The sequence below is a fragment of the Ammospiza caudacuta genome, chromosome 2 (assembly GCF_027887145.1).
Source record: "Ammospiza caudacuta isolate bAmmCau1 chromosome 2, bAmmCau1.pri, whole genome shotgun sequence".
Classification (NCBI taxonomy): domain Eukaryota; kingdom Metazoa; phylum Chordata; class Aves; order Passeriformes; family Passerellidae; genus Ammospiza; species Ammospiza caudacuta.
In genome coordinates this window covers 16,285,864-16,419,989 of record NC_080594.1, presented here as the reverse complement: position 1 = coordinate 16,419,989, position 134,126 = coordinate 16,285,864, and the positions used below count along the sequence as shown (strand labels likewise).

Sequence of the window (134,126 nt, the reverse complement as noted above, 5' to 3'; positions counted from 1 at the left end):
CTGACAATGGCCTTGGCTTCTGACAAACTCAGCTCAAAGTGTTTTGCTAAACCTCTTGCATTTTGATGATATCTACTATGTGCTTCTCTGGCCAATGTGTGCTTGTCAATAGGACAAGAATTATCAATGGGTAGGGTAACCAATTTATCTGCACGTTCATTCCCTTCTCCTAAACCTTCAGACCATTTATGACTCCTAATATGAATCACAGAATATGCTGCATTTCTTTCTCGTAAAGCCTTCCTTAACTGTATCAGTAACTCATACAATCGTTTATTATTCACTTCCTTAATTGCTGCTTCCTCTATTCGTTTGGCTACTCCTGCAATATACATAGAGTCTGTGACCACATTTAAAGGCTCCTGTAAGTTGGATACTGCCCATACTACTGCTAACAATTCCAAAGTTTGTAAGCTATCTGCAGGGTCTGCTGTGAGGAGTTGATGCTTCCATTGTCCCTTTTCTTGCCAGGTAACAGCAGCACGCCTTGATTTCTTTCCTGCATCTGTAAAAGCTGTAATAGCTTCTTCTATGGGGCGTTCTTCTCTCAAAGGTCGAGTAATCCAGTTCCATTCTGTCATCCATTGCAAAACTCTAGGCACTAATTTACTAGTCTCTACTTTAGCAGGTGACATCAATAATGCTTCTTGTAAATTCTTTGAATTAATCAAGTACCAGTCCAAGGTTTCTTTTTCCATAGGCAATCTAATAGTAGCAGGTTCTCTACCATCCACTTCAAGAATTCTGAGACGCCCCTTTTTGATTAATACAGCCAATTGTTCAATTTTTGAAGATATTGTTTTCTTATGCTGTAGTGGTGGTGATAACCATTCCAACACCTGTATCTCCCCCGTTTTCTTCTGCAACTGAGAGAGGCACCAAGCAAGTGGCAAGGGCTATTCCAGATAGTAAGGTCAATGGGGTGGTCGAGTTGTCGACGAGACACATACCCTTGCTGTACACAGTTACTAATTTGCTGCAAGGCAAGATGATGCTCCTTTGTCAGGTGTACAGGAGTAGTAGGGTCCACGCCTCTCAACAAAGGCCGTAGGGCTTCTAGTAAATGATTTGGTATTCCCACAATAGGCTTCAGCCACTGTAAGTCTCCCAGCAACTTCTGTGCATCATGTAAAGTTTTAATGTCCAATTGTAATTCCAATTTTTGTGGTATTACTATTTGATCCATCAGAGTCCATCCCAAATATTTCCAGGGCTTTGTAGCCTGAATTTTCTCTGCAGCAATAACAAGTGAATATGCAGCAAGAGTATTTTTAATGGTTTCAATCTGTAAAGAGGAGAATGGCTGTTGCTGTGCAAACAAAATATTGTCCATGTAATGATATATTATAGTTGCTGGCCATTTGCGACGTAGTGGCTGTAAAGCAGCATCAACATAAAGCTGACATAAAGTGGGAGAGTTGCGCATGCCCTGCGGAAGAGATGTCCATTCAAATCTTTTATCCGGTTCTCCACGATTTATTGCTGGTAAAGTGAAAGCAAATCTCTTCATGTCATCAGGATGTAGGCCAATAGTGAAAAAACAATCCTTTAGGTCAATAATTAAAAGTGGCCAGTGTTCTGGAATCATAGCTGGATTTGGAAGACCAGGCTGTAAAGCTCCCATTGGTTCCATTTGGTCATTCACAGCCCTCAAATCGTGTATCAAACGATATTTCCCTGATTTCTTTTTGATTACAAAAATAGGTGTATTCCAAGGGCTTGTAGATAGTCGTAGGTGCCCTTTTGTATATTGTTCCTGTACCAATTCATGGGCATGCATAAGACTCTCCCCTTTTAATGGCCATTGCTTAACCACCATCGGTGTATCCGTTTTCCAGGTGAGTGGAATGGGGAAAGTCCAAGCAATGGCAATTACCCCAAAGGGTGCTGATTAGTTAACACCACTCCCAATTGTGTTAAAATGTCCCTTCCAATTAAACAAGAAACTGTAGGAGGCAGTTGAACAATTGAAAACACAGCAGATATTTGTTGATTCTCAATACACACAGACAAAGACGGCGACCTGCTTGCCAGTGTAAATCCTCCCACTCCTGTGAGCATGTTTGATGAGGGAAATAGAGGCCAATGTTGTGGCCATGCTTCTGGAAAAATGATGCTGGTATCTGCTCCTGTATCCAATAATCCATAAAGGGTTATGCTTTGATGCCCATAAGTAATTCCAACCTTTTGCTTTGGTCTATTTTGTAAATCCACAGTTAAAAGTGTAACACCAGTAGAGCCAAAACCTTTTTCATCCCGTGTTTGTCCAGTAAATGATTGTATTCCTGATGTCATTTGTGACAGTGGTACCAATTGTGCAATGCGTTGTCCTTTTGTAATTTTAATCGGAGGATAAAGGGTGTAAGCCATGATTTGTATTTCCCCAGTAAAGTCTGCATCGATAACACCAGGCAAAACAAATAATCCCAACATAGTTGTAGAGGAACGTCCCAGCAATAATGCTCCACATGTTTGTCCATTTAATATAAGAGGGCCCTTTACTCCAGTGGGTATCCTCTCAGGCCGATTCGTCATTAGTGTGACGTCTACTGCTGCTGATAAGTCCAAGCCGAGGCTCCCTGTTGTTGCAGGTTGCAGACAGGAGGTAGCAGCGATGTCACAGCAGCAGCTGGTGTCTCCGATGACACGGCGGCAACTTGTGTCTGTCCCTCATTGCCGCATCGGTAACACTTGATGAATGGTCTCGAGCCTCCTTACGTGACCACCAGTGAGCCGCTTCGGAGAGGAGCAAGAGCAGCTAACACCTGATTTTGAGTAGACTATGCTTTTGCAACCCTAATCCTAATTCCTTTTTAAGGCTTCTACTATAAATGCCTGTGAAGCTGTTGGCATTAATGCCATTCACTCTAATGCTTCCTCAATAGCCCAATTTGCCCCTAAAGTAGCTAGCACTCTTTGGGTTGCTGGATTGCTATTTTGCAAGGCACACTACTTCAATAGCGCCCTGCAACACCAGCCCGATCTATAGCAGTAGCTGCTCTATCGATAAAATTTCCAAATGATTCTTCTCTACCTTGTTTAATGCCCATATAAACCGGTAACCCTCCTGGCTCTTTAACCATGTCAATTGCAGCACTCACTAACCACATAGACTCCCTAAGTTTATCTTCTCCCGATATCATCTGTGCCTCTGTACGTAAAAATGCCTCTAAGCCCATCAGCTCCTTTACTGTTACTCCATGTAATGGGTCATGTGCATTAAACAATAACTGCTGATGCTGAGTGAATATCAACCGAACTATTCCTCTTAAATCATTAGGACATAAAACCTGAGTATTAAAAAGATAATCTAGCATTTGCTTAACAGGTTCACTTTTTACTCCAAACTGACTAACCGTAGAATGTAGCTGAGTTAACAGCTTCCAATCTAAGGGAGTATATTCTGCTATATTATGCGTAAGGTTCCCCTGTGCATCATACTGTGGTGTGTATGTTACCGGACATGCAAGACTAGAGGCTATTTCCACCGCTTCACCATCTCCCATTTGCATTACTTCTTTCGCCAAAGCAGCCCAAGCTTCCCTCCTCTGTTTAGCCATCTCCCCCCATGGATCACGGTGTGCCCCTGGGATGGGATCTGGCTCTTTAAGGGTGCTATGCTGCTGGCGCTTCGGTGCAGACACCGAGTTTTCGCACGGGGAAGGCAGTGAAGCAGAGGCTGGCTCGCGCGGGGGAAGTGACCCCCCCGCTAGAGCTGACAGTGAAACCGGAGCCGGCTCAAGCTGAGCCGGGCTGCGGGGGGCAATCAGCCCCCCCGCTGGAGCCGACAGTGAAACCGGAGCCGGCTCGTTGAGGGGAAGCGGCGGAGGCAAAGCTGGCGGCGGAGGCAAAGCTGGCTTGCTCCCACCCCCACCGTCCGACCCGCCTGAAGCTGGTGGCAGAGGCAAAGCTGGTTTGCTCTTACCCCCACCATCCGACTCGCCCGAAGCCGGTAGCGGAGGCAAAGCTGGTTTGCTCTTACCCCCACCATCCGACTCGCTCTCCCCCTCAGACAGGAAAGGTGCAGACAGTTCCACTGCGCCTATAGGAAAATCTTCCACACTACTTTCCTGGGGACCCTTAGGCATAAGTATCTTAGTTACAGAAGGTGCCAGGGGATCATCCTCACGACCATACCCTATATTCCTCTTATGAGCTTCTGTTGCCCTTTCTGCTGCCTTTCTCTCAGAGACCTGCTGCAGTAACGTGTTATACACCACCCGCCATAACTTCCCGAATTTCTTTGCTGACTTATCATCGTCCAACACTGTATCCCACAATATTTCCCCAAACTTCTTCCACTCTGCTAGCTCATGAACTGTATGAGGGTTAGAAAAAATACCCTTAGCATGGCCATAGGCTAATAACCCTGGTAACTCCTTTTTTAAATCTATCCCTTTTATCCCACGCCGCTCTAAATAGGCGGTAAATAAATCATATGCCGCTTGCCTATCCATACCTATTAATCAGCGCTGTTGCAGCTCTCCAGGCTCCCGCGGCACGTATTGGCTTAAGTCCACCGTTGTGAACCTTAAGGGTGCTTCAAATTCCGGCACCGTCCCTGCTGCCGGGACCCAAACCCAACTTCCCGACCGTGGCGTAATCCCTTTTTCTTTTAATCGAGAAAAAGGGCAGAGATTCGGTTATGCCCGCATTCTCCACCATTTGTCGACGGAAGGAGACCCAGACATCCGTTGATCATCATAGGCCCAATTTTATTGATCAGTACGGCGGGTTAAATACAGTTAATAATAAGCTTCATACATATTGCAAAAGTTGAGCTCAGGATTGGTCAGCTTACATATCAGCATCTACGCCTACTTCTACATTCCTATGGTTCTACTTTTGATACTTTCTACATATTCTCAGGATATATTCAGGAATATCTCTACTCCCTTTCCTCATGTTGCAGCAAGGTCACTGCTGACCTTTCCTTTTAGCTTGCTGACTGCTGGCTTTTCTCTTTCAGCTTAACCAGCGGCATTATTTTAGCATGGCCTTTCTCAGCTAACCAATTATTAATAAATTTCTCCACAAGCTCCTGAGGCTTTGTCAGTCTCTTGGACCTTTTGTGACTGAGGAAAACCCATTCTATGATCAAGAGAGAGTCCCTCTGGTCCTGGTCCTTTTTTGGTGCATCCTTTGCCTTAGGTGTTTGTTTTCTCTCCCACCGGAAAACAATTCCATGGAGGTGTGGCAACTTACCTAGGATATAAATTTGAATGGCAGGTCAGGCCGGCATCAGTTGGCCTGTCTTGTGGACATTGCAATCTGAAGCTTTTCTAGAGCTTTCCGTGCCTCTGGGGTAATAGACCTAGGAGCACCTGGGTCCTCTCCCCCTTTCAATAAATTGAAAAGAGGGGCAAGGTCTTTGTTAGTCAGACCGAGCCATGGTCTTAACCAATTCAAAGACCCACACAACTTGTGGACATCCGCAAGGGTCTTGATCCTTGGATTGATTTCTAGTTTTTGAGGAACAATGGTCCTATTTCCAATTTCTAAGCCCTAATACTTCCAAGGTGGCATCTTTTGAATTTTCTTTTCTTGGAGCTCAAACCCTGCAACAATCAATGCATCGATTGTTAGGTCAAGCGCATGTGTGAGTAAATCATCGTTGGGGGCACACACAAGGATATCATCCATGTAATGATAGATGATGGCCTTCTCTGCGGCTGCACGTACTGGGGAAAGAAGGGAAGAGACATACCACAGGCAGATAGCTGGAGATACCTTCAATCCCTGAGGAAGAATGGTCCAATGGTACCTTTTCATAGGGGATTCCATATTAATGGAAGGGACCGAGAATGCAAAACGCGGTGCATCGTCAGGGTCCAAGGGGATTTGGAAAAAACAATCTTTAATATCAATAACAGCTAATTTCCAATCTTGGGGAAGCATTGTGGGGATGGCATACCAGGTTGGGGAGAACCCATATCTTCAATTACATTATTAATTTGTCGGAGGTCGTGAAGAAGTCGCCTTTTCTTTTTGTCAGCTTTTTGGATGACAAATACTGCAGAGTTCCATGGGGACATGTGTGAGGGTCCGCCCGAAATGAACGGGTGACAAATGTTTTTTGGGTGCAAAAATAACCAACAAAGGCACAGGGGTTTTGCAGTAACAAATCAACAAGATGCAATTTTATTGATTATCACCACTGCTAAATATGTGTTTGGTTAGGGGATCCGGGGAAGAGAAGGGTAGGACAAGGGAAAAAGGGAGGAAAGAAGGTTAGGGAATGGGGTATAGCTACCAAAACGTGATGTCTTTGGGGTCCCGCTGCCGAAACTCACTGGTACACGTCTTGGGGAGATCTCAATGAGGCAGTCGAACCGAACCCCAAGATATACTGTTCTTGGTTGGGGGAAGGGTGGCCGAAATTAGGTTTCCATGGAGGGGAGAAGAATAGGAACAGGAGGAGGGGGTGAGACTGTTCCATTGTTTTCATGGCCGAATGCTCACAGGTACATTTACTCTGGGCAGGTTTTCCCCCCTCCCCAAGTTGGGAGGGGGTGCAGTCCCAGTCTCTGGAAGGAGGTTGCCAGGGGGGTGCCATGGGGGTGCCATGGGGGTGCCAATAGGGTGCCAGAGGGGTTCTTGGTTCCTTGACGAGGAGATTCTCATCTCTGTTGGTCCGTCACGGTGGTTGAAGACAGGCAAGAGGGGTCTCCTCATGGAGGGGGGGGAGCCACCCCAGAGCTCAGTCCAGCTAGGCCTGAAGTTTGGAAGAAAGTCCAGTTCAATTGTTAAGCATGAGACTTTCTTTCCCAACTGGCTCAACAGTTTTTAACCCTTCGGTGGTCTTTTTCTCATGACAATTGTGAGGCAAAAAATGAAGGATTTTCGGATGTACTTCCACAACATGGTCTCCACAATGTGGCCCTTTTTTAGTTGCTCTTCCACTAGTTCCTCAAGCACCTTTATTTTTGTTTACTGAGCGGCCACTGTTTCACGTCAACTGGTTTTTCTGTTTTCCACTTCAGTTTTTGGGGCGCTGTTGTTCAATGACTGCTGCACAAAAATGCTGTGGAGAGTCTGGAATATCAATTCTGACACCCCACTGGGCCATTAAATCTCTCCCTAACAAAGGTTCCGAATAATCTAACACAAATGGACGGATATTTGCCAATTGTCCATTTGGTCCCTCGATTTGAATAATGCTTTTGGATTGTCTTGCCAATTGCAGACCTCCTACACCTCGAAGATGACTGGCAACATTTTGCAAAGGCCAGTGTGCTGGCCAGTCTTGTACTGGAAACACTGTGCAGTCTGCACCTGTGTCTACAAGCATCTCAATGCGTTTTGACTCCCCACCCCCACTGACATTACACCATAATTTGGGTTTGTCTTTCCCAATAACTTGGACCCGGGCAACTGTGGGCCCTTGTTTTTCAGTACTTTCAGGTAAAGATGGCACAGGGATAGCTTGTGCAACAATTTGTCCCTTAGGAAGAAACAGGGGTGGGTGGAAACAGTGCAGCCCGAGAACGAATTGCTCAGGATCTGATGTTGTCATTCCTGGAGCAATTTCGATTTCTTGTGGTGTGTGTTTGGTGTCCCCAATGACAATGTGATTACAACGAATTCAGTTCCAAGTACCCTTCTGTTCAGGATTGACAGAGACAAAATGCCAGTCAGTGTCCTTCAGGTGGAGTGACTCTGTCAGCTGCAACCTGTAAGGCTCATTGACAGAAGACGTGGTTAACACAGGATCACCTAAATCATAACAAAGATTATTTTGTTTCACTTTCAACAGTGGACCAGCAGGCCTGGTCTTTGAAGTACCTGCTTCACTTACACAAATATTAATATTATCGTGCGCTTGATTTGTTTTGCTACCCTTATTCCCTTGGCCTGCTCTTTTTGTGTCTGCACGCCTCGCAGGCGGGCGCTCCCTTTTCAGTTTTTTTGTTGTTGTTGACCCCCAGGGAGGGCTTGCAGTTCTCCTCCCCTGCCATTTCTAAATTCATCAAATTGCCTTTTCAGGGGGCACTGGTTACTCCAGTGCCCTAGGTTATTACAAAGCAGGCATGGCTTTATGGGCTCAACCATTGCTGGTCTCCGCTGCTGCCCAGGGTACTGCTGTGCTGAGGAGAAAGGCGCAGGGCTGGCAACAGCGACACGCTGAGGTGGTCTTGGCAGCAGCCTTGGTCTGGTGTCTTCAGCCACACTCATCAGAGGCACTTTCCTGTTACAAACTAGAAGCATATCTTTTAGTATAGGGGGAGGTTCTAAATGAAGGCTCAGGATTGCCGCTCGACACTGTTCATTTGCATTTGTAAATGCCATTTCCTCTAAAACTGCTTCCCCAGCATTCACTTTTTAAACTTGTATTTCAATGGCTCTAGTTAACCTTTCTATAAATTTCAAAAAAGGCTCTGATGGTAGCTGTTTAATTTTACTATAGGGCTCAAAAGGCCCCTCAGGTTGGAGGGAAAAGAATGCTTTTTCAGCTGCTTCTTTTACTTTCTCGAGTGTTTCTGCAGGAATTGCAGTAGCTTGGATTGAGGGTAAAGACCATTGGCCCTCACCACAGAGGTGCTCAATGGTGATAGGGTTACCACTGTTGTCCTTCGCTGTGTTTGGATCAGCATGCAAGCCTGGGAGAGCTTCTTTTAGCAGTTGTTTCCATGCTAATTCCCGTAATTTGAATTCCGTGGAGGTCATGAGACAGGAAAAGAGCTGTTTTAAATCATGTGGAATTACCACAGTCCTACTCAGTTCAGAATTTAAAAGGCCACAGAAATATGGACTGTGTGGACCATATTCTTTATGAGATTTACAGATCTCTTTAATCAATTGTCATCCAAAAGAACTCCAGTTAGCAGTTGGGGCTGTCCCTCCCTGTGCTGCAGGCTGAAAGGTAACAGGAGACAACATGGGACTATGCATCAGGTCTGCTGTTCCCTGCTCTGTATCCCGTGAATCAGAAGCATGGGGATCACAGATACAGGTTTGGGGACAGGCAGTGGGTGTGTCCCCACCATGGTAACCCTGGGAGAGGGCGGGGACACAATGGGCACAGGGGGCGGGGACAGGGGGCTGGCAAGGGGCGGGGAAATTGTGGGAACAGGGGGCGTGGTCAGGGGGCGAGCAGGGGGCGGGGACACTGTGGGAACAAGGGGCGGGGTCAAGGGGCTGGCAGGGGGCGGGGACACTGTGGGAACAAGGGGCGGGGTCAAGGAGCTGGCAGGGGGCGGGGACACTGTGGGAACAGGGGGCGGGGTCAAGGGGCTGGCAGGGGGCGGGGACACCTGGTGACATCACATCAGCAGACGCCCCCTGGGAGGAGTAGAGAGGCGGAACTGAGGGTATTGCAGGAAGAGGAGGGGGAGGGGGGAAGGTGTTACGAGGAACAGGAGGAGAGGGGGATGGGGATGGAATTTTGGAATGCTTAAGAGGATTTTGGGAAGAAGAAGACCACAGGGGTTTGGGAAGATGCCACATGGCATCTACCATCTTGTGGACCCTCTAGGAACTGGGGGCCATTTTGGGCATCACTGCTCTCTGGAAAGCTGACACGTGCTCTGGGTTTCAGAGGAGGGGACACAGGGGATTGGGAAAGGTTCCACGCAGCCTGGCCAGGGCCTTGTGGACAGGACAACTCAGGCATTTTAACAAACTCTGGTAGTCAACTTCCCAATGAGTGTGCTCTCTTTAAAATACCAAGTTTCGGGGTAAGAGGTTTAGGGGTTTTAGAGCTAGGAGAGGGAGAAACAGGGAGAGTGGAGGTACATGGCTTGACATTTGGCTTTTTCTCCAATTCCTTTTGTTTGAGCAACACTGTTCGAATTTGTAAACTCCAGAACACAAATTTAGCTGAGGGCGTATTGCCAGACTGTCCTAAGGTTATCAATTCATTCCCAACTTTATCCCAGAATAGAATATTGTGGATATCTTCAGGGGGCATTTGTGGGAAGTGCAGAAAAAGCCATCTTATAAACTGTTTCAATTTTCCTTTTGAGAACCTCACATTACCACTGACTAAAATGCTAACAATATGATAATACACTCCTTTTTGTACAATGCTGAGATTCGAACCCATGTTAGATGTAAAAGGCAAAGTACTAAATCCCGCCTGACCGAAAACAAAGCCAAAATCAGCCACCAATTTCTAAAAAAAAACACAGATAGGAAAGCAATATCGAGCAGACAAAAGCCTTACAATGCAGCTGTATATACTGCTTTTAAAATTCCCAGGCAGCAGCAGCAGGGCATGCCCTGCGGAGCCAAGGCAGACACAGCCTCCCCCTCAGAGCTGAGAGAGAGCAGCCTCCCCCCACGCCACGTGGCAAGCCGAAACTGGGGTCGGCCCGCGCCACGTGTAGAGAACACCCCCCACCCCCGCACCGAGAGAGATCCCCCCGGCCACGTGTAGAGAGCCCCCCTCCCCCGCAGAGAGAGAGAGAGAGAGAGTCCCCCACGGCGAGAGGGCTCCCCCCCTGCACAAAGAGCCGAGAAAGCTGTGCTGCTGAGCCAGGGGGAAGGGCAGAGAGCAATCCCGCTCCGGCGCGAATTCCAAAAGAGAGCAACACACGCGGCAGAAAGCTAAAGCCTAGAACGCAATGGATTCCCTCTGTGGGGCTGCGCAGCCAAAATGCAAAGGCAAAAAAGGAACAGAACTCACGGCAGAGTCTGTTTTTTGAGCTTCTGCTCCACCAAGAGCAGAGATACTCACCCAAAATGGAAGCTGTAGCTGGCTAAGGTTCAGGCAGGCAGGTCTCCTCACTGGAACAGGACCCCTCTATGGGCAGGAGAGGCTACCCTGTCCTTCCTCTGGAAAATCTGCTCACCAAAATAGAGCTGGGCTTTCCAGAGGCGCCGAACAGTCCACGAAACTTCTTCTGGGAATATTCCCAAAGTCTCTAACTGAGAGCGTCGCAACCAAGGCTCTTTCAGCTGGGTGCACGGCAGCCAAAGCCTGCCTGAGGTACTGAGAGTCCGTCTGGGGCTACAGAGTTGCTTTGCCCACCCAGGGACGCCAAATATTGGAATATGAATGCCAATATTACCAGGTAGATTGTGCCTGGGCCAGTCTGACCCTTGCTGCTAGGCCAAAGGCGGCAACTGTGGTGTATCACCCCAGAGACACCTTTAGCTTGCTGGTGGTTGCAGCTGGGCAGCTGAACAAGTCCAGGCTTGTTAGGAACTCCATTTACCTCAGGAGAGAAGGCTTCAGGCTAATGGTGAGGAAGAAGGAGACGGATTCTGCCGGAGGGTTATATCCAGAGCTTTATTCCATGGTCACAGAGGTCTGAATTGTGGTAACAGCTTCAACAGAATGCAGGCCGCATGGCTTGATTCACCTTTTAAGCTCCCAGGGGAGGGGGAGGGAAGGGGCAGGTGAGCTACCAACCAGGTGGGAGGGGCAGAGTCTCAGGGGAGGATGACACCTAGATAGGCCAATGACCTCTGGGCATAGGGGCATCTTTTGAACTTGACCAACCACATGACGACCTTCCTGGAATGTTAAGCCTGATTGACAGGACTCACTCAGCAAGGGGGCGAGGGGGAAGGGAGAGAGGTATAGGCACACCTGGGAAGGGACCCGGAAGTTTAAAACAGGCTATTATAACACACTGCAACAGCCAGTTAGCCTCTCTCCACCTCTCCAGCCATCCCCACAGAGCATTGGCTACCATCCATGAATCAGTATAAAGGTAGAGCTTTGGCCACTTCTCTCTCTCAGCAATGTCCAGGGCCAGTTGACCAGCTTTGAGTTCAGCAAGTTAGCTTGATCCACCTTCTCCTTCAGTGGCCTCTGCGACCTGTCGTGTGGGGCTCCATACGGCTGCTTTCCACTTCCGGTTCATTCCCACAATGCGGCAAGAACCATCAGTAAAGACAGCGTATCGTGTTATCTTCTGCTGGCAGTTTGTTGTATGGTGGAGCTTCTTCAGCCCATGTCACTTCTTGTTCCCCTTCATCAGCGAGACCAAAGTTTTCACCTTCCAGCCAGTTTGTACTTGTTTCCAGAATCCCAGGGCAATTCAGTTTTCCAATATGGGCATGCTGTGTCATAACAGCCATCCATTTGCTCCATGTGGCATTGGTGGCATGGTGGGTAGAGGGAACTTTTGCTTTGAACATCCACCCCAATACTGGTAGTCAAGGTGCCAGGAGGAGTTATGCTTCAGTGCCTATTACCCCTGAGACAGCTTGGACTCCTTCATAGGCAGCCAAGATTTCCTTCTCTGTTGGAGTATAGTTGGCTTCAGAGCCTCTGTAGCTATGACTCCAAAATCCTAGTGGTCAGCCTTGAGTCTCCCCAGGCACCTTCTTCCAAAGGCTCCAGGACAAGCCATGGTTCCCGGCTGCAGAGTAGAGCACATTCTTCACCTCTGGTCCTGTCCTGACTGGGCCAAGGGCTACCGCATGAGCAATCTCCTGCTTGATCTGTGCAAAGGCTTGTTGCTGCTCAGGGCCCCAGGGGAAAGTGTTCTTCTTACGGGTGACCAGGTAGAGAGGGCTCACTATCTGACTGTATTTGGGACTATGCATTCTCCAAAAACCTATGGCGCCTAGGAAAGCTTGTGTTTCTTTCTTGCTGGATGGTGGAGATATTGCTGTGATCTTGTTGATGACATTGGTGGGAATCTGATGCCATCTGTCTTGCCACTTCACTCCCAGAAACTGGATCTCTTGAGCAGGTCCCTTGACTTTGCTCTTCTTGATGGCGAAGCCAGCTTTTAGGAGAATCTGGATTATTTTCTCCCCTTTCTCGAACACCTCTGCTGCTGTCTTCCCCCACACAATGATGTCATCAATATATTGCAGGTGTTCTGGAGCCTCACCCTTTTCCAGTGCAGCCTGGATCAGTCCATGGCAGATGGTGGGGCTGTGCTTCCACCCTTGGGGCAGTCGGTTCCAGGTGTACTGCACGCCTCTCCAGGTGAAAGCAAACTGAGGCCTGCATTCTGCTGCCAGAGGAATGGAGAAAAATGCATTGGCAATGTCTATAGTGGCATACCACCTCGCTGCCTTGGACTCAAGCTCGTACTGGAGCTCTAATATGTCTGGCACAGCAGCACTCAGTGGTGAAGTCACTTCATTCAATGCACGGTAGTCCACAGTCAATCTCCATTCTCCTTCAGATTTTCACAAAGGCCAAAAGGGGCTGTTGAAGGGTAAGTGGGTCTTGCTGACCACCCCTTGGCTCTCCAGCTCTCAGATCATCTTATAGATGGGGATCACAGCCTCTCGAGTGGTCCTATACTGCTGTCGATGCACTATGGAAGTGGCAATTGGCACCTGTTGCTCTTCTCCTGTCAGGCATCCTACTGCAGATGGATTATCAGACAACCCAGGCAAGGTGTTCAATTGCTGGATGCCCCCTGCCACTACAGCTGCTATCCCAAATGCCCACTTGAGTCCTTTTGGGTCTTTGAAGTACCCACTTCGAAGGTAGTCTGTGCCCAAAATAAATGGGGCCTCTGGGCCAGTCACGATAGGATGCTTCTTCCACTCATTCCCAGTCAGGCTCACATAAGCTTCCACCAAAGTAAAATCCTGGGATACCCCTGTCCCACCAGCAATAGAAACAGACTTTGTCCCCACATGTCTTGATGGGATTAATGTACATTGCGCACCAGTATCAACCAAAGCTTTGTATTCTTGCGGTTCTGATGTGCCAGGCCAACGAATCCACAAAGACGATTTTCCTTGGCCTCTACCTGGCTAGAGGCAGGGCCCCTCTAAGCCTGGTTATCCTTCTTTTCCTGGGCATATGTCTTGGATGTTCCTTCAAGGGGATCGGACATATCATCATCATACCTGGCAGTTTGGCTACGGGCAACTGGAGCTGCTTTCCTTCTGGTGGCTTCCTTCAATTCACGCACCCGTCATGCCAGAACAGTAGTAGGTTTTCCATGCCACCTCCCCATGTTTCTCCACAATCACGCAGGTAGAACCACAGCTCATTTCATGGGGTGTACCATCTCTCACCATCTGGGAGACGTCTGCCTTGGATACCAGAACCTCTGATCTGTACTGCCGAGATTTGGAGAAGGTCTTCTTTAAGCTCCTCTCTGAGCTTCTTATGGTTCTCTTCTATCTTATCCGCTAAATTCTGCAGACATGTTTCTACTGCTGCAATTCTGGCATGTGTTGGGCTGTGCACAGCATCTGCATATGCTCGGAACTTCCTTGCCATGTCAAGTAGAGTCTCATCCCTCTCATCCCTCTTCATTAAGGCTAAGGCAGAAGCATATTCATGTGCCCCAAGTCACACAAGTTTTCGCCACATCACAGGTGTGCATGGTACTAAGTCTGGGTTCTTAGTTGTCACATTATCTGAGATAATCTCTGCCACTGCCATTTCTCTCAGGCGTTGAATCCCTTGCTCTGTGGTCTTCCACTGAGTTTGTTTCATATAAAGATCATCTGCGCACAGGTGTCTTTGTGCAACACTGTCCAAGACCCGTGCCCAGAGGCTGTGTGAATTAGCCCCCCTCATCATTTCTTGGTCGATGACAGGACCCTGTGACAGGGATCCCAAATGCCTTGCTTCAGTGACGTCCAGAATTGTAGCCTTGCCTGCAGCATCCCAGAGCCAAACTAACCAACTAATTATGGATTCATGAGGTTGTCGGGTGTAATCCTTCCGTAAGCCATGAAGGTCCTTTAGGGAAAAGGACTCAATATTTGCATCTGATCTTGCACCAGCTGCTTTGACTCCTGATTTTATGTCAGGGGGCATTGAGGTTCCTTCTCCTGCATCACCATCATCATCATCATCCACTGGTCGATTAGTTTTTTCCGTGCATTTCCCACTTCTAGTACTGGTAGCAACAGCCATGGGTTTAGATGCTGGCTTAGGCTCACTATCTGGTTTGGCTGCTGGCTTCGAGCCTGGGCTGTTGGCTACAGCTTGAGTGTCTGGGATAGCTGATTTATCTCCCTGCCAGCCTACCTCTGTCTGCTGCCCTACACTATCTAACAAAGGGCGACAAGCATAGGCCAAGGCCCAGATTATTGCAATTAGCCTTTTCATAGAATCATAGAATCACAAAAATTCTAAGCTGGAAGAGACCTGTAAGATCATTGAGTCCAACCCATGTTCTAACACCTCAACTAGATCATGGCACCAAGCGCCACATCCAGTCTTTTCTTAAACTCTTCGAGGGATGGTGACTCCACCACCTCCCTGGGTAGATGATTCCAGTATTTGACCACTCTTTCTGTAAAATACTTCCTCCTTAATTCTAGCTTGCATCTCCCTTGGCGCAGCTTGAGACTGTGTCCTCTTGTTCTGTCTGTTGTTGCCTGGAGAAAGAGACCGACCCCCAGCTCATCACAGCCACCCTTCAGGAAGTTGAAGAGAGTGATAAGGTCACCCCTGAGTCTCCTTTTCTCCATGCTGAACAACCCCAGCTCCCTCAGTCATTCTTCATACGGCTTGTGCTTCAAGCCCCTCACCAGCCTCGTTGCTCTCCTTTGGACACGCTCAAGCAACTCAACGTCCCTCCTCAAGTGAGGGGCCCAGAACTGGACGCAATACTCCAGGTGAGGCCTCACCAGTGCTGAGTACAGGGGAAGAATGACCTCCCTGCTCCGGCTGGCCACACTGTTCCTGATACTGGCCAGGATGCCATTGGCCTTCTTGGCCACCTGGGCACACTGCTGGCTCATGTTCAGCCGACTGTCAACCAGCACCCCCAGGTCCCTTTCCACCTGAACACTGTCCAGCCACACCGTCCCTAGCTTATATCGTTGCAGGGGGTTATTGTGGCCAAAGTGCAGGACTCAGCACTTGGACTTATTGAAATTCATCCCATTAGATTCTGCCCATCCATCCAACCATTCCAAGTCCCTCTGCAAAGCCCTACGTCCCTCTAACAGATCAACACACGTTCCCAGCTCAGTGTCGTCTGCAAATTTGCTGATAAAAGACTCTAAACCCTCATCCATGTCATCAATAAAAATATTAAACAGAACTGGCCCCAGCACAGACCCCTAAGGGACACCACTGGTGACTGGTCGCCAGCTGGATGCAGCACCATTCACCACCACTCTCTGAGCTCGGCCATCCAGCCAGTTCTGAACCCAGCAAAGAGTGCTCCTGTCCAAGCCACGGCCTGCGAGTTTTTCTAGGAGTATGCTGTGGGAGACAGTGTCAAAGGCCTTGCTGAAATCCAAATAAACAACATCTACAGCCTTCCCTGCATCCACTAGGCGGGTTACCTGGTCATAAAAGGTGACCAGGTTGGTCAAACATGATCTACCCCTCCTAAATCCATGCTGGCTGGGTCTGATACCCTGGCCATCCTGTAAAGTTTGCGTGATGGCACATAATATAAACTGTTCCATTATTTTGCCAGGTACTGAGGTTAGGCTTGTCGGTTTCTCGGCTGTTTAGGTGGCCTGGAAAGGCCCAGGGTGGCCTTGGACAGTCCGGCACTTCAAAGGACGAGAAGAGACTTCAGATCTTTTCTCGGTCTCGGTGTTTATTAATTGTTTATCTAAAAGATTTTCTTTTGGCCCAACAGAGGTCTGCACAGCAGCCAGCCATGAGCACACTGCGAGCCCCCGGGGCGGTCACTTATCTTTATACCTGAAGTTACGTATACAATATTTATAATTTTTCCCCAATACCTTCTACCCTTATTAACCGGTGCACTTTTAGTAATAACCAATCCCAAAGTGCCACCATCACCACAGAAGATGGAGGCCAAGAAGAAGAAGAAGAAGAACAGGACACGCCCCAATTCCTCCATCTTACTTCTTTAGACCCCCCTGTACAGAAATCCTAAACCCTGTGTATTACACTCTAATCAACTTATCCCTTCACCATTCACCCAGTGAATTCCTCCTATCCTCATACAGGTGTCGTCTCCTGTGTAGGATCAAAGTCCAGCCACCAGACCCTTCTGGCAACATTCCAGGACTCCTGAGCCCCCCAAGGGTGGTCTCGGCCACTCTGCACCTCCGTCCTGAGGTGCTGAGATGCCACATCTCCCCCTTCTGTTTGCACCAGGAAGATCTCTTTTGCTATCTGATTCATAGCGCGTTTTAAACATGCAAATATGCATGGGACGACAAGTATGAGGACTAGGAGAACTACTAAAACATAGAACCCTACTCTTAAAATTCCTCTCCAAATGGGAGAGATGTCAAAGAACTCTACCAGCTGATCGATCCATGATCCCGTGATCTCGCCAAGCTTATTTATGCTGTCCTTTATATTTTTGATACTTTCATGAATTGACCTTGAATGATCTGAGAGATTCATGCAGCACATCCCTTCAAACTCTTCACACCCATGTCCATGAGCGAGCAATAGATAATCGATCGCCGCTCTGTTCTGAAGAGTCGCCTGTCTTACACCACTGATATCTTTTAACATGTCATCCAATGCAACAGACACAGACCATGCATGTTTGCTCAACCAACAACCCATGCGGTTGACTTGAGTCAAGGCTACCCCTGATGCTGTTTGAGGTGAGAAGATTGCTGTAGCAATACTCGCTTTCTTGTCCCAAGAAAATATTTTATCATTGCAATCTGCCGCATATTGTTCTATTGATCTTTTTTCTCTGCGTTCTCTTTCCCTTAACATGTTCAAATCAGGCGATAGTATTGAAATTTCCCCAATGCTGCATGGACCTCCCGTGGCATTAGCAGGAATGCCGTGCCAAATTCTGTCCCCGCAAATTAAGAACAAACCCCGTGGCAATTGCACTGGGATTTGGACCGATCCTTTGGTAGTTTTCTCTGTATATTTACACCATGCTGACGCATTCTTATAGAATTCAGGAATGGGAGTCAAATCGATAGTTTTTGCCTTTGTGACTTTTGGAGCCTCAAACTGCATGCAGAGTTCCATTGTCATGGACCCAAAAATCTCCAATTCCTGAGGTTTTGTAGAAGCCACAGGAAGTAGATGTGTCCAAGCACACCACTCTTTCACAGGATCTTTAATGACCTGAGAAATGTTAACTGCGGAATGCCCTGGAACTGGCTATTCGTCCACTGGCAATCCAACCATGCATGCTGAAAATGGTTTTCCTGGCTTCGAATGTGTCAGGCAAATACTATCTAATTTCGCTGCTTGAGCTAAAGTCTCCCATACATTTTGCCTTGGCTGAGTAATAGGTAAATTACCCCCATTGCTTACTGCAATGAATGAAAGAACGATGCACATAAGCATCATGAAACCCATGACTCCGCTTCTGCGTGAAATCATTGTTCTGTTTTACATTCAAGACCCTAGAGAAAATTCCCCCAAAGTCTTTAGCCTCTTTTTATTTTTCTTCTGAATCGTTCTGTGCAGTCTGAGTCTCGACTTCCGTCTGAGTACTCGTCTCTTTGTTTCTTGGATCAGCGTTCTCGTGTTCTCGCGTTCGGAATGGCTTCACGTGCCGCGCCGACACCCGCTTCAGACCTCGATCTGTGGAGATACAAGCGAAACCCTTGCCCCAAGTGATTAGTTTGAAAGGACCCTCTATTTGTCCTGTCGCTGGGTTTCTGATCAAAACTAAAGGATTTTCCCTTAGCTTTGCCTGTGTGCTGTTTAGAAAATGTCTCACGATTGGTGGATTAGGTTCTGAGGATGAGCTATTTAGAAAATTCAACACATACAGTGCCTTATTTAATTTCATGTGAGGCGTTGCCTCTGGTTCACCCCTTCTCTGCCTGTCCAGAAGGGATTTCAGGGTGTGATGTGTTCTTTCAATGATTGCCTGACCTGTGGGTGAATGTGGAATACCAAACGTATGTCTGACACCCCATCTTTTCAGGAATCTCTCAAGCACCCTGCCTATATACGTTGGGCCATTATCTGTTTTTATCTCCTGAGGCACACCTAATGCTGCGAATGCTTGCAGAAAATGTCGGCAAGCATGGTCCGCTGTTTCCCCTGCATGTGCTGAAGCAAAGACTGCCCCTGAGAATGTATCTACAGAAACATGAACATTTTTGAGCCTGCCAAAAGATGGATATTTCGTGACATCAGCCTGCCACAACTGAAGACTTTGCAGCCCCCGCAGATTGATGGCTCCGGTAGAAGAAGGTGGCTGCACAAGCTGGCAGTCTGGACAAGCACTAATGATCTCCCTTGCCTGACTCTTTGTGAGGCGAAAGGACTCCATTAGCGCCTGCGCATTCTGGTGCATGACTTAATCTTGCCTGCTCAAAAATGTCCAGCAGTGTTTGCGAAATGGGCATTGTCAACCTGTCCGCCCGAGCATTCCCTTCCGCTAAAAATCCCGGAAGTGTTGTGTGCGCTCTAATGTGTGTGACAAAATACTTTCTTTCCCTGCTCTCTAGCAGTATTTTCAAGCTTGTCAGATATGAGTATAAAACCTCATTACTGACTTCTTTCAAGAGCGAACCTTCCAATCTCTTGACCACACCCGCAACATATGCGGAGTCTGTCACCAGATTGAGAGGTTGTTCGAACAACTGAAATGCTCGGACAACGGCTGCCAACTCCACAATTTGTGGAGAGCCCTGAACCATCCTCACGTCAGATTCCCAATCCCCTGTCGTTGAGTCTCTCCACGTGATCACTGACTTGTGTGTCTTCCCTGAGCCATCCGTGAACACTGTGATCCCGTCCAAAGGCTCTTCACTTATTCTTGGTTTTGCTCTATAGCATATCTGCGATTGCAGTGTTCTATGTCGTGGAAAGTGGACTGAGCAAGTTCCTGGGAACGCTAACAACGCGATTAACAGGTCTTTCGATTGTTGCGTTGCCCAATCGAAATAGTCTCGCTTCAAAGGTAATCTGATGACTGAGAATTCTCTTCCTGCCATTGTCAGCAACCTTGTTCTCGCCTTTATGATGATTTGTGCTGCCATCTCCAAATCTGTGAGAATTGTTTTTGCGGGCCTGTGTGGTAGGAAAATCCACTCTATGATTATCAAAGAATCTTTTTGCGATTCGTCCCATTGGAAGATCAAACCATGGAACTGTGTTTTCTTCTCCAGCACTGCCAACTGAAAAGGCAACGTTGGAACAAATCGATGTGCCTGCCTTTTCTGTATTGCGTCTGCGACTTTCTCCAACTCCTTTTTCGCTTCTGGCGTGAGCGTCCTGGGAGACCGGATGTCTGTGTCTTCTCTCAAAAGATCGAGCAACGCTGGGATGTCGCTGTTCGTGATTCCCAAAACTGGCCTCATCCAGTTGATTTCTCCCAAAAGCTGTTGCAGATCATGCAAATTGCTGACCTTGGTGCTGATCTCAATTTTTTGAGGTTTTATTGTTCTCTCTGAAATTTTCCACCCTAGATATTTCCAAGGTGCAACCTCTTGAATCTTCGAAATGCTGATTTCCAGACCTGCCTTTTGCACCTCTGCAATCACACAGTCACGAGCTTCTTGCAGCTCCTGTCGTGTTGATGCTGCAATGAGCAAATCATCCATGTAATGAATGATCTTCACCTTCGGAAATTTCTTCCGCGCTGGTGCCAAAGCTCGTGCCACGTACCATTGACAGATTGTCAGAGAATTTTTTAGGCCTTGTGGAAGAACGACCCAATGGTACCGCTGCAGAGGCGTTTCCCTGTTGATACTCGGAACTGAAAAGGCAAATCTCGGAGCATCATCTGGATGGAGTGGAATACTGAAAAAACAATCCTTGAGGTCAATGACCACAAGCTGCCAATCTCTGGGAATCATTGAGACAGATGGAAGTCCCAACTGAAGGGGTCCCATGTCTTCTATGACTTCATTGATCTTCCTGAGATCGTGTAACAATCTCCATTTGCCCGATAGTTTTTTCTTGATGACAAACACTGGAGAATTCCAAGGGCTGTCTGTTGGCTTGATGTGTCCCTTCCGCAATTGTTCTTGGACCAGGTCTTTCAAAGCACTCAATTTTCTCCGCTCAAGGGGCCACTGATCCACCCAAACTGGATCATCTGTTTTCCATGTCAGCTTCAGTGTGGCGAGTGCTGCAGTGACCCCTATTAAAAATCCACTTCGATCTTCGCGCCCCATTGTGCCAAAAGGTCCCGACCCCAGACTGTGATCGGCTTTTGGACGACAAAAGGACGAATGATCGCCGTCTTGTCTCCTGGTCCCGTGACAACGACAGAATTCTCACTTTGCAGACACAGAGAAGCTCCCCCTATGCCTGAGAGAGAACCCAATGGCGCGACCAAGCTCCAACTGCGGGGCCAAAAGATATACGATATTACCGTTACATCCGCGCCTGTGTCGAGCATACCTCTGATCGCTATTGTCCTGTCCCCACATGTCAATTGGCATGTGAGCGTGGGTCGGTCTCGACCTATGTGTTTCACCCATGTTGTATGTACTTCAACATGTTCCTTCATAGGGAAACCTTCTTCGTCGGAGATTGACATGACCTCTCCAACTGCGTGTGGCGGCAACGCGAAAGCTCTCGCAACCACAGTGTTTTCTGGTACAGTCAATGGTGGACGAAGCGCTCTTGCCAAAACTGTTAATTCTGTATTTTTGTCCGCTGAGACGACTGTTGGATAGACAATGAGTCCAAGAATACTGCACTTATCTTGTCCGATTATCAAGAAATCTTGCTTCTTATATGAGTCCCCGCGGATACCCGTTGGTATCTCCGCATGACTTTCATCTAAGAAGCATACTAGTTTTGAAGCTGCCAATGCACACTGTGCCCCTGGTGGGAGGAGGTCTGGGTCACTGTGGAATCGGCTGAGGGTTTTGCTGAGGGCATCTGCTTGTCGCTCGCTGATGATTGCCCTGTCTGCTCTTGTGACACCGCCAGTACTTGTGTCTGAGCGCGCTGGCTTACGGGCGCGCTCCGCTTTCCGTTTCCCGGATGTGGTAGCGGGTTTCCGTCCACGTCTGTCCGGGAATAACATTCTTTCACTGAATGTCTTCCTCTTCTGCACCACGCACAAACTGGCCTTTCCGCCTTCTGTGCTGGCGCTGGCGTATGTGTCCGTGGACAATTCCTTTTCATGTGGCCAAACTCCCCACATTTGTAGCACTGTCCTCTCGGGGGATTGTTCTTTTTCTGCATCGTCGCAAGAACTTTGTTGATGTTCTCGTCCTGCTGCTGCAGTATTTTTTCGAGCATCTTCTCCAATGTCTTGTTCTCTGTTTGCCTTTCTAAATGTCCCTTTAACTGTTCTTCCCATTCCTCTCTTAATTCACTCTTCACGATCAATGTGACATGCTGAGTTGTTCACACCTTGCTGCATGCCTCCACCATCTCTGCCAAGGATGGCCATCCTGGCATGGTGCTAATCACCCGTTGACAATCCGGGTTGGCATTGCCGAAAGCTAAACTCTCCAAGAGAGGCCACTGCGCTTCTTCGATCGTCACCTGTCGATCCATGGCTTGTGTGAGTCGATCGATGAATGACATGAATGGCTCTGTGGGACCTTGCCTGATGCAAGAGAACGGGACTTCTGGAGCTCCTGTTGGTGTGATTTGCATGATTGCCAATCGCGCTGCTTCTTTGATGTCGCTTAACACTCTTCGTGGAAGCCGCGCTGCTTGTTCCCCTGGGTTGTCATCTGGAGGATCTCCTGCTAACTGCCCTTCTGTGAGGTTCGCGTTTGGCCCACCTTGATATCTGTTTTAATTCTTTCTTTGGGATCCCTTCTGTGTATGCTTGAGCCACGCCTTGTAAGGCGGACAAAATTTCCCGTTTTTGCTGGGAGAGTGTGCCCCCCATGTTCTTAGTTTTGACCTTCTCACCGAATCTGTCGTCAGAGCTGTCCGAAGGCTCCCGGTGTCTGTCCAGCAGGTCACAGGAGAAGGAATCCGGAGGCGCCTTCCGGTTCCGATCCAGGCTGCTCTGCTACGAACTTTCTTCGGCAGAAGCTGAGAGATGTAATTCTCAGTGACTGCTGTTTTTTGCAGACTCTTCTGGCCGTTTTTTTTTTTTCTTTTTCTTCAGGCTTCTCTCCTCAGGAGCTATCAGTGCTCTCCTGGGAACTAGTCTTAGATCGAGGCTGCCCTCTCGGCTCTTCAGCTCTTCAGCTCTTCAGGGCTGATCCCCCCCTGAAAGGGTTGGTGGGGAGTAGCCCACGCAGCGAACGCCACTTGTCGGTTTCTCGGCTGTTTAGGTGGCCTGGAAAGGCCCAGGGTGGCCTTGGACAGTCCGGCACTTCAAAGGACGAGAAGAGACTTCAGATCTTTTCTCGGTCTCGGTGTTTATTAATTGTTTATCTAAAAGATTTTCTTTTGGCCCAACAGAGGTCTGCACAGCAGCCAGCCATGAGCACACTGCGAGCCCCCGGGGCGGTCACTTATCTTTATACCTGAAGTTACGTATACAATATTTATAATTTTTCCCCAATACCTTCTACCCTTATTAACCGGTGCACTTTTAGTAATAACCAATCCCAAAGTGCCACCATCACCACAGAAGATGGAGGCCAAGAAGAAGAAGAAGAAGAACAGGACACGCCCCAATTCCTCCATCTTACTTCTTTAGACCCCCCTGTACAGAAATCCTAAACCCTGTGTATTACACTCTAATCAACTTATCCCTTCACCATTCACCCAGTGAATTCCTCCTATCCTCATACAGGTGTCGTCTCCTGTGTAGGATCAAAGTCCAGCCACCAGACCCTTCTGGCAACATTCCAGGACTCCCGAGCCCCCCAAGGGTGGTCTCGGCCACTCTGCACCTCCGTCCTGAGGTGCTGAGATCCCACACAGGCTAACTGGTCTATAATTACCAGGATCCTCCTTTGCACCTTTTTTGTAAATGGGTACCACATTGGCCAGCTTCCAGTCATCCGGAACCTTTCTCCTTAAAATCGTCATGGCACTTCTCTTTTAGGTATTTCCCCACTTCAGTTGGGTTCTGAATTTGTTCCCGTGGAAAATCCCAGTCTACAGGATCAAAAATTCCTTCAGGTTTGGCCTATATTTTCCCATTGTCCACACCACTCAGGATTTTTCATGCCTGCGTCTGCTTCTGGGTCAGGGGTCTCACCAGCTCCTCTGGATATCTCAGCCCTCATTCTAGAGAAGCTGCAGACCATATGGAGGAAGCTTACCAGATTAAATACCAGAAAAGCGGTCTCTTTAACATTCAGGGGATACTGAACATTCTCAAAAAGTGACATAACCGATCCAAAGGAGAAGGAAAGGGAAGGCTGGAAAGTCTTATTCTCAGGTCCTCCTCTAACAGAGTGTAATTACTAATAAATTCCCAAAACGTACTACTGGAATTGGGATGCAGGGTAGGATGAAGAAACCATAAAGCATACATATCGTGAACAGACACCAGTATCTTTGTAAACGCTTTATAAATCATTATCACCAAGGCCAGCACAAGTTATTTCAATCCGTACCCCTCTACTGTAAAAATTACTTGTTATGGACAATAATCCTAGTGACCAGAAAGGTATTGAAACCTCAAAAAGTTCTAGAGCCCAGAGCCACATGAAGGCTTCACACCCAGAGACATCAGGGATTCAAGCAGCATGGCTACTAACTGCTTTAACAACGAACACACAATTAATAGAGCTTTTTTCCAGCCCTTCGTTGGGCACCAATTCATGTATTTGTCCAGGTTTAGAGCAAATTTGGGGAAGAATCCCAGCTGGGTTTAGGTTGAATGGACCTTAAAGCTCATCTCCTTCCACCTCCTCCTTCCCTTGGCTGGGACACCTTCCACTAGACCAGGTAGCTCTGAGCTGCATCCAGTCTGGCCTTGAACACTTCCAAGCACAGGGCAGTCACAGCTTCTCTGGGCAACCTGTGCCAGGGCCTTGCCACCCTCACAGAGAAGAATTTCTTCCCAATATCCCATCTAACCCTGCCCTCTTTCAATGGGAAGCCATTGCCCCTTGTCCTGTCACTCCAGGCCTATGTCCAAAGTCCCTATCCAGGTCTCTTGGAGCCTCTTTAGACACTGGCAGGGGCTATAAGGTCTTCCTGGAGCCTTCTTCTCCCCACTTTCTCAACCCATCTCCAAAGCAGAGGGACTTCAGCCCTTGGAGAGCTTCTGTGACCTCCTCTGTCCTTGCTCCAGCAACTCCATGTCATTCTGATCTTGGGGCCCCAGAGCTGGAAGCAGCTCTGCAGGTGGGGTCTCACCTGCAGAGTGGATCAGAGGGGCAAAATCCCCACATTGCAGCACTTTCCACTGTGCTGGGAGGGATCAGCTGAGGACATGGCATTTCACAATACAGTACAGAGGAGAGGGTGGCTCCAGCAGGAAGTGACAAACAAGGAGGGCTGTGCACTGTCACTGAGCAGCCAGCTCTTGGTGTGTGTTATCTGCTTCTTTTGGTCCTTCTGGATTATCTCACAGAATCACAGAATCACAGAATTTTCAAGACTGGAAGAGACCTATAAGATCATCTAGTCCAGCCGATGTTCTAACTGTTCAACTAGATCATGGCAGCAAGTGCCACATCCAGTCTTTTTTTAAATTCTTCAAGGGATGATGCCTCTACCACCTCACTGGGTAAATGATTCCAGTTTCTGACCACTCTTTCTGTGAAGTATTTCCTTCTTACTTCTAACTTACATCTAGCTTGACGCAACTTGAGACTGTGTCCTCTTGTTCTATCCGTTGTCGCCCGGAGAAAGAGGCCGACCCCCAGCTCACTACAGCCACCCTTCAGGAAGTTGTAGAGAGTGATGAGGTCACCCCTTAGTCTCCTTTTCTCCAGGCTGAACAACCCCAGCTCCCTCAGTCGCTCTTCATATGGCTTGTGTTCCAAGCCCCTTATTAGTTTCGTTGCTCTCCTCTGGACACGCTCAAGTAACTCAACGTCCCTCTTAAAGTGAGGGGCCCAGAACTGGATACAGTACTCCAAGTGAGGCCTCACCAGTGCCGAGTACAGGGGAAGAATGACCTCTCTGTTCCTGCTGGCCATACCATTTCTGATACTGGCCAGGATGGCATTGGCCCTCTTGGCTACCTGGGCACACTGCTGGCTCATATTCAATCGACTGTCAACCAGCACCCCCAGGTCCCTTTCCACCTGGGCACTATCCAGCCACTCCATCCCCAGCTTGTATCGGTACAGGGGATTATTATGGCCAAAGTGCAATACTCGGCACTTGGACTTATTGAAGTTCATCCCATTTGATTCTGTCCATATGTCCAGCCGTTCCAAGTCTCTCTGCAGAGCCCTACACCCCTCTAGTTGATCTACACTCATACCCAATTTGGTATCATCAGCGAAACTACTAATAAAAGACTCTAAGCCCTCATCCATATCGTCAATAAAAATATTGAACAAAACTGGTCCCAACACAGAACCCTGAGGGACACCACTGGTGACTGGTCGCCAGCTGGATGTGACACCATTCACCAGCACTCTTTGGGCCCGGCCATCCAGCCAGTTTTGAACCCAGTAAAGGGTATTCCTATCCAGACCACGGCCAGCTAGCTTGTGTAGGAGTATGCTATGGGAAACAGTGTCGAAGGCCTTTCTGAAATCCAGAAAAACAACATCTACAGCCTTCCCTGCATCCACTAGCCGGGTTACCTGATCATAAAAAGTGATCAGGTTAGTTAGACATGATCTACCCCTCCTAAATCCGTGCTGGCTAGGTCTGATACCCTGGCCATCCTGCAAGTCTTGCATGATGGCACGTAATATGAACTGTTCCATTATTTTGCCAGGTATAGATGTCAGACTGACTGGTCTATAATTGCCAGGATCATCCTTTGCACCCTTTTTGTGAATAGGTATCACATTGGCCAGCTTCCAGTCATCTGGAATCTCACCAGTAATCCACGACTGTTGGTAAATGATAGAGAGTGGCTTTGCAATCTCACTCGCCAACTCTCTCATCACCCTGGGGTGGATCCCGTCTGGTCCCATAGATTTGTGAATGTCCAGGCATTTCAATAGTTCTATAACTGCCTCTTCCTGGATAATGTGGGGACCATTCTGTTCCCTAAAACCATCTACCAGTCCAGACGGACGGGAGTCTTGAGGGCAAGTTATCTTCTCATTAAAAACCGAGGTAAAATAGGCATTGAACACTTCTGCCTTCTCCTCGTCTGTAAATACTAAATTACCACCTGTGTCCATTAAGGAACAAAGGCTGGTCTTACCTTTTTTCCTACTATTAATATATTTATAAAAACGTTTTTTGTTATCCTTAACAGCAGTCGCTATCCTGAGTTCAAACTGGGCTTTGGCCTCCCTAATTTTTTTCCTGCATACTCTAGCAGCCCTCTTGAATACATCCTTGGAGACCTGACCCTTTTTCCAACTCTGATATGTCCTCTTTTTATTCCTAAGCTCTTCCAAGATCTCCTTACCCAGCCAGGCTGGACGTTTGGCCCGTTGACTGATCTTTCGGGATACAGGAATGGTTTGTTCCTGCGCCTTCAAGATCTCTGCCTTGAAGTAAGCCCACCCTTCCTGAACTCCTTTATTTTTAAGGGCGGCTTCCCAAGGGACACTCTGAATTAATCTCTTAAACAGGCCAAAGTCCACCCTCCGGAAGTCCAATGTACGAGTTTTACTCGTGCTCCTCCTAATATCGCCAAATATTGAAAACTCTATTATTTCATGATCACTCTGCCCTAAACGACCTCCAACCATCACATCCCCCACCAGCCCATCCCTGTTTGTAAATAACAAATCTAATGTAGTCCCTTCCCTGGTATAGTCCCTTCCCTGGACTGCTTCTCCAACTGCTCCACCCACAAGCACAAAAAGTAGAGGTGAGTACACAGCTGAGACGTAGGCGGTTTTTCATACAATCACGGAGTCATTTAGGTTGGAAAAGCCCTCTGAGACTGAGTGCACTACCAAGACCACCACTAATCCACGTCCACATGTCTGTTAAATCCCTCCGGGGACAGGGACTCTACCACTGCCATGGGCAGACTGTGCCACGACTGGACAACCCTTGCAGGGAAGGAATTTTTTCCTAACAGCCAACCTAAGCCTTCCAGGCACAACTTGAAACTATTTCCTCTTGTCATGCCACTTGTTAACTGGCAGAACAAGTTACCTGGGAGATCCTCATCTGGCTGCATCCTCTTTTCAGGGAGCTGTTTCACCCTTTCAGGGCAGAGACAGTCCCCCCCTAGCCTTCTTTTCTCCAGGTTTAGCCCCCCCTCCCAACTCCCTTAGCTGTTGCTCATCAGACTGCTGCTCCAGATCATTCCCCAGCATTGCTGCCCTTCTCTGGAAACACTCCAGCACCTGAATGTGACAGTCCCTTTCACACCTAGAAATGTGTCCCACACCCCTAGTCCCTGTGCTGAGCAGGACATGGATTCAGGGGTGTGCAGAAGGCTGAACACATCCCTTTTCCAGGAGGGTTCTCCCATCCACATCCCTCCTGCTGGGAGTGGAATTCCTACCTGACTTGTCAGTCCCTGCTTCTCTTCCAGGAGTGTCCTGGTTTAGGGCAAATTTGGTAGAGAAATTCCAAAGGAGGGCCCCTCCAGAAAGCAAACCCACACAGCCCCTCCCCCCAGCCAGTTCAGGAAGAATTCCTCAGAGAGAAGTGGAAAGAACCTGTTTATTTAACAGGCACAGCACCCCCTAGCACACAAAATGAACAATACCGGATGGCACCACTCTAAAAAAAGATTACAAATTCAGAAAGTCTCTCTTGGGGGTGGTTGCTCTGTTATCAGTCCCTCCGACGTGTTGTAATCTTCACTGCAGTGTTGTTCCTGCCTCTCTGCTGGGGCTCTTCTCCATTCTCTGCAGCACAGTCCTTCATGTGTCTTCTCAGGGGCTCCTCCTGGGCTCTTGACCCACCCCTTTTATCCCAGCTATCTTTACGAGCCACAGCTGCTGCCCAACTAAGGACTTCGCAGCTGTGACTCATTTAGAATAGCTAGGACCCACCAAATATAATATAGATATTCACAAGAACTCCTACTATACTTCAGTTGTTGTATTTCAAGCTGCCACAGCTCACAGCTCTCGGCTGTCTTCGATACATACATAGAACATATACATATCCCTATACAGTCCCAGCTCTCAGGCTGCCACAGCTCAGCTGTCTTTAAACACACACACAAATCCCTAGATGTTCCAAGGCTCTTTTCCTTAAAGGCCATATTCTTACAGCTTTCTGCTGTTACAGCTCCTTAATTCAAAGGCCATATGATAGTCTAAAGTCCCAGCTCTCTGGCTGCCACAGCTCTTGGCTGTCCTATCTTCTACCACTTGTTGTTGTTACATTTCTAGTGTCCTAGCTCTCTGGCTGCCACAGCTCTCGGCTGTCCGGGGGATTCCATACCTTCTTTCGATGTTTGGCTGCGTGTTCTTCATCACGTCGGGGTCACCAGTTGTAATCTTCACTGCAGTGTTGTTCCTGCCTCTCTGCTGGGGCTCTTCTCCATTCTCTGCAGCACAGTCCTTCATGTGTCTTCTCAGGGGCTCCTCCTGGGCTCTCAACCCACCCCTACTTATTCCAGTTACCTTCACGAGCTACAGCTAGCTGCTGCCTAACTAAGGACTTCGCAGCTGTAGCTCATTTGGAGCAACTCAGACCCACACAGATCTTACAATACATAGATCTTAACAGGGACTCTCTCCATAACAATACATATATTCAGGCCTCCACACTGACACTGGAGCAGCTGCTGCAGGCCACAAGGTATAAACTCTCAGTGTTCCCAGGTCCCAGTGAAGCAGGTTCGAGATGGTCGATAAAAAGGAGAGGAGAAATAGTACAGGAAGAAATTTGGACTGTTTAGCTAAACTAGCTAATGAGCAGAAGCAAAAGCAAGCAGAAGCGAAGCAGAAGCAAGAGCCAGAGAGAGAGAGAGAAAGAGCAAAGCAAAAAGCAAAAGCAAAAAAGTGAGAGCAGCCCTATGTACTACCCGTCTCTATGTCCCTGATAAGAAAATCCCAAACAAAACTTTCACTCTTCAGAGCCAGTCCTAAAGGCACAGAACATATGAATGGGGATACAAGCATCATAATGTCACCCTAGGACATTCCACCCCTTATCGCCATATCATCAACATCACATCAACTCCCACATATCATGCATTAATTCATACAAAATTTCCATCTGTTCCCCCAAAATTTACAAGCAATACCCATCATGCCCTCATCACATCCCCACACTGGATTACTGAATCCAAGCCCTATACTACAAAGTTGCAGGATTCCCCCCTTTCACTTTACTCACTTATAGCTACATGTCATGGTTTGACACTGGCACAATGCCAGTGCCCCCATGAGAATACCCTCTCTCTGGTGTCGGCAGTGAGATGTGACCAGGAATAAGCAAAGCAGGCTCCTACTTAGAAATAAAGAAAACTTTATTAACTAAACTACAAGAAAATAATTAAACTACAAGGAAAGAAAAAAAAACACACAAGGAAAATTAAAACCTTACAAAAGCATTTTTCTCCTCCCCCCATCAAATTCCAATACAATACATCTCTCAAATCACCAACTCCCAGTCCATCACCACCTTTTAGAATACTCAATCCTCAGTTCATCAAGAGGAGAAGGAGTCCTTCTTTGTACCATGGGCTTCCTGTCACAAGTGGCACCGCCCGGAGATCATTTGCCATCGTGACATCTTCCTTCCATGCCCAGTGCTCTCATCACTGTGCATGGACCAGGGCTGCTTCCAGGGTTTCCTCTTTTAAGGATGCTTTGTCCCACTCCAAAAAAGACACAGTCTCAACTTTGGGACATCTGTCCCCCCCATATTTTTGAACCCCCTGGGGCCGAGGGGTACCCACACTGAACCTTCCTGGCTCTGGGGCATTACCTGCCCTGGACGCAGTCTCTGTATCACAAGGAAACATGGCTCTGTCCATGACTATACAAAAAAGAGTCCAGCAAAAATGCCACTCCATGTTCTCCATTCCTCCAACATCTCTCTCTCTCTGGCTCAGACCTTCATCACTTGCCCATTTCCTTCTTTATCCTCTACTCTTATCTCTCTTATAGGAAGGGTAATGTTCTGTAAAGTTTTCATTATCCACAAAGGGGTTAAAAGCTCCCACAAGCGGGTGGACACATCACTGCCTCCTTCCCCCTCCTTTCCTCCTTCTCAGCTGTGCTGCCTGCTGCCATACATGTTTATCAAGTTTCAGGGAACTCCCAGGCACGGCTCTGTCTCTGTCTCCCAGAAGGGGGAATACCTCTCAGTAGTTCTTCGATGTTTTCACCCTCGGGCCCCTCAGGGTCAGGCCCACCTCTCCCAGGCCGCGTGGCTTTCCCCTCCCCCCACCCAGCCAGGAGCTGAGCTGGGGGAGAGATCGAACTCTCTCCCACCAGAAATCCAAAAAGAGCCTCCCAGAGGAGCAGCTCTGCTTCTAACCCCTGTGTGTTCTCAGAAGCGTATCCAAATATCAGTGGTCAATCCAAGTGCCAATACCAAAATCTGAGCACCCATTGGTTTGACTACAACCTCCCAGAAAACCCGTTTCCTGTCAATGTCAAACCACCACACTCCATCTATCACTTGCTCAGACTTTCGACACTTGTGCATTTCCTTCTCCATCTTCCACTTGCCCAGACCTTCAACACTTACACATTTCCTTCTGTCTCATGTCTGTATGGTTTAATGTACAGACAATGGCAGTAACATCCAACTAACAGTGATATTGCATACCATTCTCACCACACAATCAGAGGTACACATCCTGTTGTTCCATCTCTTTGCATGATCCACCATGTGCAACCTGGTCCCTGAGCAAAGACAACCCCACAAATGGGTTTGTCTGTACTCGAGGCAGAATTGATCCACACAGTCTTCCTTAACAAACCTCTGACATGTACCACTGGGATTTTATCTCCATCTATTATATTCAGGGACTCAGACTGGGCAGGACCTGCTCAGTTGGTGGAACCTCGGGTGTTAACTAACCAGGTGGCCTTTGCTAAATGCTGCTCCCAATTTTTGAAAGATTCCCCCACCCAAAGCTTTCAACTGGGTTTTTAGCAATCCATTGTACCTCTCTACTTTTCCTGGAGCTGGTGCATGGTAGGGGATATGGTACGCCCACACAATGCCATGTTCCCTAGCCCAGGTGTTGATAAGGCTGTTCTTGAAATGAGTCCCATTGTCTGACTCAATCCTCTCATGGGTACCATGTCTCCAAAGGACCTGCTTTTCAAGGCCCAGGATGGTGTTCCAGGCAGTAGCATGAGACACAGGGTAGGTTTCCAACCATCCAGTGGTGGCTTCCACCATGGTCAGCACATAGCACTTTCCCTGGCGTGTCTGGGGCAGTGTGATGTAGTCAATCTGCCAGGCCTCCCCATACTTGTACTTGGACCACTGCCCATCATACCAGAGGGGCTTCACTTGCTTGGCCTGCTTGATGGCAGCACGCGTCTCACAGTCATGGTTTGTTGTTATTCATATTATTGTATATCATATTTCTAGGGTCCATACCTTCTATAGGTGGTTTTCTCACAGCAGCTCTTCACAGCAGTGTTGTTGTCTTCTCAGTCAGGGCTCCTCTCCGGCTCTCCCTGAATGCCCTACCCCCTTTTATCCCGGCTACCTCCATGGGCTACAGCTGCTGCCCAATTAAGGACATCACAGCTACAGCCCATTTACAATAACTAGAATCGGGGCAGGGTCACTTATACAATACAGAGATCTTTTACTGCAATACATATATTTACTCAGGCCCCTATATTTCCCCCTTTTCTTTTAACACATTTTTCAATTACACAGTTAAAATACACATATCTGTCCCAGCTCTCAGGCTGCCACAGCTCTCGGCTGTCTTATCATCAATCACATCGGGGGGTCCCATAGCTTCTCTCAGTGTTTTCTTATGGCTGCAGATCTTCTATAATGCCAGGGTCACCAGATGTTGTTATTTCTAGAGGCTCATACCTTCTGGGTGGTTTTCTCACAGCAGCTCTTCACAGCAGTGTTGTTGTTGCTTCTCAGCCAGGGCTCCACTCCAAGGCTCTCCCTGAATGCCCTACCTCCTTTTATCCTGGCTACCTCCACGGGCTACAGCTGCTGCCCAATCAAGGACATCACAGCTACAGCCCATTTACAATAACTAGAATCGGGGCAGGGTCACTTATACAATACAGAGATCTTTTACTGCAATACATATATTTACTCAGGCCCCTATATTTCCCCCTTTTCTTTTAACACATTTTTCAATTACAATAGTTACAATACACACATCTGTCCCAGCTCTCAGGCTGCCACAGCTCTCGGCTGTCTTGAATACATTGAATACATACATATCCCTAGATGTTCTCAGGCTCCTTTCCTCAAAGGCCATGCTACTCACAGCTCTCTGCTGTCACAGCTCCTTGATTCAAAGCTCCTGCTTCTTTCTTCTACATATCTGTCCCAGCTCTCAGGCTGCCACAGCTCTCAGCTGTCCTATCTTCTATCATGTCGGGGGGTCCCATACCTTCTCTCGGTGTTTTCTTGACAGAGCGAAGGGAGACAAGCACATCCGATGATGATCAACAAGTCTCGAATTTATTGATCCAGCTTACATGCTTTTATAATAGCGTTAATCAAGCTCATACATATTGCAAAAGCTAAGCTCATCATTGGCTACAGATTAAATGTCAGCTCTTCCTTTGTGGCTACATTCTCAGGATGCTTGTGGTTTTCTGTTGAGACTAGTTCTTGTTTTTGCATCCTGTTGTTGTTGTCTTACATTTACTCGCTCAAGGGCACAGTGTCCTTGCCTTGTAATCAGAAGGCTGAGAATTTACTGCTTACAGCTGCATTTTTACTGCTTAACCAGCCGTATATGATCATGGCCTTTCCCCTCAAGCCACGTCTGCACAAAGCTCTCCACACTTCCCCCGTTTTCTTTTTGTGCAAGAAGGTTAGTCTGCCAGGTTTTTTCTATCATTCGGCTGACCATATTTTGAATACAATTAAAAATACAAGGCAAAATAAGCAAAATCATCAAAATCACACTCAGTATCCCTATAGTATATATCACAAGGTTCCTCAGCCACGGTCCAAGTCCCAAACTTTTAAGCCATTCATCAATTCCCAGTCCTTCCTCTTCTTTGAGATTGTGAAGTCCCTGCTGCAATTCTTTTATCTTAGCATGAATAGATACAGAGTGATCGGACAAATTCATGCAGCACATTCCCTCAAACTCTTCACACCCATGCCCTTGTGCTAAAAGCAAAAAATATATAGCGGCTCGATTTTGCAAAACAGCATGATTAACACTTTGCACATCTGCCATTAGCATATCTAAAATTTGTGATGTCTTGTTTAACTCATCCTTGGCCCAGCATCCCAATTGCTTTGCTAAGTTCATAGCTTTATTTGCAGCTCCTTCTTGCAAGATAGTTGAAACTATCACTTGTTTTAACTCACTCCAAAACTCTGGGTTTCCTATCTGGCAGCAGTCTAAGTCATGCAGGCTGCATCTCTCCCTGCTTGAATTTTGACTAAATTGCATTAATAAAGACACATTGGGGTGAAACAATGACAATTTTCCCAAATAGCAGGGTCCTTCCTGTGGCCTGGCTGGTATACCATTCCAAGCTCTGTCACAAATTAAAAATATCCCTGTGGGTAATTTCATCGGTGCCGTGATGTTAGTGCCGTTACATTGGCTGTAAGCTGCTGAGACACTGTACCCGAATTCAGGGATGAATCTAGGGTAGCCCATGTTCCTCTATGCTTATTTAAATTCCCGTGGTCCAAGGGTTCAAAACTGATCCAACCACCATTTGAGGTGTTATTCATACTGGCATTTGCGCCTCCAAAAAGGTCCAACTCTTCAGGAGGAGAGTGTAAGGTAGTATTAAGTGACAAAATTATTTGTCATTGACAGTAGCCGTCAGATTGACTTGCAGTGTGTCCTAGCGTGGTTGGTATAATGTTTGTCATATTGTGCATGCATAGAGTTTGATTATCAATCAGACTGCAAAATTCCCAAGGAGACCACACTGGGAGCCCCACTAAGCATGTTCGAAATGGGTTAGTAACCCCTCCAAGGCTAAGACAAAGCGATGATTGGTTAGTTTGATTAGCAAGCATTATCCATATATTATCTCTTGGTTGATTAAAGCGCGTTACTCCTACTACTCCAGCCGTCACAGCACTAAGCAGTATAACAAAAATAAGCCTCATTTTTCTGTTTTCTTTCTCACTTTCTTTTTCTTATCAACCTTTAACTTTACCCCTCCTGACCCTTGTAGTCTCCACTCCTGTAGTTCCTTAATGCGTTGGTCTAATGCTTTATCAGGATCTCCTTTAACGGGTCCTACAACAGAATGCTGTGTTAAGGGCACCAATTTTCTACACCTTACGGAGGCTATGTACGACCTACTTTGAGCATTAACCCTTTTTAGACTATACTGCACCTCCCACCGATAGTAAGCCAAAATCTTCTGTTCAGGAGACTCGTAAAGATCTAAAGCCGAAGCTGCATCTCGCCCTGTCTGTCTCCTTAGTTCCCTTTGCCAGGCATTGCCCCATGTGTGTTCACGAACGCAGGTGTTGCACCACAAGCGCCAAAGCAACAACTGTTCTACCCAAAAGGTCCTACCACAACCCCCACAATATAGTGCTACCCAAGCGGCACAACCCAGGCTGCGGCACTCAAGGCAGTTCTCCCTTGCCCGTCCCCTTATGTAGAAAGATGATAATGATTCAATGGTGTTAATCAGTTCCTTGGCCGTCTGGCTGCGGCGTTTCATGGCCCTGTCGACCGCTTTCGAGTATCCCTTCAGTTGTAGCAGTAGTGGTTGTAGGATCAGGGGCAGTTTCTCCTTCAGGCGTTCCTTGTCCCCTTCTGTGAGGTTGTCCACCAATCGCTGCATTTAGAACAGGTTTAGTCCACTTGGCAGGTACCCACAGCACTCCTGTAGGGATGGAAACACAGAGATATCCCATTCCCCAGAAAAGGACCTTAGCAGGATACTTCCACAACCCTGTCTTGGGGTCCCTGTATCTTACCCACATTTCCTTTTTCTGCTCAGTAACCTCTTTTGGCTTATAATGCAGTTCTGCCGGGGGTTGCGCTGCATCCCCAAATACACACAAGTGATTGATCACAAACAAACTTTTTAACAACCTTGCCTGGGGGTCAGTTACTCCCTCGTGTTTGGCTAAATACCTTTTCAAGGTACCATTTGCCCTTTCAATGATGGCTTGCCCTGTCAGGGAGTTTGGAATGCCTGTAACATGTTCAATTCCCCAATTCCTTAAAAATTTCCCTATCCTCTGACTGATAGAGGCAGAACCATTATCCGTTTTAATTCTTTTTGGTGTAGCCATTACTGCAAAGCAACTATACAAATGCCTTTCCGCATGTATTGCTTTTTCTCCTGTCTGAGCTGTTGCCCAAATATATTTGCTATAGGTATCAATAGATACATGTACATATTTTAGCCTGCTAAAACTAGGCACATGTGTGACATCCATTTGCCATAACTCATTTGATTGCAGGCCTCGTGGGTTTACTCCTAAGCCTAAACAGCTACCCCCATTATGGTGACTACAAGTTGGACAGGCCCTCATGATGGCTTTTGCTTCCGCGAGTGTTACCTTAAATCCTCTACTTAAGCCTTTTGCATTTTGGTGAAACATTGAGTGGGCTTCTCGTGCCAATTGGTGATTTGACAGGGGTGTGTTCTGGGTTATAGTAACCAGTTTATCCGCCCTATCATTCCCTTCTCCTAAACTAACATTCCATTTGTGGTTCCTGACATGAATTACAGCATAAGCGTGTTCCCTTGATCTTGTAGCCTTCTTCAGCTGCACTAACAGTTCATACAGTCTCTGATTCTGTACCTCCTTTATGGAGGCATCTTCAATTCTTGCTACAACTCCTGCAACATACAAAGAGTCTGTAACAATGTTCAATGGTCTGTTAAGCTGTGACATTGCCCATACCACTGCTAACAGTGCCATGGTTTGTAAGCTGTCCACTGCCTCTGCTTGCAAAATCTGATGTTTCCATAATCCCTTTTCTGGCAAAGTTATTGCAGCAGTTCTTGACTTCCTGCCAGCATCTGTGAATGCAGTAATAGCATCTGTTATGGGGGAGTTTCCTCACTTCGGGCAAGTTATCCAGTCCCAGTCCCCTATCCACTGAACCGGAGCTGGTCGAAGCCTGTCCGTTTCAATAGGACAACATGCACCTAGAAGAGCTTCCTGTAGTTCTTCTGAATTATTCAGGTACCAATCCAAAGTGTCCTTTTTCATTGGCATCCTGATGATAGCTGGTTCCGCCCCTGCCACCTGTAACATCCTCTCTCTGCCTTTCTTTATTAGATCTGCTAACATTTCAATTTTTTGAAAAAGAGTTTTAGTTTGTTGTAACGGAGGGGAAAGCCATTCTAGTGTCCATGTCTCCCCTGTTTTCTTTTTGAATTGCCTTAGCGCTCCAAGAAGATATTTTGGACCATTCCAAATGGTCAAGTCTATGGGTAATTCTGGATCCCTTCAGTAAACCTGCCCATGTGTAACACAGTCCACAATTTGCTGAACGACCTGCTGTTGTTCGTCAGTCATTCGCACCGGGCAGGTTGGGTCAGTTCCTTTTAGTAGGGGACGCAACTCATCCAGTAATTCATTAGGTATTCCCACTATTGGCTTTAGCCACTGCAAATCACCCAAAAGTTTTTGAGCATCATTTAAAGTTGCCATCTTTGTTTTTAACTCCAATTTCTGAGGTTTTACTGTTTGCTCCGACATGGACCATCCCAAATATATTCCAGGGGGCTGTTGTTTGAATTTTCTCAGGGGCTATCACCAAAGAATACTGTCCCAGCGTGGTCCTTATTTTCTGGATTTGTTGCTCTGTAAAAGGCGCGGGCTGAGCAAACAAGATATCATCTATGTAGTGATAGATCACAGTGCTTGGCCATTGTTTTCTTAATGGTTGCAATGCTGCATTAACATAAAGTTGACACAAGGTGGGGCTGTTGCGCATGCCTTGTGGGAGCACAGTCCACTTGAACCTTTGATCAGGCCCTTCCCTGTTAATGGCGGGCAATGTAAAGGCAAAGCGTTTCATATCCTGTGGATGAAGGGCAATAGTGAAGAAACAATCCTTCAGGTCAATGATTAGTAATGGCCAATCCTTTGGAATCATTGCAGGGTTAGGTAATCCTGGTTGTAATGCGCTGTCCTGGTTTAGGACAAATTAGGGGAAATCTCCAAAAGGGAGCCCCCCCAAAAAAAACAAACCTCCAACCACCCCTCCCCCAATACCGGGTTCGGGAAGGAATTTCTCGGAGGAGCAAAGTGGAAAACAAAACCTATTTATTGACAAGTAACAAAAGAACACTCCCCAACACAAGAAAAGAAACCAGGCAGTGTTGTGGAGGGCGCTGAGCTTCTCTCGCAGACTCTGAGGGGTCCTGGACGTTTCAGGTCAGGTCCAGAGCCAGTCCAGTATCTTCAGGGGAGGGTAAGAAAGAGGGAACGAAAGAAAAGAAAAAAAACAGCGCAGAAAGCAGAAAGCAGCAAAAAAAAAAAGCTATCAGCTAGGGGCCGAGGCAGGAGCAAGCAAGCGAGCAAGTGAGCAAGCAAGCAAGCAGCAGCAAGCCCAACCAAGCAGCCCAAAAGCCCAAAAGCAAAAGAGCAAAAGTGCCCCGTCACACTCACTCCTCCCTCCCCGCCCCGCCGCGGCAAGACAGCCGGGGGGGAAGAGAGAGAAAAGGCACAGCTGCCAGACACAGCACACGATATTGGGATAAAGGCTGTTACCCCACAACACTCCACCCCTTATCCCATATTGTGAACATACAATAAAAAACTTTCATTTCACTTACACCTTTGACACTTACGCATTCCTCTCATCTTACTTGCTCAGACCTTTGACACTTACAGTTTCCTTCTGTCTCACATTCAACAAACAATGACATTCATATATGAGTCTCATCCCACAATCAGGTCTCCCTGAGGTACACACCATGTTGTTCCATCTTTCTGCATTATCCACCATGTATAACCTGGTCCTTGAGCAAAGACAATCCCACAGATGGCTTTGTCTGTACTCGAGGCAGGGTTGATCCATACTGTCTTTCCCAACTAACCTCTGACATGGGCCACTGGGGCTTTATCCCCATCTACTATATTAAGGAGCTCAGACTGAGCAGGACCCGCTTGGTTGGTGGAACCTCGAGTGTTAACTGACCAGGTAGCCTTTGCCAAATGCTGCTCCCAGTTTTTTAAAGACCCCCCACCCAATGCTTTTAAGGTAGTTTTTACAATCCATTGTACCTCTCCACTTTCCCTGCAGCTGGTGCAAGATAGGGGATATGGTATACTCACTCGATGCCATGTTTCCTAGCACAAGTATTAATAAGATTGTTTTTAAAATGAGTTCATTATCCGACTCAATTCTCTCGGGAGTACCGTGCCTCCAAAGGACCTGCTTTTCAAGGCCCAAGATAGTGTTACGAGCTGTAGCATGAGACACAGAGTAGGTTTCCAACCATCCCGTGGTGGCTTCTACCATGGTTAGTACATAGCGCTTGCCTTGGCGGGTTTGAGGCAGTGTGATGTAATCGATCTGCCAGGCTTCCCCGTATTTGTACTTAGACCACCGCCCCCCATACCAGAGGGGCTTCACCCGCTTAGCCTGCTTGATGGCAGCGCATGTCTCACAGTCACGAATAACCTGAGAGATACTGTCCATGGTTAGATCCACCCCTCGGTCTCGTGCCCACTTATAGGTGGCATGGTGGGTAGAGGGAACCTTTCCTCTGAACATCCATCCCAGCACCGGTAGTCGGGGTGCCAGAAGGAGTTGTGCCTCTGTACCAATCACCTCCGAGGCAGCTTGGACTCCTTCATAGGCGGCCAAGATTTCCTTTTCTGTTGGAGTATAGTTATCTTCAGACCCCCTGTAGCTCCGACTCCAAAATCCCAATTGTCGGCCTCGAGTCTCTCCAGGCAGCTTTTGCCAAAGGCTCCAGGACAGACCATGGCTCCCGGCTGCAGAGTAGAGCACGTTCTTCACATCTGGTCCCGTCCTGACTGGACCAAGGGCTACAGCATGAGCGATCTCCTGCTTGATCTGGACGAAAGCTTGCTGCTGCTCAGAGCCCCAATGGAAGTCGTTCTTCTTGCGGGTAACCAGATAAAGGGGTCTCACAATCTGACTATACTCAGGGATGTGCATCCTCCAGAAATCTATAGCACCTAAGAAAGCTTGTGTTTCCTTCTTATCAGTTGGTGGGGACATAGCAGTGATTTTGTTAATAACATCCGCAGGAATCTGACGCCGTCCGTCTTGCCACTTCACCCCCAAGAACTGAATTTCTCGGGCAGGTCCCTTGACTTTGCTCTTCTTAATGGCAAATCCGGCTTTCAGGAGAATATGAATGATCTTCTCTCCTTTCTTGAACACTTCTATTGCCGTGTTCCCCCAAACAATGATATCATCAATATATTGTAAATGTTCTGGAGCCTCACCCTCTTCTAGTGCAGCCTGGATCAGTCCATGACAGATGGTAGGACTGTGTTTCCACCCCTGGGGCAGTCGGTTCCAGGTATACTGCACTCCCCTCCATGTAAAAGCAAACTGAGGCCTGCATTCTGCTGCCAGAGGGATGGAGAAAAACGCGTTAGCAATATCGATGGTCGCGTACCACTTTTCTGCCTTGGACTCCAGCTCTGCAGTTCCAGTATGTCCGGTACAGCCGCACTCAGTGGTGGAGTCACTTCATTCAAGGCACGATAGTCCACAGTCAATCTCCATTCTCCGTCAGATTTTCGCATGGGCCAAATAGGGCTGTTAAAGGGTGAGTGGGTTTTACTGACCACCCCTTGGCTCTCCAGCTCTCGGATCATCTTGTGGATGGGGATCACGGCATCTCAATTCGTCCAGTACTGCCTGCGGTGCACTGTTGAGGTGGCAATTGGCACTCATTGCTCCTCTACCTTCAAGAGTCCTACTGCAGATGGGTTCTCTGATAGTCCAGACAAGGTATTCAATTGTTTAATACCCTCTATCTCCACTGCAGCTATTCTAAAAGCCCACCTGAATCCCTTGGGATCTTTGTAATAGCCATTCTGGAGGAAGTCTATGCCCAAAATACACGGAGCCTCTGGACCAGTCACAATCAGATGTTCCTGCCACTCCCTCCCAGTCAAGCTCACCTCAGCTTCCAACAAAGTCAACTGTTGTGATCCCCCCGTCACTCCAGCAATGGAAACAGGTTCTGTCCCCACGTGTTCCAATGGCATCAAGGTACACTGTGATCCAGTGTCAACCAATGCGTCATAGTCTTGTGGCTCTGATGTGCCAGGCCATCTGATCCACACCTTCCAAAAAACCCAGTTTTCCCATGCCTCTTCCTGGCTAGAGGCAGGGCCCCTCTAAGCCAGATTGTCCTTCTTTCCTTGGGCATATGCCTTAGAAGTTCCTTCAAGGGGATCGGACATGTCATCGTCATCATGGTTAACATCTTAACATCTCGGCTACAAGCAACCGGAGCTGCTCTCTTTTTGGTGATACTTCCTCTTTCCTTCAAATCACGCACCCATTGTGCCAAAGCAGCAGTGGGTTTTCCATCCCATCTCCTCATGTCTTCTCCAGACTCACGCAGAAAAGACCCATAACTCAGCCCGTGGGGTGTACCTTCTCTCCCCATCAAAGGAGCGCCAGCGTTGGATACCAGGGCCTCTAATTTGTACAGCCGAGATTTGAATAAGGTCCTCCTTAATCTCTTCCCGGAGTTCTTATGATTCTCCTTTATTTTGTCCTCTAGTTTCTGCAGTTGGGTTTCCACTGCTGCAATTCTGGCATGAGTTGGGCCATGCACAGCATCTGCATACGCTCGAAGCTTCTTCGCCATATCGAGCACAGTCTCATATGTATCATCCCGCTTCATTATTGCTAGGGCAGAAGCGTATTCAGGTGGCCCAAGTTGCACAAGTTTCCTCCACATTACAGGTGTGCATGGTACCAGGTCCAGATTCCTAGTTGTTATATCATCTGAGAAAATGAGCTCTGCCACCGCCATCTCTCTCAGGCATTGGATCCCCTGTTCTATGGTCTTCCACCGTGTCTGCTGTACATAGAGATCATCTGCACATAAGTATCTTTGTGCTACATTATCCAGGACCCGTTCCCAGAGGCTGTGAGGGTTAGTCCCTCTCATCATACCTTGTTTGATGACAGGATCATGTGACAGGGATCCCAAATGCCTCGCTTCAGTACCATCCAAAATCGTAACCGCCCCTGCAGCATCCCAAAGGCGGACTAACCAACTAATTATAGATTCATCAGGTTGTCGTCTGTAATCCTTTCTTAGGCCTCTGAGGTCCTTCAGAGAAAAGGAGTCAATATTAGCTCCAGAATCTGTGCCCCTTGATGTGGCCTCTGATTTTGGTGAGGGTCCTTCTCCTGCATCATCATCCTCATCATCCTCCACCTTTCGATCGGTCTTGCCTTTACACTTTCCACCTCTTGTATTAGCTGCAACAGCCATGGGTTGAGGCCTATTGTCTGATTCAGCTGCTAGCCTGGAGCCTGGGATGTTAGCTGCAGCCTGGGTCACTGGGATAATAACTAACTTATCTCCCTGTTCCCTTTCTGCTATCTGCTGCTCCACAGTATCTAGCAGAGTACGGTAAACAAACGCCAAGGCCCAGCTCACTGCAGTAATCCTTTCCTCCTTAGTATTACCATGGCAGTTCTCCCTCAAATACTTTGCCACCTCGACCGGGTTCTGAATTTGATCAGATGGAAAGTCCCAGTCTATAGGATCAGAAAATTCCTTTAAAGTCTGGCCCATATCCTCCCATTTCCCACTCCAGTCAAGATTTTTCCTGCTTTGTTTTATTCCTGAATCAGGAGTCTCTCTAACCCCTCTAGAAATCTCAGCTTTCATTTTATATATACTCCAGACAGTATAGAAAAGGCTTAATAAATTAAATGCCAGAAAAATGGTTTCTTTTAAACTCAGGGGAAATTCAATATTTTCTAATAGAGATGTCAACAATTTGGAGGAGAAGAAGGAAGACAAAAGCTGAAAAGCCCCTTCCCCTTCTTCTCCCCAAACAAACTGAGTACACAGCCATAACAACAATCCATACATTCCTGAAACAAAGTCCAGCATTTTTATAAACCTCCGACAAATCATCACACATAAGACCAGCCCAATGACTATTCTGGTTAGTGCCCCCCGCTTACAAGAGCTACTTATTAGGGACAACACCAGAGCTATTTCTGGGTAAGGAAATAACCCTAGGGACCACAAAGGTATTAAAACTTCAAAAAACCCTAGGGACAAGAAATACCGGCAAGCTTCCACCCCAAATGACATTATGAATTACCAGTATGCCCACAAAACAACCAAAACCAAAATATTATTGTTATAGGTTTTTTTCCACTGTCTTTGGCCTCCGTTTCCCGGCCAATGCACCAAAAAATATACTGAATATACTCTCCTGGTTTAGGACAAATTAGGGGAAATCTCCAAAAGGGAGCCCCCCCAAAAAAAACAAACCTCCAACCACCCCTCCCCCAATACCGGGTTCGGGAAGGAATTTCTCGGAGGAGCAAAGTGGAAAACAAAACCTATTTATTGACAAGTAACAAAAGAACACTCCCCAACACAAGAAAAGAAACCAGGCAGTGTTGTGGAGGGCGCTGAGCTTCTCTCGCAGACTCTGAGGGGTCCTGGACGTTTCAGGTCAGGTCCAGAGCCAGTCCAGTATCTTCAGGGGAGGGTAAGAAAGAGGGAACGAAAGAAAAGAAAAAAAAAACAGCGCAGAAAGCAGAAAGCAGCAAAAAAAAAAGCTATCAGCTAGGGGCCGAGGCAGGAGCAAGCAAGCAAGCGAGCAAGCGAGCAAGCAGCGGCAAGCCCAACCAAGCAGCCCAAAAGCCCAAAAGCAAATTGCCCCGTCACACTCACTCCTCCCTCCCCGCCCCGCCGCGGCAAGACAGCCGGGGGGGAAGAGAGAGAAAAGGCACAGCTGCCAGACACAGCACACGATATTGGGATAAAGGCTGTCACCCCACGACATGCGCCCATAGGCTCCATTTGATCATTAACAGCACGTAAATTGTGGAGCAACCTGTACTTCCAAGATTTTTTCTTTATCACAAAAACTGGAGTATTCCAGGGACTGGCAGATAACCGCAGGTGTCCCTGTTCAAATTGTTCTGATACCAGTTGATGTGCATGTTGAAGACTTTCCTCTTTTAAGGGCCATTGCTTAACCCATACCGGGGTGTTAACAGTCCAGGTGATGGGAATTGGGAAAGTCCAAGCAATGGCTTTTACCCCAAAGGGTGTTCATTGGTTAAAACCACCCCCAACTGAGCCATAATGTCCCGCCCTATAAGGCATTGCACGGTAGGTGGTTGTTGCAGACATTTTTTCATAGCAATCCTTTCTTTGGGATTTGTTCATCTTCTGGGAAGCTGAGGCCCAGAAGAAGAATGTAAACAATTGTTATTGGCTGGTGTGGAATGTAACAGGTGCAGCGGTGATTTGGCTTTTGTGAGTGTTTGGATTTGCTGACCACTGATAGGAGAGTTTGTCCTTGCTTTCTGCTGGACACAGAACTTTGTTATTCACTCTTTTCTATTCTATTCTTAGCTTAGCAGCCTCTGCAACTTCTCTCCTTATTCCTTTTAGTATAGTTATAATGTATTATATATCATATATCAATAAATCCAGCCTTCTGATCATGAAACAAGATTCTCGTCCATCTCTCACCCAGGAGACCTCATCAGGTCGCTGTAATAGGTGGTAATTTAAGAAGTCCATGAGCTCTTTCAATAATTGCTTGGCCTGTGGGGACATGTGGAATACCTGTTGAATGCTCAATGCCCCAAGCACGAAAGAATGCTTGCATTTTCTGCTAAGCATATGCTGGGCTATTATCTGTTTTTACGTGACACGGAACACCTAGAATAGAAAAGGCATGATAAAAGTGATGAATAGCATCTCGAGTTTTTTCTCCTGTGAAGGCTGAAGCAACCATTGCATGAGAAAAAGTATCAACTGTAACATGAACATACTTTAAGCAACCAAATTCTGGCATTTTTGTAGCATCAGTTTGCCATTCTTCTAACGCAGAAATACCTCTAGGGTTGGTACCATAATACTGAGTGACATGAGTCATATGACAGTCAGGACAAGAGGAAAGAATACATTTTGCTTTGGCAGTAGACAAGCTGAATTGCTGCTGTAAAGCTTGAGCACTCTGATGAAAAAATTGATGGGATAAAACTGCCTGCTGCAACACATTGGGTACAGTTTTGATTGCAGCAGCAGCTACTAAAGAATCTACATAGGCATTGCCTTCAGCAAAAAATCTTGCTAATGATGTATGGCTGCGAATGTGCATGATGAAGTAAGGATGTTTTCGAGCACCAATAACTGTCCATAACTTAACTAACATGGTAAACAATGGTTTCTCTTGAATATTATACAACACTGCTTTATCTAAATGCTTAACCAAATTGGCAACATAAACTGAATCAGTAACTATATTTACAGAACCAGGAAACAAAGTAAAAGCCAAAAGAACAGCAGAAAGTTCAACCAGTTGAGGAGATCCCTGCTGAATCACTGTCTGATATTCCCAGTGATTATCCTTTCTCCAAGCCACAGCTGCTTTTCCAGTTTTCCCGGACCCATCTGTAAAAACCGTTATACCTTCCACTGGAACAGGAGAATAAATTTGCTTGCCTTCAAAAGGAATCTCTTTAGTCTGTGTTAGAACAGGATGAGAAGGCAAATGATATGAGATTTGGCCTGTAAAACAAGATAAGGCAGATTGCAAAGTCATGATTATTTTGAAAGCACCATTCAAAATACCACTGTTGTACAGGTATCACAATGGTCACAGGGTCCTGTCCCAAAATCTCATGACAACGCCTATGGCCCTCGATGATAATATCTGCAAAAAGCTCATAAAGTCCTGGAGCTGTTTTCCGAGATCTGAAAGATAAAAATATCCATTCCAGAATATGCAGCTGATCTTCCCAATTATCATTTCATTGACACAGTATTCTACATGGTATTTCATGGTCTTTCAAAATAAACAATTGAACACCAACAGAGGTATCTATCCTGTTAACAAATTTGTGTGCTAGGGCTAATTCAACTTCTTCTAGGGTCTTTTTTGCTGCTGAGGTCAATTGCCTTTCATCAGTAGAGGAAGTGATGCCTGCAGACCCGCTTGTTGCCCCTGAGTATTGTTCGCAAATGGGTAGCTTTGCAGGGCTGGGAAGGCCCGCATTTGCTGTTGTGGTGGTTGTTGTTGTTGAGGTATTTGTTTCCCCACACGGCCCCTCGCGCTCCTCTTTGGGTTTCCCGGCATGGCTGACCATTTGCATGATATTTACTCCTGCATTGTTTAGCATAGTGCCCAGATTTAGCACAATGATTGCATACAACATTGCTGCTTGCACTTGGCCTAAATGTTGTTTTCCGGACTGTACACTGTGACTTTACATGCCCCTGTTTTCCACAATTATAACACTTTGCTGAAGGATTTAGCACTGCAGCAAGAGCTGCAATTTTATGCTCAACTGAACCAACTTTTGAGCAAGCAGTAACCATTTCAGATAAGGAGGCTTCCCCAGGTCAATAATCTTTCTGCAGTCTGGGTTTGCATTTTCTTTAGCCAATTGTACGCACAATTTGTCTCACAAAGTTTCATCATCTACCTGTTTCTCATTAGCTGCAGCAAGTTTTTCTGCAAACTGCAAAAATGGTTCTCTCATCCCTTGTTGTATAGTGACATATTTCTGTTTTGGAGCTGCCATTTCCATTGTTTTAGTTAAGGCACTCATGCCAATTTGCTGAGCTTGCGCCAAAATCGAAGGATCCCACGTGCCTGTAAATCTGGATTGGCAAAAGTCCCAGTGCCCAGTAGGGCATCAACACCCACAGCATGATGAGGGTCATGTTGAGGCAACTGCATATTTGTTAAAGCGCCACTCAGCCACTCGCCTCCAAGTTTCTTGAAATATACCATATTGTACTGGCTGGACTAGAATTGTAGCAAGATGCGTGATGTCATAAGGTGCAAGCAAATCTGCATTAATTACACATATTAATTGCATTACCTCTGAGGAATTAATACCATACTGAGCTACTTTTGATTGGAGGTCTTGCACAACCCTCCAGGCAAAGACGTGATGACTGTCATTCTGTCCTGTTCCAGGAGCTGCTTTGAAAACTGGAAAAGCCATAGGGTTATCACAAGCAACATTTGCATTGGCACTGTTCTCCTGAGGTACTCTTGGAGCACCTAATCTTTCTATGATGTCCCAATTCTTTTCTTCAACTGCTTTCCTCCTAACAAATTCCCAAAACTCCTGAGGGTGTCGAGGGAGCACAGTTACTTGACGTGGAGGCAAAGTCCATGGGGGCAGTAAGGCTAGAGGTCTTAGGAGGTAAAGGGACCAGAGCTCCTTACCCCAACTCAGGTGTTACTGCGGGCGACTCATCACTTGATTCACTGTTGCTGTCACTGTCAGGTAACGGAGGATGCGGCCTTGCAGATTGTTCAAGCCGCTCAGAGGGGAGCAGGGGGGCAGATGGCTGGACCAGAGAGGAGGGAAGCGGCGGGGCAGATGGCTGGGTTTCTCTCTCTGCTAAAGAACATTTCAGCTAACTGGCATAGCAGTGTAGTATATACAGGCACCATCGCGAGCTGCTGCGCAGGTGTGAGATAAGGAGGTTTAGGGGTCTGATAAGAAGAGGCTAGGGCAGGTTGTCCAGAAGTTTTGGCAGCTTTCCCAGAAGCTCTGGCAGCGTGCCAGGTAACTTCCATGGCATCTGGACTTTCTTCACCAAGTTCCCCATCAGAGGCCCCCTCTGCCTCAGCCCTCCCGTCAGGTTCTGTTATCAGCCCCAACTCTTTGTCCACATCTTGCTCTGTTTGTTCTCGCTGTTTTCCATTCCTTTAATGCCTCAAAGAGCGAGTCCCAAGTAACTGCTACATCGACAACTGTTTTATCTCCCTCTCGAATGACTTGCCAAAGTCTGTCCCCGACTTTTTTCCATGCCTTAACACTAAATGCTGTGTCAGGATCAGTGCCAAAATTCTGTGATTTAGTCCACAGCAATATATTGTGCAGCGCATAGTCTGACGTATCATTCCCCTTATTTCTTAACAAAACTTTCCATGTAGCCAGAACATTTTCTTCTGCTTTCAATAAATTATGTCCCATTATTACTAGTTGGTGGCTCACCTACTTCCAAGTGTCTTGATTGGAGGGAATGAGGTCCGGACCTCACTGTGGCTTCCACCCGCCACTCTCAGCTGCACCAACGCCGCCTCCCCCACTACGTCCCAGTGGGTCACAGTTGCCAGTTGCTAGGACCCCGTATAGGTCCCCACCAACTATGTTCTTATCATGTCAAGGATCACCAAATGTCGCAGTTGAGGCGGTCACGACACAAAGCAGAGACCACAAGCAGTCTCAGTTGGCAACACTTTATTAGCGAACATGGCTGATCTTTTATACACTTTCCAGTTGTTTACCCTTCTTCTACCTTAACTATTGGCCACAATAAGTCAATACCATACTATTGGTGAAAAGTTATAGTGACTTCACCTAACTTTCTAAAAGTGCTTCATCCAGCTGCAAAGTGCTCTTATCTTTCTTCTCTCGATCTCCTTGGTTACAGCCTTGGAGAAAGCTCCTTATCAGTTTCTTCTTACTTCTCGGCTTCTTCTCGCTCCCTTAGCTAACAGGCCCGCCGTTAGCCCCTTCCACACATTGGAAGATCAAACCTTGGAACTTGTTTTCTTTCCCAACACTGCCAACTGAAAAGGCAATGATTGAACAAATCTATGTGCCTGCCTTTTCTGTATAGCATCTGTAACTCTCTCCAATTTTTTTTTTCGCTTCCTGCCTCAGTGTCCTGGGAGATCAAATCTCTGTGTCTCCTCTCAAGAGATCATGCAACGCTGGAATGTCGCTGTTCGTCATTCCCAAAATTGGTCTCATCCAGTTGATCTCTCCTAGAAGTTGCTGTAAATCATGTAGATTGTTGATTTTTGTGCTGACCTCCATCTTTTGAGGTCTTATTGTTTTCTCTGAGATCTTCCACCCTAGATATTTCCAAGGCGCGACCTCCTGAATTTTTGAAACGCTGATTTCCAAACCTGCCTTCTGCACTTCTACAATCACACAGTCACAAGCTTCTTGCAGCTCCTGTTGTGTTGATGCCGCAATGAGCAAATCATCCATGAATGAATGATCTTCACTTTCGGAAATTTCTTCCACGCTGGTGACAAAGCTTGTCCTGTCTCCACATGTCAATTGACACGTGAGTGTGGGTCGATCTCGACCTATGTGCTTTACCCATGTAGTATGTATCTCAACATGTTCCTTCATAAGAAGCCCTGCTACGTCGAAGATTGACATGACTTCTCCAATGGCGTGTGGCAGCAAGGTGAAAGCTCTCGCAACCACAGTGTTCTCCGGCACAGTCAATGGTGGACGAAGCGCTCTTGATAGAACCGTCAATTCTGTATTCTTGTCTGCGGAAACAACTGTAGGATAAACAATGAGTCTGAGGATGCTGCATTTGTCTTGTCCCACCATCAAAAAATCTTGCTTTTTGTATGAATCTCCGCGGCTACCCGTTGGTATCTGCATGATTTTCATTTAGGAAGCATACTAATTTAGAGGCTGCCAATGCGCACTGTGCCCCTGGTGGGAGGAGGTCTGGGTCACTATGGAATCGGCTGAGGGTTTTGCTGAGGGCGTCTGTTTGTCGCTCATTGATGACTGTCCTGTCTGCTCTTGTGTCACCGCCATCACTTGTGTCTGCGCGCGCTGGCGATTTACGGGCATGCTCCTTCTTCCGTTTCCCATATACAGTAAAGGATTTCCTTCCACGTCTGTCTGAGAATAACATTCTTTCAGAGAGTGTCTTCCTCTTCTGCACCACGCACAAATTGGCTTTTCCGATTTTTGCGCTGGCGCTGGTGTATGTGTCTGTGGACAATTCTTTTTCATGTGTCCAAATGCCCCACATTGGACATCATGTGTCCAAATCCCCCACTGTCCTCCTGGGGGATCTCTTCTTCTGCATTGTTGCAAGAACTTTGTGTTCTCGTTCTGTTGATGAAGTATTTTTTCCAGCATCTTTTCCAATGCTTTGTCTTCTCTGAGTGTCCCTTTATCTGTTCTTCCCATTCCTCTCTCAACTTGTTCCTCACAATCGATGCGACATGCTGAGGTCCCCACCTTGCTGCATGCCTCCACCATCTCTGCCAAGGATGGTCGTCCTGGCATGGCACTAATGACCTGTTGACAATCCGGGTTGGCCAAACTCTCCAAGAGAGGCTTCTTCGCTTCTTCAATCGTCACCTGTCGATCCACGGCTTGCGTGAGTCGATCGATGAACGACATGTATGGTTCTGCGGGACCTTGCCTGATGCAAGAGAACGGAACATCCTGAGTTCCTGCTGGCGTAATCTGCATGATTGCCATTTGCGCTGCCTCTTTGATGTCATTTAACACTCTTTGTGGAAGCCGCACTGCTTGTTCCCCTGGGTTGTCATCTGGAGGATCTCCTGCTGTGTTTCTGTGAGATTTGCATTTGGCCCACCTTGATATCTGTTTTGCAACTCTGAAAGATACTTTCTCCATCTTTTTTCCCAGACAAGATTCTGTGTGTCTGTGAGAATCATTGACACAAGCCTCCGAATATCATATGGTGTAAGGTCGTACATGGTGAATGTCCCCCTTAATAGTTGCTTGAAATATTGTGAACTCAGCCCAAAAGTTTGAGCAGCCTTCGCTAAATCTTTGATTGTTTCATGACCCATCCTTTCCCATCTCGGATTTTGTCCCTGGGTGTTGTACGTCACTGGCATTGTCAAATCTCCTGAACCCAGAAATAAATCCTTGTCCTTTGCTAACGCTTTTCTGATGCGCTTCCAGTCCACCGTCTTCACCGGCTGTTGAAATTCCTCCTCTGGAAACTCCATCTGTATCTGCATGAACAGTGGAGTCGTGGAGGTCATTGGTGATTCTTTGTACCACATTCTTTGCTTTGAGGTTTTCGGCCTCGTTCTCAAATCCAAAAAAGAAACATGAGGATTGATATATCTTTTTGGCTGTGTCAAAAGAATGCAAGAAGCTCTTTGCTGCTTCTGCTGCCGACAGCATCCATGCCGGAACACCTTCCAGTGCTGTGATCTGTATGATGTCCTCTCCTTGTTGCTGTGCTTCATCTAAAATTTCTTCATCTTTACGAAATCCCAAAGTCGAAGGACAATCCATTTGCTGCGTTGTCATTGCTTCATCTTTGCGAAATCCCGAAGTCGAAGGATAATCCATTTGCTGCGTTGTCATTGTTTTCTTAGATGCTCTTTTCTTTTTATATGTAGTTGGAAAAAATCGCTGCATTATTGCAGTCTCGCCACAAGATGGCGCTGTAGCTCCCCAAACAGATCCGAAATGTCAGGCACTTCAGTCATCCCCCCACAAGGTGGTGCTGTCATCGGACTGGACAGCCTTGATGACAGCATGAACTCGACTGCCTCTCGTTAGGCAGACTGCCGTGGCCACCATCTTGTTTGAGACCGAGTCTGCATGACTTTTGACTGAGCTGACAATGGAGCTTGAATACGTGAACGTCTCCCTTGGAGGGAAGAGGCTTGGGCCCCAAGGGTTTGGACTGAAGGCACCGGGACCGGAGAGGGGGTGGAGCCCCAGGATGTGGAACCCCGAGCACGGCCCATCCTTGCCCAAGACGTCACAGGGGACCAGACCCACCTCCGATCGCGCTCTGCTTTCCGCGCATGCGTGCTTTCGGAACCGCCCCCCGTCTCTCCCGAGCTGACGTCACTGTCTCCCTCCCGTTCTGCCTCTGAAGTCTCCTCCCTATGATCTGTCCCTGACTCTCTCTCCTCCTCCTCTGACGCAGTATCCATGCCTCTCACTGATGCGTGCAGCCCGCCCCCTGCCGGCATCTGGGCCCGCTCCGCAATTCGAGCCGATTTCCGCGTCCCGATTTCCGGGTTTGACCACACAACCGTGCGTCTTCTGCGTCTCCCTACGGTAGCCGACTGGGGCTGTGTAGCCGCGCCCAATTCGCTGCCCGTGTCTGACGCTGCCGCATCGGTCTGAGAACCCTCTCCCAGAGTCCCGCGAGCCTTGCCCCTCGCGCGCGTTTTTGGCACTGTACCGGCCGTGGCAGCCACCGCTCCCGGTGCTGCGCTCGCAAAAGCTGCACCAGAACCCGTGTCTCCCATCACCTCCTCACGCGCGCTTCCCCCGCCAGCCTGCACTGTCGCCGCCGCACCACCGTGCTCGCCGCGAGGACGCACTTCCCCCGACCCCTTCTCTCCTCCTCGGACCCCCCCTTCTGACTCCGCCGCTTTTCCCGTCACTTCTCCCTCTGGCTCATGAGGAGAAAACCTCGACTCTTCTGGGAGTAGGATGGTATCTTCTGAGCCTGAGTCAGAGCCTGAAGCCCCTGTACTCTCTGGGGTTTCAGGGCGTTTTAGGGATCTCTTGGGCTTTCTGGGTGGTGGGACTGGAGGCAATGATATTGCTCCCTGCTCCCGTTCCTCGAGAGCCTTTTCCCCCTGGCTAGCTGGTGTCAGAGCCAATCTCTGTCTCGAGCCTTGCTCTCCTCCCACTGTCTCTGAGGGACCCGCAACAAGTTGTTGCCTAGCCAGCCTTTTTGACTGCACTGAGATACCTTCTAACATAATTCTTGCCGGAGACAGCAATTTCAAGGCTGTCTCATCTTTTTTCATGGCTAAAAGATAAAGATGTCTATTAATTTCTTGCCAAAACCCCACTTCAAACAACAGACGCATCTCCGAAAACGGGTAATTGAGTCTCACCCACAACAGAAGGTCTTTAAGCTCCTTCTTTGGGATCCCTACTGTATGTGTGTCTGCCACGCCTTGTAAGGCGGACAAAATTCCCAGCTGTTCTTGGGAGAGTGTGCCCCCCATGTTCTTAATTTTGACCTTCTCACCGAATCTCTGTCGTCAGAGCAGTCCGAAGGCTCCCGATCTTCGTCCAGCAGGTCACAGGAGATGGATCCAGAGGCGCCTTTCTGGTTCTGGTCCGGGCTGTTCTGCTGCGAATCTTCTTCAGCAGAAGCTGAGTGATGGTCCTCTCAGTGGCTGCTGCTTTTTTCAGACTCTCTCGGCTGCTTTCTGGCTTCTCTCCCAAGGAGTTATCAGTGCTCTCCTGGGAATTCGTCCAAGTCGGGAGCTGCCCTCTCGGCTCTTCAGGGCTGTAGGGATACCCCCCTTTGGTGGGAGTCGCCCGGACAAAGACGCCAAGTCTCCGTTCTCGGCCTGTTGTCTCTGCCTGGTTAGGCTTAGGATGGCCTTGAGGCAACCCGCGCTCCAAAGGACGAAATCAGTCTTCAGATTTTTCAGTCTTCAATATTGTTTATTAATTCTTATCTACAAAGTTGTCTCCCGGCCCGACAGAGGTCTGCACAGCAAGACAGCCGTGGGCACACTGACCTCCCTCTGGGCGGTCGTCTATTTTTATACTAAAAACTATGTATAAGATATTTACCTTTACCTTCCAATACCTTTTACTCTTATTGACAAGTGCAGATTTAGTGTGAACCAATCCCAAAGTGCCACCATCACCATCAAAGATGGATGACAAGAAGGAGAAGAAGAAGGACAGGACACGCCCTAATTCCTCCATCTTGTCTCCTAAAACCCCCCTGTACCAAGATTCCAAAACCTGTGTTTTCATCCTCTAATTAATCAATCCCTTCACCACTTATCCCCAAGTGATCCTCTCGTCCTCATACAGGTATCACATCCTGTGCAGGGTCAAAGTCTAACCGCCAAGCACTTCTGGCAACATTGCAGGGTTTCCGAGCCCCCTAAGGGTTATCTCAGCAACTCTGGACATCAGGAGTGATGTGCTGAGTTCCCACAATTTGCAAGCCCAGGTAATTCCAAGGTGGCATTCTCTGAACCTTGTATTCCTGCAGTTGGAATCCAGCAGAGGTTAAAACTTTAACCACTAGGTCAAGTGTGTCTTGGAGTATTATGTCATCGGGGGCACACACAAGCACATCATCCATGTAGTGTAGGATGATTGCCTCCTTTTTCTGGGCACGCACCGGGGACAGCAATGAAGCCACATACCCCTGGCAGATGGATGGACTGCATTTCATCCCCTGAGGTAATACTCTCCAGTGGTAACGCTTCATTGGGGCTTTTCGGTTGGTGGTGGGAACTGAGAAGGCAAACCGTGGTGCATACTCCAGATGTAGTGTTATATGGAAGAAACAGTCCTTGATGTCTAGGACAGTCAATTGCCAGTTTTGGGGGAGCATTGTTGGGGAGGGCATCCCATGGGAGAGTCCCCATGTCCACAATTCTTTTGTTTATTTCTCTTAAATCATGAAGGAGCCGCCACTTATCCTTCCCTGGCTTTTTTAGTACAAAGACCAGGGAATTCCAGCAGCTAGATGTCTCTTCAATGTGTCCTTTAGCCAATTGTTCTGCTACAAGCTCCTCGAGGCGCCGCAATCTTTTCATTACTGAGGGGCCACTGTTTAACCCAGACTGGGTCATCTTTCAGCCATGTTAACTTGTGGGTGGGGCGCTCTACAGTGGCCGCTATTAAAAATCCTGGGGTGTTTTAGGGATGACCAATTTGATCCCCCACTGGGACATGGTGTTTCTACCCCACAAGGGAGCTTTGTAATTAGTAACAAATGGACGGACACTGGCCAATTTTCCATCTGGTCCCTCAATTTGCACAATGCTCTTTGATATCTTTGCCAATGTGTCTCCTCCTACACCTTGGATTTGACCAGCCACGGGTTGCAAATCCCAATGTGATGGCCACAACCTTTCAGGTATGATTGTCACATCTGCCCCTGTGTCAAGCAACCCTTTCACGTGGAGGTGTTCTGTTCCACGCATTAGGTTGCATCCCATAATGGGTTTGTCCTCGCCAACCACTTCTGCCCAGTATACACCTGGTGCCTTGTCATCTACGGAAATTTCTGCTGGAACAGGAATGGCCTGGGCAATGATTTGTCCCTTGGCCAAATAGAAGGGTGGCTGTGGACAGCACGCCAGGAGAATGAGGTTAGGTATGTCCCCTTTGATGGTCATGGGAGCCACCTCAATCTCCATGGGTGTGTGTGCAGTGTCCCCAGTAACAAAGTACTCACTGTCCTATCTTGTGCAATCTTTTGTCAAGTTCTGCAAGTCCTCTGGCAGATCCACTCCAATGACTGTCCACTGGGTAGACCTGAAAGCAAAAGCTTTGGTGGTCACAAGCTTGAAACGCTTGTGAGACCACCAGATTTTATCTTGTAAATGGTTATTTTGTGTTCCCGCACCCTGCTTCCCTTCCTCCCCCTTTTCTGTTTTGAGGGAGGTTTCCCCTTCAGGGAAGCCTGCTGCATTTATGTCGTGGCGCCAGGCGGGTGGGCGCTGGCATTGAGGTTTTTTGGTGAAGGGTGTCTTTAGTTGCTGGTTTTGGGGCCAGTCCTGTGCAAAGTGTCCTGGTATTTTGCATATGAAGCAAATGACATGTTGAAGTTGTTCTGGTGACATCTGTGGCCTCCTCACTCCTGGAGATACAGCTGCCACTGTCTCTGGGTCTGTCAGCCTTGACCACACCTCCCGTGCAGCAAAAAGTTCCAGCTTCCTAGCACAGGCTTCCATCATCTCTGCCAGTGTAGGCATGGGGGTTGAGAGGCAGTCCCAGGAGCACCCTGCTGCAGACTTCATTGGCATTCCTCTGCACCATCTCTTTCACTATCTCCATCTGTGTCTTGGGGTCCCGTACTTGACTCTCAACCTGTGCACGGAGCCAGTCGACAAACTGCAAGAAACTTTCTGAAGGAGACTGTTTATTGTCAAGGAAACTACCACTAGCTTCCAGCAGTTGGTAGCTGGTTAAAAGCCTTATTTGCAGCGTTTGAAATCTTGTCTAGAATGAATTTTGATAACACCTGAGCTTGGTCCTCAGGCTTAGCCCACTCCCCTTCGCCACACAGATGTTCATAAGTAATGTTATTATTTTCTAAATCTTTGGCACCTTGAAGGGTTTGTTTAAGTTCTTCCACAAGATCCCTGAGAGATCTCTTCCAGGAGCTTTCCCATAGATCAAACTCTGACTGGGTAAGCAGGCACCGGAAAAGTTTTGGGATGTCAGTAGGGACAAATTCAAGGGATGTTAATGTAGCTTTCATCATGCTTCTAAAAATTTCACTATTTCTCCCAAATTCCAACTGGCTTTTACATAACTCATGCTTTGAGTGATATGAGAAGGACTGGTAAGTTCTAGGACCAGTTCTACCCCCAGTGTACTGAACAGGAGCCACCATGGGGATGATTTCTTCCTCCCTGATTTGGACCCTAGGCTTTCTCTCTTCAGCCCCACCCCCGTGGGACCTGGCAGGGGGACCACCCCCTCCCTCAGCCCCACTGCCTTGAGAACTGGGAAGGGGACCACCCCCTCCCTCTGCCCCTCCCACCCCGCTGGCTTGGTACCTGGGAGGAGGGATGTGCCCTCCTCCTGCCCCTCCCCCATAACCAGGCCTCGGCCCCACCCCCCCAACCCTCGGCCCCACCCTCGTGGGTCCCAGGCAAGGGGGCGTGAAGAGCAGGCAGGGGGGCAGGGCAACCATGGGAACCAGGGGCAGGGCAACTGTGGGAACCAGGGGTGGGGTCACAGGATGATGCAATGGGGGGCGGGGACACGAAGGGAGGGGGAGGAGCGTCCAAGGGAAGGAAGAGGTTGTGGGACTGGAAGGGGTTGGGGGAGGGGACAGGTGTGCAAAAAGAATTGTGCAAAAAGAAAGCTGAAACACGTGCTGCCGCCATTTTGGGCATGGAGGGGGTTAGAACACGGAAAAGGGGTAACAGGGATTAGGTTAGAGGTGTGCAGGGAAGATGCTCTGTCAGCCAGTGCACAGCTGCCGGGCCAGGATACTGGGAGAGAGCAGAAGGGTCAGGAGAGCATTGGCAGTTCCAGGTACCCTGGGATTGCTGAGAAATCTTGCTCGTCTCTCTCGGTTCAGGGGCAGAGAGTTTGGGAGGAGAGGTTGGGGAAGCTACAGGAGGGGAGAATTCATCTGGCTGTCCTTTCAAATCCCTTTTCAGGACTTCTTTCTGAATTACCAAGAACACAGGGAAAAATTGAGAAACTGTCCTATCTCCCTGCTCAGCTTTAGCTGTTAGTAAGGCCCCTGTTTTATTCCAGGCAGAGACAGAGTTAACATTCTGCTGGGTAAATGAGGGAAGTGAGTAGATTCCTGAAAAGCCTAACAATGCAATTAACAAGTCTTTTGATTTCTGCATCGCCCAATTGAAATAATCTTTTTTTAGTGGTAAATGGATGTTTGAGAATTCCCTTCCTGCCATTGTCAGCAACCTTGTCCCTGCTTTTATGATGATCTGTGCTGCCATCTCCAGATCTGTGAGAATTGTCTTTGAAGGCCTGTATGGTAGAAAAATCCACTCTATGATTAATAGAGAGTCTCTTTGAGAGGAATCCCATTGAAAGATCAAACCATGGAATTGCACTTTTTCTCCCAGCACTGCCAACTCAAAAGGCAATGATTCTACGAATCGGTGTGCCTGTCTTTTCTGAATTGCATCTGTAACTTTCTCGAGTTCTTTCCTTGCTTCTGGTGTGAGTGTTGTGGGAGATTTGATGTCTGTGTCCCCTCTCAGAAGATCGAGTAACGCTGGAATGTCACTGTTTGTGATTCCCAAAATTGGTCTCATCCAGTTGATTTCTCCTAGGAGTTGTTATATGTTGTAATCTTGTTGTTGCATTTCTAAAGTCCCATACTGTTGCAATCCTATTTCTAAAGTCTCGTACCTTCTCGGTGATATTTCTTGGGGGCAGTTCTTCACAGCCTTGTCAGCTCAGCTCGACTGGCCAAGCCCAGCCCCTTTTATCCTAGTTATCTTCACTAGCTACAGCTGCAGCCCAATTAAGGACATCGCAGCTGCAGCCTATCAAAACCAACCAGGGCTTATCAGGGCAAGGCCTATATACAGATATTCAATACACAATACAGATATTTTACTAAGACTCCTACTATAGTTGTAGATCGTGTAAATTGCTGACTTTCGTGCTGACCTCCATCTTCTGAGGCCGGATTGTTTTTTCTGAGATTTTCCACTCTAGATATTTCCATGGTGCAACCTCCTGTGTCTTTGGAACACTGATTTCCAAACCTGCCTTCTGCACTTCTGCAATCACACAGTCACGAGTTTCTTGCAGCTCCTGTTGTGTTGATGCCACAATGAGCAAATCATCCATGCAATGAATGATTTTCACCTTCGGGAATTTCTTCCACGCTGGTGATAACACTCGTGCCACGTACCATTGGCAAATAGTAGGAGAGTTTTTCAATCCCTGTGGCAAAACAACCCAATGGTACTGCTGCAGAGGTGTTTCCTTGTTGATACTTGGAACTGAGAAGGCAAATCTTGGAGCATCATCTGGATGAAGCGGAATACTGAAGAAACAGTCCTTGAGGTCAATGACCACAAGCGGCCAATCTCTGGGAATCCTCGAGACAGATGGAAGCCCCAGAAGAAGTGGTCCCATGTCTTCGAGGACTTCGTTGATCTTCCTGAGGTCATGCAACAGTCTCCATGTGCCTGATAGTTTCTTCTTGATGACGAACACTGGAGAGTTCCAAGGACTGTCTGTTGGCTTGATGTATCCCTTCTGCAATTGTTCTTGGACCAGGTTTTTCAATGCACTCAACTTTTTTCGCTCCAGGGGCCACTGATCCACCCAAACTGGATCATCTGTTTTCCAGGTCAACTTCAGTGTGGCAAGTGCCGCAGTGACCCCCACTAAAAATCCACCTCCAGCTTCGCTCCCCATTGTGCCAAAAGATCTCATCCCCATACTGTGATGGTCTTCTGCACAACAAAAGGATGAATGATCGCCATCTGGTTTCCTGATCCTGTGACAACGATAGAATTCTCACTCTGCAGACACTGAGAAACTTCCTCTATGCCTGAGAGAGATCCCAAGGGCGCAATCAAGCTCCAATCACGAGGCCAAAAAATGTAAGATATTACTGTGACACTTGCCCCTGTGTCGAGCATTCCTCTGACTGCTATTGTTCTGTCTCCACAAATCAACTGACAAGTGAGAGTGGGTCGATCTCGGCCTATATGTTTCACCCATGCAACATGTTCCTTCAAAGGAAACTCTTCTTTGTCAAACACCGGCATGACCTGTTCCTTGGCATGTGGTGGCAAGGCGAAAGCTCTTGCTACCAGAGTATTTTCTGCCACAGTCAATGGTGGTCAAAGAGCTCTGGCTAAAACCGTCAACTCTTCATTCTTGTCTACTGAGATGACTGAAGGATAAACAACAACTCCAAGGATACTGTTTCTGTCTTGACCTATTATTAAGAACACTTGTCTCTTGGGTGAAGCCCTGTTGACACCTGTTGGTATCACTGCGTGACTTCCATCCAAGAAGCACGTTAACTTGGAAGCTGCCAATGTGCACTGCGCTCCTGGTGGGAGGAGTTCTGGATCACTGGGAAGTCTGCTGAGGACTTTGCTGAGGGCGTCTGCTTGACGTTGTCCAATGACTGTCTTGCCTGCTCTTGTGTCATTGCCATCACTTGTGTCAACGCACACTGACAATGCTGCGCACTCTTTTTGGTGTTTCCCGGACACGGCAAAGGATTTCCTTCCACATCCATCTGAGAATAACATTCCTTCACAAGATTTCTTCCTCTCCCGCATCATGGACAGAGTGGCCTTTCCGTCTTTGGCATATGCGTTTGCGCATGCGCTTGTACGTGCACTTGTGGGCAGTTCTTCTTCATGTGTCCAAACGCCCCACACTTGTAGCATTGTCCTCCTAATGAGTTGTTCTTCTTTTGAATGCTTGCAAGAACTTTGTCCATCTTCTCATTCTGTTGTTGAAGCATTTTTTCCAGTACTTTGTCTTCCGACTGTTGAAGCCCCGAAACAGATAGCCTTCAAGAAATAATGAGTTAAAACATAGAATGTGAGGCATTTGAAGAAGGTATAGTATTAGGAAACACATAGAGCAATTAATTAGCTAAAGCATGGAACAAAATGACAGGAAAGAGATAGTGATAGGGGGAACTGATGGGCTAAGCATGTTCAGAGCCAACAATGTCAAACCGACCCTAAGAACTCTGCCAAGCCATAGAGACCAAGCCAAGTACACCGGGGATTGACCAAATTAGGGAGGAGGTTCAAAAGTTTAAAGAGGAAGACTCATCAGGAGACCCCAGCCCATGATGAAGGCAACCGGAACGACCACCAAGATGATCCTCAAAAGAAATGCCCACGCCCACGCTCCGCCTATGCCACACCCCATATGAATATTCATGCAAAAGATACGATTACGTATATGATCTGATGTAATCCTATATTCAAAACTGTATAAAAGAGCTTGCTTTTGTTACGGGAAACTCGGAAATCCACTTTGTGATTTCCCCGACGCGTCGCAATAAAATACCTCCTGCTTATTAGACTTAAGCTGAGTCTCTTAGGCAGTTATTCTCGCCTTTTGGGGCAAAATTCGGCATCACTGTCCTTTTACTTTGTCTTCCCATTCTCCTCGCAATTCTTCCCTTCACAATGGATGTAACATGCTGAGGTGTTCCCACTTTGCTGCATGCCTGCACCAACTCTGCCAAGGATGGCCATCCAGGGGTTGTGCTGATGACCCGCTGACAATCCAGGTTGGCATTGCCAAAGGCTAGACTTTCCAGGAGAGGTGTCTTCACTGCCTCATCGGTCACCTGTTGATCCACAGCTTGTGTGAGCCAATATATGAATGATGAATATGGTTCTGTGGGACCTTGTCTGATGCTTGAGAATGGAACGTCTGGAACTCCTGCTGGAGCAATCTGCAGAATCGCTCTTCATGCTGCTTCCTTGATGTCATTCAACACTCGTCTTGGCAATCTCACTGCTTGCTCTGCTGGATTGTCATCTGGAGGATCCCCTGATAACTGTGACACTGTGAGGTTTGCATTTGGCCTGCCTTGGTATCCATTCCTCAACTCTGTGAGATACCTTCTCCACCTTCTGTCCCATATGAGATTTTGCATGTCGGTGAGAATCATTGACACCAGGCATCAGATGTCATAAGGTGTAAAATCGTATATACTGAAAGTCCCCTTCAAGAGCTGCTTAAAATATGGTGAATTCAGCCCATTTTCTCTGATGGCCTTTGCTAATTCTTTGATCACATCGTGATCCATTCTGTCCCACCTTGGATTCTGACCCTAGGCATCGTATGCCACTGGCATTGTGAGATCTCCTGAACCTTGCAATAGGTTTTTTCTTTTGATAACTCTTTTCTGATGTGTTTCCAATCCATTGTCTTCACTGGCTTCTCTTCCTCTTCTTCTGGAAACTCCGTTGGTATTTGCATGCACAGTGGAGTTGTAGAAGTCATTGTTGTCTCCAAAGTCGACATCCTTTGCCATGATGAAGTCTTTGGTCTTGCACCCAAATCCGGAATCTGAAATTCTTGTGATCGCGCTTTCTTGGCTGTATCAAAAGATCACAGAAAATGCTTTGCTGCTTCCGCTGCTGAACACAGCCATGCTGGAATTATTCCTGATGCAGTGATGTGCACTATGTCTTCTTGTGGTTATGCTTCATCTGAAGTGTCTTGAGCTTCATGAAATTCTGAAGCTGAAGAATACTCCATTTGTTGTGTTGTTGTTGCCTTCTTCGATGTAGCTTTCTTTTTGTATGTTGTTGGGAAAAATCACTGCCCCTGCTGGCTGCCCATCGCTGTGCAACCACGCCTGCCATGAGAGAGCTTTTCCCCCTCCCCCTCTGGTCCCACTTCAACCCCCCCCTTCCCGACTACTGTTTGCCCTCTCCTGTGTCCCTTTGGCTCCTGCAAATCGGGAGGACGCGCCCCGATAATGGCACAGTCCGACTCCTAGATTTCGCTTGGGGAAGTTTCAACCCTGAGCTCTCCCAGGAGTGAGATGGTGTCTGAGTCGGAGCCCGAAAACCCTGAAATATCTGGAGTTTCTGGGCGTTTTGGAGGTACCGTGGACTTTCGGGGTGGTGGAATTGGAGGTGATGAAATTTCCACCTGATCCCCTTTTACGGAAGCTGCCTCCCCTGGGACAACTGGGACTAGAGCCAACCTCCTTCTCCGTCTTTGCTCCCCTCCCCTGTGGGAGTTTTAACAAGCTGCTGTTTGGCAACCCTCCTAGCTTTTGCTGAGGTTGCCTCCAACATCACCCTTGCTGGTGATAATAGTTTCATGGCCGTTTCATCCTTTCTAGTAGCTGAGTGATAAAGATGCCTATTAATTTTCTGCCAAAATCCCACCTTAAACAACACACGTGTCTCCGAGTACGGATAATTACAGCGTACCCATGACAAAAGATCCTTAAGTTCTTTCTTTGAAATTGCAATGGGATGTGCCTCTGCCATGCCCTGTAAGGCGGACAAAATCCTTAACTGTTCTTGGGAATATGTGCCCTCCATGTTCTTGATTTTGACCTTCTTACCAAATTTAAATTGTCAGGGCAGTCTGAAGGTCCCTGGTCACCGGCCAGCAGTTCACAGGAGAGTGGATCCAGGGCACCTTCTGGCTCCGCTCCGGACTGTTCTGCTACGAGTCTATTCGGCAGAAGTGGAGTGCAATGATCTGAAGAGTGGCTGCCGCTTCTTTGGCCTATTATTCAGGGCTGTTCTGGCTGCTTCCCAAGGAGACTTATCAGTGCCCTCCTGGGAGCGAGTCCAGCCTGGGAGCTGCCTGCTTCGGGCCCACCCAGGGACGCCAAGATCTCGGGTCAGCTGTCTGTTCTCAGCCCCGAGATATGTGGGATGGTTCTGCAGCAGCCCGCACTCTGAAGAATGAGTCTGGACTCTTCGCTTTTTTGGTCTTCAGGTTGTTTATTATTTCTTATCTACAAAATTTTCTTTTTGCCCAGCCAAGGTCTGCACTGCAAGGCAGCCACAGGCACTCTGACCACCCCCGAGGTAGTGTCGTCCTTTTATACTACAAATTACGTATATCATATTTACTTTTAATTTCCAATACCTATCACCTATGTTAGACAGTGCACTTCTATTCTAAACCAATCCCCAAGTGCCAACATCACAGCAGAAAATGGAGAACAAGAAGAAGAAAGGAGGACTAGACACGCCCTGATTCCTCCATCTTGTCCCCATAACCCCTATACCAAAAATCCTAAAATCTACATTTCCATCAACCCAGCTCTAAAACTGGGTCCCAACAGGTGGCAAAGCAGAGTAGAGATAAGCAATCTTTGTGCTTTGCAGATGCCCAGCTGCTCCAAACTGAGAGCAGAGGCAGCTGTGGGATTCCATCCACCCCCCTGCAAAGGGAAATAAGTGAGGAAAGGACAAAAAAAGACATGGCACTTCCAGTGGAGGTTGGGCAGCCTTCCTGAGTAAACAATGGCACAGGGACAGAGCAAAGACCAGGACGCAGAGTGACAGGTGATTTCAAGTGTGTGACAAAGCCCAGTACATGGGATCAAAGTAAAGGCCTGGGAAATAGGCTGGAGTCAGGAGTTAACTGTTTGGTGTATTTTCCAAAGTGAGGGACAAAATTATTTTCTTGTCTGTATTTACACCAAGTCCTATGCTATGTTTATATTTGGGTTGCTCCTGGCTGATGCTTTTAAAAGAGCTACAGGAGATAATACTGTTAAAGCAATGCAAGGATGCTTTGGAATTTTCCTAAAACCACAGGAAATTCAATCTCATAATATTTCTCACTTTACTGTCAAACGTGTGCAGGATTGGGCAGAAGGTGAAAAGATTAAATAGACTTCTCACACCTCTTACTATAGATGGGGGCTAAATGAGTGTTCCAAAATCACTGCTTTTTGCCCGACAGCTCCAAGCATCATTCCTTCACTATAGAGACCAGATGATTTCAAGAACCCAGCACATTACTCTGGGCAACCTGCTTTTGGTGGACCCCTCGCTGCGGGAGGGGAAGTACCACTGCTGTTCAAAACCTCTCTGACAATTCCATTGTTCTAACTTTTTCTGCCTCTTTGTGGCAGAGTCTGTTGTGTTTACTTTTACAGAAGAACTCCGAGGGACATGAAGACCTGAAAAACCATGATAACACTAGTGATGGACAACAGAAATCATGTTTTCCCTTCCCTTTATGGTAACACCAGGGGATGATATTACACATGACATGTAAATTAATTGAACTTGAATAAATTGGCTGTCACAATTAGAGATTTGATCAAATTACAGCAACCACTGCAGTCGTTCTTATTGGCTTTTGTGAACACACCAGCGGCTGCGATCAAACAAATTACCAAATTGGGAGAAGGTAAATGTAAATGATCACAAATTGGTAATTGATGCACTCAGTGCTACACAAAACAATGTTTCTTTGGCTCTCAGCTGTATCCAGGCACAATTGTGGATGCAGTCAGTTTCTGCTTCAACTATAAGAGAAGGTGAAGAAGGCACTTTTCCCACTGAAATTTGGAAATTAATTTGGGACAGTGCCACTGACTTTGAAAGAGAATTCCAATCCTGGTGGAACCTAGTGAATTTTGACCTATGACCCCATTTGAAGCACTGACACAGCTTTTGTGTTAACCATACGCAATGCCTCAGTGCACTTGATTTTCCCTGGTTTTAGAGCATTAGAACTGAATTACGATGGAGCTACTCTCTATCTTTCTGAACATAGAGAATGGGCCCATCAAATTGGTAAGAAATGGCAAACTGTTAAGTATTGCCCGAGAACAACAAGGGCTCATCTGTGAAAGCAATGCAATCATAGCTCAAGACATTTGTTTAGACACAGAGCAAAATATCTGTCATTTTGAAATTCGTCCTAACGAGACTTCTGAAACAGTTCTTATATACATAGGCAATAATGTGCATGCTTTAGAACCATTTGTGATTTTGTATTTGTAGAAAATGTTGTAGTAGATACTAAAAATCATACAAATTTTTGTGCTTGTAACTTTCCCAAGATTACAGGATGTGATTTCTCTTATGAAGCTCCAGTTACCTCTCACTACCTATTGCAATCTAACTACACACTGATTCGCAAACTGATGCCTACTCCTATTGGGATGACTCTCACTTTGGTATGACAACTGCTCTATCGAGATTTAGTTGAAATCCTCAAGAAGATTAAGAAAAACGGACAGAAAACACTGGTAACTCTTCATCACAATGTGAGACAGATACACTGTGTCATGGAAAGAGTGGAGGAAGATGCTGAGCACAAGTGGTGGGATACTCTTTTTTGGGTGGTCTCCTACTGCCATGAGTGCCTTGAACAGTGTGTGTCATCCCATTGTTATCCTTTTGATTTTAATTCTGTTTGGTTTTATTTTATCAGCAGTCCTAGTCATTATGAATTAGAAGATGGTGAAAAGACAGCTGACAAGATTGACGTCTATAGTTAATGCACACAACTTGGCTGATGTCCCCTACACTGTGAACATCCCCAAGACATTTGACACAAAGCAATTATGAATTAGGCATATGTGTTTTAGAGTAAATCCTGATTCCTGTTTATGATTTTGTGAGAATTACTTTCAATTTTTAGTGAATTGTTTTAGAAAATTATTTTTAAATTATTACTTGTATTATGATTTGTTTATTGCTTTTTGCTTTTTTGTGATTTGTTTCAACCATTTAAAAACCGTTATAAAAATTATATTGTTGTAATTAATCATTTTGAAAATTGTTACAAAAGTAATATTATTTTAATTAATCAACCATTTGTGAAAATTGTTATGATAATCAATATTAATTATGTTTATTGTCTCCCTTTTCCCCTTCTTTTTCCTATCCTTTCTTTTCCTCCTTACTCTCTCTCTCTCTCTCTGTCAAACTGTCTCTATTTTTTCTGGGTTATGCTACCAACGTACGGCGAATCCTATCAGCGAGATTTCAGAGCCCTGCTGATGAAGATCCCTTCAAGACAATCGTGAGTCACAGAATCATGTGTGAGTCTGTCCGAAATATCTTCATCTGCCTCATGACCCTCATTGGGGCGACCACCGAAGAGAACACCACCCCCTCCATCTGAAAATCTCTGGCTTTGTAGGAGAAAGTTACACACACCAAAGGCCCTGAGACCTGAGAGCACAGTGCTAAGTTATTGTTTTCACAGGTCTTGTTTGCTGTATGATACACTGAGCCTAATGAGAAGGGGGCACCGTGCCCTGTTTGCAACAATAGCCTTGGAAGCTGTCCCACATCTTGGCCTGGATGGACTTCTCCTGAGTTCAGGAGGTCTCCCATAGAAGATCCTCACCTGTTTTACAACCACCATGACAGACAGAGTGGGATGTAAGGAGCCTCTCCATCAAAGACCAAGACATGAAACCCCAGTGTGAAAAGGCCCCTCTCCTCCTTCCAAGGACTGGGACTGAAACCCCCAATCCGGGCAAGGTGTGTGGGGAAGGCAAGCTGACCAAAGCGAGATGTTTGCCTGCAGGATGTAACCACTGGACCATGAAAACAATGGCTCTCGTTTACTGCTGAGAACATGGACTATCTGTTACATCTATTCCTTATTGTATCTGTTTCTCCCCCCCTCACAATTTTTAATAGAGTTATCATAATAAAAACTTCTGAGTTAGCTAGATATTTTGAGATCTCCCTGACGTAACAGGCAGATCCTCGACTGGACTGGACCAAAGGACTTCGTCTCTACGTTTGGTAGCTATACCCCCGTCTTTCTCTCTCTCTTTTCTCTCTTTGTCTTTTTCTCTCCCTTAATCCCCCTCTCGCATTTTGCTGTGGTCATTCAATAAAGGTGCATTTGCTTTGATTATTACTGCAAATCCCCTGTGCCGTGTTGGTTCTTTTGCACCCTGAGATCAATCCACGAACCATCACGAATCCTGTTCATAAGGATGGATCGTGACACACACACACAAGCTGGATTATCCTGAGCCAGCCCAGGCCCCATGCAGCCAGACCCACTCTGCACCCCCATCTCTGGGACAGGCTCTCCTGCCTGCATCCCCAAGGAACTGCTGCCTTCAAAATCTAGGAACAAAACAACACACATACAAAACCATTTCCCTAAAGGAGGTAATATAAAAGCTGGTCTTCCATTGGAGGTCTCCAGGGGCAAATATGGAAAAATGCCTCCCCTAGAGACATGGTTTAGTGGTGGTCTTGGCAGAGCCAGGGCCATGGGACACTTGGCTTTATTCTGGTCCCCACCATGAGTGGCTCATCAGCAAACTGCTCTGCCCAAAGAGCTGCCAAGACCTCAGGACAGCACAAGCAGATAGGTTTTGCCCCAACCATTTGTGGAATCACAGGGATAAGCAGTCCTATATGCACCTCCTCATTCGCTGCCTCCTTCTGATGCCCTCTCTGCCAGGCCCAAATGGAATGAAAAGTGGGAATTTCACTTCTGAGGATCAGTGATTTGGATCTTCCACATTTTTACATACAAAGTCACCAAGGAGTATCTTAAAATATAACCAGCAGCAACTCAAGAGTGACTGATCTGGGATTCAACCCTCCCATCACCCCACTGCACCACTCTCCAGCAGCAACACAAGGCACAGGGCAGGGGTACAAGCTCCCACAGCTCAGCCGTGCATGAGGGAATCTCCACAACTGGGCCCTGCCAGCAATCTTCTCCAAAACAACCACCAGCATCTGACAATTTTTAAGCCACACCACCAATTCTTGAGGAAAGGCACCAAAAATTTACCGGACTGCACAAGCTAAGCGAATTTATGACCCCTGTGCAGCTGCTCTCACAGTGCAGACAGGATGGAACCAAGTTCTCCTGGTTCTCTACAACTGGGAAAAACCCTCCCAAGCACGAAGCACAGGGGAAGGTGAAAAGCCACTGCAAAGCCCGGGGCAGCAGTGCCGGAAAGTGGCACGAACCTGTGACAGAGCACCCACCCTGCTTACAATTCCATCTTTCCAGACAGATTTTTTTCCACTTCTGTAATTTTTCATCCCCAGAAACATTAAAAGCCAGCACGGGAACAACAGCTGTGCCCCCATGGCTGCCCTCCTGCCCCCAGAGCCCGCACTGTCCCTGCCCCATGGGCCCTCCGAAGCTGCCAGTGCCACCCTGCCCCTGTCCTCCCACACCAGGATCTCCCCCGCCCTAACACTCCCCACACCCATTTCCCCAAAGCTCTACAAGATCAAAGTGACCCAACGTCGCCGCTGTCCTATTCCAGGGACCCTCCGAGCCCCTCAGCGCACATCCCCACCCCGTTCTCCCGGACCCCGCGGGCTGCGTGTCCCGTCAGGCCCCGCGGCGGGTCCGGCCGCGGCCCGAACCGGAGCGCGCTCGGGAGAGGCGCTGAAGGGAGGCGGGAGCGGCGGGGATCGGGGCTCGCGTCACTTGGGCGGCCGAGATCGGTGCCGATGGGGCTGGGCGGTGAGTCGGGACCTCTGGGGTCCCCCAGCTGGGTTGGGTAACGGCGTGGAGAGGCTGTGGGGCACAGCCAGGGCTTTAACAGGGCTGGGAAAGCGGAGAACGACTGGGGAGCTGCAGCGATAGCGGAATGGCGCTGAGGCGTTCTTCGTGCGTCTGGGAACACCGGCCGTGGAGCTGCGGGTGAGCACTTGAGGGCCCTGGAGAACAGGGCTGGGGCGTGTGGGTGGTACCCGGGTGGCAGAATGAGGCGTTGTGGGCTGAGCTGGGGGATTGTGACTCAGATCTGGGGGTTACTGCTGGGACGGGAACCTGAGGGGTGCTGGGGCAGCTCTGGGGGGCACCGAGGCGGTGGGGTGGGACTGGTGAGCTGCTGGATGGTACCAAAGCCAGGAGATGTCCAAGCTCGTCAGACTCTCCTCTCTCCCCACCAGGCACCGGAGGCATCCGAAAGGAAGTTACACTTTGGCAGTGCTGTCTCCAAAGGCTCCAGAAAGGCTCCGGTTAAAATCAGCTGTGTGGTGTCCTTCTTCTCCCAGGTGCCTGGGGGCTCCCTCTGGGGGGCTGGGTGTGGGGCGGATCCCTCTGAGCTGCTGGGGTCTTGGAAGAGGTGGGTCAGGCCATGACAGGATGCAATACTACCTCACCTTGTTAAGCTGAAGGGCAAGGATTCATATCATTCTTGCTCTCTCAAAATGGGATGTTGTTCCTGTAGGTTACCAGAGAATTCCATGCTTCTCCCCATGTCCAGAACAAGCTAGAGCTGGAGAGAGGGTGTTTAGGGAGGGGTTGGTACCTGATGCTGTGTCCCTGGTGTGTGTGCAGGACCCCAAGTACCCCAAGGCAGAGAACCTGCTGAGTGAGGACAGCATCCAGCCCTGGCTTGGCTGCCCCAAGGCTCACAGCAGGCAGCTGAGTGTGGGGCTGTGACTGCAGAGAGCCAGTCCCATTGGCTGTGTTGACGTTGACACTTCCCTGTTCCCCACTCCCGTGCAGGAGCCAGGGCCACGTCCCACAGCGGGGTCAGCAGCTCTGAGCCCCCTTGCCCCGTCCTTCTCGCTGCTCCCCAGGGAACTACAGCTGTGCCTTTCTGCAGGCTGAGGTGGGATGCTCCTCATGGCCCTGTGACCAGCCCTGTCACACCTCGGTGCCCACTGATGACACCAGCTGACTCAAAGCTGGACCAGAATCACTGCAAGGTTCAGGTGTTTTAGGAAGGTAAGGATTGATCCACAGGAAAAGGGCATGGGGAAGAGCTGTGGGCCTGATCGTGGGATGGAGCTGATTAGGGGGGATGGTGATGGAATGGGGCTGCCAGTAGGATGAGGCTGATAGGAGGGTAGAAGGACAGGTAGTAGGTAGGGAAGAGGACAGGTAGACCAGGGTTTAGGGTTGTTTATGGGCTCAAGAAAGCTGTACCAGCTCTGCTTCCCTGCGCTCTCTTGTGCCCATAATCCCCCACATGTCCCGGGTGGCACAGCAACAGAGCAACAAGCAGAGGCAGGAGTGCTGTTGGGCCAGTGGCCAGTGCTCTTCCCCACAGCAGAGCTCAGAGCCGACCATGGGGCAGACAGGGACCACGTGCTGTGACAGCTGCAGCTGGTCTGGAGCTGCACAGTTAAAATTGGCCATAACAGACCCCAACTTGACCAGCCTGGTACATTAAAGAGTAGAGGTAAACAAGTCCCTGGGTAAGACAGTGATAAGTAGGATTTGAACTCCAGCAGGGGAGCCCAGCCAGTCCCATTCAATCCTGAATGCAGACATCAGCTGCCCAGTGAGCTGGGTGGTGTTGAGACCCCAGCCAATCAAATGTTCAAGTGCAGGAGTTCTGAAGCCCCTATAAAAGGGGGTGCCCACCAATAAACTTTGGCTCTTGTTGCAGGAACTCAGTGTGTTCAGTGTTTGCTTATCTCCAGAACTGAAGCTCACCTACAGCCAGCCCTTCAGTCCATGCAGCTGCTTTGAGCTCTGCTTCATCCGCCTGCACAAACCCCAGGGGCAGGAGCCTGACCGCCCACCGCTACCCCTGGACACAGTAGGTGTCTCTCACACTTCCATCTGTCCCTCTCTATATCCCTCTCCACCACTTGTGCCCCATGGAAACCCCTGGAGGTGCTTGCTGGGCTGAGCTAGGGGCTGTGCCCATAGTGGTGGGCACAAGGAACCTCTCTCAATTGCCTGGGGCCTCTCCTTGTCCCACAGGAGGATGCTGAGCTCTGACAGACCCTGGTGCTCCAGCCCTGCCTTTCACAGGACTTTCTTTCCTGAATCATGCATTTATATGGCCTGACATGGTCTACTCCATCCTGTCCCGGCACAGTGTGGCCTGGAGCCCCTTGAGGTGATTCCTTGGAGCCCAGAGCCCCAGCTCCCACCAGCCTTGTCCTCCTGTCACCCTGGTTTTTTAAGATTATCTAAGCTTTCTGATGTTGACATTCTTGTAGCGAACTTTCTCATACACTTTCTGTAAATAACTCATTGTTTTGCATTCCTTTATGGAGGAGGAGAAAGTTGATGGACTGTTGGTCTGTCCAGTGTCATTGGAGAGGTGGCACTGTCACCCTCCCATCCACTGTCACTCTTGGAAAACTATAAATCTTGGAGTCAGAAAATAAACTTCCCTTTTTTCTCCACATTGAGAACAGCGCTGTGTGATTGTGTTCTTTTGTGTCCGATAGCGACACTCTCCTGCAAGGCTGCCCCTCCCTATCCCCAGGAGATCCAGGGAGGAGAACCAACTGAGGAGCCGCCTGTGGAAGCTGGATGGGGCTGCCTGGAGCCCAGCCCACCTCAGCCACTCTGCCTGGATGGAGCTGTTGACAACACAGAACCAGAACCAGGCCCTGAGGCCCAGAGCAGGCACGAGCACCCTGGGGCGTCACCTGGAGCTGCTGGCCAAGGATGTGGGAGGTCCTGCAGTGCCAGGTGAGTGAATCTGCACAGCTGTGTCCTGGGCTGGCTCCCAGCCACTGTGGGCAGCAGGGCAAGGGGGGAATTCTGCCCCTCTGCTCAGGTGAGAGCCCACCTGCAGAGCTGCTCCAGCTCTGGGACCCCCAACATCAGAAGAGTGTGGAGCAACTGGAATGAGTCCAGAGGAAGGTGGGGAGATCCTCTTGGGGGCTGGAGCCCCTCTACTGTGGAGACAGGCTGGGACATCCAGGGCTGTTCAGCCTGGAGATGAGAAGGTTCTGAGAACTTGGAGCCCCTTCCACTGCCTAAAGGGGCTCCAAAAGAACTGGAGAGGGATAATAGCCTGGGAGGACAGGACAAGGGGGAGTGGCTTCAAATTGACAGAAGATAGGGTTATATGGGATATTACAAAGAAATTCTTCCCTGTGAGGGTGGTAAGACACCAGCACAGGTTGTTCAGAGCAGCTGTGGCTGCCCCATCCCTGGAAGTGTTCCAAGGCCAGGTTGGATGGGGCTTGGAGCTACCTGGTCTAGTGGAAGGTGTCCCTGCCCTTGGTGGGGGGGGGCTTAGAACAAGATGAGCTTTAAAATCTCCAACCCAAACTGCCTTCTGCCTCTGTCATTCCTGCTTTTCCCCAGGCTCTGCACTGGATGTGCCTGCTGGTCCCTTGAGTACCTGCAGGCAGCTGGACAGGCACTTGCTCACAGTCCTGTTGGCAGGTAGTCCCCTGGGTCACTGTCTTCTCCTGCCCTCACCTGGCTGTTTACTGCTCTCAGCTTTTCCCAGACAATTCTGGGCACAGCCCTTCACTCTTTTGGGCTGGCAGGATGTGGCATAGGGTACCTCCAGCATGTTACCCCTGTGCAGGGCTCCAGCTGCCACCTCAGGGATGCCCAGGGGGAAAGGAACAGCCCAAGCCTGTGGTTCCCAAGAGAGACAAGTCAGGAGAAATGACAGAGGACAGGCCAGCAGTGATGGGGAGATGGTGTCTGCCCCATCTGCTCAGGTGGCTGCTTGGCAGGGGTGTCCTCTCTGGGCAGTAAATGGGCATAGTGGTGGCAGTTCTGTAGCTGGGACACATCACTCCTGCTGGTGCCCTGGCACTGGAGGGGCATCACTGTGTATTCCCAGGCTGCCATGAGAACCATCAGGGAGGGTGTCAGTCCAAACCCCACATCATCCCAACACTAGGGGGCCTGTGACAACCATATCACCTTCCCTTTCCACAGACCACTTCCTGCTGAATCTGCTCCCCACACGCCTCCCAGTGTGGAGAAGAACCTACTGTGGCCTGGCCTTGCTTGTGCCCTGGTGCCTGGGTGCCCTGCCCCATTTGCCAGCTGCCCTTTGGCGTGGCAGGGATGGAGCAGCATACCAGCAACTGCAGGGAGACACCAGGGGCCCTGTCCTCAGCCCAGTGCCTGCAGTAGGACAGAGCTGGGCACAAACCCTGTGTCATCACCCCTGAGGGCTGAACCTGCAGTACTCCAAGGGGCAGAGACACTGCAGCCCCTTGAACATCTGTGGCAAGGCTGGTGTGAGGATGGAGAAGGTGCTTCCAGCCCCATGGCCAGGTTTGGTGGGGTTTGAAGCACTGTAATTGCAGGGGTTGCTATGCAGAAGAGTAAGTTCAAGGAAAAAAATAAGAAAGAGAAATCAGCACAATGACTGCTTGGTGGTACTGCAGGGTCTCTGGGTGAGCATCCTGCCTTGGGACACCCTGTGTAGTTCAGTGATAGGGCAAGGAGAAGCTCATGCTTTTCCTCCCCTCAAGCCCTGATAAGGGTTCCAGTGCATGTGGACTGTAGGAGGAGGAAGCCAGGACCCCAGAGCAGGTGAAAAATACACTTTATTTACAAGTAAAAACATTTAAAAATGCTGCCTCAGCTTCCCTGGGAGGAGCAGGAGGACCGGGCAGGTTGGGAGGGTCCCACACACAGGGAGCAAAGGTGGTGGCCCGAGGGATGCTAAGTTTCACCTCTGTCCCTGTACCTGAGGCTGCAGAATATCCCTGGGCAGAGCTCAGCCCCTCCAGCTGCAGCCTGGTGCCAGCCCCTGCACCCCTGTGTGTTTCCAGCCCTCAACCTCTGTGCATCCCCGTCTTGGGTCCCGGAAGGGTTTAGGACGACAATGGCTACAGGAAGGGCAAAGGGGCCTTGCTGTGCCCAGGGCACCCCACAGTTTTCACTGGGATATGCAAGGCAGTCGTGTGGGTGGCCCCACCTGTTCATCCTCAGTGCTCCTGGGCCCTGGGGGGGCAGGAAGAGGTGACGGGGTGCAGGTGGGAGGCCAGGGCAGAGCCAGCACGCAGGGACTGGGGAAACCTCAGGATCGCTTGTCCGTGCGCGACTGGCGACTGGCCTGGAAAGGACAGAGCGAAGATGGGAGGTTAGGGACCGTGAACATGACAGCCCCATGCTGGGACCTGCTGCTGCCATAGCACCCCAGGGCCAGCAGGACTGTGCCCCTTGTCCCCACGGCCTGTATGAAGCCAAGGCAGGAGCTGGGGGCACTGAGCCTGAGCTCAGCAGCGTGCCCAGGGGCTCAGGCAGTGCCTACCTTGCCCTTTGGGGACTTGGCGGTGGCGATGCGGGACGAGCGGCGGGTGCCGCTGGAGGATGTGGGAGTGCTCCTCTGGGCGATTGCCCGGCGCAGCAGGCGCCTCCCCAGCTCCCTGGGGGTGTTGAGGATGCTGAACGCCATCGACTGGCGCCTCTGAGCCTGCAAAAGAGGGGCAGGACCATTAGCTCAGCGTGGGGCAGGACACAGGGGTCCCTCCTGATCCTTCTTTTTCCCTCTGAAGCTTACTGGTGTGGCTGGGGCTCGCTGCTCGCTGTCTTGACTGGCCTGGGAGCCACTCTGTGCACTGCGGTCCTGGGAGCTCTGGGGCCGTGGGAAGCAGCTGGTTGGCTTCTTGGACTGGAAAACAGGGGACCAGCTAGTACTGCCATCTGGGGGTCAGCCTGCTGTGGGGCTGGCAGCAATGAGGGAACTGAGGGGACACAGGGAGGGAATGTGATTGAGGGTTGCTGTGTCCAGGGAAGGCAGAAGGCTCAGCCCTTCGCCTCTGGAATGGCCTCCTTGCCAGCATTGGGAGCATCACGAGTACCAGACACACCACTGGATGCTGGGAATACTGGGCACAGGAATCCAGGATCAGTGGGAACATGTGGCAAACAGGGGCCACAGTAGCTCCCTCAAACGCTGGAACCCATCTTGTGCCCAGTGGGAGCTGTGATGAGCTCCTTGTTCCCAGTAGGGTGCTGTGCTGGGGGACTGGGCTGAGCTCACCGGGGGGGTGTCAGGGCCCTGGTGGGTCTCCTCCGAGAGGCGCTTCCTCCGCTGTCGGGTGGTGATGCTGCCGGCCTGGCTGCTGCGCTGGCTGCTGGCGGCCACGGGCTGGGAGGACTGCCTTCTGCCACGCTGCAGCGTCTCTTCTGGGTCCCCCATCTTCACATCCTCATCCGTGATGGTTCCCAAGGAGGTGGAGGGCTGGGGAGAGGATGTGGGGATGTTGCTGAGGGCACTGTCCGTTCCCAGACCCCCTCCCAAACCCCAGTTCTGGACAAAGGGCTGCCTGACCTCCCCCTCCCAGCCCTTACCATGCTCTCTAGGGGGTAGCTGGTTTTCAGGTGGGGAGGGCGGGCCTGGTTCCGCCGCTGCAGCTCTGCAATGCGGTTCCAGTCATCCAGCTGCTCCGGCTCATCCTGGCACATGCCCAGCTTCATGGTGCTCTGGCCTAAATCCAAAGCAAGGAAGGGTCAGGGGGCTTCCAGGTAAGACCTGACTCCGCCAAGGCAGGGCAGAACCCCACAGCCAGCAGTCCCGGTGCCTTCCCTGCCCATACACACCGAAGCTGGAGCTGCTGGTCCGCTGCAAGCGCAGGGAGCTACGCGTGACTGGTCGGTACCCAGGGAGGCCCAGCAGTACTGAATGGCTAGGGCTCTTCTCTGGGGAGGAGGCTTCCAGCTTTGCAAGGGTTTCCTGGGAGGGGAAGCTGGTGAGGGAGCGGGTGGAGGCACCTGAGCGCAGACGGCCCTTAGCAGGGGAAGATGTTTTTGTGGACTGAGCCAATGGGATGTTCTTGATACAGACCAGTTCCTCAGGCTCTCCCTGTTTCTGGGAGAGAAAAATCCATAGATAGGTTTAGGTTGAACAGACCTTAAAGGTCATCTCCTTCCACTTCCCCCTTCCCTTGGCTGGGACACCTTCCACTAGACCAGATTGCTCTAAGCTGCATCCAGTCTGACCTTGAACACTACCAGGTATGGGGCAGTCACAGCTTCTCTAGGCAACTTCACAGGGAAGAATTCCTTCCCAATATCCCATCTAACCCTGCTCTCTGTCAATGGGAAGCCACTCTCCCTTGTCCTGTCACTCCAGGCCTATGTCCAAAGTCCCTCTCCAGGTCTCTTGGCGCCTCTTTAGACACTGGCAGGGGCTATAAGGTCTTCCTGGAGCCTTCTCCAGGCTGAACACCCCCCACCTTTTTCAACCTATCTCCAGAGTAGAGGGACTTCAGCCCTTGCAGAGCTTCTGTGACCTCCTCTGTCCTTGCTCCAGCAACTCCATGTCATTCTGATCTTGGGGCCCCAGAGCTGGAAGCAGCTCTGCAGGTGGGGTTTCATACGCAGAGTGGAGCAGAGGGGCAAAATCCCCACATTGCACTGCTACCCACTGTGCTGGGGGGGATCAGCTGAGGACATGGCTGGACTTTAGGCTGCCAATGCACATTAACAGGTCATGTTCAGCTTTTCAGTTCCCAGCCTGCTGGGTCCCTCTGCAGTGCTGCTCCTGATCCCTGCATTCCCCAGCAGGGGCCCCCTGCTCACATCTGTCATGGTGATGTTGATGGTGGTGCGGCGCCGGGCAGAGCGGGTCTTGCAGCCCGAGTCCAGCGAGAAGTCTGCCGGGAAGTTGGCGCTGCTCTGGAGCTGTGACCGTGTCTCAGAGAGGATGGGAGTAAAGTAGAGACTCTCCAGGGATGACTTGGTCCGGGGCAGCCGCTGAGACAGCAGTGACTCTTCGCTGTCTGACGGCACCACTGAGACTTCCAGCTGAGAGCTGGTAGCCTTCCTGCAGAGACAGGGGATGAGGGGAGCACCAGCAGGCTGACCAGACCATCGGGAATGGTGGATTTTTGGGGTGCTGGAAACAGACTGATTTGGTACCTGGAGGAGCTGAGCTGCTGTGCCTCATCAAGGCTATCAGTGCTCTGGTCAGCCACACTCTCAAAGGAAGCCTCATGTCCCTTTACTGTGGCAGTCTTCCCCTGGAACTTGCTGAGTTCCTGCACCTGAATGGGAAACAGGGAAGAATGGATGGATCTATCCTCCAAGTGAGGTGGTGATGGAAGTGAGGACAAGGAGGGTGAAGCTCAACTATGCCATACCCACCTGAGCTTCCAGGCTGCAAATCTGGCTGGTTAGATTCTTGCAGCTCATCTCAGACTCCTTGGCCTGCAGGATGCTCTGCTGTAGCTCCTTGGCCAGCCTCTCTGATTTGCTCTGAAGCTCTGTGTTCTCTTTCTGCAGGTTCTCCATGGCCTTCAGCTTCTCTGATAGCTCCTGGTTCTGCTGCTTCTTGGCATCATAATCTCTTTTTGCCTTCTCCATCTAGGATATAAAGCAGAGGAATCCTGTCAAGCTTCCCAGCAGTGTCAGGGACAGCAAGGCCATACTAGCCCCCAACATACCTGCCCTTTGTAGTGCTCAGCTGCCTGCTCCTTCTGGGTGAGCTGCACCTGCAGCTCTGCCACCTTCTCCTGATGGCTTCTGACTGCTGTCTGCAGCTCCCCTTCCAGTGCCTGTGGACAGGGAAGAGACTGGCTTAGAGGCAACCCAGGTGAGCCCCCTGGCAGCACTAACAGCTCCAGGGCTCAGCCCCCAGGCTTTTGGTCCCTCTTTACCTTAACTCTCTGCTGCTGGGTCCAGGTGGCCTTCTCATGCTGAGTCAGCTTTTTATTCAGCTCGTCCACCTGGAAGAAAGAACATGGCTTGGTGAGACCAGCTCCAGGCACAAAACTACCATCTTCCTGTGGAGGAGAACAGCCCCTCCTCTCTAGCCAGCTCTAGGGCACAATGAAGAAATTTCCTGCCACAGGGCGACTGCTCAGCACCACCCACTAGCAAGGAAGATCCCAGGACATGGCAAGGTGACAGTCACCCACCCGATGTTAATCCTTACAGCAAGGCTGGCTGCAACTACCCAAGCATAAGGAGCAGTCACGGGCTGGAACCAAAGCCCATGTTAAGTTCCCAGTGCCCAAGCACTCGCAACCTGGAGTCCCACAGGTCATCCAGCACTCTTGACACAGGTAGCTGGCTGCTGCAAGTTCTGGCCTGGCCATGCTCTCCCTGCTCCAGGGGATGCTTGAGGAGCCCTCAGCCCCCTGCTCATAGTCACAAGGTCTCTGCAGAGTCCTGGGCAGCTCTGGCCGGGACTGAACAGGGAAATGTGGCTTTTCCAGCATTGTTTCCCAAGTGCTAACTCCTACCACATCTGAGATCAATGCTGCTCTAGCCACATCTGGGCCATGCTGCCTGAGCACAGCTGTTCCTATCCGTTGTGCCAAGAGCTGGGCCTTGATTAAAGCTGGGGGGAGAAGCCATCCCAGCACTGAGACAGTCCTATGCTGAGGAGCCCTGCATGCTCCTGGCAGCCACTTGCTGCATGTCCTGCCATGGGGCATGTGAGAAGCCAGGCCAAGTTGCAGGCATTAATGTGAGGGAGCAGGTGGCAAGATGGGAGCCCAGTTGCTGCTCCCTGGAGGTGAAGGTGCCCAGAGACTTGGAGCCAAGTGCCCCATGGCTGGGTCCATGCTGTGAACAGTTCACAGTACTGTACAGTCCACAGTTCACAGTACAGTACAGAGGAGAGGGTGGCTCCAGCAGGAAGTGACAAACAAGGAGGGGTGTGCGCTGTCACTGAGCAGCCAGCTCTTGGTGTGTGTTACCTGCTTAGTTTGGTCCTTCTGGATTATCTCCAACTGCTCCACCCACAAGCACAAAAAGCAGAGGTGAATACACCGCTGAGACATAGGCGGTTTTTCATACAATCACAGAGTCATTTAGGTTGGAAAAGCCCTCTGAGACTGAGTGCACTGCCAAGACCACCACTAATCCACGTCCACATGTCTGTTAAATCCCTCCGGGGACAGGGACTCTACCACTGCCATGGGCAGACTGTGCCAGGACTGGACAACCCTTTCAGGGAAGGAATTTTTTCCTAACAGCCAACCTAAGCCTCCCCAGGCACAACTTGAAACTATTGTCATGCCACTTGTTAACTGGCAGAACAAATTACCTGGGAGATCCCCATCTGGCTGCATCCTCTTTTCAGGGAGCTGTTTCACCCTTTCAGGGCAGAGACAATCCCCTCCTAGCCTCCTTTTCTCCAGGCTTAGCCCCCCTCCCAACTCCCTTAGCTGCTGCTTATCACACTGCTGCTCCAGATCATTCCCCAGCATTGCTGCCCTTCTCTGGAAACACTCCAGCACCTGAATGTGACAGTCCCTTTCACACCTAGAAATGTGTCCCACACCCCTAGTCCCTGTGCTGAGCAGGACATGGATTCAGGGGTGTGCAGAAGGCTGAACCACATCCCTTTTCCAGGAGGGTTCTCCCATCCACATCCCTCCTGCTGGGAGTGGAATTCCTACCTGACTTGTCAGTCCCTGCTTCTCTTCCAGGAGCTTCTTCCTCTCTTCCACGGCTGCCCCCTTGCTGCTCTCATACTCCTGCAGGGCCCGCTCCTTTTCTGCCAGCTGCTCCCGCAGCGATGGCACCTTGGCCGCTTCCAGCTTGGCCTGCGCTAGCTCACCTTGCAGCGTGGACACAGCTTTTGCTCTCTGCTCCAGGTCCTGGCGCTGCTGGCTTTCTAGGGAGGCATGTCTGGCCCGAGCACTGTCGAGCTCCTGCTGCAGAGCAGCCAGGAGCTGCTCCTTCTGCAGGCACTTGTCCTGGCAGACCTTTGCCTCCTGCCTCAGCTCATCCTCCCGCTCGCTCTGGCTGTGGCGGTCCCTCTTCAGGGCCTCAATGGTCATCCGCTGCTTCTCCATCTCGTCCTGGCACCGCTGCACCTCCACCTTCATCAGGGAGCACCTCTCGGCTGCACGGGAGGCTGCGGTGGCCATCTCAGTCTGCAGCACCCGCAGCCTCTCCTCCAGCTTCTTGCTCTTCTCCGACTCAGCCAGGATCAGGCGTTTCAGCTCCTTGCTCTCCCCTTCCTTCTCTTTCACCTGGTGATGGAGGATGGAGACCTCCTGCTCCAGGCTGCTGATCAGGGTGCTCTTCCTCTCCATCTCCTGGACACACTGGGACACTTGTTCCTTCCAGCTCTCCTTCTCTTGCACGGCAGAGCGGAGGGACACCAGCTCCTTCTCTGCAATCCGCAGCTGATCCATGGTGCCTTCCAACTCCTTGGACTTGAGCTTCTCCTGGGACAGCTGCTGGGAGACTCCCTCCAGTGCCTCAGCAGCTCTCTGGGCATCGGCCTCCAGCTTGGCCACACGCTGGCCTGCTGCTTGCTCTACCACAGCCATCTTCTCCTGAAGGGATGACATCTCGGCCCTCAGCTTCTGCTCCTCTTTCTCCTTCTCCTTTGCCCATGACTGAGCGCTGGACAAGTCAGCCTGGAGGCCAGCCAGCCGCTCTGCCTGGGCCTCCAGCACAGCCACCTTCTCTTGCTCAGCCTGCAGCTGCTGACAGGTCCGGCTGTGCTCCCGGCTCAGCGCCTGCATTTCCTCCTTCAGCCGCCTGCACTCTTCGTCCTCTCCTCGGGCGGCAGGAGAGGCTCCCACGGGCTGCTCCGGGCTCTCCTGTGACACCCGGCGTGTGGCCAGCTCCTTACCCTGCTCCGGCAGGGCTGGCTCCCGGCCCTGAACCAGCTGCTGTCTCTCTGCCTCCAGCTCAGCGATCCTGGCCAGGTTGCCTTCCAGGCACTCAGCTGCCCGTCTCTTCTCATCCTCCAATATTCCCTCAGTGTTCCGCAGGGATTCCTCCAGGAAGAGCAGCTGCTCCTGCAGGCGGCTGTTCTCCCGGGCCAGCTTGTCCCTCTCAGCCAGCCTCTGCTGGCTCTCCTTCAGCCTGCCCTCCAGCTCCTGCAGCTGTGCTTTCAGTGCCTCTGCTGCCACTCCCTGCTGCAGTTGGGCACCCAGCTCCAGGATCTGGGCTTCCAGTTCGCCCACCTTGTGGCTCAGCATAGCCTTCTCCTCATCCCTGGCCTGCAGCTGGCTGCTGAGGGATGTGTTGGCCTGCTGGAGCTGCTGCAGGGCAGAGTCCCTTTCCCGCAGGGCCTGCTCATGCTGGGCGCTCAGGGCAGCCAGCCGCTCAGCCTGCTCCTCGGCAGCCCGTGCCTGCAGGTCCCGCTTCAGCCTCTCCTGAGCCCGCTGGCTCTCGGAGAGGGAGCTCTGGAGGCTGGTGACAAGGCTGTCCAGCTGCTGCTTCTCCTTCTCCAGCTGCTGCTTCGCCTCCTCCAGCTGCAGTCCTTTGGCCATGAGGCTGGACACTTCCTGCTTCAGCTCCTCCAGCTGGCAAACAGAAGAGCAGGGAGACTCTGTTGGGTCTGACTCAGATAGTGCTGCTCAGTAGTACCCAAAACACTGCTGTGATATCAACACCTTTCCAGCTACCCATGCAAAGCACAGCACTGTGAAAGCTTCCAAGGGAAAATGAACTCTTAACCCCCACCCCCAGCAAGGGTCTGGGAGTGGGCACAATGAGGCCAAGTGACACAAATTAACCAAAGGGATATTCCACACCATATGATGTCAGCTCAGATATAAAAGATAAGGGACATGGGAGGAATGGAGGGCACTCATTATTTTAGTGTTTGCCTTCTGAAGCAGACACTACACGAGCTGAAACCCTGCTTCTCAGGAAGTGTCTAAACATCACTCGCTGATGGGAACTAGAGATTTGCTTTTCTCTTTGCTTAAACACACACAAGCTTTCACTCTTTTTGCTTTAGTAAATTGCCTTATCTCAGCCTACTAGTTATTTTCCGTCTTATTTTTCTCTCCCCTATCCTGCTAGGAAGGGGAGTGATAGCAGAGCTTGGTGGGTGCCTGGTGCCCAGCCAAGGTCAGACTACTACTACAGGGACAAAACATGCACCCCCTAGGTGTTACTCAAGTTGTAGCCAACATGCTCACCAGAGCCCCACGTGCTGCATCCCACTGGGAGCTGCCCAGTGCCTGCCTTCCCTCTCATCACACCCCAAGGGCACCTCTTGCTTTTCCCTCAGCTTTGTGCCACTCTGCTCCCTTGGACCAAACACCTTCTTTTCACCATGCAGGAGATGCTCCCTTCACAACCAGTTCATATTGTGGCAGGCTGGGGAAGGCACTAGCTCCCTGGCAGCAGGATTTGCAAATTCAGCCCAAAAGGAGCTCTTCCAGAGTGCTCAGCCCCACATCCCCTATCCAGCAGCACAGAGCAGTAGGCTCTGCCCCACATGGCTTTGCCATGCCTCTCCTTGGCACCTGCTGCTCTCTCCAACTGGAGTCGTCTACCATTCAAGCCCTTGAAGCTGCAGGAGCCCCAATGTACCTTCAAAATGTCTCCCATGACTTCTCCCTTCTCCTGGGTGCTGCATTCCTCCAGCTTGGCCAACTGCTCCTCCAGCATCAAAATCTTTCCCTGCAGAATCTCGATTTTCTCTTCAGAGCATTTCTGGTGACAGAGATGGGACTGAGCATGGGGGACAGACCAAAGAGCCAACCAACCAAGGACAGCAGCCTGTCCCACCCTGGGGAACCCTTCCTTAGTTTCAGGGAGAGGCTTCCCACAGGAGCTGACAGTTACACAGCTTCTCCCTGTGTGCTGGCAAAAATGGGCAGGAGGGCTCCTGGCTGCTGCACCCTGCTTGCAGTTGGCGTGTCCCCCAGCTGGGAGGGACAATGGGGAAGCTACAGGGCGGCACCCACCACTCCCCAAGCCCCCTGACCTTATCCTGCATGGCTGCATGCAGCTCCTTCTCCAGCTGCCGCTGCTTTTCCTGCGACTGTGCCATGGCACTGTTGTGCTCCTCTGAGAGCTCATTCAGGGCTCGTTGCAGCTGGACCATATTGCTGGCGATCTCCCGCAGCTGCCAATGAAAATCCACCCAGTCCAGAAGAGAGGCAGAGTGTGCCTTTGCTGCTCCCAAACTCCCCCACTCCCACTTCCCAAGAGCTGCAGCACACATGGGCATCCTGGCTTCTGGGTGTTCACCACATGCAGGCAGCTCCACCCAGTCACCATTCCCCCACCAGAGTTCCTATTTGGATCAGGATCCAGAACCCAAGGCAGGCTTGGTCACTGGGTCAAAGATGGCATTAGCAGAACCAGAAACATCCCAGCATCCAGCACTGCCATCAAACCCTCCCCCCGGGCTCCATCACAACCAGCTGGGCTGTGGGGACACGCAGAGGACACTGCACCTTGAAGGAAAGATCCCCATTCTCCTCGGAGAGCTGGTTGATTTTCCGGTCCATCTGGGCTTTTTCAGTCTTCAGGTCCTGGCACTGCCTGAAGGCCTCGTGCAGGCGCCCCACCAGGCTGTGGGAAAGGAGGTGCTTAAGGAGGCGGTGCATGCTGGCAGCAAGCAAGGATATCACCAGGGATCGTGCTGCTGGATATTGCCACGGAAACTAAAGGTTCCAAGGGATCTCCATGCCCTGCTGAGACTCTACCATCAACCCAGCTCTAAAACTGGGTCCCAACAGGTGGCAAAGCAGAGTACAGATAACCAGTCTTTGTGCTTTGCAGATGCCCAGCTGCTCCAAACTGAGAGCAGAGGCAGCTGTGGGACTCCAGCCACCCCCCTGCAAAGGGAAATAAGTGAGGAAAGGACAAAAAAAGACATGGCACTTCCAGTGGAGGTTGGGCAGCCTTCCTGAGTAAACAATGGCACAGGGACAGAGCAAAGACCAGGACGCAGAGTGACAGGTGATTTCAAGTGTGTGACATGGGATCAAAGTAAAGGCCTGGGAAATGGGCTGGAGTCAGGAGTTCCAGGATCACCCTGAAACCTTCCCCTTTTCCAGGGCAGGTGAGACCCACAAGGGCAGCACACCCTTTTCACATAACAGGATTAACTGCTCCCATGCAGGATTTGGGTTAAGAGTGGGCTGTTAGAACAGGCTGCATGGTTTGGGACTGGATATATGCCCACTGCAATAAAAATGGGCTGCAGGCCATAACTGCCCCGAGGGCACAGGCAGCGTGATGGTGGCACAGCTATGTCAGGGGCTGATCCCACAGCGTGGGCAACAAGGGAGGAGGGGATTCTGCTCCTCTCTGGTGGGACCCCATCTGCAGAGCTGCCTCTGGCTCTGAGGTCCTCAGTATCACAAGGATGTGGAGCTGCTGGGACAAGTCCGCAGGAGATACTCCAAGGGCTGCTAGAGCCCCTCTGCTCTGGAGACAGACTTGGAGAGACCTGGGGGTGTTCAGCCTGATGTTGAGAAGGCTCTGAGGACACCACAGAGCACCTTCCAGCACCTAAAGGGGCTCCAAGACAGCCAGAGAGGGACTTTGGACACCAGTCTGGAGTGACAGGACAAGAGGGAATGGTCTCCCACTGACAGAGGACAGGGTTAGATTGGATATTGGGCAGAAACTCTTCCTTGAGAGGATGATGAAGCCCTGGCACAGGCTGTCTAGAGAAGCTGTGGCTACCCCATCCCTGGAAGAGATTCAAGGCCAGGTAGGAGGGGGCTTGGAGCAACCTGGTCTAGTGGAAGATGGCCCTGCCCATGGCAGGGTATTTCAGCTAAATGAGCTTTAAGTTCCTTTCCAACCCAGGCCCTTTTTTGATTCTGTGCCTGCTGTCTTGTCCCCAGCGGCAGAGGAACGAGGTTTGCTTTCTCCCCTGTTTCATGCACTGCTAGGGAAGAGACAGACAACATAGAGTCTGGGGATGTGGGAGTGACAAGATCCCACCTAGGAGGAAGGAGTGAATGCTCCTGGAGGATTACCTCTCATTCTTCTCCCTCAGCTCCTCCATTTCTTTGGGCTCCAGCAGGTCTTCAGCTTGTTTCTCATTGAGCTTTACCAAGCGATCAATCTGCTGCTGCATCTTGGTGATCTGAGCATCTGGGAAAGGGGGCAAGAAAGGGCTCATTACCAACTTTTCATGTCACCTGAAGCCCCCACAACAGCATTTCTGCACAGAAACCCTCTGCAGCAGGAGATCAAAGAGCCAGGTTACCAGTGCTGCTGCTCAGCATAGGTGTTGCTTCAGTCATGGCTTTTGTTGCCCACGATATATAAGGCAATACAAGATGGAAGAAGGAACCTGGAGTCTCACTTGTGGCATGGCAGGATGGAGCATGCATGGGCAGAGTTGTGGTGGGGTCACAAAAGAAAAGTCAGAGAAACAAGGGGAGATCTCTGTCCCAGAGCCCTCCCTGCACCCCAGGATCTGCTGGTACTGACCCTTCTCCATGATGAGCTTGTGATTCTCCACCACCTCCACCTCCAGCTCTTCCTGTTTCTTTCTCTCAAAGGCCAGCTGCACCTTGAGCCTCCGCAGCTGGAACTGGGGGGTCTGCATGATGTCCCCCATGGGCGAAGACGGAGTGCTGGGGAGGCTGCAGAGAGAGACACACACACACAAGCTGGATTATCCTGAGCCAGCCCAGGCCCCATGCAGCCAGACCCACTCTGCACCCCCATCTCTGGGGCAGGCTCTCCTGCCTGCATCCCCAAGGAACTGCTGCCTTCAAAATCTAGGAACAAAACAACACACATACAAAACCATTTCCATAAAGGAGGTAATATAAAAGCTGGTCTTCCATTGGAGGTCTCCAGGGGCAAATATGGAAAAATGCCTCCACTGAAGACATGGTTTAGTGGTGGCCTTGGCAGAGCCGAGGGCATAGTTGGACTCGATGGTCTCAGAGGGCTTTTCCAGCCTGAACGATTCCATGATTCTAAAAGGAGCTGGAGCCCAAGCTCACCTCCATCATCCATCCCCACATCATGCCAGAGCAACGTGCAGCAGGAGAGCACCAAGGCAGAACAGGGCATTCTGGGGAGTCAGTGTGCAGCCTGGCTACACCTGTGGGTCCCAAAAGCTGCACCACCCACCCCTCCCTCCCTCCATTTCCCCTGGCAGCCAGAAGGCAGGGCACATACTTGGTGCTGGGGAAGGAGGCGATCTTCTGCAGCTCCAGGAAATGCACCTCTTTCTTGTAAGGGAGAGAGAACAGTGGGGAATGTTCCTCAGAGCTGCTGCTGGACACACTGGACAAGGGTGCCTCTGCAGGAAATAAAAAGGGAGAAGAAGGCTGCCATCTTTAATATCTAAGAGGCTGAGCAGCTAAAATCTCAGGGGGACAGGAACCACAAATTCCAGTAGGGATGGAATAGCCAACTGAGGAAGCCAAAAACCTGCCCTACATCCTCATCCCTCCTGCTCCACAGGCCTTCCCCAGCAACTCTGCTTCCACAAGGCTGTCAGCATCCCACCTGCTCCTCTCCCCCAGGGAAAGGCTGAGGTACTGCTGAGTAGGAAGAGCCAGCAGGTCTGAGGTAGCCCTAACTCTTGGGAATTTACAGGGGACTGTTTTGTAGCTGAGCACATCTGGGTTGTGCAGCTGCCTTTACAGCTGGGCAGCTACAGCAGCATAAACAGGAGGAAAAGCCAGGGCAGCACTTACCTTTCCTCTGCAGAAATGGCTCCAAATTCTCATTCAGGCACTCCTCGTTATCCAGCACAAATTTGACAATTGATGCCAGTTCAACCTGTATTGGAGGAGCTGCAGAGTTAGTGGCTCTGCTGCAGGTCACAGGCAACACCACAGCAGGCGTGGGGCAGCTCCCTGCCTGCCTGTGCTGCTGCCCACACTTGCCTGCCACAAGCTTTTGACAGCCCAAAACCACCAGTGAGCACCACAGTGCCCACTCCACACCGCCTTTCAGTGAGACCCAGGAGTGCAAGTCCCAGAGTACCTTCCCCCAAAAAAACTGCTGCTTCCCCCTGCACCCCAGATCCAGAGGAGGAACCCCAAAGGGATTACCTGGGTCTTGTAGTCAAGTTCATTCCAGTCCCCAGAGTCCTTGGAACTCATGGAGGTGTGATACAGGAGCAGCACGGCCACCTGAGCAAGGCAGGAAAAGCATGAGTAACCCCAGGCCAGTCCCAAGCACATTGGTGCCATCTGGGACTAAAACACACCACACAGTTACCTTGGCCAGGGCCAGCTCCTCTCCATCCAGGAGTTTCTGTGCAGAGACAAGGTTTTCTGCAGCCACTTTGTGCCGGCAGTGCTCTGCAACACGAAGCAGAATTCCCAGTCACACAGGAGCCACTGGGCACACTGCCTCCCCTGAGGTGGCACTCATGGCCAGGAGGGCACTGGAATGCATCCCCAGGGAGAAGGGACATGGGGCAGGATGGGCTCCAGAGCTGAGATCCCTGTGGTCAGCCTTGGCCATTAGCTCTAACCAACTTTCATTCCCCTCCCTGGAATCCCACCCTAAATCCCAGCTTCCCCACCTTGGCATCTCCCCCAACATCAGCACAGAGAGCTCCATCTCTGGATGGGATATGAGGTGGGATCGAGCCTTCCCTCAAGGAAAGACTGAACAAGAGTGAACCAGGAGTGAACCCATATGTGATAACACACTGAACAAGAGTGTGAGATATTTCCCATTTCCCCTCCCAGGATTTCTGCTTGGGTAAAGGTTTTCAACTGGGATTTGAAGAGCAGGTACCCAACTAGGAAAACTACTCCAGGCAGCATCACCAGAGCAGCCACTGGCACCCTGCCCTTCACATCCAGAACCTCTTTTGCTCTGAACCCGGGGTCTGATAAGGATTTCCGTCTGGAAGTTTCCCCTTCCACAGGCTGCTGCAGGAAAGCTGCTGGCACCTCACAAAGATGCTGATGTGGGGTGAGGGGGTCACTTTGTGGAGAGGAAGCTGCAGACAGCAGCCCAGACTCTCTCAGAGGTCAGGGGCACCGAGCAGGGGCAGTCACTTTCCCCAGCACCAGCGGAGGGTCTTACTCTGCAGGAAACCATGGATGAAGGAGATCCTCTCTGGCAGTGGTTGCTCCAGCACAGACTCCCCCTCCTTGCTCCCGTGGCTGGAAGAGTGCAAGACTTGCATTAACTCCTTCTGGAGGGATTAGACCAATGCTGAGGTTTGTGCAGCAGGGTTTGCTGAGCCAGGGCGGGTTCTGGGGTGCTGCTCTGCCTTCTGCCCCCACACCAGGGCCAGCAGAGCCAGGACCAACCACAGGAGGGGAATCCCCCAGAATCCCCCTGCTGGAGCCAGGCAGCCAACACCCCCTGGCACTGCTTCCCATTCTGCCTGCCAGCCCCAGCATCCAGCACAGCACAGGGAGCTTGTGGTGGCCCCACTGGCTGGGAAGCACCACAGGGGCCAGTCCGTGCATGCAGCCTCGGGCTTTTCTTGCTGGATTTTGGGAAGCTGAAGCTTCCTCTTGCACTTATTTGTGACTACACTCTTCCTGAGCAGCCACCAGTTCATGGAATATCCTGAGTTGGAGGAGACCCACAAAGGTTATTAAACCAAACTGCAGCTCAGAAATGGCATGCCCAAAACCCACACCAATCATGCTTGACCAGCACTGCTTCAGTACTGTCTCTTACTCCCAACGTGCCAAAAACAAGAACCTGGCCTGGGACAGGGGCTGCCACGAGGATTTGCTCCTCCTCACAGACTTCCTCTTGTGCCACCAGGAGCTCTCAGATCAGCCAGCTGCTGTGGCAGCTGCCCTGCTGCCACCCCACTTTATCAAGCAATGGCCAGGCCTCTTTAGAGAGCACACGCCACCAGGATCCCTGCTAATCCCAGCTGCAGCACAGAGCCAGGAGATTAACCAGGTCTGACTAAATATATCTGTGGTGCAGGCAGCTCCTTCCTCCCCACCCACTGCAGGCAGATCCCTGCTCCAGGCAGGCTCTCCTTACCCTGTGCAGGAGGTAATTATAGGAGACAGGCTCCCAGTGAGCCTCCCACCGGAAGGGTTTGAAAGCAATGCACGGCAGCTTCACACCCTCTCCATTTGTTTTTGTCAGCTCCTCAACCACCAGGCTTTGTCCCACCTCTGATGCCCATTATGGCCTGTAGATTTTAGTTGCCCCTTGCTCCCAGGGAACAAACACAATTCCTGAAGGAGGCATTCCTCCCACCCCTGCCCAGCCACCTCAGGTCCCAGGGCAGAGCACACAGGCTCCATCCTGACCACACCATACTCAGCAGCAGCCTGACAAGGCAACAGAAGCACCTCATGAGGCAGAAATTGTCATGCTTTACACTGCTTTCCAGATACAAGGCTTCCTCAGGATCCCAAGGCTGCCACTCAGGAAAAGTTGCTGGGTGTTCCCTCATCAGAGAGCACCAACAGATATGGATAATCACCTGTGCAGCTGCAGGAACCTTTGTGCCACTGGCAGCAGCACTCAGGTCTTTTCTACAACGCCAGGAGTGAACCCAGATGTTAAGTGCCAGATGTGATAACAGGTCTCAAAGGACAGGAACTCTGACCAAAACATTCCCTGGGCAGCTCTGTGGTACCCAACAGCTCTGCAGGCAGACCCCAGCTGTGCAGTGCCATAGAGGAGATGCAGATCCCAGCATCTCATAGGCCAGAGAAGGAATAAATACCCCACACCCCCACTCCCACCCTGCCCAAGACAGGAGCCCTTAGCTCCTGGGGGCTGAGGCCATGGCTCCAGGGACAGCACAGTCCCAGCTGTGTGGTCTGAAATGTGCACAGCTCCCCATACTCACATTTTGTGGATAATTCTGATGAAGACACTGCAGTCCTGGAGCTGGGACAGATCATTGACGGGATCAGGACAAACCTTGGTGCTGTTCACCTAGAAATGGGGTGGGACAGTCAGAAACCAAGACAACACTGTGCTGTGCCACTCACCACCTCCAGTCCTGGCAGGGGACAGCAAGATTGGTCTGGGGGTGAAAGTAAATCCACCCCTTTAAATCACCCCTTCCCAGGGAACAGAGGAACACGATCCCCACAGCTCCACATCTGGGAGTCTGGCACAGGTCCCATTTATCACACTGCTGGAGCCCTGTTCCCTGGAGAGGCTGAGAGACCTGGGGGTGTTCAGCCTGAAGAAAAGAAGGCTCCAGGGAGACCTTAGAGTCCCTGCCAGTGCCTAAAGGGACTTTGGACAAAGGCCTGGAGTGACAGGACAAGAGGAAATGGCTTCTCACTGATAAGAGAGCAGGGTTAGATGGGATATTGGGAAGAAATTCTTTCCTGTGAGGGTTGTCCAGAGAAGCCATGGCTGCCCTATCCCTGGAAGTGTTCAAGGCTAGGCCGGATGTGGTTTGGAGCAAGCTGGTCTAGTGGGAGGTCTCCCTGCCCATGGCAGGGCATTCCAGCTGAATGAGCTTAAAAGCCCCTTCTAACCCAAACCATTCTCGGAGTTTTCACTTGGACACAGGAGTGCTTTGTGAGACAGATCCAACAACACCTTTACAGTACAGCTGCTGCCTGCTTCAGGCTCACCTCCATCTCCCAGGCAGTCTCCATGACCAGACCAAGCCATTCCAGCATTTCTGGTTGCTCAACAGGAAGGGTGAGCAAGGCTTCTCCTGCAAACACCCACCTGCCCAGGAACAGTAGGAACTGGACTACCCTAGGGCCTGCCCCAGCCACAATCCCTCCTGTGACAAGCCCCAGCATCGAGCCTCAAAGCTGGCAGCAGTATGTCCCACCCATGCAGCGAGCTCCAGCACAGGAGGGGGGACTTACCCAAGCCAGGAGAGCAGCAACTCTTTCACCATGAAGTGACATTGTGGCCAGCCTATCAGGTTCCTGCACAGACCTAAAAACATCAACAAAGGAGGAGGGGGCATAAAAAAGGTAAACTGTAGTAACTATGTTACTAAATTACTTGCACCCAGCACCAGGCATTTGTGCCCACCAAAGAAGGATGTGTCCCTGCATCTGGCCAGCTGTGCAGGAGCAGCCAGCATCCTCCTGCTTCCCCACAGGCTCAGAGTGGAGAGCAATGATGAGCAGCAGCCTTGTCCACTCCCACAGATTAGGATTCTGACAAGGGGTCAGTGGAAAACTGCTGCTCAGGCTCCTCATTCTCCTGCTGTGCCTTCCTCCCTCCCTCACCTGCAAATGTCACTAACATTTCTAGCCCAGCAAGGCAGTGGCCAAGCCATTGAAGAGCTGCCAGCTCCCCTTCCACTGCTGCTAGTGAAAGAACCACCTGCTGGGGGCACAGGGAGCTCACAGCTGCATTGGGTGGGAGCGGGGATGAGCTGCCCTGACGGGATCTGGGATCACTGCCAGGTCCCCTTCACAGCGACCTTTGCCTCCACGCTGGCTGCCCCCGGTGCCACCCTGGCAGTCTTCCACGGGAGGGGACTGCTGGGAGCCAAAAAGTCACCCAGATGAGGACGGGGCTCCTCAGCCTGTATTATTGCACCTGGACACCCACACCTTGACGGGCCAGGAGCCTGGCTGGGATCTGCAGCTGCCCAGCAAACACGAGCTCCCGCTGCCGTCAGTCCAGCTGGGACACATGGGATCCTCAGCAGGACAGGTCCTCCCTCCAATTTGGCAAAAACCCAGCTCCCTGTCCCAGGGCTGGGTCACTCAGCAACTACTGTCCCTCCCCCCGGTGGCACAGCCAAGACCTCTCTCTAAAAATCCACCCAAAGGCACCGGGCAAAGCATTCGTGCAGCGCTGGATGGACAGATCCTGAGTGAAAACCGTGTCCCACCAGCGTCGAGCTGGGTTTTACCAGAACCAGTCTGCGAACACACTGGTGCCTGGTGTGAGATCTGCACGGGCAGGCAGGGCTACCCGCTCCTGCCGCGCTCCCAGCCTGGCCCGTCACTGGTGACACGGGCCACCCTGAGTGCCTGAGACAGCGCCATGACCCTCCGTGAGGACGTGCCATTCGTGATGGCAGGCGGGAAGCGGTCGGGAGCCCGCCAGCGGCCGTGAGCGCCTTCCAGCTGCATCCCCGCCGAGAGCAACTGCAGGGGAGCGGCGGGGACCGGGGAACGAGCTCCGGAGGTGGCGGCGGCCGCGGCGGCATTGTCCTTCCCCTCCTTCCCTGCGCCGCTCCGGTCACAACACGGCGTTACGCAAGCCCGCGCTCCGGAGCACCCGCCGTGCCAACGCTCCGGGGGACGCAAAGCCCGCGGGCCCCGCGCTGTCCCGGGCCAGGGTCCGGCTGCGGGAAGCACCCAGGCGGGGTGAGCGAGCCACGGCAGCCCCCGGCACGGACGGGCCCGCAGCAGGCGCGGGGCAGAGGGGGAGAGCAGCCGCCGGCCCGAGCGCCCGGATGTTGGCGAGCCCGGCGCGGCACCCGCGGCCCCGGGGACCCGCACCCCTCCGGGGCTGGGGAGGGGCCGGGCCGGGAGCCGTACGCTGCGGCGAGGCGGCGGAGCTGGGCGAGCTGAGCTTCGCCGCCCCCGCCTCGCTCCCCCCCCAGCCCCGTGGAAAACAAAACAAGGAAGAGGCAGAAAGTCTTTGTTGGGGCCTTACCGGGGCCGCGCGACCGTCGTCGGCTCGCTGGGGTTAATCCGCCATGAGCACTGGCAAGCCGGGAAGGGCCGGGGAGCCAGCAGCCACGCACAAAAGAAAGTTGTTGAGCTTCTCTTCGGCGGGGCTGGCAGGCGGCGGTTCCCCTTCCTGGCCCTGCGCCACCCCACGTCACCGCGGCGGGGCCGCGCTCGTTAAAGGCGTACGGCACAGAAACCTCCGGCGCCTCGCCGCGGGGAGGGAAATCGTCCGAGCCTGGACGCGCTCACTGCCGTCACCCAGCCCAGGCCGAGGGACGGAGAGCTGAGCCGGTGGGGCCGGCACAGACCCGCTCCCGGCCCCAGCGCAGCTCAGGGAAGCCAGAGCTCGGCAGAGAATGGCCCCCGATGCTACGTCTCCCTCTAACCTGACTGGAGTCACATCCAGCTGACCCCTGAATATCTACCCCCGATACGCACACACCCCGCGGCCATAGATTGAACGGAAACCGGACCCTACGGGTCACCAGCTAGACCAGGGAGGAGTCAGGCGAGGAAGGGACGCTCACCCCTCGCTGCTGTTCCGGAGACTCTCGGAAGTCATCTCCGCAGCGCCTGGGCTGCCTCAGGAGGCTCAGGGCCGCAGGATGGGGCCGTCCCAAGCACGGCACAGGAAGGGCACAAGGAGAAGGTTCTTTCAAACCGGCGCTGGGGGCAGCAGAGGAACTCGCAAGGAGCGCGGCCGCCGAGTGCCGCTGGCGAAGGTTCCGACTGTGCCAAGCCCCGAGAAACGAAGAACCACAAGCCCGAGCCACAGCGCTCCGGCCGCGACTGCCCCGTCCCTTAGGGACGGGGACGCCGCTGAGCTTGGCCCGAGACGGAGGCTGTGCCACACGCGTGCCCCGCACGCCCGAGGGTTCCGCTCCTTGCCCACCTCAGCACAGGTCGAGCCCAGCCTCGCTCAGCGGCCCTGAGCGCCCGCCGAGGGAACCACCGGGCCCCCCACCGCAGGTCACCTCAGCTTTCCCCGTACCGTGACCGTGGCTGGGGATCGTCTTCGGCTTCGGTGTCGCCGGGGCTCCAGCAGTACTGACGATCCTCTCCCACACCGGAGCCACCAGGGCCCGGGCCGGGGCCGCTCTTATTCGAACGGCAGCGCCCGCCCCCGCTGCTGCCCATTGGGCACCGCCGGGCCGGGGGCGTCACGCGGGCGGGCAGGCCGCGAATCGCGGCGTTCGGCTCTCGCCTTGCACCGGACAGGACAGCGCTTGGCCGGTCCCCGGGACCGTGGGCTACCTGGGGGACACGTGCAGCAGTCCAAGCCAGGGAAGCCCTAGTGTTGGGGGGGGTTATAGGGCTGCCTGGGGCCAAGGAGAACACAGGCAGGGGCCACCCGTGAAGGTAGAGTGACACAGATGGGACCACGGGGGTGTGCGAGAGTGTGGGTCTCAAGCCCCCAGTCAGAGGTGGACACATGACGGGGGGTTGTGTGGGGCCACACAGAATACTGGAAGCCCACAGTGAGTCAGGGGGGCACGTGGGGGACTCTAGCAGGGTGTCACATGCAGACACCCCACTGTGCCCTGCAGTGCCAGTTAGACAGGGGTCCTCAGCAGCCCCCCAACCTGTCCTGACCTACTAGTGGGGCCTGCTCTCACCTGGGGGGGGTCCTGTGCTTGTCCCTGTGGCTACAACCCTGTTTCATCCTGTAGAGGCCCAAGTAAGTTTAGCCATGGACTGGACTGTGGTGGCACATGTCCCCACCACTGCCCAGGCCCCACCAAGACGAGAAATGCTTGTTAGGCTTGGCCTTCACAAAGACCACCCAGACTAAGCCCCTCTTGAGCTTATTGGATATAATCTGTACCAAGGAACTAACAGATGTTTATTGAGCATCTGTTTTTTAATGAACAGACTTGGAAACTTATTTTTCTTGCTTGAGTAACAACCCAAGTGGAACAGTATTTTTGCTGTTGAACCTTCAACCAACTCAAATCGTGGCCAGGATGGAAAATTACTATGACTGAAGCCCACTCTCTTGGGACCTAGACAGCAATCCAAAGTGAGACCCTTTGAGCTCTCAATTATAAAGGGCTAATCCATAATGAAGCCCACTCTCTGATGACCCTATAAACCACAGTCCAAAGTAAGTCTCACTGAGCATTCGCTTCCCAGAACATAGGAGAGCTAATGCATATATCTCAAACAAAGATACTTGGATGGCTGTGGAAAAAACCAAGGACTGCTGGTAATAAACACTGTTGATATTAACACACCATGAGAAAGAAAAAGATATGGCTGAAGAAGGGAGCCAAGGTGAGACAGGACAGCCCTGGAAAAACATCCTTATTGTAGTTCCTGCTGATAAGCACAAGACAAAACAGCACAAGAATGAGTGGCAGGAGGTGGGTAGGATTAAGATGACTAAAGACCCCCAAACCTGTCAGATCTATTTCCAGGAAGACCTGAAAGAACTGACTGTGCATGACAACTAATTTGCATAGAAAATGAGAAATCCTCTTCAGGCTGCGGAAACCTATCCATAAAAAGGTACCCTGCAATTTCCATGCCAAGTGTGTCATGTACTAATGAAACTTTCTGATTATTTGCAAACCCTGACTTTTGACATTCCTTTCAATCCTGAGCATTTAGTAATCTCAGGTGCTTCCTTCCCCTTAAAGGTGGGTCATCATACATTCCCTGTCCCCTTGTCCCCACGGGACATGATCAAAGAGGTGACAGGGGTCAGACAGATGTGTGTACCCCTCCACCAGGGCATGGCTCCCCCATCATGTCCATGCTGTGTCCAACAGAGAACAGTGGAGACAGGCACTGGATGAACGTGGCTTTATCTATTGTGGCAAAAATAATAATTAAAAACAAAAAAAAAAACAAAAAAAAAAGAAAAGAAAAAAAAACAAACAAAAACCAACTGAAATAAAGGTCTAAACATGTAAAAAGGAGAAGGGATGGTGTTGGAGCCACCAGGCCCCATGCAGAGCATCACATCTGCCTGGCTCCAGCCCACCCATCCTGGTGACCTGGCATATGGTGCTGACCCACACCAGGGCCTCCTTGCACCGGCTGTTCCCTTTGTGCTTGTCCCTGTGCAAGGCAGCATCCAGCTGACACAGCCTCCTCCCCACGCACACACACCCACCCACCCACCCACGAGGAGGAGAAAGCCTCAAGCACTGCAGGTGGGCTCAACGTGCCAATGATGGGCACCTTGGTATTTAGTAGGAAACAGGGTATCTGTCCAAGTTCTGTGGCAGCAGCATGGGGAGGGAAGGGATACAAAGAGAAAAAAAAAATCAGGAAAAAACCGAAAACAACCCAAAGCGCTGAAGCAGCAGTGTGAGGGCAGGTTCAGGGGATGCCAAACTGTACAACCAGTTCTTCTTTGGCGTCAACACGGATCTGTGAGAGCGCGCTGAAGGCATAGGCAGCTATCCGGGACACCTGCAGGCACGAAGACATGGCTGTGTCACTGGTGGCTACTGAAACCCCCAGTTATCCCAAAGAAAAACCCCCAGTTATCCCAAAGACACTGCTGCAGGTTAGCCTCCAGCCCCAAAAAGTCCCTAAGCCCGTCCTGGGCTTTGCCCCCACCTCTAACAAGGCCTTAAACCTGACCTAGGCTTTGCCCTCGGCTCTAACAAGTTGCGTCAGGGCTCTGGGCATTACTGTTCCCCCAGGATGAGGATGTGTCCCTGGGGAGCATCCTAAGGGCCCAGGGCTCAGCCCAGCCCTGCTCACCTGCTGCAGGTCTGCAAAGGGGACAGGGTCACTGGCGAGCACTTGGTGTGGCTGGTTAGTCAGGGATGGCAGCAGTGGCAGCTTCTTCCAGTGCGTCAGGTTGTTGCTGAGCATGGCCAGGCGTGTGCTATGAAGGGAGAGCAGCCAACATCAGTGCCATGCCAAGACATGGGCACATCCAGAAGATGGGTGCTGCACCCCCAGAGGGAGAAAGGGAGAGCAGTGGTGCTGCACTCCCAGCATCCAGCCCTCTTCACTCCCAGCAGCAGGAGGGTGAGGGAGCTTCCAGCTCTCCCACACAGACACCTGTCAAGCAGAAGCAGTCACATCCAGCCCCCCACCATCTGCCCCAAGGGCTGGGGGAACACAGGAGCCCTTTGTCCTAGGCTCTGCTGCCTGCACTGCCATCAGCATCCCCTGAGCAGGCTGCACCCTGCTCTCTGAGATGAGGCAGCCCTTCTTCATGCCGAGTTCACTCCCTCAGGCCAAAACCCCTGGGACCTGTCCAGGGACACACACAGCTGTGAAGGACTTCAGGGACCCCAGGGTAGAAGTGCAGCTCCCACCTGTACTGCCTGGCTCTGTCCATGTACTCATGCTGCTCCATGCCCTGGGAATCTGCTGCCGACACGTCGATGATGTTGCTGCAGAGACACAAGACAGCGGCTCCCACTGGAGGCTCATTGCTGCCCCTGAGTTCCCTCCCCATCTCAGAGCATCCTCTGACCAGGGCAGACAAAGTCCAGCACCCCAAGACAAACATCTCAAGGCCAAACTCGCCCAGCCACAAGTGTGCCAGGCTGGACTGGTTGCTTGCCAGGAAGGAAATGCCAGGGACTGTTTGCCCACAGCTGCCCTGGGGCAGAGGGAGACAGGCAGAGGCTGCAGGAAGCTGGGGGCTGGTCTGGGCTCTGGGGAGCTTGGCATGCAGCCACCTGGAGATAAAAGGAACCCCTGGGAGGACAATATCCTTGGCAGATATCCTGAGAGCCCCTGTACCAGGCCCTGGGCTCACAGAAGACCTGGGCCCTTACCCAGGGCCCTGCTGAGCCCCATCGTGTGCACCCCAGAGCAGAGCAGTGCTCAGAGCTGCTGTGGCCCTGCATGCTGGACACACACAGTGGCCACTAGCTCTGCAATGTCAGGCAGGGGAGCAGAGGGGCCTACGAACATCCCAAAGCCCTCCCAGCCAGGCTGGACACAGCCCTCTCCCCACAGTGCCCCTGTGCATTTGAGGAAAAGCCTCCTTCGAAGGGGATGCAGTGCTGCTGCCCCTCCTGCCACCCTCTCCACATCCCCATGGATCACCTTCCTACCCAAACCCTGCCCCTACTTCCAGCCCAGTACCCGAGGGGTTACCTCACACCTCAGGTCTTCTCTCTGTGTGCCCATGGGGCTCAAAGCTGAGGGAGGGGCTGTCTGAGGGCAGAGGGACATGGGGGGCTCTGCCACAGCTCCTCCCTTCCCCTCAGCACCTATGGCTGACCACTGGGGCCCACGGGCAGGCAGTCCCAGCTGTGTGCTAGAGCCAGGGTCACCACTGTGCTGGAGGTGTGCTGTCTGCCCCAGGGGCACGGCCTGAGGGTGCTGTCTGCCCCAGGGGCACGGCCTGAGGGTGCTGTCTGCCCCAGGGGCACGGCCTGAGGGTGCTGTCTGCCCCAGTGACACGGCCTGAGGGTGGTGCCTGCCCCAGTGACACGGCCTGAGGGTGGTGCCTGCCCCAGTGACACGGCCTGAGGGTGCTGTCTGCCCCAGTGACACGGCCTGAGGGTGGTGCCTGCCCCAGTGACACGGCCTGAGGGTGGTGCCTGCCCCAGTGACACGGCCTGAGGGTGCTGTCTGCCCCAGGGGCACGGCCTGAGGGTGCTGTCTGCCCCAGGGGCACAGCCTGAGGGTGCTGTCTGCCCCAGGGACACACCCTGAGGGTGCTGCCTGCCCCAGGGGCACACCCTGAGGGTGCTGCCTGCCCCAGGGACACGGCCTGAGGGTGCTGTCTGCCCCAGGGGCACACCCTGAGGGTGCTGCCTGCCCCAGGGACACACCCTGAGGGTGCTGCCTGCCCCAGAGCACAGCCCAAGGCTTACATGGCTGTTTTGGCGAGGATGGAGGAGAGCATGGCCTGCTCATCGGTGCGTGCTGACGGCAGGTTGTGGTAGCTCTGCTCTGCTCCGTTCAGCACCTTGTTGGGCGGGCTGGCTGCTGGCTCCAGCAGCCGCTTTGTCTCTTCCTCCTGAGGGAAAGGCAAGAGGAAAATCAGCCCTGGCTGCCCCACACCAGCAGCATTAACTCCACGGGATGAGGCAAGTCTCACCTTTCCCTCACCAGCCAGGAGGGCTCCCTGTGCATCCCAGTGTAACCCAGAACAGCCTCAGCTCTGCCAGGCACCTCTTTACCCAATTATTTCAGTTTTTCCCAGATGAAGCCCCTCCAGCCACAAAGGCAGCAAGTGTTGCTGAAATCAGGCAGCATATTTGGAGTGGCCAATCCTGCAGGCAGGAGTCTGCAGCCAGCATCAACCTGCATTAAACCCCCCAGCTAACGTGGACCCACTGTGCCCCACCCCTGCCTGGGCACCACGGAGAGCCCACCCTGGCATAGCAGGGGGCTCACCTGAGCCAGGTGAACCCCACCTGCCAAAGCCCAGGCACTGGGGTGGGGGCTTCCCAGAGCCACAAGGCATGTTCCTCCACTCACTCCAGGAGGTGCAGAGCTGCAGCCCAGCCCTCGATCCTCTGGCTTGGCTGAATGGTGCTGCAGGGGTGGTGAGAAGAGCCCAGTAGAGAGATCATGGGCACAAACACCCATGAGAATAAGATCACAGAATCAGCAAAATTGAAAAAGTCCTCTTGAGCCCAACTGTTCTCCCAGCACTGCTGAGCCCACTACCAAACTACCCAAGTGCCAAGTCTACATTGCTTTTAAATCCCACCAGGGTTGGGGAGTCCAACACTGTTCTGGGCAGCCTGTGTCACAGCTGTACAACACTTTTAGGGAAATTCTCCCGAATATCCAACCTAAACCTTCTATAGCACAACCAGAGGCCCTTTCCTCCCGTCCTGTTGCTTGTTCCCGGGGAGCAGAGACAGACTTCCACCTGGCTCCACCCTCCTGTCAGGGAGTTGTGGAGAGTGAGAAGGCAATCCCTGAGCCTCCTAGCAGCTTGAGCCCCCGCGGCTCCCTCAGCCACTCCTTGTGCTCCAGCTCCATTTCCTTCTCTGGACATGCTCAAGCCCTTCCATGTCTGTCTTGCCCTGAAAGGATGCTCAGCCTGTGACCCATGGTGAGCTGGGAGTGCAACCACCTCTCCACACAGGCTGTCAGTGGCATCTCCAGCTCTTCCCGGCCAGAAGCTTGCTCTCCCCTTCCTCCTGCTGGGAAATGCTGCTGCCATACTCTAGCCCAGGCCCTTCTCCCTCCTTTCTCGCCACCCAAGTGGAAGCGGGCTGGGCTCCCCCTGGGACGGGCTGTCACAGCCCAGCTCCCGCCGCACCCGGATTAAGTTTCGCGGGACAGGTGACAGCCCCAGTTCTGTCCCGGGCCCCGAGTTGCGTGGCAGTCCCGCTGTCCCAAGAAGGAAAACCTGGCGCTGCTCCCGCCGGTGCCGTGTGAGGCCTTGGGCTTACACCTACAGCGGGACGGCGGGAGGGTCCGGCGCGACCCCCGAGCCGCCGCCTCCAGCCCCCACGCGGCACCGGGGGGACACGCGCGGAACGAGCGACACGAAGGCGGCGACAGGCGGGAGCAGCGCTCAGACCCTGCCCGGGAGCGGGGAAGGGCCGGGCCCCGCCGCGGACGCGCGCCGCCTGCCCCCCGCCGCCGGGAAGCCCCGGGAGCGGGGCCGAGCGTCCCTCCCGGCGCCACCCCCGCCGCGGGCCTCGTGCTCCCCCGGCGCCAGGCCCACCTGGTCGGAGGCCTCGGCCTCGCTGCTGTAGCAGCAGCCCATGGCGAGCGCGGCCCCGGCTCCGGCACGGCCCCGCCGCCGCGCGGTCACGTGAGCGCCGAGTCACGCCGGTCACGTGAGCGGCGGGGAACACCCGGACACACGGACACACACACGCACAGACAGACACACGGCCGCGCCCGCCGCCGGGGGCGCGCGCGGCGCCGTCACGTGGGCCGGAGCGCTGCTCGCACGTGGGCGACGTCACGCGGCCCTGCGGGCGGGGTCACGTGGCTGCTGCCAGGGCGCCGCCCCCCCCGGGCGCGCTCCCGGTGTGTCCCGAGCGCGCTCCCGCGCTCAGCCGGCCTGCCCGCAGGGATCCCGGCATTCCCGGTGCCCCCGGGTTCCCCGGTGTTCCGGTGCTCAGAATATACAGTGGGGCAACACTGAGGGAGAGGGGGATGCCGGGAGTGATGGCGTGTGTTGTCCCAAATAACTGTAACGTGTGATGGGGCCCTGCTCTCCTAGAATAGCTGAACACCTGCTTGCCCATGCCAAGGGGGGATGTGAAAAATGCATGTGTTTTATGATTGGCTTTTCGCAAATATTAAAATTAATATTATATGCGTTCTGTTAGAAAGTAATGCTGTATTAATTCTCTTAAGTAGCATGTTAAATATAGTTTTAGGTTGTAAAAAATGTTAAAATAGAAACTATGCTATGTAGGATACTTTTTTTTTAAGAAAGGACTCGCACTGAGATAGCAGCCACAGGACACCTAAATCTTTCAGAGAAAAAGAATTTGTTGCCCTCTTATCAGAATAAACAAATTTTTTCCCACCTCGAAGCTGCTGTTAGGATTAAGAGAAAGAAATTGACGATCACCAGACAGACTCCTGTGTTAGAATGGAATTTATGCATCATGTATGAGGTGTATGAATATACAACAGGCTATTGCTTTTAAGGGTTAATGCTTTGTTAATGGGGGTCCTTTTTCAGGCTCATGCTGCCCAGAAAAAGGTACCCGGACATCCATAACTCCTTGTCTCTATTGTCTCATATTGTCCTCATTCAATTTGTCAAATTATTATTATTCTAATTGTATTACTATTTTTATAACCATTTTATTACTATTAAACTTTTAAAATTTTAAAAACAAGTGATTGGCGTTTTTCATAGGTGACTTAATTTCTTGTTTTGCTTTACTTGTGTGTGTGGTCTTTGCTTTTCCTATTAATCTGTATTGACCTCAACCCATGAGATTTCCAGTTTTTACCCTTCCAATTCTCTCCCTGATCTTTCTGATGGGGGAGTGGGCAAGTGGATGGGTTGGGCTTGGTTGCTGGCTGAACCACGACTGTCCTTGTTTGTCACTTATCATGGGGCACTTAGGGTTGGGGTAACAATAGTGGGTTGGAAACAAATTTGATGTCAGCATTTGCTGTATTGGGTCCAGGGCCACTGGTCACAGTGGTGCTTGGTCTGTCCATGTGGGTGTGGTACCTGACCCTGGCTCTGTTCCTGTGTGTGCTCCTCGGGGTGACCTTTCACAGAGCAGGGACAGGGATCAGCATTTCTTTGTTGCTGTACTGTGGGAGGTGAGTCTATGACAAGGTAACACCAAGGGCAATGAGGGTACTCTGGGATGTGTATTCAGTGCTGCTCTCCTGCCCGTTGAAGTCCATTAATAACCATACCTTGTCTGGGGGGGGAACAGGGGAAGGATGATTTTCTCCATTTTCCCCCCTTTTCCTCCTTCAGGCCTGTTCCAACAGTTTTTGAGCATTTTTAATTCCCTTTGGATGCTAAGAAAGCCTGTTTCTGTTGGTCTCAGTGCAGTCCTCACTGTGTTCAGAGTCACCTTTGGGGGCAGAACAGAGATTTCCAAGAAGGCCATTCAGGGACCTGTCCCGAGGGGGAATAGTCATGAGTGGCAGGGAATGTGCCAGAAAATTGGCCAATTTTTTGAGACATTCTCTGCTCCGGTGGTTTGGGAGTTCACCCCTGAACAACTGCAGACTCTGACAAAGTGACAGAATGTTTGCAAGGAGATGCTGTGTCAGCTGCAGAGATGAGCAGCTTACTGCAGTGTGCTGGGCCCTGGCTACTCTTCATTGCACACCAGTGGTCAGTGGAGAGCACCCTCAGGGGAGGAGGAGGAGGAGGAAACAGCAACAGCACCACGGCCACAGCAGCTGCAGCTGAGCCAGGGAACAGCCCGTGCTGGGAGCAGCCACCCCTGCAGGGAACAAGGAACCCAAGAGAAAACCAGCTCAGCCCAGCTCTGCGGGATGGCAGAGCAGAGCCCTCAGAACAGGGGCAGGAGGCAGGGCCAGAGAAAATCACCTGGTCCATGTCCCCAGGTGAGCTGTAAGATGTGTGAGAAAGCCCAGCCACCAGTTAGGTGAGACCCTGGTGACCTGGCTACTCCAGTGCTGGGATATCCTGGCCCATATGGAAGGGGATGGTAGTGAAGCCAAGCAGCTGGGATCCTTGTCCTGGGATGTGAACATTGACAAGGGCATTGGGAAGAGCACAAAAACTCTCAGGTTCTGCAGGCAACTCCTGTCAAGTGTGAGGGAAAGGCATTGACCCAGGGATGATCAAGTAGTGCATGGAGGCATGTGGAACCATGGAGCAAGGTACCCAGTATCTTGGAGAGAATTAGGGGTGCTGGAGGTTGAGTCTACTACAGGGATTCAAATAACAAAGTCCCTTTTAGGCCCATATGTCTGGTGTATACAGTCATTGTGGCACAAGCTGGTACAGAGCCATTGTCATACACCAGCTCACTGTCAAGTAAATTGGCAGAGGGAGCTTCTGGTATTGTCTGTTGGTTGGAAAGGGGTCTTCCATGTGAATATTTTCTTGTTCCCTTTGTCATTAATATTGTTGCTGTTACTGTTGATTTTCTTATAGCCAGTAAATTATTCTTATCTCAACCTTTACCTTTTGTGCCTCCTCTCCATCCCGCCCCTGTGGGAAGGGGGAAAGGAAAGCAGGGGAGCGAGAGAATGGGCATGGTTTGGAGGGTCTCAGTGGGGGCACTGAACAGGGGAGTACCATTCCTAAACCACAATAGATCCCAGTGCCCCAACCCTCCAGACCCCTAGTGCTCCCAATGCCCCCATGCTCCCTGGGCCCACAGTGTCTCCAGTGTCCACTGATTAGGGCTCCCAGTCCTCCCAGTGCTTCTGACTTCCCATGCTCCTGTTGCCCAGTGCTTCCAGTACCCAGTATTCCCAGTGCACAATCACAGGACTCCAGCTCCAGTATCAGGACCACAGCTCCTAGTACTACACACCAGTAGTGGGACTCCAGCCATGATACTGGTACCCCAGGCCCCAGTATCAGCACCCCAGCTCCAGTATCAGCATCCCAGCTCCAGTATCAGCACCCCAGGCCCCCCTTGTGCAGCCCAGGACCACCTCCCCGCCCCAGCCTGGCCCCGTCTCAGTTGCCAGCCCCACTGAGCTGGTAACCGGAGCTCTGATAGCAGCTGCAGCTGTGGTGTCACCATCAATAATTCAGTGGCAGCAGGGCTCCACACAGGACTGCCTGCCTCTGCCTGCCTGGAGTGTGGGGACAGGTAGGTGCCACCCCCATTGCCCTATCCTGTCGCTGTGGCTGGGCACCCCCAAGAGCTCAGGGTGTGGGGAGCAGGGGGTGAGGTACAGAATATGGGGGATGGGAGCAGCAAAGCTGGACCAAGGGGGGTGCAAAGGGTTGTGCTGAACAAGGCCCCTCACAGCAGCACAATCACCTGGGATGCCAGCCCAGCAAAACCCAATATCTGGACCCTGGCAGGTGGGTCCCCAGCACTCCCCAGCCCTGGCACAGGGATCTCCACATCATCCTGGGGTGCCCCAGCCCTACAGGCCCAGCAGCACTGGAGCCCAGGGAGAGGGGCACGTCCAGGGGGTGCACAGCACAGCACAGCCGACTCCTGGCATGAGTGGGAGCTGTGAGGTTCCCTGGAAGGACACCCTATCACAGCATCCCATGACAGGATAGATTTGCCTTGTTATGGCTTAAGGGCTCACAATGCTTCAATGATCTCTGCACAGGGGAGATTTTCAAAGCCTGGGCCCAAGGTTATGCTACTGATAGTGGACACAAAGGGTGCAAATCTTCCTATTTGGCAGAACTCCCAAGAAAAGTACAAAACTAACAAAGTCAGCTAACAAAAAGCACAGCCTCGCTCGCTTGTGATGGTGTCTCCAGCGATTGCCCTGGCTTTCCTCCCCTTCATTGTGACCCTGCTGATCCGGTACCGGCACTACCTGGTGCTGCTGTACCGGGCAGTGCTGGTGGCCTGGCTGCGGGACCGGCTCACCGGCACCTCGCGGGAGCAGCGTGCCTTCCAGTACGTGCTGGCCCACGCCATCCCTGGGGACCCCCACCACATCCTCCAGACCTTTGATCAGTGGTGCTACCACTGTGAGCACCTCAGCTGCGTGGGGCCCGACAAAGGTGAGTGCCACCCTTGCTTGTCCACACCACACAGGGCATGGCACTGGGCACGGCCATGGCACCACTGACATGGCCATGGCATTGCCAGCATGGCCACAGCACCACTGGCATGGCTGTGATAGTGTTGGTGTGATCACAGCACTATTAGCATGGCTGTGACACTGTTGATATAGCCATAGTATTGATGGCATGACTGTGGCACCAGTGAGCCATGGCACTGTTGGTATGGCTGTGGCATCATTGACCTGGCTGTGGCATTTTTGGCATGGCTCTCCTCCATGCCTCTGGGAACTGCTTGGCACCCTTGCCCTGCCCAGGGCTGGGGTGGCACGGAGTGGTGCTGAGAGGCACATGCCACGCCAGGGCGGATCGTGGAGCGGGTGCTGCTGGAGCGGGCCCCGCTGCGGGTGCTGGAGCTGGGCACGTACTGTGGCTATGGCACCGTGCTGCTGGCACAGGGGCTGCCCCCAGGCGCCCGCCTCTACACCATCGAGGGCGACCCCCGACACGCGGCCGTGGCCGAGAAGGTGATCCGCCTGGCTGGCTTCAGCGAGGAGACGGTGAGCACCGGGGCACTGGGACAAAGCCCAGCTTTGCATGGGAAACCAGGGAGGAGATGGGGTGGGATCCTTTGCTGCAGGGACTGAGGCACCTGCTGGGTAGTGCATGAGGGAAGAGAAAGATCCTGCTCCATGTGAAGCAGGGGGGTGGCTGGGCACCCTGATCCTGCTCCATGTGGATCTCTCACCACCCTGTGAAGCAGGGGCATGGGTGGGCACCCTGATCCTGCTCCATGTGGATCTCTCACCACCCTATGAAGCAGGGGCGTGGGTGGGCACCCTGCCACCCTGCCCCAGTGACCGAGCGGGGTGCAGCACAGGTGGAGCTGATAGTGGGCCCCTCGGAGGAGGTGATACCCCGCCTGCGGGAGAAGCACGGCCTGGTGAACGCCAACTTCGTCTTCATGGATCACTGGAAGCGCAGCTACCTGCGGGATCTACGGCTGCTGGAGAGCCACCAGCTGCTGGCGGAGGGGGCCACCATCCTGGCTGATAACGTCCTCTTCCCTGGGGCACCCCACTTCCTGCAGTACGCCAAGACCTGCGGCAAATACCACTGCAGGGTGCACCGCGCCAGCCTGGAGTACTTCCGCGCCATTCCCGACGGGATCGCCGAGCTCCGCTACACCGGCACCCACTGAGCGGGCACCTCCTGCCCCGTGGCGCCACGGTCACCGTGGCAGTGCCAGGTCCCCAACCCGGCCTGGGCTTCAACAAGGGCTCTGCAGGAAGTACAGTGGCTGCTGTGGTCTGTGCTGGGGGCGGTGGGTAACGAGGGAGGGGCTCATTCCCCATAGAGCTCCTGCCTGCACGGCACAGGGAGCTGTGCCAGGAACACCAGTGCATGGTGGGGAGCAGCCCTACCCTCTGCCTGCCCTGGTGGCCTCAGACATCAGATTTGGGGTTGTTTTCTTGAAAACTGAGTTTATTAGAAAAAAAGATGTGTGAGTTCCAATATGCCAGGTGGCAGTGTCCCCTCCCCTGGAGGGCTTCGCTCCGAATCTCCTGCCCCACACAGCAGCCATGGCAGGAGGAGCTTCACTGAACTGTCCCCCAGAGCCGTGGGGGCAAATGCTCTCCCCCAGCCTCTGGTCTGGTGTGGTTGTGGCAGAATCAGATCATCCACTGGTCCTGATCCTGCTCTGTCCCCTCCATGTCCACCTGGGAAAGAAAGAGGTTTGAGATCTCCCCCAGAGCAAGAACTTAATTAGAAAAAATAGAGGGTGTGAAGGAGAGAAGACAGCCCCTGGAGCCCATGCTCAGGGTCCCACACACTTCACATCCCCTGCTTTGGGGTCTCACACTATTTACCTCATTGATCTCCCCATCATCAGGAGACTCATTATAATCATTCATCTCATCCATATCCTGCATGTCCTCATCATCTTCTGAGTCCTCTTCGCTGTCTTCATCATCTTCATCATCCTCCTCCTCCTCCTCATCATAGTGCTGTGGACACAACAGCTCCAGCAACCCCATCTGCCCCTCAAGCCCTGTGGCACCCCCCCTTCCCTGTGCACACACCTACCTCGGACGCTGGCTTTCCTATGGGCACCAAGTTGTTGTCCTTCTCAGCAATGCTCTGGAGCTGGGGAAGGGAGAGAGGAGGGTGAGCACTCCAACAGCTCCATGACAGCCCAGCAAACAGACCCTCCTGGCTCAGCTGCTGCCTTGTGTGGCTGACTGACCATGCCCAGAGTCCTGCTGCCTCCCTGGCATCCCCCAGCCAAGCAGGGAAGAGCAGCTTTAACACCCTGCCTCAACACCCTGGCACCAAGCAGGGGGATCCCAGTGACACTCTGGTGCTCAGAGGGGTCGAGGTGTCCCCATGTGTGCCATCAGAAGCCCAAACACAAAGCTTATGTATTTCTTTATCAAAAAATAACCAAATCTGGGATATCTGATCAGCCAGACAAACACAACCACAGTGGATAATTAAAGCTCAATTAAATTACGTCAGCACCTCCCACCCAGAGGGACTTGGAACCTCTTCTACATGCTGGGGTTTTAATTGATTTAAACTTTATTATTTAATTATAAAAGCTTAATTACTGATTTTTTTTTTAAACTTTAATCAAATAGATGTCCTTCCCCCCCATACACAGGGGCACTGCAGCACCGAACCACGCTCACAGCACAAACACTTGTCAGTTAGCAGGATCAGAAATCGCTCCTCGCCTCCCTCGGGAAATTAGTTAATTCATTAATTGGGAGCTAGTGCAGGAGCCTCGGTTCAGCAGCATCTTATTAATAAACCCCCGCACGGTAACCGGGGAGCCCCGGGTGACGGACACGACAGCAGCGGTGCCCGAGCCGGCAGCACCGGCTGAAACACGGGCACAGCCGGTGAACACCCGGGGGGAGCCACGCAGCGGGGCAGCCCCGTGTCCCGGGACACCCGGGCCGCAGCGCGCACCGCGGCCGTGCCCGCTGCAGGAGCAGGGGCCGCTTCCCCGGCCCCGAACCCGTTCCCGGTTCTGACACCGGGCCCCGCCGCCTCACGGCTCCCCCCGCCCCGGTGCCCACCCAGGCCTGGTGCTGCTGCTCCTGCTGCTGCAGCTCGGTCTCGTCAACGCACGGCCGGTCGAGGTTGAACCAGAGGGACTCGGTGAGGCGGGGCAGGAGTGAGGGGAACAGCGTGGACATGGCGGGACACCGGGAGCAGCGCCTGGCCGGCGCCAGCCGCCCTGCCGGAAGCGGAGGCCGACCCGGAATCAGTTACAGCGCACGGAGCATGCGCAAAGGGCGTGCAGGCACGCAAGGGGGCGTGGCCTATTGCTCCGTCTGTGGGCGGGGCGCGGCTTGATTGACAGGCGGTGGTCTGGGCCCCTGTGAGTGTGGGGCTGCTGTGCTGGCCCGGGCATAGGTGAGCAGCCCCGAGTTATCTGTGACCCTCCTCAGGGCGTATTTGTGATCCCCACGGAGTATCTGTGCCCCCCGTGGGATATTTGTGACTAACGATGGGCATATGAGCCCCACAGATACCAGTGACCCCAGTGAGGAGGTATCTGTGATGCTGGTGGGGTATCTGCTCCTGTGGGGGCAGCTGTTATCCATGGCTGGGGGTATCTGTCACCTGTGAGGGGGGTATTTCTCATCTCTGAGGGGAGTATCTTCCCCCCTCCTCAGGGCATCTGTGATCCCCGGGGCACGTCTGCCCCCCCCATCACGTGTGACCTTGGAAGTATCCGTCCCTTGCAGGATATCTTCCCTCCTAGTCCTCCGCCAGCCGGCATGTCTCACTCTGCAGCGTTTCTGTCCCTCCAGAGCCACAGTGACTGCTCTCCCCCAGGGTATCTGCTCCCCCTCCATGGGATCTGTGATCCCCTGAGGACCTGGAACTCAATGAGGGGTACTTGCCTCTACCCTGTGGCCAAAGGTGACCTTGCCAGGGTACCTGTCCCTGCCAGCAACATCTCTTACCCACTATGCTGTTCCCCCCCAGTCACTCACAGGGGCCCTGTGGTGCTGGGGGGCCAGGTCCTCCCCTTGTGCTGGTGTCAGGGAGTCAGGCCACCTCCCATAGGAGGGAAGGAAAAACAGCCATAAGTGGATTTTGGCTGGTGCTGGCCCCAGCCCGGCGCCAGGAGGATGAATCCCAGCTGCATGTGGGGCTGATGAGGGGCCAGGATGGGCACGAGTGTCAGTCCAGGACACAGTGGGGAGCCAGGGCGGGGTGCACTGTCTTCTCCATGCCCTCAGTGCTGCCCAATCCGCTGCATTCCCGCGTCCCGTGATCAGTGGCCACGGGTTGTTCTGTACCACGACCTTTGAGATGAGCTGTGCTCGCCCCACGGCACCTGGAGCCCAGCTGCCCCCCAGGTAAGAGCTCTGGGCACCCCCAGGTAAGATCCCAGACCCCACTGTCAGTGGTCGTGGGCAGTGACCGTGTGCTGCTGCGCTTCCACATGCACGGCGGGGGACTTTGTCCCTGCTGTCACCGCGTCTCTCAGTGCTGCTATCCTGACCTGCTGCCGCCCTGGCAGAGCAATGGCAGCGGTGTTGGCTCTGCTGGTGGCCTGGCCAGCTGCCACTGCAGCAGTGACGGTGACACGGGACTCGCTGCTGAATGTCTGCATGGATGCCAAGCACCACAAAACAGAGCCTGGCCCTGAGGGGCAGCTCTATGGGCAGGTACGGTCCTCATCCACTGCACCAGCACCCACTGGTGTCACTTGCTGTGGGGTCACCAGGATGGAGGCTGGGGGGCTCTCTGCCCCAACATGAATTCCAGCACACCCAGTGTCACCCACCCACGGGCACTGGTGCTTTCCCTGGACCTGCAGCAGGTCCCAGCTGAGCCCTGGTGGCTCCTGATGGGTCCCAGCTGAGCCCCGGCTGCCCCGGTGCAGTGTGTCCTCTGGAAGGACAATGCCTGCTGCACTGCCAACACCAGTCTGGAAGCTCACCAGGACCAGTCCTACCTGTACAACTTCAACTGGGACCACTGTGGAGCCATGCCAGAGAAGTGCAAGCGCCACTTCATCCAGGACACGTGTCTCTATGAGTGTTCCCCTAACCTGGGGCCATGGATTGACCAGGTAGGTGCAGATCCTGCCCTCATCCACCCACCAGAATTCTTGGGGTGAGCTGGGGGAAACTGGGGGAAACTGGGGGCCCTGCAGGCAGACACCAGCTGGCGGAAGGAGCGGATCCGGGATGTGCCACTGTGCCAGGAGGACTGTGAGCAGTGGTGGGAGGATTGCCAGGATGCTGTCACCTGCAAGGTCAACTGGCACAAGGGCTGGAACTGGACTACAGGTGAGTGGGGGTTGCAGGGCACCCCCCATCATGCCTCGACCCCGCTGTGGGTCTCCAGTCACCCTCCATCTTGCTGCAGGGGAGGTTGTGTCCACCCTCCCTGGTGGCTGTGAGTGGGTCCGGAGGTGTGAGGGTCCCCATGGGGTGGGGGTGGCAGCCAGGTGGGATCCCCTGTGCATGTGAGCGGGTCAGGGGGTGTGAGGGTCCTCATGGGGTAATGCAATGTGAGACCCTGTTCCCCTTGAGGTCAGCTCTCTCTTCCCCAGCAATGCCAGTGGGGTCCATGTGCACCCCATGCACAGGGGAACAACACCCATTTCCCAAAGCCCTGTGCCCACTTCACCCCCTGCCTACCCCCAGGCACCAACCAGTGTCCCAAGGGCGCCATGTGCCAGAAGTTCAAGTTTGTGTTCCCCACGGCGGCTGCACTCTGCGAGCAGATCTGGTCTGGCTCCTACCGCTACACGTCCCACCACCGTGGCAGCGGCCGCTGCATCCAGATGTGGTTTGACCCCGCGCAGGGGAACCCCAACGTTGCCGTCGCCCAGTATTACGCCCATGGCGATGCTCCCCCAAACTCCCTGCCCTCTATCCTGCTGTCCCTGCTGCCCCTCGCCCTGCTGGCCCTGCTCTGAGCAGGAGGGGCTACAGACAGGAGCGGGCAGTAGATGGTCAAGGGGGTCCCCAGGCTGCCTTGTGCCTCCCCATGGGATGTCCCCAAGCTGTGTCCCCCCGCCCCGAGGCATGTGGCCCATGAATAAATGCTGCTGCCCTGCTTGGTCTTGGGTGTTGTGTGATGGTTGTGGGGATCCAATAGGATGGTTGAGGGACCTGGGGGTGTCTGCTTGTCCCATGCTGCTTCTGATGGGGAGATGAAGCAGACATCACTCCTATTCATTTGTACCGACCAACCTGGCTACCCAGCACTGCCTCCCCCAAACCACTGTACAGGCACAGGGCTGCCTGCCACTGGGGCCCAGGAGGATGGGATCGCTGAATGTGTCCTAGCACCTGACACGGATCCAGGGCCCCGGGCGTCACTGACATGCTGGGGTGCACAGGATGAGACTGGGAAAATTATGGGCAAATAGGGGAGGATATCCCGGGGACCCTGAGGTGGGATCATGGTTGTCAAGGGAGTTCCGCTGGCCTGGAGCCCACCCCAGTTGTCCCTTTCCCCCCCACATGCTCCGCGTTCCCAGCTGTGAGATGGCACCGTCCCGATCCCTGGCCCATGGACAAGTCCCCGGTTTTGGTGGCAAAACCGGGTCGCGCCTCCCACTTCTTCAGCCCCAGTCGCCAGCCCTGCCCCACCGCGGCCCCCCTTTCCCCAGTGCCCGGCTCCCCGGTACCTTCACACTGCCGGTGCCTTCACACCACCGTGCCCTCGCTCTTCCCTTCGGTATGCCCCGGGTGCTCCCCTGGTGGTTTCCCCCTCCCAGGTGCTCCCCGCCCCGGTGCTCTTCATCCTCCCGGTGCTCCCCACTGCCGCTGCCGCTACCCGCTTCTCTCCGCCCCTCGGTGCCGCTGCCCCTCGGTCAGACCCCCCGATGCCCCCCTGAACATCCTGCTCACGGCCCCTGATCTGCCCCGGTGTCTCTCGGGTGCGCCCCCAGGACCCCACCAGTGCTCCCCCGAGTTCCCCCTGCTGCTCCCCCAGGATCCCCCCGGGTCCTCGACTCCCGCGATCGCCCCTCACGGTGGCCGCCCCCGGATCTCTCCCGTGGGCCCCCGGGTGCCTCATCGGTGCCCCCCTGGGGCCCGCGGCGCCCGAAGCCCCCGCCTGTCCCGGGATGTCCCTGTCCCCCACCTTTCCCCGCCCCGCTGCCCGCCCCTCGGCTCCCCCTCCCCCTCAGAGCGCGGCCCCGCGGCGCGGCCCCGGCGGCGGAGCATGGCGGGCGCGGGGGGCGCGGGGTGCGCGGGAGGAGCGGCCCCGGTGCCGGTGCCCCCCTGGTACCACCGGGACCTGAGCCGGGCGGCGGCCGAGGAGCAGCTGGCGCGGGCCGGGCGGGACGGCAGCTTCCTGGTGCGGGACAGCGAAAGCGTGGCGGGGGCCTACGCGCTCTGCCTGCTGTGAGTGGGGTACAGGCGGGGGGCTGCTGGGGGGACACCCCCGCGGTGCCGGTGGGGCGTGGGGGGACACCCGGGAGCGGCCATCGGGGGTGCCTGGAGGGGATGCACCGGGAGGGGATCGGCGCGGGGCCGGGGGAGCTCCGGAGGCACGGGCAGGGAGTCGGGGGGAGGACGGGGGGCGACCGTGGCAGAGCTGCAGGGGGCAGCTTGAGGGGGCACCGGCGAGAGCTTTGGGGGGATCCCGGGAGAAACGGGGTGGGGGTACCGGGGAGAGTCGGGCGTAGGAGTGGAAGTGTTCAGGGCGGCACCAGAGGGGCCTCAGGGATGGTCCGGGGAGAGCAGGGGGTTGGGAGGGCAGCCAGGGGTGGCTCTTGGGCCAGCAGAGGGGAGGATCTGGGGGAGCGCCAGAGGTATCGGGGAGAGCACTGAGGCGTCACGGTGGGGTCACTGCAGGGATCCGGGGGAGCACTGTGCTACGCAGGGCGGGTGTCCAAGGAAGCACTGGCACAGCACCGGGAAGAACAGTGGGAGAGGCACCGGCAGGGGGAGGGGGCGCCAAGGAAGAACAGGCAGGGGGATCACTGGAAGGGATCCAGGGGAGCACGCAGGGAGCGTTGGTGGGGATGGGGGAGCACTAAGAGGGCAACAGACAGAGAGGGATACAGTGAACACGGGGGTCACCGGTACTGTGCGGGTTACTCGGAATTTGGGCACGGGGAGGCTGGGACAGCTCTGTCAGTGGTTGGTGGGGGGCACGGACACGGGGGGACCTGGGGTTTTGGATGGACTGCCACTTCTGGGACGCAGCACCAGGGCAATGGCACCTGCTGTGGCCTGGGTGTCCCAGGAGACCTGGGAATCTCTAGGCAGTGGGGGGATATTGGCCTGGCTCCAGGGGGGCTGTGTCACCCACCCCTGTTACCATGGGGGTCTATGAGGTGGGGGCCTAGCACCTGCCGCACACTCTTGGGGTCCCTGAACCTACCCATGGCACTGGAAGTCCCCCAGCTCCTGCCCTCATGTCTGGGGGTCCCCAGCCTGGGAAGGGGGGACAGCTTGAATAGTGCCATGGAACTCCATGGCTCCCAGCTTGTGCCAGGTCACAGGTGAGGGCTGACAGCCCTGGGGGTCCCGAAGTGCCTTTGCCCAGTGGTGCACCCCAGCACCCCACCATACCTGGGGCCTCTGGCACCTCATTGTGCTGAAACTCCTGGGACATGCCACTGGCTCTGCTCAAGGCTGGCTGCCTGTGCCAGCACCTGGACCTTGATGTGGTTGTGAGGTGGTGGTGAGGGCACTTGAACTCAAAGCTTTTCTGTGCCCTGAGAGCCTGTGGGAGAGTTGGGAGTGCTCTGTGAGCTGGCCTGCCCTGGCCTGGGGTTGCTGTGTGCTGGTGCCATGTGCATTGCCAGGCATGCAGCCTCCATGGTGGTGTGGTTGTCCTGCCCCGTGGACAGTGGCAAATGCAGTTTTCCAGGCATGTGGGGTAACAGTGTGGCTCTGGGCACTGGCTCCCCACCACAGAGCTGGGGTGGCAGGCAGCACTGGGCACAGCATGGGGAGAGCCTGCAATTCCAGCATCTAATGGTGCCGTGTGGCTGGAGGAAGGGCATTGTGTGGTGTGGGTGACAGGGGGCTGCAGACAGCATTGTGGCACGGGTGCCTGGGTAAGGTGTGTCTGTCATTGATGTCTCTCACTGCTTGGTGAGGGGGCCATGGGTGCCACGTGGCTGGCCTGTGGTGCTGGCACCACACACCGTGGCAAAGCCCATCATGGGGATGCCAGGCCGGGAGGCTGCACTCCAACAAGGGATACTGGGAGTCCCTGGTGCTGTGATCTCACCAGGCACCCCCACTGCCTGTGAGTGGGTGGACAGGGCTGTGGAGCCATTGGCCTAAAAATAGCTGCAGAATCAGGAGGAGGAAAGGGAACTGCAGCGGGATCCCGGCAGCATCGGCTTCCTTTAACCCTCCCACTGGTATGCCATGGACTCACCGGGCTGGATGTGGCACACCAGGACATCTCACTGTGCCCTCGCCATGGCACACTGGGGTGTCCCACCGTGGCACACCAGGGTGTCACACTTGTGGCCTTGCTGTTTCATATTGGGAAGTGGTAGCATACAGCAGTGGCACCCCAGGGTGTGCTGACGTCACTGGTTGGTGAGCAGTGCTAGTGGGGACAGTCCTGGTGTGGTGTCCCACAGGAGCGTGGGGGCTTGGAGCTTCCATCCTGGCTCACTGCCAGTTCATGGGGGACACCAGTGCCAGGGTGGTGCCAGTGGGCACACGGTATTCCCCTTGCCAGGGTGCCCACACCCTGCTCTTGGTGAAGCAGGGTGGTAGGTGCCCCTCTGTGTGCCACAGAGCAGCGGGGATGTGGGGTGCCCGCTGTGCTGGCAGGGTGCTGTGCGTCAGAGCGACAGGGGAGTCCCGCAGCTCCCGCATAAAGGCTCTTTGTAGCCAGCCCGGTGCTCTCTGGCCCCCCCTCCCCGTCGCTGCTCACCAAAATAGCAGCGACAGACAGACAGCGGTGCGGGGCTGGGCAGCCAGGGGGCCCTGCAGGCCCTCACCACAGAACCACCCCCTGTGCCGGGTGTCCCTCCAGCCCCTGCCAGTTATCCACAGAGAACCCCTTGGTGTCCCCCACAGCTGAGGTTCCTCCTGAGGGTCCTGCTCCTTGCCCCTCCAATCCGGAATTCCACATACTGGTGCTGTGCTGGGGCTCCTCTTGCACTCACATCACACCTCCAGTGGTGTTCCTGCTGTGGAGACCCCAATTGTGTGTTAGGACTTCCCACAGAGACCCCTTATGCTGCCCTCGTTTGGGGGTGTCTCTTTGTGCTCCCCATCCTACCAGCTGGGATTCTCCCACAGACTCCTTTGAGTCTGGGAGCCCCTGATCCCTTCCCCCACCCTAGCAGGGTTTTCCATACAGCCCCCCCATTGTGGATTCCCATTCACCCCCCCTACCATTTGGAGAGTTTTCCATGGCCCCACCCTCACAATGACCCTGACTGGGCACTGGGACACCTGGCAGGACCCCAGCGATGCTGGGGCAGGTCGTACCTCCAGAGGAGGCAGGAGAAATGGGGTACCTGGCACTGCAGGGGACATGGTGGCACCGGGGGATCTGGTGCTGTGGGGTGCTGGCAGGGTAACCAGAACTGTAGGGTGACACCAGGGGACCTGACAGAGGGGGATAGGATGTGTGAGCACGGCACCCTGTCCAGGGACACAGCACAGCATAGGGGGATGGATGCTGCCTTGTCCCAGTCCTCCAGCCCTGCACTGAGCTGCCACTGGGGCAGGGGACACAGCAGCTGAGTGGCCCCGGTGTGGTGACAGCAGCCTCAATGCTTACGGTGACCTCTGTGGCCAGAGGCCAGCCAGGAGTCCCAGTCCCTGCGGACAGCCCTGGAGTGGGGACGTCTGGCAGTGCTGAGGCTCCCTGTCTCCTGGAGTCCCTGAAATGGGGAGGGCTTCCAATCCTGCTCCTTGCACTCACTGATGTTTTCACCCCATCTCTTAGCACTGCCCATCACCCCCTGCCCCGGGATCGTGTCCTTGGTTCCTGTCAGCTTCCACAGGAAAATAAATTGTTTCCTGGTGTCCTGGCTGCCAGCTCCTGCCTGCTCCTGCCAGCTCCTGCCTGTGCCGTGGGCTGGGGACAGTGCCTCTGGCACAGACAGGCAGTGCAGCAGGGCAGCAGCACTGCCAAGGACATAGTGCTGTCAATTGTGGGGTCGGAGCACGCAGGGGAGTCACTCTCGGGCTCCCAGCACCCACCCTGCAGGCATTTTCCCGTGGCTTTTCCATGGGTTCCCTGTCAGTTCACTGCATTCCATGGGGAATGGTGGTATTGGAGCTCCTCACTGTCGCTGCTGGTGAAGCAGGGGTCTGACTAGATGAGTACTGGGCATCCTTTTGGGGCTGGCAGGGGCCGTGCAGGCAGGTGGGGGGACACCAGCCACCCCCAGCACCCCCTGATGCCCTCCCTGCTGCCACAGGTTCCAGAAACACGTGCACACCTACCGCATCCTGCCGGACGAGGAGGATTTCCTGGCCGTGCAGGTGGGCAGCGCGGGCATGGGACACCCCTGGCTCGTGGGCACTGGGGTTCTCTGGCTCAGCAGTGCTCAGTGCTGGCCTCGTGCTGTGGCTTTACCTGTCCCTGTGGCTGTGCTGGGCTCAGCCCTGGCACTGTGCCACGCGCCTGCCCGGCTGTGCCGGATGGCTTGACTGTGCCTGTCTTGGCCGGCTGTGGCACTGGGTATTTTTAGAGCAACAGAACCCTCTTTGTGCTGGCCAGGCTGGCAGGAAAAGCTGCCTCTGGGAAGGAGGAGGCTGAGGGATGGCTGCTGCCTGCACCCTGTGTGCCCAGCTACCAACCCTACAGGCCTCATTGCAACGGGCTCTGGTCCCCACCGTGGGGCTGTGGGGTCAGCCCCCCATCCTGCATGGGGGTCCCTGCATGGAGGGGTTCCTGCATAGTGACATCTCTGCATGGGAGGATCCCTTCATGGGGGTCCCTGCATGGAGGTTCCTGCATGGGGGTCCCTTCATGGGAACATCCCTGTGTGGTGGCACCTCCACAGGAGGGGATCATTGCATGGTGGTATCCCTGCCTGGGGTCCCTGCACGGTGGTATCCCTGCCTGGGGGTCCCTGCATGGTGTTGTCTCCGCCTGGGGGGTGTGCAGTGATGATGGCTGCAGGTGCTGATGGTGCCGGTGTCCCGATGTCCCCACAGACGTCACAGGGCGTGCAGGTGCGGCGCTTCAAGACGCTCAGCGAGCTGATTGCCCTGTACCTGCAGCCCAACCAGGGGCTGGTCTGCACCCTGCTCTTCCCTGTCGAGAGGGAGAAGGAGAAGGAGACCGTGGAGGACAGGGACTACTCGGGTATGGCAGGGTGACATGGGTGTGTGAATGGGGTCCTGAGACCCCTGGGGTGGGGGTAACTGGCCCCCTCATGCCCCGCTGCAGATGGAGAGGATGAGAAGCCGCCATTGCCACCACGCTCCGGCTCCACCAGTTTCTCTGGCACCTCAGCGGGGCTCAGCCCCACTGGCCTGGGACCATCTGTGCCAGAGAGGCCAGTGGAGAGGTGAGGGTCTGCTTGTCCCCCTGTCTGTCCCCTGTCTGTCCCCTGCTCCTCCCTGCTGGCTCTCATCCCCAGGTGCTCTCTCTGTAGCACCAATGGGCTCAGCAGCATCTCTCACGAGTACCTGAAGGGCAGCTACAGCCTGGATCTGGAGGCAGTGAAGGGAGGGGCCAACAGCCTCCCCCACCTCAACAAGACTCTCGTCACCTCCTGCAAACGGCTGCACAGGTGAGTGCCAGGCACTGGGACAGACAAACAGACGGAAGGACGTATGTGCCACCCGGTGAGCCAGCTCCTCTTGCCTCTCCAGTGAAGTGGACAAGGTGCTGGCAGGGCTGGAGATCCTCTCCAAGGTGTTTGACCAGCAGAGCTCCCCCATGGTCTCCAAGATCTTGCAACAGGTAAAGGGAATATGGGGACACAGCAGTGGCAGCCCCCCACCATGAACTGCACCCACAGACCCAACCATCCATAGGTGGTGGGAAAAACTGTGGAGAAACACCTAACCATCCTACCCCATCCCAGACTGCCAGTGGGCGCTGCCACTTGGGGTGGGGGGAGGCTCTGGGCTGGGTCTGGGGTTCACATCCCAGTGCTGGGGTGTCTTGCTGGGGGTTCCAGACAGCAGGGCAGAGTGGAGAGCAGGAGCTGGAGAACCTGGTGCTGAAACTCTCTGTGCTGAAAGATTTCCTGTCGTCCATCGAGAAGAAGGTAAGGCTGGAGATGCAGGGCTGGATGGCCTGATGGGGGTGCTCTGAAGGGTCTGGGTGAACCAGAGAGAATGTGGGGCTGAGGGCACTGGTGGAACTGGGGCAACTGGCAGAGCTTGCTGAGTTGGTGGAGCTGGGGGACTGGGAATGGGCTTGTGGGATTGAGGCACCAGTGGGACTGGGGAGGGCCAATGGAGCTGGCACTGGTAGGGCTGAGGGGGCTGGTGGGGCCTTGTGGACTTTGACGGCTGGTGGGGCTTGGAAGATTGGTGGGACTGGATGGGTTGTTGGTGCTGGGGGACTGGTGGGCTCTCAGCTGACCCTGCTGGGGCTCTGGCAGGCACTGAAGGCCCTGCAGGAGATGAGCTCAGCCACCCCAGCCACCCCTCCTCAACCCCTCTCCCGCAAGGCCAAGAGCATCCCTGTGCAGACCTTCGAGGTGAGCCCGACCCTACCCCCTGCCCTGCTCCCTTTTGGAGTTTTGGGGGGATTTCAGCATCAGCTAAGTACCTCCAGTGTGACACTGAGGGCACAGACCCCTAGGTGTCTCTGGGGGAGGCCAGATGCCAGACGGGGTGCTGGGGTGTCCCCTGTGTCCTCCCTCATCCCAGTGTCCCCTGGCAGGTGAAGCTGGATATCACCCTGGGGGACCTGACCAAGATTGGGAAGTCACAGAAATACACGCTGAGCGTGGATGTGGAGGGGGGTAAACTAGTGGTGCTGAAGAAGCAGAAGGACTCCCAGGAGGACTGGAACACCTTCACCCATGACAAGAGTGAGTGGGGAGGTGTCTGGGAGGGCCCCAGCACCCTTTGTGCTGGGCAGCATCCCTGTGAGGCTCAGTGGTGAGCTGGAAGCTGGGAGATTCCTCATGCTGGGGGTGTTCCCATCTTGGGGGGTCCCCCAAAGCATGCACTGGGGGGGGTTCCAGCACTCAGCTAGCAGCCAGCACCCTCTCAGCTCTTTCCTCTCCTCCTCAGTTCGGCAGCTGATTAAGTCACAGCGGGTGCAGAACAAGCTGGGCATCGTTTTTGAGAAGGAAAAGGATAAAACGCAACGGAAAGACTTTATTTTTGTCAGTGCTCGGGTGGGTAACGCTCAGCTGGAGGCGGGTAGGGGACAAGGGGTCCCTTGTAGGGACGGGATGGGACAGGTTGTAACCCCTGGGCCCTGGTAGGGCTCAGGGACAAGCGCTGGGTACTGGTGCCTGATGGCTGGGTGATGTCCCTGGGGTGATCCCCATGCCCAGAAGGTGCCAGCTTTGGCTGAGCCAAAGCAGGGGGGTGGGAGAGGGTTGTAGGGAGTCCCTCTACCCCCACTCACTGCCCCCTTCTGCAGAAACGTGAGGCCTTCTGTCAGCTTCTGCAGCTGATGAAGAACAAGCATTCTCACCAGGACGAGCCTGACATGATCTCTGTCTTCATTGGCACCTGGAACATGGGTGAGCAAGGTTGGGGCAGCCCTTGGTGGGGTGTCAGGGCCTTGGGGTCCCCCCCTAACTGTGCTGTCCCCCTGCAGGCAGCGTTCCCCCCCCCAAGAACATCACTTCATGGATCACCTCCAAGGGGTTGGGCAAGACCCTGGACGAGGTGACGATGGCCATACCGCACGACATCTACGTCTTTGGCACCCAGGAGAATTCCCTGGGAGACAAGGAGTGGGTGGACTTCCTGCGCTCCGTCCTCAAGGACTTCACCGAGGTTGAGTACCGCCCGGTAAGCACCAGGGGACCCTGGGGGCTCTGGGGTGCAGGCACTGGTGGGTGGTGGAGGTGTGTGATGCTCAGTGTCCCGGGGGTGGCTGTGCTCTGGCTCTGTGACACCGGCTGTTCTGAGGTGCTCTCGTGGTGCTGGGTGGCTGTGGGTGCTCCAGGTCTGGTGACATAAGGTATTTTGGGGTGGTCTCCTGGTGCTGGGTAGCTGGTGGATGCTGATTGATGGTGGTGGGATTCCATGGGCAACAGCCCTTGGTGAAGCAGTAATGAGCATTCCCTGTGGACACACCAGAGGGGCCCCCGTGGCCCCAGGGGGCCCCAGGGCATGCTGGCAGGGGGCTGAGGGTGCTGGCACCCACAGGTGGCCATGCAGTCCCTGTGGAACATCAAGGTGGTGGTGCTGGTGAAGCCAGAGCACGAGAACCGCATCAGCCACGTCAGCACCTCCAGCGTCAAGACAGGGATCGCCAACACCCTGGGTAGGGCCACAGCAGGGCACAGAGGGACACGGGCTGTGCACTGCACTGGGGGGGCTCCTGGGCTGTCTGCACTGGGGGGGTCCTGTTGTTGCATGTGTGGCATGAGGAGGAGTCTCAGCATGTGTACCTTGCATGATGAGGAGCCCTGGTGTGTGGGCATTGCATGGGGAGGGGTCCCAAGGTTGCACAAGGAGGGGTCCTGGCGTGTGTTGCACGTGGAGGGGTCCTGTTGGTGCACAGGGAGGGGTCCCAGAGCACGGGTGTTTCACGAGGAGGGCTCTGTGTGCAGTGCACGGGGAAGGTTCTGGGAGTGTTTGTGTTGCATGTGGAGGCCCTGGATAGGTGTGCTTTGCATGAGAGGGACTCTGGGGGGCGTTTCATGAGGAGGCCTCTCAGCATGGGCACTCAGCATGTGCCAGGTGGGGACTGTGCCCCATCAACGTGACCTGGGGCCGGCTGAGTGTCCGTCTCTGAGGCAGAATCAGGGGTTACCTGATCACATCCCATGTCCCCAATTCCTCACAGGGAACAAGGGCGCTGTGGGTGTCTCCTTCATGTTCAATGGCACCTCCTTTGGCTTTGTCAACTGCCACCTCACCTCTGGCAATGAGAAGACTGCACGGTGAGCACCCCCACCCTGGGCTGGGCTGGGACAGGCCCTGTCCTCATGTCTGTGACACTCTGTCCCTGTGTCCCCTGCTTCAGGAGGAACCAGAACTACCTGGACATCCTGCGCCTGCTCTCACTGGGGGATAAGCAGCTGAGCTCCTTTGACATTTCTCTTCGCTTCACCCACCTCTTCTGGTTTGGGGACCTCAATTACCGCCTAGACATGGACATCCAGGTCAGGGGAAGGGGTGGCTGGGGGTGGCAAGGCAGCTGGGAGTGTCAGGGTTCCCCTCCCAGCCCAGTGCCAACACCTTGGTCCCCACAGGAGATCCTCAACTACATCAGCCGCAAGGAGCTGGAGCCACTGCTGAAGGTCGATCAGCTCAATCTGGAGAAGGAGAAGCACAAGGTGTTCCTGCGCTTTGGTGAGAACTGGGGATGCTCCAGGAGGGTCTGGTGCTGCAGGCCCTGCTGTGGGGACTGTCCTGACCCACTGCTGTCCCTGCAGGTGAGGAGGAGATCACCTTCCCCCCAACCTACCGCTACGAGCGGGGCTCCCGGGACACCTATGTCTGGCACAAGCAGAAGCCCACAGGGGTAGGTGCTGGGTAGGGGGAGTTGGGGGAGTGGAGGACACCCCAATCTGAACCCCCATCCACTCCCCACCCCTGCCAGGTGCGTACCAACGTGCCGTCCTGGTGTGACCGCATCCTCTGGAAGTCCTACCCCGAGACTCATGTCAACTGCAACGCTTATGGTGAGCACTATAACCACCCCCAGCACTCTGTTCTGGGGACAGTCCTCCCCTCTCCATCCTAACTTCTTCCCCATTCCCTCTGGCTGCAGGGTGCACAGATGACATTGTCACCAGTGACCACTCACCTGTCTTCGGCTCCTTTGAAGTGGGAGTGACATCCCAGTTCGTTTCCAAAAAAGGTGCCTATGCCCTAGGGGATCCCTTGCTGGCCCCTGCCCCTCCATGGTCAAACCTCTCCCTCTAAATGGAGAGGCCCCAGGGAGATTCCAATGCCTTGCCTCTCCATGGAGGGCTCTCCAAGTCCTCAGAGCAGGCATACATTGAGTTTGAGAGCATAGAAGCCATCGTGAAGACCTCCAGTCGCACCAAGTTTTTCATCGAGTTCTATTCTACCTGCCTGGAAGGTGAGGACTGGAATGGCAGTGGGGGGTCCCAGAGGGCTTGAGAGGGGTCTCAGGAAGCTCATGGCATCCTGGAAGGCTAAAGGATTGATGCCATGTCCTGCTACCATCACAGAGTTCAAGAAGAGCTTCGAGAACGACAGCCAGAGCAGTGACAACATCAACTTCCTCAAGGTGCAGTGGTCATCCCGGCAGCTGCCCACGGTGAGAAGGGGCTGGGGGCTGGCAGGGTGGGTCCTGTGGGAAGCTGCAGACAGGGAGACCCGTGCTCAGTGCCAGCACCCCCTTCCCTCTGCCACAGCTGAAGCCCATCCTCTCTGAGATTGAGTACCTGCAGGACCAGCACCTCTTGCTCACTGTCAAGTCCCTTGATGGCTACGAGTCCTATGGTGAGTGTCCACTCCAGCACCACACCAGCACCGGATGTCTGTGGGGTGTAGACCCCCAACCTCTCCCACTGTAACCCCCAGGGGAGTGTGTCATTGCCCTGAAGTCCATGATTGGCAGCACAGCCCAGCAGTTCCTCACCTACCTGTCCCACCGCGGTGAGGAGACCGGCAATATCCGTGGCTCCATGAAGGTCTGGGTGCCCACGGAGCGCCTGGGCACCCGCGAGAGGCTCTATGGTGAGCACCCCTCACCCAGGGGGGCACCCTGGGGAGAGGACTCCACCACTGAGCCCCTGTTCCCTGGCAGAGTGGATCAGCATCGATAAGGATGAGACGACAGCCAGCAAAGGGAAGGTGCTGCTAGGTGCCAGGGCCACCCAGGACAATGCCAAGTATGGGGGACAGGGATTGGCAGGGTGGGGGGCACCTGGGGGTCGGGAGGTCTGAGGGGTTCACCTGAGCACAGCTATTGCTTTGAGTATCCCTCTAGGCTGGTGTGTGGGATGTGGCTGGGGACAGTCCTGATGCCAGTTTTGTGCCACTCAGGGCAGGGATGGGGCTCTGAGCCTCCAAATGTGGCTCTGGCTGTGTTTTGGTGGCTGAACCTCATCCTAGAGGGCAAAGCCCCATGCTGGGGATCTGAGCCCTGATCTAGGCTGCTGAGACCCATCCCATGGGGTCTGAACGTCTCCTGGGGGTCTGAACCCCGATGGGGACGTTCAAGCCCCATGGGCCACCCAACCCCTCCTGTTGCCAGGTCTGTGGGGCGGAAGCCCACGGGTGCTGAGCCCCCGACCACCCTCCTGGCGAAGCTGCCGGAGGAGCCCGACAAGAGCAGCACCACAGCAGCGCCGCGTCCCCCCGCCCCGCACCGCAGCGCCCCCAGGGACGAGGCCACCCCGAGCCGGTGAGGGAGCGTGGGCAGGGCTAGGGAGGGGGTTCCTGTGGAGGTGCCACGCTCAACTCTGTCCCCACAGGTCCAAGGTGGAGGCAGTGCCAGATGTCTCAGGGGGTCCCCTGAAGAACAGCTTCAACAACCCAGCGTACTACGTGCTGGAGGGGGTCCCCCACCAGCTGCTGGTGCCAGGGGACCCTGGCAAGCCCCCCAAGGCCAAGGTGCAGGTGGCAGTGCCGGAGCGCTGCCAGTGCCCCTCGGCATGCTGTGGTGGCGAGAGCGATGAGGAGGAGGAGCTGGGCACCCTGAACCTGCCCCCGCCAGATTTCCCCCCGCCGCCGCTGCCGCGGGAGCTGGAGCTCCCCCAAAACACCTTCTTGGGCACCCCCAAGGAGCTGCTGGCATCCAGTGGGTGTGAGGACCCCAAATCCCACCCTGCTGCCTTCGGAGAGGCTCCCCTGCCCAAGCTGCACCCCCGGCCACCCCCAGCCGCCAGGGCTGGATTTGGGATGGAGGGGGCTGGCGGGATGCCCGTTCCCGGGGCACTGCCTGCTCCCGGGGCACTGCCCGCTCCTGGGGGCCTGCCGGGAGGGCTGCTGGATGACCGCTCCTGCTCGGTGCTGCAGATGGCCAAGACACTGAGTGAGGTGGACTACGGGGGTGGGAAGGGGAGGGTGGTCCCTCCACCACCGCTGCTGGCCAAGGGGGCCTTGCCTCCCCGCTGCCTGCACCCTGACTATGGCCGCCCCCTTGCCTTCCCTCCCCACTCCATCCAGGAGAGCATCCAGGAGGACCTGGCTGAGGAGGTGGGTGATGCAGGGTGGGTGGGGGTCCTCGGCACCTCGGCTGGGCCTCCCTTTGGGGTGCCCAATGGTGCTGAGGCTGTCGGGGCGCAGGCGCTGGGCCGCGGCGTGGGCACCGTGCCCGGCGTGGGCGAGTGGCTGCGGGCGCTGGGGCTGGAGCGGTACGAGGAGGGGCTGGTGCGCAACGGCTGGGACGACCTGGAGTTCCTCAGGTGAGCAGCCCCCCAGGATGGTGGGCAGGGACCCCCACCCACTCCCACCCCCAGCCTGGCCAGCCCCAGTGAGTGCATGACTTCCCCAGGGGGTCACAGTGCTGCCTGGGTTCTGGGGAGGTCTCTTGAGGTGCTGCCCTTGATGGTCCCCACTATCCCTGGGGTTCCCCACTGCCTTCTGCAGGTCTCCACTTCCCCTGGGAGTCCCCACTGCCCCTGGAGGGCCCCCAAAGGTTCTGTGCTGCCCTTGGCAGTCCCTGCTGCTCCTGGATGTCCCCATTGCTCCCCTGTGCCCTTTGCCTCTCGGGATCCCCAGTGCCCCTGAGGGTCACAAAACCCCACGGCAGGGACAGGATGGAGCCCGGTGTGCGCCCAGCAGCCTGAGTGGGGGCTCTCGCACCCCCATGTGGGGTGGGGTGCCCCTCAGGGTCAGAGAGCCCCATCTTTGTGCTTCATTCCCAGTGACATCACAGAGGAGGACCTGGAGGAGGCTGGAGTGCTGGAGCCCGGCCACAAGCGCGTCCTTCTGGAGAGCCTCCAGCTCCGCAAGTAGCTGCCACCACACATCCAGCATCCCGTGCTTCCCGTGGCCCAGCATCCCAGACCCTGCAGCCCTGCATCTCACACCTTGCAGTAGTGTGTCCTGTGGCCCAGCATCCTGCATCCCACAGATGGACATCCTGGACCCCACGGCTGTGCATTCTGTATCCTGCTGCCACGTGTCCTGGAGCCTGTGGCCCTGCATCCTGCAGCTGAGCATCCCAGATCCTGCGGCCACGCATCCCAGATCCCTCAGATCCTGCGGCCGTGTGTCTGCAGCCCGGCATCCTGTGACCCCATATCCTGGGTCCCATGGATGTGCATCCCAGATCCTGCAGCTGTGCATCCTGCAGCTGAGGATCCTTCATCCCACAGCCCCACACCCTGCATCCCACCATCACCAGCAGCAAGTGGGAACCCCATGACCTCCACAGCCCACCCCACCCTGGGTGCAGGGTAGTGGGGCAGGAAGGGGGAGTGAGGGACAGGGGGGTGGTGGGTCCTGGTCAGATAATTTCACATGAGGATTCCCATGGGGTGTCCTCACATTTAAGTTATTTTTTTATTTATTGGGAGAAGGGATGGGGGAAGAGGTGTTTGGGGGTAGCCTGGCTCCCTAATTGGGACCCTGGCTCCCCCCATGAGCCCTCACAGTTAGGAGGAGGCTCTGAGCAAAGTCATGTCTCAACCCAAGTGCCTTCATGATGCCTGGGATGGGATGGGATGGGATGGGATGGGATGGGATGGGATGGGATGGGATGGGATGGGATGGGATAGCTCAGCCAGCCCCCATAGACAACACTAGGCCCAGCTCAGGGTCCCTATCCCCAATTCTAAGGATTCTGTCCCCACCCTGAAAGTCCCATCCCCACTGTGAAGGTTCCTGTCTCCACCCTGGGCATCCCTGTCCCCACTCCAGGGCACCTGTCCCCCTCAGGGTCCTTGTTCCCAACATGATGTCCCATTCCCACCCTGGAAGATCCCCATTCCCACCCAGGAGGTGCCTGTCACCATCCTTGGGTGCCCCCTCCCCTTGCTGTAGACCCCTCTCCCAGCTCCAGAGCATCCTGTCCCCACCCTGGACCTCATATCTGCACACCAGGGGTTCTACCCCCACTCTGATCCCTATCCCTGCTCTGGATATGCTGTCCCCACCCCTGGGGGTCCCTGTCCCCATCTCCGGGGGTTCCGTCTCCAACCCAGGTGTCCCTGTTACCATTCCTGGGGGTCCCATCCCCACTATGGTGGTCCCTGGGGGTTCTGTCCTCATTCCCAGGTGCCCCACCCCACCCTGAGGGTCCATCCCACCCAGAGGTTCCATTCCCAGGGGTTCTACTGTCCCCATTGTGGGGATTCCGTCCCTGTCCCTGGAGTCCCTGTCCCCACCATGGGGTCCCTGTCCCCTCTCTGGGAGTGCCTGTCCCCATGCTGGGAGTCCATCCCCAGCCTGGGAATCCTGTCAGAGCAGAGCCAGCTCAGTGCCTTCCCCCAGAGCCCATCCCACACCAGCAGTGCCTGCGGGGCAGATCCCCCATCCCAGCCCATTTGCCCATTGGCACTGGCTGGGTCTGTCCCCACGGGGGTCTGTGTCACCCTTGGGGACAGCAGGGCTGGCAGCCGGCTCTCCTAGTGGGTGCTCAGCCCCAGCCTTGCCAAGTGTCCTTCCAGGAGGGTCCCCAGGGCAGGGCTGCTCCCACTGTGCTTTCCCCTCTGGGATGCTCCCTCCAGGCTCTCCCTGTCCTCGGGGGGATGGGGGTGATGCTACCCCAGACCCCCCACCCCTCACTCCGGCTGAGATGAAGGATGGGCCAGGTGCCCCTGGCATACCCCAACCTCCCCCCTCTGTTACTGGGGGGGTGAACTCCCCCCACTAAACCCCAGCTCCTGTGTTTGGAGGTGTTTGTAAACCTGGAGTGGTTTTTATCATGTTCATGCAATCGGTGTGCTGGAGCTCTCGGCGTGGGGAGGGGGGCAAGGTGGGAACCAAGGGGGAAGAGCTGGGTCCCAGCATAATCTGTGACCCCTCCAAGCTGGCTGTACTGGCCCCAGCAAGGTGGGGACCAGGTCCCTTGTCCCCTTCTTGCCCATTTGGGTACCTCAGACCACTCCCCCAACAGCCTGGCATGCTCCTTGTCACCATCCCAATGCCCCCAAGAGCTTCTTCATCATCACCCCCCAAAGGGCCCCTAGAGGCCAGGGGGGCTGGGTGGGGCATCCCTCTCCTCACCCCACTTGAGGGGGCTTCCCATGGGGTGCCCCTTCAGCGTCCTACAGCTGCTTGGGGTCTTGGAGAGGGGGCACCCAAAATAATCCCTGAGGTACTGGGGGTCCGTGGCATCACCTGGGGGGTTCTGGTGGGTTTCAGAGGGTCCAGGGGTGGGGACTGTGCAGCCCCCCCACCCCTGCAACCCCTGGTGGGGTCGGTGTGCAACAGGGGCTGAGGGCCAGCAGCACTGTCAATAAATTAAGTTTAATTTGGATTAGTGGCATTTGCAAACATGGGTAATAAATTACAGAATGGTTTAAAAAAAAAAAAACAAAAAAACAAACCAAGAAATGAAAGAAAAGTGGGGAACCCACCTCGGGGGAGCTGGGAGGGATACAGGGGGGACAGGGATCCATGGATGGGCTGCCAGCATCCTCACCGTGCCTTGAAACCCACCAGCACAGCAGCAGGGTGTCGTGGGTGGCTGGGCACCACCAGCACCACCCCTGCTTCGGGAAACTTTGGGGGATGTGCGGGGGGTGCCAGCTTCAGTGGGAGCACCCACCCTGCTGCTGCCCCAGGGGTCCTGGCTGCTCCCAGACATCCCACTGGCTGTGCCAGGGCTCCATCCCACAGCCAGGGATCCATCCCACAGCCAGGGCTCCATCCCACATCACCCTCCCGAGGGGGGCACCTCACCCCGGCAGTTCTGGCTCCCTGTCCCCCCTGGCAGCGCCTGCAGCGATGCAGCGAGCGCTGAACCTCCCAGCCCCGCATTTACTGCCCACAGCCTTCGGGGCTGGGGTGGGTGACCGCTTCCCTGCCGGAGTTATCCATGCCAGCAGGCGGGATCTGGGTGGGATCAGCTCCTCCCCGCACCAAGGGCCGTCTCCCTAGCGGAGTGCCCGGCGCTGCCCCCCCGCGGTGAGCCCAGAGCCCCCCATAAAGTGCATCCTGCCCCCAGCCCGGCGGCACCGACCATCCAGGGGGCTCTGCTGGAGCACCGGCAGCGCTGTGGGAGCCCCACATCTGCCCCCACCCGCAGGCTCTGCCAGGGCCGCGCTGGCTGAGCACGGGGCTGGTGTCCCCGCCCGGCGCCCCCGCGGTCCCGCAGCACCCACGGGTGTCGCCGGGAGCTGCCCCCACTCACGCAGGGTCCGGGAGGGGCAGGGCCGGTCCCGCTCCCTGTCCCCGCTCGCTGGAGCGGCGCGGTGGCTCCGTGCTGGGGGCGGTGGGTGCAGGGGGCAGGGCGGGGGCCGAGGGGGTTCGGGGGGCGGCCGGATCCGGCGGCTCGGCGATCAGAAGAGGTTTGTCTTGATGCCGTTCGGTTTCCGATGGAAGGAGGAGAGGACGCCGGAGAAGGGTCCCGGCACAGCCTCGGTGGGCTGCCAGGCCTTCAGCAGCTCGGCCGTGTTGGGGGCTCCGCTGCCGCCCCCCACCCCCGCCCAGAGCGGCGCCTTGAGGGGCTGGGGGGCATGGCCGGGTCCCAGGGGCGCCCCCGCGCCGGGGCTGGGGCTCAGGCTGCCGCCGGGGCTGCCCAGCGCGGCGGCGGGCAGCGAGGCCGTGCTGTCGGGGGTCGGGCTGCAGTTGGACTCCTTGGATTCGTCGTCTTCTGAGGAGGAGCGTGGCTCCGACTTCTTCCCGCTGCTGCCGGTGCCGCTGGCACCCTTGGCGTTGGCGGCGCGCTCCTGCTTGCGGAATTTGGCTCGACGGTTCTGGAACCACACCTGGAGGGGGATGGAGGGGGTGGGAGCACCCCTTGCCATAGTCCCTGGGACTCCGGGGAGCCTGTGGGTGCAGGCAGCCCTCCCATGCTCGGGGATGGGGTTCACAACCCTGCATTCCCTCGGGGAAAATTTCTTCCACATCTCCAGAGGGATCCATATATCCACAATAATGTAGATTTGTGAGGCTGGCGCCAGGCGCTGCTGGCGTGCGCTCCGGTGTTGCAGGGGAGGGAAATGGGGAGGGGACATCACCACACTGCCCCCACACCTGCTCCTGGTGCGGCCAGAGCCCACAGCCCACAGCCCCGGCTCCCCTGGTGCCAACAGGGGGTCCACACTCCCCACATCCCCCTGGAGGGAGAGGCCAGGACCCCCACTCCTATGGGTCCTACATTTCTATGGGGACAGATGTTCTCAAAAAGGGGGGGTCTGCGCTCCCCGAGGGGGTCTGAAGCCACACAGTGGGGCATTCACTGACACGGGGGGGATCCCACACAGAAGGACCCCACAAAGATGGGTCTGCATTGGCACATGTGTGAGCAGAGTGTGTCTGCACTCACACGGGAGGATTTGCACCTATAGGGGGGCTCTGTGTCTGTCCCGACTCAGCCAGGAGAAATCTGCACTGACACAGGGGACACTGCACCCACAAAGGGCCACCCTCTGTCCTTACGGGACTGTCACCAACCCCAAGGTGTTTGGGACAGCCCTAAATCATTGATGGCAGTGACGGTGCTGTGGCACCAATGCCCACACTCTGCTGGGGGTCAGGCTGTGCTCCCGAGCTCCCAGCAGAGCCAGGTGACAGCAGCGCGTCCAGCAGTGTGTCCCCCGACTGCGGCAGGGCCGAGGCCGAGTCCCTGCCTGCCGCCCTGCCAATGCAGGGAGCAGAGCAGCACCATCCCACGGTCGGGGTCCCTGCTCCAGTGGGATTCGAGCCTCCCACGGCCATCCCCAGCCCCAGCCCCCTCCCCTCCCCGGGGCTGACCTGCACCCGCGCCTCGGTGAGGTCGATCTTGAGCGCCAGCTCCTCGCGGGTGTAGATGTCGGGGTAGTGAGTCTCGGCAAAGACCCGCTCCAGCTCCTTCAGCTGCGAGCTGGTGAACGTCGTGCGGATCCGCCGCTGCTTCCGCTTCTCGTTGATCCCCGACGGGTCCGAGAAGAATTTGTAGGGAACTGGGGAAGAAATGGGGAGTCAATAGAGCCGGGAGGGCTGTGGTCGGCACTGGGGGGACACCTGGGCAGGGGGAATCAGGCAGGGATGGAGCGAGAAGGGATGGAGCGAGAAGGGATGGAGCGAGAAAGGATGCACCAGGCGGGAGGCACTGGGCAGGGATGGATGGGGCAGGGATGGATCAGATAGGGATGAACCGGGCAAGGATGAACCGGGAAGGAATGGACGGGAAGGAATGGACTGGGCAGGGGACACTGGCCGGGGATAAATGAGCCGGGAAGGATGAGCTGGGTAGGGATGAATCGGGAAGGGAAAGAAAGGGCAGAGAAGGATTGGGCAAGGATCGCATAGGAAGAAATAGACGGGGAATACATAAACGGGCTGGGGGATGCACTGGGCAGGGGAATCGGCAAAGGATGAACCAGGAAGGACAAACTGGGCTGCGGTGAACCGAGAAGGGGCAGACCGGGCAGGATGACTCAGGGCATGGACCGGGCATGGTGAACCGGGCACGATGAGCCGGGCACGACGAACCGGGCACGACGAACCGGGCAGGGCGGGAAGGGCGAGGGCAGGGCTGAATTGCTGCTCCCCGCTGCAGCCCCGGCCCCGTTCGTTCGTTCGTTCGTTCGGGGGACGCGGGGCCCCGGGGCGGGAGCAGGGCTGGCGGGGCAGTGCGGGGCCGGTGCCAGCCGGCAGCTCCTTCGTTATCGGCGGAACCACACTCAGCGCCTCCGCGGTGCAACGAATGCGGGGCGGGGAGGGGGTTTGCAGAGGCGAGGACGTTCCCCAGCCCCGCTCTGGGGCCGCCACAGCCCCGGGGACCCCCGGGGATCCGCGGCCCTGCTTGGGAAGGCTCATCCCCAGCGGCGGAGGCGAGCGGGGAGAGCCGGGACGGGCGGCGGGAGGGACCGAGCCGGGCAGGGCCAGCCCGGGCTTCGAGCACCGGCAGCGCCGGGAACCGGTGGGACCGAGCACCAACAGTGCCGGGAATCCACAGCACCGGGAATCGATGTCATGGGGAGCTGACGGCACCGAGGACCGACAGCAGCCGCTACCGACGGCACCGAGCATGAAATGCCGGGCACCAGCGGCAGCGTGCACTGGCGGTACCGAGAACCGACAGCACCGGGAACTCGCAGGAACGGGCACCGGCGGCACCGGGAACAGACAGCTCCCGGGACCGGCGGCATCGGGCACTAACGGTGTTGGGCACTGGGGTCGCCGGGAACCGATGATATCGGTCGCCAGCAGTGCCGGGTACCGATGGTTAGGAATCCTGACAGTACCGGGCACCAGCGGCACCGGGAACGGGCACTGCTGGCACCGGGAACCGATGGTATCGGCGCCGACAGCACCGAGCGCTGCCCGTACTGGGCAACAACGGGAGCGGGAATCGGTGGGATCGGGCACGGGCGCTACCGGGAACCGACAGTAACGGGCACCGTCGGCATCGAGTTCTGACAGCACAGGGCAGCGGCGGCTCCGGGAGCCCCCAGCACCGGCACCGACGGCATCGAACACGGACGGTACGGGAGACCGACGGCTCCGGCAAGCGATGGCACCGAGCCCCGACATCCCCGGCAGCCGCCGGCCCGAGCCCCGGTGGCCCCGGTGACCCCGCCAGGTCCGATCCCGGCCAGCCCCGACGGCGCGGCCGCTCCCTGACGCCCGTCCCGGGGCTGCCCGCGGTGGCTCCCGGCGGGTCCCTGTCCCTTACCTGCCGAGTAGGGCGAGGGCTGGTGGTCGCGGAGGGCGCCCAGGGCGCAGCTGGCGGAGGCGAGGGGGGCGCAGGCGGGCGCAGGCCCGAAGCCCCCCCGCATGGGGCTGTACTGGAAGGAGCCCGCCTGGCTGCAGGGGCTGAACTCGTAGCTCGCCTCCATGGCGGCCACGCAGGACTCGTAGGAGTTGAGGTAGGAGTAGTCCATGGCGAGCCCGGTGCGGCCCCGGCTGCCGCCCGCCCGTCCCCGCCGCCTCCTGCCCGCCGGGCCCCCGCCCGCCCCCGCCACCGCCGCCGCCCCGGCCCGTTAATATACCGGCGGGGGGAGCGCGGACAAAGGCTGCGCTCGCCGGGGGCTTTTGCATGACAATATCTCCCGGGGACGGCGGGAGCGGGCGGAGCCGACACCCCCCTCCCCTCAGCCCCCCGCCCCCCTTAACCCTTCGTGGGCGCAGCACCCCCCGCCTCGGAGCGGCTCCGGCGGCCGCTGCTGGGGCTGGGGGCGGGCGGGGGCACAGCGGCCCCTGGGCACCCCCGGAGCAGCGCTCGGCGGGCCTGCCCTGGGACCGGCGCTTGGACCTTCCCCCCGTGTCCCATCCTTCTGTGTCATCCCTGTCCCCAGCGCCATCGCCATCCCATCCCATCCCATCCCATCCCATCCCATCCCATCCCATCCCATCCCGGTCCTTGGTCGTGTCCCTGTGCCCATCCCTATCCCATCCTCTGTGCGTCTCCAAACTGATCCCCATCTCCCTCCTTGTCGCCATGCCATGCCATGCCATGCCATGCCATGCCATGCCATGCTATGCCATGCCATGCCATGCCATGCCATGCCATGCCATGCCATGCCATGCCTCTGGTGCTGAGCATCCCAGGGGCAGGGGGGCAAACAACGGCACCACGCCCTGTCCCCGGGTGCCCTCCGCCGTCCCTGGGTGCAGGGGGAGCCGGCGGCTTTGGAGGGGTCCTCAGCCCCACCCCTCTCTCCTCGGGGGCTCTGGCCTTTGCAATCCCCCTCCCCAGTTTTCAGCCGGATGAATTTCAAAGCCCCCCATCCCCCCGGCCCCCTGCCGGGACCGAGGCAAAGGCTCTCGCCCCTTTCAGCGGCACCGGAGGGGCGTGTGGGGAGGGGGGATGCGGGAGGATTTGGCGGGATTTGGGACATTTTCAAGACAAACACTTTCACTAAAGAAGATTTAAAAGTCTAATTGTGCCCAATGAAGGGCTTTGGGTCCCCCAGGGGAGCGGGGGGGGTGGGGGAAGAACGGACTTTGGCCGGGTCCTGTGGGATCGCTCCGAATCTGTCCTGCCCCATGTCCTGCCCTGTATCCAGCCCCGCATCCTGTCCCACCTTCTCCCCGATATTCTTGTCCTAATTCGTGTCCTTCCCCGTTTCCTGCCGTGTATCCCGCCCTGTCTCTTGCCCTGTGTTTTGCTCCATATCCGATCTTGTGTCCCGCCCCACGTTTTGCCCCATCTCCCCCTCTGTCTCCTGGCCCGTGCCCTGCCCCATGCCCGTCCTGCGCTCTGCCCCCATCTCAGGCCACAAAGGGTCCCGCTCCCTGCTGGATTCCGTTCCCCGGGAACAGCCCCGCTTCCCCCGCGGTCCATCTCGGTCTCCGCTCCCCCGGCCGAGCCCCCGGCCCCGGTGGGTGCCGGCGGGGCCCCCCCGCGCCCTGCCCAGCTGCGCGGCCGGAGCGGGCAGCTTGCTAAACAAGTTAATTCGATCAGGGCGTGGGGCTGGCGCGGAGCGAGGCCCCACTGTCGGGCTGCTGGAGCTGTGAAAAGTTAATTCAATTACGTTTTCCCTCTAAACTAATTAGGCAGCAATCTGCCACGCAAGGAGCTGCTGGTGCTACCCAGAGACGGGCAGAGCCGGGAGGGCGAGGAGGAGGAGGAGGGAGATGTAGGGGGAGAGCAGAGGCGGTGGAACATGGAGGGGATGGGGCACAGCCGGGGGTAGAGCCCGCGGCTCCCGTGGGATGGGGGTGATCCCTGCGGGCTGTGGGGGACGCAGGGACACGGGTGCTGGCAGTGGCCCCGGTGCTGCCCAGTGCGGGTGGGTAAAGGCTGGCGCCCGAAGGGGCAGCACTGGCAGCGGGGAGGGCCGAGCACAGTGGTGGGGATGGGGACAGGGACCCCCATCCCTCCATCCCAAGTGTGCTGGGACCTGCTTGGAGACATGTCCGTGTGCCTGGTGGGTTGGGGTCCCTCCAGAGCTGGTCAGGGGGGCTGATGGGACCCTCTCTAATGGGATCCTTTATGATAGAACGGCTCCAAAGGGACTGTCCTGAAGGGACTCCTGTCTGATGGGGGACTCCTTCCAAGGGGACCCCTCTGATGGGTGGACCCCCTTCAATGGATCCTGTGCCAATGGGACCCTCTCTAAAAGCGACCCCCCTACAAGATCCCCTCTGGTCACACCCCAAACTCCCCCAGCTCTAGCCCCAGCTCGGTTGGGATGACAGCACCCACCTCATCATTGCCACCCACACTCTCCAGCCTTCATCGCCCCATGGAGTGCCCCAGATGATGTGTTGGGAGGTCCTGGTGGCTCCCTCAGCCCCACAGCTGCCCCCAGCGGTGCTGGAGGCCTCTGCCCACTGCCACTCTGTTCTGGGGACAAAGCTGGGGTGCTCCAGGGTGTCCTGAGCCCCCACCCTGTGCCCTGCCTGGATTGGGTGCCAGCATGAGGTTCAGATGTGGGGAACTGAATGGGTCTGGCACAGCCAAAGAGGATTCTTCTCCCAGATCCCGTGCTCCCAGGCACTCTCCCTGGCAGTGGAAGCCCATTTACTGTATTGGCACCAAGGAAACCACCTCAAGGGTTGTGAGGGCCCATGTAGCTCCTTCCTGTGGGGCTATGATCCATGGGGCTGGCATGGCTTGGCATGGTGGAGGGTGGCACAGTGTGTACTGGGACAGCGTGGAATAGGGTGATGTGACTTGGCATGGCACAGTGTCACCTGGCACAGCATGACATGGCACAGTGTGACTGATGGCACAGCATGGTGTGAGAGGGTGTGACACAGTACAGCAGGGCAGGGCACATCTGAAGGCACAGCCAGAGAACAGCTGCGCCCAGAGGTGCCCACCCATGCACAGGTACATGTTACACCTTTGTGCTGCCATGCACACACATGCAGAGCTCACTGCACACCTGTGCGCACCTCTGGAACTGGATCTGACCTTAGGAGGCTCCAGCAGAGCCTGGTGACACTCCCAAACCCTCCAGGGATGGGATCCTGCTCCAGCCCCTGGCATTAAGCCAGGAAAAAAGCCACTGGGATAGGAAGGGGGCTCAAGGAATCCCCCACCAACCCTCCTTGTATCCCTGGAAGACAGGAACCAGCTCCAGAACCAAACCCCCCTGGGGACATCAGGGTAGGGGTAGCAGTGGGATGGGGATCCTATCTGCATCCCAAGGGACTAATGGCTTGGGGATCATTAGTCCTGGGAGGGTTCAATTTCCATATGTATTTCATGTTCTACACTTTGAAACCCTGTCTGGGGCGGCCCAGTAGTGACCATGTCCCCTGTTCCACCACGAGCAGCTCCCTGAAGGAGCCCCCATGGGACATGGGGACAACT

General features: G+C 53.7%; 7 protein-coding genes across 9 annotated transcripts; 3 read left to right on the top strand and 4 right to left on the bottom strand.

Moving 5' to 3' along the window:
* Positions 1–72,944: 72,944 nt before the first annotated feature.
* On the bottom strand, positions 72,945–92,684 carry NUMA1 (nuclear mitotic apparatus protein 1). 3 transcript variants are annotated; one of them, XM_058823292.1, is made up of 25 exons: positions 92,622–92,684; positions 89,855–89,927; positions 88,864–88,952; positions 87,111–87,190; positions 86,289–86,371; positions 86,120–86,200; positions 85,760–85,844; positions 85,236–85,359; positions 84,534–84,688; positions 84,074–84,191; positions 82,535–82,652; positions 82,060–82,200; positions 81,663–81,785; positions 78,773–80,641; positions 77,021–77,089; positions 76,808–76,918; positions 76,509–76,727; positions 76,284–76,408; positions 75,945–76,188; positions 74,964–75,231; positions 74,715–74,851; positions 74,404–74,604; positions 73,921–74,031; positions 73,672–73,833; positions 72,945–73,473 (listed from the first exon to the last, which is right to left on the bottom strand). In XM_058823292.1, the coding sequence occupies exons 2-25, from the start codon at positions 89,894–89,896 to the stop codon at positions 73,438–73,440; spliced, it is 4,791 nt and encodes a 1,596-aa protein (XP_058679275.1). In that variant the 5' UTR covers positions 89,897–89,927; positions 92,622–92,684; the 3' UTR covers positions 72,945–73,437. The 3 variants fall into 3 exon arrangements, 2 of the variants coding, with proteins under 2 accessions (XP_058679275.1, XP_058679264.1); XM_058823281.1 differs by lacking the exon at positions 92,622–92,684 and adding an exon at positions 91,614–91,736; XR_009275927.1 differs by lacking the exons at positions 72,945–73,473; positions 92,622–92,684 and adding an exon at positions 91,614–91,736 and having other exon boundaries at positions 73,696–73,833; positions 73,921–74,104.
* Positions 92,685–93,562: 878 nt separating this feature from the next.
* On the bottom strand, positions 93,563–99,482 carry LAMTOR1 (late endosomal/lysosomal adaptor, MAPK and MTOR activator 1). Its single transcript, XM_058825642.1, has 5 exons — positions 99,249–99,482; positions 97,432–97,577; positions 95,914–95,991; positions 95,348–95,474; positions 93,563–95,050 (listed from the first exon to the last, which is right to left on the bottom strand). The coding sequence occupies exons 1-5, from the start codon at positions 99,288–99,290 to the stop codon at positions 94,958–94,960; spliced, it is 486 nt and encodes a 161-aa protein (XP_058681625.1). The 5' UTR covers positions 99,291–99,482; the 3' UTR covers positions 93,563–94,957.
* Positions 99,483–103,438: 3,956 nt separating this feature from the next.
* On the top strand, positions 103,439–104,901 carry TOMT (transmembrane O-methyltransferase). Its single transcript, XM_058800415.1, has 3 exons — positions 103,439–103,684; positions 104,048–104,260; positions 104,581–104,901. Exons 1-3 carry the CDS (start codon positions 103,439–103,441, stop codon positions 104,899–104,901), a joined length of 780 nt encoding a protein of 259 aa, XP_058656398.1.
* Positions 104,902–105,172: 271 nt separating this feature from the next.
* On the bottom strand, positions 105,173–106,959 carry ANAPC15 (anaphase promoting complex subunit 15). The gene is made up of 4 exons (XM_058799966.1): positions 106,787–106,959; positions 105,789–105,848; positions 105,572–105,709; positions 105,173–105,421 (listed from the first exon to the last, which is right to left on the bottom strand). The coding sequence occupies exons 1-4, from the start codon at positions 106,904–106,906 to the stop codon at positions 105,374–105,376; spliced, it is 366 nt and encodes a 121-aa protein (XP_058655949.1). The 5' UTR covers positions 106,907–106,959; the 3' UTR covers positions 105,173–105,373.
* A 1,076-nt stretch (positions 106,960–108,035) lies between these two features.
* On the top strand, positions 108,036–109,787 carry LOC131572531 (folate receptor gamma-like). The gene is made up of 5 exons (XM_058825757.1): positions 108,036–108,082; positions 108,247–108,394; positions 108,613–108,801; positions 108,886–109,021; positions 109,382–109,787. The coding sequence occupies exons 1-5, from the start codon at positions 108,036–108,038 to the stop codon at positions 109,654–109,656; spliced, it is 795 nt and encodes a 264-aa protein (XP_058681740.1). The 3' UTR covers positions 109,657–109,787.
* Positions 109,788–110,912: 1,125 nt separating this feature from the next.
* INPPL1 (inositol polyphosphate phosphatase like 1) lies at positions 110,913–124,153 on the top strand. The gene is made up of 28 exons (XM_058824820.1): positions 110,913–111,094; positions 115,105–115,168; positions 115,847–115,997; positions 116,082–116,202; positions 116,290–116,427; positions 116,510–116,600; positions 116,821–116,910; positions 117,250–117,348; positions 117,534–117,684; positions 117,890–117,996; positions 118,248–118,350; positions 118,428–118,624; positions 118,985–119,102; positions 119,628–119,724; positions 119,808–119,946; positions 120,037–120,136; positions 120,220–120,308; positions 120,387–120,468; positions 120,558–120,647; positions 120,759–120,872; positions 120,985–121,073; positions 121,171–121,258; positions 121,340–121,495; positions 121,566–121,650; positions 122,016–122,165; positions 122,236–122,959; positions 123,050–123,168; positions 123,631–124,153. The coding sequence occupies exons 1-28, from the start codon at positions 110,913–110,915 to the stop codon at positions 123,719–123,721; spliced, it is 3,825 nt and encodes a 1,274-aa protein (XP_058680803.1). The 3' UTR covers positions 123,722–124,153.
* Positions 124,154–127,212: 3,059 nt separating this feature from the next.
* Positions 127,213–130,743, bottom strand: PHOX2A (paired like homeobox 2A). Its single transcript, XM_058800307.1, has 3 exons — positions 130,536–130,743; positions 128,630–128,817; positions 127,213–127,641 (listed from the first exon to the last, which is right to left on the bottom strand). Exons 1-3 carry the CDS (start codon positions 130,741–130,743, stop codon positions 127,213–127,215), a joined length of 825 nt encoding a protein of 274 aa, XP_058656290.1.
* Between the last annotated feature and the right edge of the window lie 3,383 nt (positions 130,744–134,126).

What these genes read in the sequence shown, in the direction of transcription:
- NUMA1 (XM_058823292.1), bottom strand. Translation starts at nt 89,896, where the DNA reads ATGTCACTTCATGGTGAAAGAGTTGCTGCTCTCCTGGCTTGG. An exon ending in ATCAGAATTATCCACAAAAT is followed by an intron (nt 87,191 to 88,863) that starts GTGAGTATGGGG and finishes GCACTCTTCCAG; the next exon opens with CCACGGGAGCAAGGAGGGGG. An exon ending in CAAGCTCATCATGGAGAAGG is followed by an intron (nt 84,192 to 84,533) that starts GTCAGTACCAGC and finishes CCCCTTTCCCAG; the next exon opens with ATGCTCAGATCACCAAGATG.
- LAMTOR1 (XM_058825642.1), bottom strand. Translation starts at nt 99,290, where the DNA reads ATGGGCTGCTGCTACAGCAGCGAGGCCGAGGCCTCCGACCAG. An exon ending in ATCCTCGCCAAAACAGCCAT is followed by an intron (nt 95,992 to 97,431) that starts GTAAGCCTTGGG and finishes GTGTCTCTGCAG; the next exon opens with CAACATCATCGACGTGTCGG. An exon ending in GACAGAGCCAGGCAGTACAG is followed by an intron (nt 95,475 to 95,913) that starts GTGGGAGCTGCA and finishes CTCCCTTCATAG; the next exon opens with CACACGCCTGGCCATGCTCA.
- TOMT (XM_058800415.1), top strand. Translation starts at nt 103,439, where the DNA reads ATGGTGTCTCCAGCGATTGCCCTGGCTTTCCTCCCCTTCATTGTGACC. An exon ending in ACTGTGAGCACCTCAGCTGC is followed by an intron (nt 103,685 to 104,047) that starts GTGGGGCCCGAC and finishes TGGTGCTGAGAG; the next exon opens with GCACATGCCACGCCAGGGCG. An exon ending in CTGGCTTCAGCGAGGAGACG is followed by an intron (nt 104,261 to 104,580) that starts GTGAGCACCGGG and finishes GGTGCAGCACAG; the next exon opens with GTGGAGCTGATAGTGGGCCC.
- ANAPC15 (XM_058799966.1), bottom strand. Translation starts at nt 106,906, where the DNA reads ATGTCCACGCTGTTCCCCTCACTCCTGCCCCGCCTCACCGAGTCCCTC. An exon ending in TAGGAAAGCCAGCGTCCGAG is followed by an intron (nt 105,710 to 105,788) that starts GTAGGTGTGTGC and finishes TTGTGTCCACAG; the next exon opens with CACTATGATGAGGAGGAGGA. An exon ending in ATGATGGGGAGATCAATGAG is followed by an intron (nt 105,422 to 105,571) that starts GTAAATAGTGTG and finishes TTTCTTTCCCAG; the next exon opens with GTGGACATGGAGGGGACAGA.
- LOC131572531 (XM_058825757.1), top strand. Translation starts at nt 108,036, where the DNA reads ATGAGCTGTGCTCGCCCCACGGCACCTGGAGCCCAGCTGCCCCCCAG. An exon ending in GGAGCCCAGCTGCCCCCCAG is followed by an intron (nt 108,083 to 108,246) that starts GTAAGAGCTCTG and finishes CCGCCCTGGCAG; the next exon opens with AGCAATGGCAGCGGTGTTGG. An exon ending in TGGGGCCATGGATTGACCAG is followed by an intron (nt 108,802 to 108,885) that starts GTAGGTGCAGAT and finishes GGGGCCCTGCAG; the next exon opens with GCAGACACCAGCTGGCGGAA.
- INPPL1 (XM_058824820.1), top strand. Translation starts at nt 110,913, where the DNA reads ATGGCGGGCGCGGGGGGCGCGGGGTGCGCGGGAGGAGCGGCCCCGGTG. An exon ending in CATTGGCACCTGGAACATGG is followed by an intron (nt 118,351 to 118,427) that starts GTGAGCAAGGTT and finishes GTCCCCCTGCAG; the next exon opens with GCAGCGTTCCCCCCCCCAAG. An exon ending in GACGAGGCCACCCCGAGCCG is followed by an intron (nt 122,166 to 122,235) that starts GTGAGGGAGCGT and finishes CTGTCCCCACAG; the next exon opens with GTCCAAGGTGGAGGCAGTGC.
- PHOX2A (XM_058800307.1), bottom strand. Translation starts at nt 130,743, where the DNA reads ATGGACTACTCCTACCTCAACTCCTACGAGTCCTGCGTGGCCGCCATG. An exon ending in GCCCTCGCCCTACTCGGCAG is followed by an intron (nt 128,818 to 130,535) that starts GTAAGGGACAGG and finishes TTTCTTCCCCAG; the next exon opens with TTCCCTACAAATTCTTCTCG. An exon ending in TCACCGAGGCGCGGGTGCAG is followed by an intron (nt 127,642 to 128,629) that starts GTCAGCCCCGGG and finishes ATCCCCCTCCAG; the next exon opens with GTGTGGTTCCAGAACCGTCG.